This window comes from Lepisma saccharinum, chromosome 4, assembly GCF_977018435.1.
Source record: "Lepisma saccharinum chromosome 4, izLepSacc3.1, whole genome shotgun sequence".
Taxonomy (NCBI): domain Eukaryota; kingdom Metazoa; phylum Arthropoda; class Insecta; order Zygentoma; family Lepismatidae; genus Lepisma; species Lepisma saccharinum.
Window position 1 is genome coordinate 37,399,381 of NC_139232.1, and position 144,179 is coordinate 37,543,559.

The 144,179-nt window shown below is 39.0% G+C and overlaps 1 protein-coding gene across 1 annotated transcript; it reads left to right on the forward strand.

Annotated features, from left to right (window-relative positions):
• The first annotated feature begins 33,149 nt into the window (after positions 1 to 33,149).
• Positions 33,150 to 112,082, forward strand: AP-2mu (adaptor protein complex 2, mu subunit). Its single transcript, XM_083121631.1, has 8 exons — positions 33,150 to 33,260; positions 43,963 to 44,179; positions 45,777 to 45,939; positions 69,023 to 69,241; positions 73,574 to 73,838; positions 78,848 to 79,081; positions 82,780 to 82,891; positions 111,673 to 112,082. Exons 2-8 carry the CDS (start codon positions 44,003 to 44,005, stop codon positions 111,805 to 111,807), a joined length of 1,305 nt encoding a protein of 434 aa, XP_082977757.1. The 5' UTR covers positions 33,150 to 33,260; positions 43,963 to 44,002; the 3' UTR covers positions 111,808 to 112,082.
• The last annotated feature ends 32,097 nt before the right edge of the window (positions 112,083 to 144,179 follow it).

Sequence of the window (144,179 nt, forward strand, 5' to 3'; positions counted from 1 at the left end):
CTCAATCTTATTTTGGGATCTTTTTGGTAAGGTGGTTCAATGTAAACGCCTACGGGCACTCAGCGTAAACGGCAACGCCCACGATGTATGTCGTGGCAATAGGTTCAATGCCCCCACGACTACTTTTGAAGGAGGGGCTTCGCAGTGTTGCCAAATTACTCCACAAAAATTTCACCACATGATATTTCACAGGCGAAGCTAACCTACAAATAGAAGTTGGCACTACTCAGTATTGCCATAAGTTTCTATAGGATAGTGATTTTTTTTATGTGTGAAGAATGTTTTGGATCTAAGGTCAGTGTAATTTTTATAGAATTATCCAATTATTTTTTTTTGTATTTTTAACTGTTCCGTTACTCTTTCATTCTTGACATCATACACAAAAGTTTTCTCTGCAATAAGGATGACGCTGCACAGTGTGTTCGCAGACAGAGCATCGTGGAACTCACAGACAATCTTGATGTTGGTGCGATCGTTAACAACCACCTGCTTTCTCTTCGATGTGTTAATAACGAACATGGGTCTGCGAGCTATGAACTCATTGGGGTTGTAGTACACGTCCACGTTGCCGGAGGTTACTCTCTTGTAAGCTGTGTATGCCTCGTACAGTTTCAGGTAGTCGTTGTTTGCAATGTTCAGGTTGTAGTTCTCACGTGGGAATATCTCGTTCCTGCCATTTTTGAGGTAGATGTTCTTGATCATGCAATTGTCGAACTGGCTCGAATCTTTTTCTTGGTTGTTGTCCTCCCCCGTCTGGAAGAGCACGACCACAAACTCTGGCATATCGTATCGAATACTGTTAAACTGTGTGGTCACGTCAAATTCAAAATGGTTGCCGGAAGCAGGTTTCTGCACGCACTGGTAACCGTAAAATTGAATGGGTACTTGGGGATTCTTCAAAATGTCTGCTTTGTACTTGAGAGCGTAGTTAGTTTCGTATTCCACTACGGGCATGCGCAGCTCCATGGACTGGATGATGCACTTGGCAAGATCAGGTAGTGTGTTGGGAAGTGCTGAACCGTCTGCACTCAAGGTGCTGTAACGCATCAGCGCATTGTTGTCGTTGGCGCTTCTGCGAAAAGTGACGCGCAAACCACCCTTCCACATGATCTCTGTATAGTCGGAGAAGAAGCCAGAAAGCAGGAGCATGGGAAACAGTACTGTGTGACTTTGAGTTTTGATTTTTGTACCTGCTTCGAATCCCCCTGCCTGGTAGTATGCTGCATCGGTCTTGAAGAGTTTCAGTGTTCCCACAGCTGTAGAGGTAATCCCGGGGTAGTCAACCCTATCGATGACGGTGCCATGCTTTCTAACTTCCACCTGCGAGAATAAGTACGGCACAAAATTATCTACAAGTCTTAAATTTGCATTGGCAAGGAATGCTTCGCCGTTGTCTCTCTTCACAACATCAAACTTGATATACAAATCGGCTCTGTGAGGGTGAATGAATACGTCCCCGACGTCCACGTCGTATTCTATCTCTCGATTCGCTTCGTTAAGGTTGGCAAACGTGCGACGATTGGGAGGGAAGGACTGAAACTCGTAACTTTCGATTTGCTCCATGATGGTTATTTATTAAATGTTAATCTTCACGACGGCAGTGGTCGTGGCTCCTGCAAAATCAACCACTTCCCCCTTCTCGTTGGTAATTGCCAATTCTATGTTGTCTATGCGATTACGAGATACAGGAAAGTATATCGGTGGGGAGGGTGTGTAGATAATTGGCTCTATGAACTCAGAGTTTGGTTTGAACGTAGCGATAATACCTGTCTGCTTGTGACTCCCTGGGATGCCGTCCGAGGATTTGGTGATCATACCTTCTGCCACATTGCAATGTATGTTCAGAGTCTCGATGGCTAGAAATTTAGGAATGTTAGCACCGATGTGCTTGATGCCAGGTTCGAGCTTTGTGTTGTTCTCGAATCCCAAAAGCTCTCCAATGGTACCCAGGTCTACGGTTTCCGTGGCAGACACCAGTTCTACCCTGTGAGTTACAGAATTTTGCGACAGCAATACACTTCTTGGTAATTGAGCCTGCAAGGTAGAAAGATTGTACTGGCCAGGGGTGATGCTGATTTTTTCGCTGCCAATTTTGATGGTATTGTTGTGTACCGTCACATTAGGTATCAGGTACATGCTGTAGAATGCACGAAGGGCAATAGATTTAGGATAGATGATATCGTCATGCAATGCGAGTTTCAGAAGCGAAGTCTCGCTTGTGAGATGGAATACCCCCATAGTGCTTCAGGTGCCACAATGCTTTCTGGAAATCCTCGATTGTTGGGTTATTTAATTGCGAGAGGAAGACAAGCATGGAAACGCAGAGATGGCCACAGTTCACATCGCTGAAACCCTGAATACGTTCGTTATTGTAGTAGAGGTTGACAACAATGAGATACTTTACCAACCCAGCAGGTGGCGTGCCACCGAATGAATCGAAAACAAATGCTTTGTCGTTGTTGGCTTTGAGGTAGCATATCCAATGTGTACCTGGATTTTCGTAACTGTCTAGGTTAACCACACCACACTCTTTTTTCTTCACAACAGAAGGTAGAGAATCAGACATGAAAACGCCCCTGAAGTGCTTGATCCCCAACGGATCGATCAGAGATTCAATATAGAAGTTGGACAGGGGTTCTTCTTTTTTTTAAACTTTTTCAAAGCTTCGAGGTTGTTTTTTCGCTTTTTGGTCACACCTTTCCCCTTCTTCTCCATAGCCAGGTTGTGGCGTTTCTTCTCTTCTAACTCGGCTTTATTCTTTTTTGCATCGATGACGGTCTTGGCAATGGCGGCACTGCCTCCTGCCAAGCTGCCAACAGCGCCCAATGCTGCCAAAATAGCCGGGAAACTGAATATGAAACTTCCAGTCTTCTGCTGCTGTTTTCGCGAACCTTGTAACCTCCTCAACTGAGGAATGCTAAGCAGCAATTTCATTCCATGACCTTTTGCCAAGCAGGAATGTTTCTTCTCGCGCTGCTTTTTGGTGAGCAATCCATCAAGAGCTCCGAGAGACTTGAGGTTTGCGTAGGGTATTTGGTAAACAACTCCTTTGGGCTTCATGGTGATATTATGTTATTTATATATATCGTGAAAGGGTAAGGTTTTGCTCCCCTAATGCAATGAAGTGATGATAGGTTGGTTATACAAAGTTGTTTTTTTTTTTCACAGGGTGTTATTTATTTACAGCCCCAACCCCAATTTTCGTTTTGTGTTCATGGCGATGGTCGTACCCAATGCAGCAACCCGTTCACCTAGCGAGGCATCTCTGCTGACGAGTCTCCCGAAAGCTGCATGCTCCAACTTCCTGTCGGCATCATGACGTGCGTCGAGATCTGTGTGAGTATTGTAGGCAATGTCGTGATTCTTGCATGCTGCGTCCAGTGGGTTCACACCCTTGTCTCCTCTCTCCAGTCGCTGTTCGAGTTTCGTACCCGGACCGCAGTACTGGTAACCTGGCAGGTGAATCTCGAAGGGTAGCTTGTTGATAATATCGTTCACGAGACCTCGACCCTCGGATACATTCCAGAATTTCGGAGGTAGGGTGTTGATGATTTTGATGAGGTAACCTATACCCTTGCTGTCGTTGACAATGAAGTTGCTAAGCTTGGTGCTAATCATGTCCATGATGCCCACCTTCTCGTTGTGGAAGTTGCGATTGCCTGCATTTTCTTCGCCTGCGATAACCAGCAATCGATCTACAAGCTTCCTTACGTCGTCTACCCAAACAAACTCCTTGGGCAAGGTATTGTAGAGTTTAACACCGCTGCCAGTCTTGAGCTGGGTCCATATCGGCTTGATGAGGTTCCTGTACTTTTCTCCACTGCTAGATTTCACACGATGCTGTGTTGCATCGTTGTTTTGGTACAGGGCGTCCGTCATGATCAAAATTTCTGTGTAACTTTGGTAATCCTCGTCTGTATAATCTTTAGGTTGCTTTTTTGGTGATAAGTTCCCACAGTCCCACGGTGCCGGGATACCTGGTCCAGCTGTTCTTCTCGCCCAAATTGACTTTCACGTCGTCGCCCTCGAACGTGACTTTCGATTTGCCAATTTTCCAAACCACACCCTCGTTATGTTCCATGGTCGGGTACAATCCGAATACCTCGTCTTTTTCGAATTTCCCAGTGCTTAGGTAATCCCTCGCCAACGGACCCAGCTCGACTAGCTTGTCCGAAGAGGTACTGCCTAGGGCCTGACGTCTCGGAGCCGGAGCAAGTTCGAACGGAGTAGTGTGAATGCTGGATATCGGTGTGGGTATAGTATAATTTCGAGCAGTAAGTGGCACAAGCTCGTTGATTAACTCTTTGTTTTGCTCGGTGACATCTTTGATTTCTTTACCAAGTCCACTGATGGCATCGATGATAGGTTGGTCCTGACGCTTTTTCTCTTCGTAAATTCCACGATTCTCGGATTTCCACCCCTTAAACCGTTTTGCCAGGTAGCTACGCAGCTTCAGGTTGTCGTCTGCAAGTTTGCGTTTCATTTTTTTTATTGTATGTAGTTATTTGTAATAGGTCAAGACGTTTCTTGTAACGTTGCAACGTTCAGAAAATTATTAATTTTGTTTCTGTATTTTCCGTTATTGGGTTTCCTCGTCATGTCTATTGTGACAAATCCGAAATCATCTTGGTTCCAGCATAAAGAGCAAAATTTGGAAAACTGATTGTAGTTTATGTCCCCACCTACATAATCATCGTAAGCGTGTTTTAAATTGGTGTAGTCTTGACGAAACAAACAAATGAAATTAGTATTGTCTCGGAGTAGCTGCTTTGGGATTTTGGAAAAAGTCTGAGCAAGGTAGAAGCAGTCCATGCCTCTGTGTCGACCCTGAGTAAAAAAAATGCGAATTTCGTTTTGGTTCTCCAGGATCACATCGTCAAAAACCACCACCGAATTTTTGAGACAGCAGTCTAGTGGTATCACTTCAGAAGCAAATATGGCTATGCCTAGCCCCTCGTACAGTTTCGACAGCTGGCGATACTTTGGTTGCTCCAAACTTTTAGAGAAAACGTACAGGTGCCTGTTCTTCCAGTTTAACCAGTTGGGTGCAAGAAGAAAATTATCAATAAGCAATGTTGTTTTTCCACATCCAGAAGGTCCAACAATAAGGCAGCGAATGTTGTCGGGTAGGAGCTCGCCATTTTTCCTATTCAGATGTTCCGAGGGAAAATCTGGCAGTCGCCGTACCACGTCCCAAGCACCCGTTACACAATCACCTCGTTTGCGTCTATCCAACTTTTTTCCTCGAGTCCCAGCCATTTCACAAACAGCTTGTCACCTTTTCTACGTAATACTTTTTCAATAAGATACGTGTCGGGGTATTTTGTTTTAGAAAGTTCCTCTTCGTAAAATCTTCCTTTCAGAATTTCGTCGCGATTATCTTTTATTATATACGTGTGACGGTTTCCGGGTAAGACTCGAACTACGGTGAAAAGTTCCGTACTCCAATTTTTTGTGAAGCCCTTTTCGAACGCACGCTTAACTTTACTGATTCTCACCTGATCTCCAATTTTGTATTTCGGTTTCTTGCTTGTAAATTTGTACTTTGGACAATAAACCGTAGAAATTAAACGTCGCTCGTCAGATTTGTTGACGTCAGCCGGTTTCATGTTTATCGTGCGATGCAAACTGTGATTATAGCTGTTAACGAGTTCCGGAAGCATGTCGAGCCACTTGAAATTCCCCTGAAGCGTGAACTGTTTCCACATCCGTGTTTTGAGAGTACGGTTGAAACGTTCCACTATGCTGGCTTTGATGTGACTAAAAGTGGAGTAATGTTGAATATTTCGTTTTTGAATAAATTGTCGAAAGACAGAGTTGTAGAATTCATTCCATTGTCTGTGTGAAGAAATCGAGGTCGCCTGCCACTTCCATCGAAAATAGTTTTGAATGCTTCCACCACGCAGGTTCCTGTTTTTGCCTTGAGGGGTAAACCCCACGCAAATTTCGAAAATGTGTCTATAACGGTGAGAAGATACTTGTACCCCTTGTTGATTCTATGTAAATTTTTTAAATTGCCACTGCTCATTTCCACAAGGTCAGCTTCCCACAAGTCGTCTATGCCTTTGGTCACTACCACCAGTCGTTTGTAGTTTCGCCGTGCAGCTTTGTGCAACTCGTTCACAATAGCCTGCCTAGACATTGCGCGAAAATAAGAATATAGCTTGGATGGGATTTCTGGCTGTAGACAATGCCGGTTTTCTATGTACAGCTTATCACCTATTTCTATGTCGATAATTTGAGTGGCATCTTCGGCATAGGCAGTCTCGCGAGTTTCGGGGTGGGTGAAATCGACCAACTCCACTCCTCTTATTTTAGGCTCGTCACTGATGTTCGTCACGGTCATGGTTGGGTAGTGGGTTGCGTGAGGCAAAGACCAGTATGAAACCTTGACGAACTGAAGTGTGCCGGCGAGGAAAAACTGGTTATAGGCTTTGGCAGGAGTCAGCATGTAGAGTTTGGCACCCGGATGGAAGAGCGAGGAAAATTCCCTGTTTGGAATGCTGTACAGTTCGATGACAACGGTGAAGTTGAGATTGTCGATGCTGGCGTTCAGGGTGTTTACATTGGTTCGAACCTCGCTCTCCACATCCTCCAATCTACCGTTCACCGATTCCAGGTGTTCCTCGATAGCACGGACAACAGTGTCGTAATCGGGCTTGATCTTCACATCGACAATTAGCCTCTTGAATTTTTCGTTTAAGTCATGTAGTTGGGTACTGAAATTGGCTATGGCCGATTCCTGGCTCGCCTCGATGCTGCCAATTTGCTCTTTCACATTGGAGATAATCTGCTGCAGGCTCTCCACGAGTGTCAACTTGGAGCTCTGGGTTGCGAGGTCGTGGACCTGGGTACTAATTTCCGCAAACAAGCTGTGTAGCTCGCTGATGTTCTGGTTGGTGGGTAAGGTTGCAACAGACTCCCGAAGCAATTCAATTTCGGTTTGGATGTTTTTGATGTCGTCGGATTTGAGTATTCGGTTGAGAGCCCTCTTCACGCTTTTCAGTTCCTGCGAGGTAGGCAGGGTGGCCACCGTGTTTTGGAGTGACTCCAAAGCTTTTTTCATCGCTTCCAACTCCGAGGCAGCAGCAGCAGCACGTATGCCTTCTTGTAATTGCGTTATGTCGTCCTGGGTGGGGGTGGATTGTTGCAAAGTTTCCAACTTAGCCTGTATGTCGTCGATCAAGTGATGAAAATGCGACAACTCTGATTCGGTGTTTAGATTTTCCAACTTGGTGATCTGCTGTTGGACGCTGGCCAGAGTATCCCTGATGCCAGGCAGTTTGGATTCCAATGCTTCGTGTACGTTTGCCAGATCATTTTTGATGACGGCGAGAGCATCCTCAATATGGGCTATGGTACCTTGCAGCTTCCCGAAATCCTCGTAGGTCTCAAGTTGCAGTTTTATGTTGGCCACGCTACGGGCAATGGCATTCAGCTCGCTGGACGAAGGTAGATTGTCGATGAAGTCCTGTAGCGTTTCGAGTTTAGTTTTGACTTCGTTGATGGCTGCATGCAAAGCATCCGTTTGAAGCTCAGCATTGATGCTTTCCAACGTAGGAATTTCGAACGATTGAAACTGTTCGTGCAATTTGGCAATACTGGCATTCACGCGATTGTAGTCATCTTGAGTTTTTATACTCTGGATAATGTTTTGCAGTTCAGTCTGGATGGTGCTCGTTTGGTCCTGCAAGTGTCGCTTCAGCTGTTCCACATCGGAGGTCTGCGTTTGCTGCAGCTTCACAAGTTCGTTTTGGAGCTTGCCTACACTCAGTGCCAAGTTGTCAAAGTTGTCTATTGACGCGAGGTCGGTGTAATTTTGCAGCAACGATTTAAGCTCGGCGTCAATTTTAAGTACGGGGTCCAGGCACTGAGACTGTAGGCTAGCTATCTCTGACTGGAGGTTGGAGTTGAGCGTGGACTGCAGGGCCTGCAGGTTGCTTCGCAACTTCTTGACCCTGACGTCGAGCATGAGTAGCTCGTCGCCGTGGTCGTCGCGTTTGGTGTGACCAAAAATATCGTTAGGCATTGTTACCACTGTGGTTATTTATTATAGGGTAGGTGATTCGCATCTCCACAAAAAGAGGGATGAGTTTATCGTAGTCGTCCAAGAGCTCCACGTACAGGCGATCGCCAGCAGACACATCGTACGTTGTAGTCGCATCCATCCTATCACGCTTGATGCGATAGATGTTCTTGCCTGACGAAACCTTGGCCTCCCCTTTGTTCTCAGGGTTCATGTCGAACTTAAGTTTGCCGGAGATGGGGAACCGGTAATAATTCAAGTTGTTGTTGAATACATAGAAAGTTTTGCCTACATACTCGTCGTACTGCGTCAGGATGCTATTCAAGTGTATAATTAACAGACCGTTAAGTTTAGATAGCATGGAAGGCAGGAGTTCGTTGAAACTCGACGACGACGTAGGCTGGACGGGCAATTCCATAGCTTGCTTCCTGAAGCCAAACAGGTTCAGAGGCATGGTTATTTTATATGCTTGTGTTGATAGAAATATTGCCAGCCATAAGTTATTTTTTTAAGTGCATTGTATGCATTTCTTAGTACTATCTAAACGATAGTGCCCCCAAGGCAACGTGTGGATCCCACAAGACAAAATACATCTTTTATCATCATGTGGATCTAATGCTACTTTCCTAACTTTGTTTGTTGTAATCACGTGGTCTACACTTTGGATTCTTTTTTCCAATCGTAGCTGCTTATTCAATTCCTTCACACAATCAATATAGTCTTGAAATGAAAGTTTGTTTTGTACAGTATTTTTACCAACACCTTTAGCTTTCTTCGTGATGCTGCTCTCAGTTCTAAATGTATACATTTTGGAACGCAAACCGGCAAACTCGAGAATGATGTCACCGTTACACTCGTCTTTCAATTTACCTAGAACTTTTTTGTTACTAGATGGAATTCCAAATCTGTTTGGTTGAGGGTAGGAAGAAGTATCATAATAATCAAGCAAGGACGGATTTTTTACATCTTCATATAGATTGGCTGTTTTAATGTTATAAATAAAACTGTCGGTGTCCATGTAAAGTAATGAAATTCTATCGTTGTAGAAAGGATGCATAACATTGTAGTGAAATTGAAACATGTGAAGTTTCGATAAATCTAAAACTGTTGCTCCCACATAAATTGGTTTTCGGAATTTTATCACTTTTATATCTAGATTGAAAAGTGACAGATTCTCGTTGTAAATTTTTCGTGATTTAAATCTAGGATCAGCCACCAACTTACTGCATTTATTTTCAGATGAAACCAATCTCACGTCCACGTGATTTCTCACGTTCTCCATCGTCTTGCCATATACAGCATTATTCATCAATTTGAAAAAAATTTTTGTCTAAATCGGAAGTGGCAACTGTTCTATGTTGTGTGTTTGTTTCAATATATGGTTTGAGCCACTCGGAATGTTTAAACCTGAGGACTCTTCTAATATCCAATACTTTAACACCCATCGCAATCAAAAACTGAAGACTTTTGTAATGGAGAACATATCTTTCTTTTTTCTCCAAAGTTAATAAAAGGTTGCGTTGATTAGAATTAGGCGGACATTTGAGTTCGGGTGCCGGTGGTAAATCGGAAAAAATATCATGCAAATTGTCTGGAAATTCAATATCCACGTCTGCAAAGAAACCAAATTCACAATCGTCAAAATCAATAATATTTATGGAAGTTGTTTCTATCCATTCGAAACCTCCATAAGGAAGTTTCTGTACCATAGCATATCCATAGAGATTATTAACGTCGATGTAAAAAATATAATTCGATGGTTTATTTGCATCATATTTTTCTTCCATGTGCATGTTGTTGGCTTCTGCATGTCTCTGTACACATTGCACCATCCCACCTCGAAATCCTCTCTCGATGAAAAGTAACATGTCTACATTTGTTAATAATTCTAACTTAATTTTTGTTTGCAACAACATTGCAGACCACGCTAATCCCGGGAGGCTGAAGAAATGCGCAGGGTCCAACTTGTAAATAGACATTGACGTTTTCCTGAATGCTTGAAAAACATCCGCAAGTATTGTTACGTCTAATTTCAAGTATGCATTGTGATAATCTCCGAATGTTTTACATTCTAGTTTATCCCACATCAGTTGTGCATGTTCGTATTCTTTGTCTGTAATTCCTGCTTTTCTCAGTTGACTGAAGAATTCGTTTTGAGGAGGGAGAGTGTCGTCATTAAATTTAGATTCACTGTTTACGTATTCATACGGAAGTAGTGTAAGTTGATTGTTTCAAAGTAGCACTTTGTAGGTATCCTCTTTTTTTATCAATTGAATATCACTTTTTGACATATTTTGACAATTTTTTGTCAACGTTTTAGCGTTTAGTGATGTTTTAGTACAATTTTCAATGCACCACTTTTTTCCCACCTCGCACTTGGTAGGTATATCACGCTCTTACGTGATATAACTTAACCTATCCATTTTATTCGTGCTAAACTACACGAGAGCCTCTACGTGCTTTGACCTACTTAGAGAGTAGGTGGAATGCTTTGTTCTGGCTGCATCCTTTGACCTACTTTTTATTTTACGACGTTTTACGGACTAAACTAACCTACAATGAGAGAAAAATGGAGAGAAAAAGCTCTGACATCACTTTTTAAGCTATTTTTTACCTCCTGCAAATTTTGCTCTTATGTTAACTCGTCCTTTGACCTACTTTTGAAATGACTTACGACATTTTCCTATAAGGAGGCTGTCTCCTCTCACTGTAAGGTCCCTTAGCGTAATCTACTACGACCTGCTAATATAGGCTTCTGCTCTCAGTGTAATTCGTTTTACGGACTAAACTAACCTACAATGAGAGAAAAATGGAGAGAAAAAGCTCTGACATCACTTTTTAAGCTATTTTTTACCTCCTGCAAATTTTGCTCTTATGTTAACTCGTCCTTTGACCCCCTGCTACGACCTAAACGGGACACCTCTCTCCTACGATGTTTTTGGGCCCCCTCTCCTCCTGCTACGATGTTTTTCTCCTCATGATGCAAAAAAAAAAAAATATTGTAGCGACTGTGCCGCGTGAAGGGCACATATTCAGTGAACAAATAGGAGAGTGGGAGAGAGTACAAGCAAGCGCCGCCCCCTCAATTTTTTTTTTCAAGAATCGAGTGTTTCGAGAGAGAAATTTATTTGCTGCAGCAACTCTAAATCCGAAACGTTTCGTAATTTGTCGTAATGGATGTTCGTACAAACATCCGGCATCAGCGCGTAACTCGAAATGTGATGGACGGGATCCTCGAAAATTGCAATTCCGTGGCTCGAGCAGCGGATGCTCTGATCGCACAAGCGAGCAATGAATTCTTGCTTCCTCGCAGGATCGTTGAAGCGCTGCAGCAAATCTTTTCCATTCAACACATCCGCAAACGAACAATCGATGCCTGGAGCGAGGCGGAACAGCATCATGCCTCAGTTCTCGCCCAGGTGTTGGGAAGCAACCAGAGTAAATTGATTATTATTTTCGGCCGTCCATGTGGAATAATCCGGTGCCTTGAGTTGGTCGTAGGAGTTGCAGTAATGCAAGCTTCTTTGGATGTTATTGCTCAACTTATCAACTTTGCATTTTCTTCCTCGTTTCGAGGGGGAATTTTTGTAGGTTGGATTCGACACGAATGCCCTGGTAACCCAACCGTCGATGGCAAATTCGAGGCACAGGCGATCATCGAAACTAACGAACAAAAAATTTATGTTTCCTATTTTCGTCGGTTCCATGATGGACGCTTCCAATATGCATCGGTGCAAAGTCAGACCTTCGTCAATATATGAAGGTTGCGGGAAGTATAGGTTAATTTTCAAATCCCGGACGACCCCGTAATTTTCGAGCGTCGACAAGATCCATCCCAACGCTGTTAAAATTTTTAATGTATTTCACCGATGGTAAATTCGGACCTTCCATACCGTTTGCGCTCGCGCACACGGCAAAATCTACGCTCACCTATCCACCGCCGAATAATATACTGACCTCGCTCTCTTTTCGGCGTCAATCCTTTGCGGATTTCAAGCATATTCAAGATGCGATTTTATATTTATCCAAAATTCATTTTTGCGTCTTCACGATGCATTATAAATTGTATTTCCATCTTGTCGCCAAGCACATCTTAAAATCAGATTTCAACAACACCATCATGCCCATCGTTTTAGATACAACGAGTTACGAAAAATGTACGTGGACGCCCATGGTGAGGGATGCTAACCGATGGTTGCAGTATCCCCCGATCAACGCACCGCTCGCATCTTGTTGCAAAGCGATAGCATCGAATCAAATTTACGGATACACGCACACCACTTACAATCTCAAACATTTCTTCAGTCCAAAAAAAAAATTTCCCTTCATCGTTTCGGTAACGACGCAAGACCTATACGAATATTACGTTAAAAATTATAAAAAATTGAGTGCTCAAAATTTGGTCCCCATTCCGCCGGCGCAGTTGAATGGTTTGATAGAGAAAGATACCATTTACATTTTGCTGCCTTCGATCTACTTTATCACTTTGGTCAGCGTGCGCAGCCAAATTCGTCAATACGTTCTTCAGCAAAGTTTCGGTTTGTTGATAGGGGGCAAATTGATGGACATGAAACACATCCCCATCATAAACTTATCGTTCACGAGTCGATACCTCAACGGTAAAAATAACTATTTTCGTCGATTTACCTGAAAATTGTATTCACAGTATAGATTGAAATAAATATACAGAACAGCGATAACAAGTGTTTCCTCTGGTGTGTGTTGGCGGAACTTCACCCGATTTATTGGTCAAATAATCCAGAACAGGTTTATCATTACAAGCAATACGAGTCCGAGTTTGAAAATGCAATGGCTGGCATCGAATACCCGGTGACTATTTCTGATATATCAAAATTCGAAACACGAGCACGAGATGCAGAAGGAAAACGCTTAATCATCAACGTGTATTCCTATACGTTGGATAAACATGTCGTGCATCCCGTCAGGATAAGCGATGTCGACGATGATGATGCTCGTGTGATTAATCTTCTTCTGATTTCCAACGACAGTGTTCACCATTACTGTCTCATTCGTTCACTATCACGTTTGGTCAGAAGTCAAACTACCAAGTATGCAAACAACACCGAAGTTTGCCCAAGGTGTTTGACCACGTTCGACGATCGAAAACAATCCGATTATCGAAAATACACCGGACGTCAGATTGCTATCGATAAACTTGCCGAACATAAAATATGTTGCGGCAACAAAAGACCGGTTCGAATGTTGATGCCCGAAAAGAACGAAGTGGAAGAATTCAAAATGCACAAGGCATTGTTGGAACATCCGGCCATCATCGTTGCTGATTTCGAGGCGTTCCTCAAACCACTCTCATACTGCGATCCGGATCCCAAAGTTTCTTCCACCACACCTTACCAGCTTCACGAACCAAACAGTTTCGGTTACGTTGTCGTGCGACGGGATAAAATAGATGAACCGTACGTATACCGAGGACCCGATGCAATCGAACGCTTCTTCGAAAAGATGGTCGAGGAGGTTGGGAAAATTGGATGCATGCTGCAAACATCGAAACCGATGCTTCCGTTATCTGCTATCGAACTTCAAAATTACTATGACACTGTCAAGTGTCCTGTGTGCGATAACCACTTCACGGACGACAATCGTAAAGTGTTTCACCATTCGCATACGGACGGTCGCTTCATAAGCGGAATCTGTAATGCATGCAACCTCAAAATCCAAAAACCAAAATTCGTCCCCATATTCTTTCACAATGGTTCTAATTACGACTTTCATCCCTTAATTAGGAAACTCGGATACGACACTCAAAAAATAGATATTCTTGCTCAAAACGAAGAACGATACATCTCTATAAGTAAGAAAGTTATGATTCCTGAGACTAAAAATACCATCGAGATGAGGTTTCTGGATTCATACAGATTTCTCTCTGCCAGCCTGGACGCTCTTGCCAGCAAACTTTTAGACGAACAATTCAAAATTACAAAAGCTAGTTTTCCCAACGTAGACATAGAACTCGTTAGACGTAAAGGGATTTATCCTTACGAATATGTTAGTGATAATTCTAAATTTAATGACGACGCTCTCCCACTTCCAAGAAAATTTTACAGCAGACTCAGAGAGAAAGGAATTACGGACGAAGAATACCAACACGCGCAACTCATGTGGGAGAAATTAGAATGTAGGACACTGGGAGACTACCACGATGCCTACTTAAAATTAGACGTAACGATACTCGCGGATGTTTTTCAAGCGTTCAGGAAAACGGCAACGAATATTTATAAATTAGATCCAGCGTATTTCTACAGCCTACCGGGATTAGCGTGGTCGGCAATGTTATTCCAGACAAAGGTCAAGCTGGAACTGATATCGGACGTGGACATGTTACTTTTCATCGAGAGGGGGATTCGGGGCGGGATGGTACAATGTGTACAGAGATATGCAAAAGCCAACAACGTGCACATGAAAGAAGATTATGATTCAAATCGAGCATCGAATTACATCTTCTACGCCGACGTTAATAATCTCTACGGACATGCCATGGTACAGAAACTTCCTTACGGGGGATTCGAATGGGCATCAATAGATATAGAAAATTGCGATTATAGTGAGTATGGCTTCTTCGCAGAGGTGGATATCGAATTCCCCGACCATTTACACGATCTGTTCAGCGATTTACCACCGGCATCCGAGATCAAATATTCGCCTCATTCTAATCAATGCAAGCTTTTATTGACTCTAGAGGGGAAAAGAGATACGTTGTTCATTACTCGAATCTCCGATTCTTGATCGGGAAGGGTGCTAAGGTAGCGAATATTAGAAGAGTCCTCAGGTTTAAACATTCCGAGTGGCTCAAACCGTACATTGAAACAAACACGCAACATAGGACGGTTGCCACTTCCGATTTAGACAAAGATTTTTTTAAATTAATGAATAATGCGGTGTATGGCAAGACGATGGAAAACGTGCGGAATCATGTAGACGTGAAATTGGTTTCAGATAAAAATAAATGCATGAAGTGGGTGGCCGATCCTAGATTCAAGTCGAGAAAAATTTACAATGAGAATTTGGCACTTTTCAATCTAGATATAAAATTGATGAAATTCAGAAAACCAATTTACATTGGCGCAACGGTTCTCGACTTGTCGAAACTTTACATGTTCGAATTTCATTATGACGTGATGAAACCCTTCTTCACTGGAAGCAAGCATTCATTGCTCGCTTGTGCGATCAGAGCATCCGCTGCTCGAGCCACGGAATTGCAATTTTCGAGGATCCCGTCCATCACATTTCGAGTTACGCGCTGATGCCGGATGTTTGTACGAACATCCATTACGACAAATTACGAAACGTTTCGGATTTAGAGTTGCTGCAGCAAATAAATTTCTCTCTCGAAACACTCGATTCTTGAAAAAAAAAAATTGAGGGGGCGGCGCTTGCTTGTACTCTCTCCCACTCTCCTATTTGTTCACTGAACATGTGCCCTTCACGCGGCACAGTCGCTACAATATCTTTTTTTTTTTTTGCATCATGAGGAGAAAAACATCGTAGCAGGAGGAGAGGGGGCCCAAAAACATCGTAGGAGAGGTGTCCCGTTTAGGTCGTAGCAGGGGGAGGGCACACATTGTAGAAGATCACACATGAGTTAAAAAAAAACAAAAACATCGTGGCAGATTACGCTGAGAGCAAGGTCGTGGTAGATTACACTGAGGAACCTTACAGTAAGAGGAGACAGCAGCCTTATAGGAAAATGTCTTAAGTTATTTCAAAAGTAGGTCAAAGGACGAGTTAGCATAAGAGCAAAATTTGCAGGATGTAAAAAATAGCTAAAAAAAATGATGCCAGAGCTTTTGCTTCTGTCCACTTTTCTCTCATTGTAGGTTAGTTTAGTCCGTAAAACGAATTACACTGAGAGCAGAAACCTATATTAGCAGGTCGTAGTAGATTACACTAAGGGACCTTACAGTGAGAGGAGACAGCCTCCTTATAGGAAAATGTCGTAAGTCATTTCAAAAGTAGGTCAAAGGACGAGTTAACATAAGAGCAAAATTTGCAGGAGGTAAAAAATAGCTTAAAAAGTGATGTCAGAGCTTTTTCTCTCCATTTTTCTCTCATTGTAGGTTAGTTTAGTCCGTAAAACGTTGTAAAATAAAAAGTAGGTCAAAGGATGCAGCCAGAACAAAGCATTCCACCTACTCTCTAAGTAGGTCAAAGCACGTAGAGGCTCTCGTGTAGTTTAGCACGAATAAAATGGATAGGTTAAGTTATATCACGTAAGAGCGTGATATACCTACCAAGTGCGAGGTGGGAAAAAAAGTGGTGCATTGAAAATTGTACTAAAACATCGCTAAACGCTAAAACGTTGACAAAAAATTGTCAAAATATGTCAAAAAGTGATATTCAATTGATAAAAAAAGAGGATACCTACAAAGTGCTACTTTGAAACAATCAACTTACACTACTTACGGATCAATCCCTTTACTTCTAATCAGTTTTATATCTATGTTGGGAAAACTAGCTTTCGTAATTTTGAATTGTTCGTCACAGAGTTTACTTGCTAGTGCGTCCAAACTTGCAGAGAGAAATCTGAACGAGTCAAGAAACCTCATCTCTATGGTTTCATTTGTCCCCGAAATCTTAACTTTCTTTCTTATAGAAATGTATCGTTCTTCATTTTGAGCAAGAATATCTATTTTTTGTGTATCATATCCAAGTTTCTGAATTAAGTGATGAAAATCGTAATTCGATCCATTATGAAAAAATATGGGGACAAATTTGGGCCTTTGAATTTTGAGGTTGCAAGCATTACAGATTCCGCTGATGAAACGACCGTCTGTGTGCGAATGGTGAAACACTTTACGATTCTCGTTTGTGAAGTATTGATTGCACACTGGACACTCGACAGTTTCATCAAATATTTTTTGTTCCTCTGGTGTCAACGAATTCATCGGTTTGGATATTTGCAAGAAGCTGCCAATTTTCTCAACCTCCTCTTCCATCTTTTCAAAAAAGTGTTCGATAACATTCGGTCCACGGTATACATATGGTTTATTTATTTCATCTTGTCGTATGACAGTGTAACCAAAACTATTTGGTTCATGAAGCTGGTATGGCGTTGTGGAGGAAATATCTGGATTTGGTTTGCAGGAGGACAGTGGCTTCAGAAATGATTCAAGATCTGCAACGATAATGGCTGGATGTTCAAACAAAGCCTTGTACATTTTGAATTCTTCGACTTCGTTCTTTTTGGGCATCAACATTCGAGCTGGTTTGTTGTCACCGCAATATATTTCATGTTCGACACGTTTTTCAATAGCAATTTGCCGTGCGGTATATATTTGGTGATTGAATTTTCTTCGATCATTAAACTTGGACAAACCTCGATGTGATTTGCATACTTCGTTGCTTGACTTCTAATTAGTCGTGATAGTGAACGAATAAGGCAGTAATGGTGAATATTGTTGTTTGAAATTAAAAGAAGATTAATTATATGAGCATTATTATCGTTGATATCATTTATCCTGATGGGATGTACAAGATGTTTTTCTAACGTATAAGAATATACATTAATAGCAATGCGTTTTCCATCAGAATCTCGTGCACGCGACTCGAACTTTGATATGTCTGACAATGCCACGGGGTATTCAATGCTAGTCATCACATTTTCAAACTCTGTCTCGTACTGCTTGTAATGATTAACTCGCTCTGGTTTATTTTTCCAATGAATAGGATGCAGAGCTGCCAACATGCACCAAAGAAAGCATTTTGAGTCATTATTTTGAATATTTAACACTGCTTTCTTGCTTTGAATGGTCGGTGCTAGACAAACGTAACTCGATGCAGAGAAAGGCATGAATTTGTTCACGTAAACGGTTAATGTATGAGGACTACCACATAAAGACCATCCCGACCCCATAGCCTCGAAAGTGTCATGTTTCATAATCAACTCATTTGACAGATTAGAATAAAACTCGTCCAAATTTTCAACATCTGCCAAATAAAGAGCTTGGTTTTTGGTACGATGATAAAAAACTTCTGTTGTACCATCGACTTTCTCATATTCGGAATATAAATCAACGTATACTTTTATGGAATTATTTTCAAGATTACTTTTCAAAGTATTCAGTACAAAAGTTTTTACTTCACGCAAAAAACTAGGAACGTCACGGCCTGCTTCCGACGTAAATGATAAATCCTGAAGTTGACCATTAAATGCAGACCTAACTGGTTTATATTTATTATTTAACTTAATTTGTTTTGGAGCAGAAGCTTCAGCTTCAGAATAATCAATTTTTCTTTTCAATGTTCCTTCTCCAGTTGATGGTTTGCAAATTTTCAAATGTCTACTTAGATTTGGAATGCTAATTTCTTTTCCACATTGAGCACAGGCTTTAGAATGTAACAAACGATTTGCTCCGTTACACCTTGTCTTATGTATCGATAAATTATTCTTTGAAATTAGTTTCCCACAAGTGACACATTCGATCTTATCATTCTTGCGAGTAAAACAGGTAGGTGATTCCATTTTTTATATGCTTTAAAATATGAGCAAACAAACGATAGAAATTTCAGATATGTTATTTATATAAAATTTTAAAAAAATATATATAAAATTTTATGGGTTATTACCAACCTGATAAAACTATTCCCTATGAAAAACTCTATGACCTTACTTGGGTTTTTCCGCCAAATTACATGCTTCTAGTCTCCTATACTTTGGTGGAGCCCGTTCAGGTTCTATCCCCCGCGATGTGGGTTCCTCTGCCGATCCAGCAAAGGTGAGAAATAAACATTGTGCTCTGACTTATATAGATTTATAGAGCCAATAGAAATCTTGCTTACTTAAACCAATCAGAAAACACCACGTATAAATTATTAGCCAATCAAAATCTCCTTTATTTTAGCTATCATATAAAAAAAATGCAAAATATCCCAGTTTCAATTCGATCCATTTATCCGAATCGAAGAAACCAACAATTCACATATCCCCATATCATTGTGTGCTTGCCCTATTAGCACCTCTTTCGCTGTTGTGCTCAATTAGTTTTCACTAATTGGCGATTTTCTTGAAGAGGTCTAATAGAACAAGATACGGCGGTATGAGAAATATGTAAATTAAAGATATTTTAGCGAATTACGCCGGCATAAGCTAAGTTCGTATTGCTAGAAGGCCTTCGTCGTTGCAAGTCACCTAACCCATTCACTGCAAAAAGAGTTAAAAATGTTGACGTACTGAAAAAAAATGACTTCTCCCCCTCAAGCATTCATCGAGTTCCAACATTTGCACAGAGATGGCTCTGTTGTTGTCGCTTATCAAATATATATATATTTTGGAATATCTCTAAAACAGAGAGAAACAGGCAAAATCTGTTTGCAGATTTGTAATGTACACTCGAAGATAAGTAAAAGTATGAAAACAACCTATCCTCGGAAATTAAAAATGGCGACCGGAAGTAGGTTTATCTATTAAACGGTACGAGATAGCCAAAATCTGTTTGCGAATTTGTAATGTACACTCGAAGATAGTAAAAGTGTGAATACAACCTATGCTCGAAAATCCAAAATGGCGACCGGAAGTAGGTTTATCTCTTAAACGGTACGAGATAGCCAAAATCTGTTTGCAGATTTGTAATATACACTCGAAGATAAGTAAAAGTGTGAATACAACCTATGCTCGGAAATCCAAAATGGCGACCGGAAGTAGGTTTATCTCTTAAACGGTACTTGATAGCCAAAATCTGTTTGCAGATTTGTAATGTACACTCGAAGATATGTAAAAGTGTGAATACAACCTATGCTCGGAAATCCAAAATGGCGACCGGAAGTAGGTTTATCTCTTAAACGGTACGAGTTAGCCAAAATCTGCAGTGATCAAAACGCTACATTTTAAAAGTAGCTTCGCTACAGCTACAGCTACTCTTCCTAAATGTAGCTTCGCTACAGCTACAACTACATTTTCCAAAAAGTAGCTCGCTACGCTACTCCTGTTCGCTACTCGCTACTTCGCTACTTTTTGCGCTACTTCTGCATAAAAAAAACTTAAAAACAACCATGTGGATATTAAAAAAATCCCCTTCTACTGGTAAATAGATTCTGTTATTTATTATCATGATTCCCGCCATTCGATAATTTTGATAGCAGTATTATTTCAGTTACTTATTTTTACTATAATTTTTGAGAATAACATACCTATGCAAGTGACATTTCAATTCAAATTTGATTTTGAATATTGCAATTAGGGTGTTACCCAAATTAATGATTACAACTATACACAAATGAAATTTGGTAGGATTACGTATTTATGTTCACATCAACATATTTTTCTTGAGAATAAATGTTTCATTTTTTAATAGACTGATATGAAGGCAGCATTTTGAATGAAAAATACCTGGGGCCCATTGTTTACAAAAGGGCTCCAGGTTCGATACCCAGCGGAGGCACATAGTGGCTCGGATCCATTCTCTATCAGTTTATCTATACATAAAATGGACTCAAAACAAAAACTAGAAAAGACGCCAAGTTGGGAGGATGGGATCCTCCTGCTCCTCCATTCCCCACACTGCTCATCATTCATCATTCTTCCTTGTTCTCACAATTAGCCGAAAGTGGCAGAAAGCGACTATAGATAAGATAATAATTAAATTTTCCTCATTGTCATGATTGAGAAAAGTTGAAGAGGTAAACAGAAGAGGATAAATGGGTGGTGGACTATATCAAAACGTTCAAAGATTAATATGGAACAGGGATGTACATATGAAATGCAAGAAGGTAATATATAACACATACTATGTGCCAATAATTACGTGACATAGAGAGACAAGAAAAGATGCAGGCAGTGAAGATGAAAATTTTAAGGAGTCTATGGGAGAAGACTAGAAGGGATAAAATAAGGAATGAGGAGATCTGACAGACAGTGGATGTGGGGAAGCTTCAGGACAGGATAGATCAGGCACAGATGAGATGGTTCGGACACATGAAGAGGATGGATGCAGAAAGACTACCAGTAAGAGATTACAATGCACAACGAGTGGGAATAAGGCCAAGGGGGAGACCAAGATGTCTGTGGAAAGAGCAGATAGTGGAGAGTGTTACGAGAAGAGGACAAGATTGGAACACCGTGGAAAGAGAGGAGTGGTGGAACACCAGGAAAAAATGGAGAGGCTTGACTTCTATGCAGACCCAGTCAGAGGCAGGAAACGGCGAAGGATGATGATGATGATGATGTCATAATTAGCAAAAGTTACAGAAAAGTGACGCAAAAGTAGGAAAAATACATAAATTTGAAAACTATGTATAATAACTAAAGAAAATTGTCGTTTCTGCAGGAAAGTCAATAACTCGTACATACTTTTTGCAATATGATAAAATTATTGAGGAAACTGTCGTGTATACCCGAGTGTTCTAAACGTATTGTAATTTCAAAATTTGTGAACAAATATTATCGCGAAAATAATTATAAGTCCAGAAACTCTATCATTCTTGTAACAATAATTTCTTGCTGGTGAGATCCTATATACTGACAATGATCAATGTTGTTAACGTACTGAACCATTTATTGCTGGCACTATTCCTTTGTCAGTGCAGTGGAAAATCCATCGCTCGTTTTTGCACTGCAAGTTGTGTTTTACACAGCAATTAATGGCATTTTGGTGTCCCTTACACCATGGATATCCACAGGATTTGTTCCGGGGGTGATTCAAACGAGGCACTTTTTTCCAGCGGTGCAGCAAACGAGGCATGTTTCTCCCCAAAATAGCGATGCAGATAAAAAAAACGTAACTGTTAGCTGGAATATATTCATTGTATGTCAGCTAGTTATCTGGATATTATAATTATTTAGATACTAATTAAATAACATGCAGATATATTTAATCTACAATCTAGATAATCTGTATTTCCATGTATTTATGAACTTCCTACAAAAGTAAGCATTATTGTCGAATTATTTTTGACGCTGTTGACACATTCAAAATTCACCTCAAAATGCTGAGAAAAAATGTAGCTGTAGCGAAATTTTCGCTACAATTACAGGAATTTTGTAGCTTCGCTACCGCTACAACTACAATTTTCAAAATGTAGCTTCGCTACAGCTACAGCTACAAATTTTGTAGCTAGCTACTGTAGCGACGCTACAAGTACCGCGCTACTTCTGACCACTGAAAATCTGTTTGCAGATTTGTAATGTACACTCGAAGATATGTAAAACTGTGAATATAACCTATGCTCGGAAATCCAAAATGGCGACCGGAAGTAGGTTTATCTCTTAAACGGTACTTGATAGCCAAAATCTGTTTGCAGATTTGTAATGTACACTCGAAGATAAGTAAAGTGTGAACACAACCTATGCTCAAAAATTCAAAATGGCGACCGGAAGTAGGTTTATCTCTTAAACGGTACGAGATAGCCAAAATCTGTTTGCGAATTTGTAATGTACACTCGAAGATAGTAAAAATATGAATACAACATATGCTCGGAAATTTACAGAGTTCATAGGAATTGTTATTTTATAGAAACATTGTCAGCCATAAGGTTAATTGACCCCATTCCCCTCAAATTGCATTACATACATGTGGAAGACAGAGGTATGCATTTTTCCGTCCGTGGCATTACAAAAAAAACGAACCTGACTCCCAATATTGCTTAAGAGTTTTTGGTTAGCATGCAATAGATCAGTATGCTAGAAAAAAAACAGGGGGGGGGTAACAAGAGCATCAACACTGCACCACCACTATTACCAGTTAGCGTACTCACTAACTCTCCACCTTACTGCATACCTATCATCTTAGAAGACTACAAAATATTACAGCATAGATCGCTGTCAACTCCTATTTGTAGATTAGCCTCGCCTGTGAAATATCATATGGCAAAATTTAAAAAAAAAATCGCTCTACTATAGAAATTTATGGCAATACTGAGTAGTGCCAACTTCTATTTGTAGGTTAGCTTCGCCTGTGAAATATCATGTTGTGAAATTTTTGTGGAGTAATTTGGCAACACTGCGAAGCCCCTCCTCCAAAAGTAGTCGTGGGGGCATTGAACCTATTGCCACGACATACATCGTGGGCGTTGCCGTTTACGCTGAGGGCCCGTAGGCGTTTACATTGAACCACCTTACCAAAAAGATCCCAAAATAAGATTGAGCAAAAAATAGGGCTAGAACATCGTCAAATGCTATAAAATCCATTAAAAAAATCATCAAAATCATCAAAATATGTCACAACTGAGGTTAAATACTAAGTCCACCTACGAGGGTTGCGTAGAAACAATCATTTTACACTTTGTAGGTTATTTTAACCCGTAAAAGGCTGTAAAAAAGTGAATAGGTTAAGTTATATCACGTAAGATCATGGCATACCTACAAAGATGAGCTCCACCACCTTACAAGAAAAGTCTCAAAACAAGATTGAGCAAAAAATAGGGCTAGAACATCGTCAAAGGCAGTAAAATCCATAAAAAAATCATCAAAATCATCAAAATATGTCACAACTGAGGCTAAATACTAGGCATACCTACAAGGATGGTCGGTGAAACAATAGATGAGAGGAGGGTATTATGGAATACCATTTACATTTCTAAAAATAACTGCACTAGTTTTTGAATAAAATACCCAAAATCATCATGAGTACATACTATAACTAATTGTAATGAAGTGTCACTTGTAAGAAAAATACTATTTATTTTGCTGTTATAAAAAAAACATATTTTAAAAAAAGTTACAAATGGAGGCTAATATAAAATAGTCGGGTAATATGGAATAGGTGGTTTAAACCATTGAAAAACTAATGAGACTTCATAAAACATAGTTATTTTGAACTATAAAAACCATATTTCTAAGATTATGTGCAACTCATTTCTGCTTCGAGTCTATTTACAAAAGTCACAGATATAATCTTCTTTCTCTGCTCCGGTACAGTCAAGGTGAGCCCACAGAGAACAGCTGAAGCATTGAATCTAAATTTCCCCGCGTTGATCTTCGGAGAATTTTCCGTCACAGAAGATACATTCAGCGTCTTTGTTTTCCGGTTCTTTAGTTGAGGGCATGAAGTCCATTACAGATGATACATCAGAATGGATCGATGCATCGCTGCTAACACTGGAGTCATCTCTTTTAGGTTTAGGTCTAGAAGGTCGGTCTAAGTTTAATTTCTGAACGGGGGGTCTTTGAATGCTCGGTTTGTTTTGTTGTTTTGAAGCTTCTGGTTCCTTCTTTTTGTCCTTTTCTTTCAGTTCATCCTCTAACTGTGTTTTATATGGGGAGTAGGTTATTATAGAAGAAGATCCAGCTTTCCTGCCTCTATTTGACTTTTGCTTTTTTGGAGGTGGTGGTGATATCTCTATGGGTAGGACAAAATTTGTTGACTTAGACGTACCAGGGACAACCACATCAGGACTCTTGGGAGAACAGGGTTGAGGTGAATCAGAGCTGGTAGACGAACATGGAAGAGGGTCAGTTGTGGGTGTCATAGTCTGAGGCCTAGGAACAGTGAGTGTAGAAGCAATAAAATCTTCACTGCTGAAAACATTTCTATTGACAGGATAAATACCAGTCACTTTGAAGCCGTTTACTGCTATGTCCCCACGTTGTACTTTAAGGTAGGCCCTGCCAAACAGTTCCATCATATCAAAAATACTCAAGGGCCTTGAGCTATGCCTTAAAAAAGATCTCACTTCCTCACTATAGTGAGACTTTAATGGACTCATAAAGGTTTTATCCAATGGTTGGATTTTATGCGAACAGTGGGGAGGTAGACATACAATTGTAACATGACTTTCCCTTGCTAAACTAATTACGTCAATGTTACGCTTGTGGGTTGTGTGGCCGTCAAGGAGAAGCAGAACAGGTGACTCAGCTGAGGGTTTTGTTACATCAATGAAATGTTTAAACCATTTAGTAAAAATGTTTGTCTGTATCCAACCAGACGGGTGGCACGATGCGATGGTCCCTGGTGGAGCACCTCTAAGAAGTTGTTCATTCATGTTCTTCCTCGGGAATATCACAAGAGGCGGGACAAAGTCACCTCCTGCACTCATACAGGGAATGATGGTTACGAGAGAACCTCTTTCGGCTGAAGTAAGGGACCCAATTTGTCTCTTTCCTTTTAGGCCTACTACATGAGGAACTTTACTTTGCACCACAGACAAACCAGTTTCGTCTACATTAAATATCCTGTTAGGAGGATAGTTGTGTTTTTTTTTAAAACAACATCGATCAGGTCAAAAAACTTGTCTACTTCTTCTTTATTAAATCCCCTGGCCCTGGCAAAAGATGTACCCATGGGTTTACGAACTGAAAGTTTCGGGTTCCTTTTCATAAAAGCGTAGAACCAGTCTTTGTCAGCAGTTTCGTCCTTAAATGGATGGGGTATGTTATTGCGAACCGCAAGTTGATAGGCAAGACTGCAGACATCCCTTTTTGTGAGCCCCTAGAACATGGCCTACATCTCAACTAAATATGTTTGTAACTTGTCTTCTAGTTGTTTAGGAAAAACTGGCTTACGGCCAAGAGTAGTTGAGGCTGCTACCTTTGCATTTTTCTCCTTACTGTTGACAAGGCGGAAGAGAGACGCTCTGGGAACCTGGAATTCCTTGGACGCCTTAAGGTACCCCATCTTCTTCTCACGAACAGCTTCTATAGCCTTAGCCATCTGCGTCTCACACCAAAGCTTTGGCTTCTTTCCCTCATCTTCCTTCTTTCTAGGCATATCTGAAAAAAAAAAAAAACAGACTATTTAGAACTCTTGCAACTAAGGGGGGGGGGTAGGTTTAAATAGATAAAACACATCTTAAAACAAATTATTTGTAGGTCTAGACTGTAGACTAATTTTCAAATAACAGAAAAATTGTGTTTTGTTTTCATTCAAATGAGGGCCTTCCCCATGGCGTAGTGGTGGCGTCATTGTCTTGTAATCAAGGGGTCCCGGGTTCGATACCCGGTGGAGGCACAAGCGGTTTGGATCCCACTTTAAACTGTAGGTCCAGTCCCGATTAGCCTTACTGTGCATAAAGTGGACTTAAAAAACCAACTCAAACTCAACTCATTCAAATGGATTTAGCTTTTAAAAAAATGTACTTTGGTTTTAAATTAGGCTATATTAGTATTTATGTAAGTAGTAAAAATTATTGTTTAGCTATCAATATTATACTCAAAACTCATTTTTTAACTAAATTTTTATTCAGTATATTTTGTCGGGTTATATGGAATACTATACTTTTACGTCGGGTATTATGAAATACCTAGTATTCTATAATACCCGACACGCCATCTTGGAAAATTAATCTTTAAACGGATGGACAAAACATTGTCAGCTAAAAAACGACCACAGTATAACAAACTACAATTCTTTTAGTGTATATTATGCTTAACATCAATGTTCCAGTCACATGTGTACTAGTAGGTTAAAATGTTTGAAAACTTACCTGCAAAAACTCTTGAAAATCACGAAACACACTTTGTTCTGTAGCGAGTGGTAACACAACAACAAGCGGTCAGCTCTCACTGCACTGCATCATGGGAGTCTTTCTTGAGTAGTTCATGGTATTCTCACGTGATAGCAGCACCGAATAGAGCCAAAACCTTGGTATTCCATATTTCCCGACTATTCCATAATATCCTCCTCTCCTCTACCTTTCTACTACTCTTCACTCCCCGCCTTCCGGGAGTTTAAATAAATCCCGCTGTACTAGACAATAAAAAAAAACATTGCCAATGTGTGAAACTCGATTTCAAGAAAAACATGATTCACTTCATGTTTTTGTTAAGTTTCTTCATCTTGTCAGTTAATCAGAGCTGTCCAAATGAACCATCCCAAGCAAGTGATCTTCTAGCCGCAGTTGAAAAGAGGACTTTCTTAATTGTACTCTTTATCTGAGAAAAGTTTTTCAGTTTTACTGAACAGTTGTCAAAGCATGCTTCACTCTGCCCCTCCCCTCCACGCGGGAGTACGATGCACAGGCCAGGGCTCTGGCACATGGACCCACACCCAGTGTAATCCTCTGTGGAGTTATGTGATGTTCTTACGTATGCTGAGTGTCTCCTTAGCTTCAGCTTTAAGCAATGGTCTGGAGATTCTAAGTAAGTTTTATGGGTCTTACTCTTGATGGGGAACTCACTTCCGATAATCGTGTTGAAATCAGAACAGTATATTTTATAAGGACCCCGCAAACCCGCAATGCAAGGGCTTCTCAAAACGTTGGTTTCTATTCTCAGTCATTACGTTCTTCTAACTTTGTTCTAGCCATTGGAAATGTTCTATATTTAAATGGAGCCCCTCTTCTAGGTCGTGATGTGACCTCAATGGAGCTGGTATTGCCCCAACGTATACATACCATCACAGTTTAGCTAACAGTAATAATAAATGAAATTAAATACTTCAACAGAGCATCGATTGACTGGTTAATGTATTTATAACCGCTTGTTTGTGCAATTATATTACCTAGAGCGGAGAGGACAACGGGAGCAGCATCTCTAATTTAATATAAAATGTATATAAATTGAATATATAATTATTACTATAATTTTTATATATATATATATATATATATATGAAAATAGAAAATAGATTTAGAAAAAATGTTGGTGGATTTAAGAACTTGCCCCCCCCCCCCCCCGCTCCATTCCGAAATAAGTTCCGATGTCCCTATATTGTCTATATTCATTGATACTATTAGTTATAATAGGCTATATTATTACTTAGTATTTGTGTTGTATTAAGTAGATGCATCATTCTATTCAGATTCTATTCCATTTTCTTGGACTAACGATTTTCAGTAAAGCTAAGGAAAAAGTTACTTTCGGTAGACAAGCTGTCGTAATTAAATACTTTACGGGGATTACGATACGCAGGGGCGGCGCCAGAAATTTTCGACCGGGTGGACAGAAGCTCCTTATTGATCTTATTGATAGATTAGGGTGGGCAGTATAAATGTAAGACCATATGTATATATTATATGTGCTCTTATAGTATACACTCCCGATTTTCCTCTTACTTCTTTTCCTTTTCCTTTTCTTGTATTCCTCTTTATCTTTTCTAATCTATGGTCGCATCTTGTTCATTTCCTTTCGCTTTGTCTCTGATGGACACAATTATTTCAAGGAAGTGTTTACCCATGCGCAGCCATACCCCAGCCGTACATTCTAATCACATTCTTTCATGCATGTTAATACAGTGAAATAAATGTAAGTTGAGTTTAAGCTTGTGTTGCAAATACAAGGCACATACTTGATTTTATGTATTCGGCGACAGTGCGATGGTAGACAATCGCGAAGTTTCTCGTAATTTAAATGCATGTTCCTGAGCATAGTATTTTCATCGTATGAGTTTTTGACTGAAAGAGTTTTCTTACTCCTTGGGGGTCACTTTTCTTAGCTAACAAGGCTTGTACAACTGAGAAATCTATCTGAATGTTTGTAGTAGCGGCGATTGGGTACCAACATTTGAAAGGCAAGGACAATATACTTTTTCTTGGTAGAAAAGGCTTAGCATAAAGAGGCCATAGCGGGGGGGGGGGGAGGCAAAAAAGTGGCAAAGTGTGGCGGGGGAACTACATCCCCCACTTCCCGCTACTCCTAATCGCCGCCACTGAATGTTTGGAATAAAATGAACGTATTATTAGGAATGATTTAAAACACACACAGAAAACAAATTCTTTGTTCATTGTCCATGAAATATTCCTAGGCTAATGAAAGGTTATTTTGACAAAATATCACTCATAAGTAATAAACAAGTAAGATTGAAAAATCTGTTCAGAATTGAAGAGATTATTAGCTAAGTTGCTATTCATTTTCTCAACTGTCATGTTACTAATGCGGAAGAAGAAATACACGTATGGTTACATGAACTTATTTTTTGAGGTAACAAAATTATTAAGGACACAAATGAATTCATCGAAGTTGATCACCGTGCCACAGGCCCGTAGCCAGGAATTCTTTGTAGGGGGGGCGAAGTCAATCCTAGAGGGGGCAAATTTTTAATATATTGTGTCGCATTGGCAGGGTACATAGAAGCACTTGCCCCCTCCCTCAAAAGAGATAGTAACAGAAAAGGGATGATATCTTGAAACTGCAACGAACAAAAAAAAACTTCGAGCAACATCAAATAGCAATATTACGATAATGACTTTTCCAGATTGCCAAAGAATATAAAGTTTAACATAAATAGGCTAATAGGGACTGTATCTACTTGATATTTACAGGTCGATAATGTTAATAGATGATTAATATGTACCAACAGCTTGGGCCTCTCTGCAGAACTGATTAAGGGAGCCCTTTATAAATCATGCTTCATAATGATTTCCTCTAGTTTCCAGTATGCAAGATCTTTACGCACAAAGGAATCTAACGAGAATCCAACAACACCATTGTGTTGTGTTATGCAAGAAGAATCGAATTAATTAAATAATAATTGTTACATATTATCTACACTTTGATGAATTCTGTAAAACTTTGTAATACAGTTTTGTACTTGCTAAAACATTAATTCACATTAGTTCACCACGGACTCTATTTCCTTCAAAGGGGAGACTCTTGCATCACTACAGACAATGTTTGCCTACTGGTTACGTTAACCATTTTGCAAAATATTGTGTGAATTGTTCAGTATTATATTGCTATTTGAAATACACGTTTTGACACCTGACAAACAAATAGGAATCCCTCGATTGATCAATGACTTCTTGGATTACAGTGTCATCATTAATATTTCATATTAAGTTTCATAGAAAGAAATTGTTTTAATAGGGCGGGGCGCCATGGTATTCTTTTAAAGATATCTTTTTTTTTCATATGTATCGTTTGGCTGCCAGGGCCGACTCCCGTCGCCTCACAGCTATTTATGGCTCTGAGCTTGTTCTATAAGAAAAGCAGACACTGCGAGCGGAGCGAGCAAGAAAATTTTACGAAATGTATTTTTATTTGTATAAAATTTGAAAGAAAAATGCAAGGAACACGTAAAAACTAATTCCATCATGAGTATCCAATTGTCCTGCTATTCTTAGATTCTCCTAGTCTTGTTTTTTTACTTCAATGTTTGCTTCCCCTTGAATGGACCTTCCGTCCAATGTCGGGGGGAGGGGACAATGCCCTCTGCCCCCTGTAGTTGCGGCACTGTATATGAGTGTCTCTTCATCAATTTCACGTCATCACTCATTGTTGCGATAAGCTAGATGAGGCAGAAAAGCAACGCTAAGTAACAAAAATCAAATATCCAGCACTCCCTCTCTCTACCACATGAATCACTATTACCAAAAGGTAGACTTTGGAAATAAAAATGTAAGCAGTTCCAAGTTCAGGGCAACACATTCAAGAAAAACATCCGAACACATTAGGTTACCTTTAATACAAGACTACTCAAAATGTCACAACTGTTCTAGATACTGAAAATTGCGAAATCATTACCCGAAGTCTGAATTTGGAAGGGAATTTTTCCCCCCAATTCTGATACGACATTATACGGAATCCCATACACCCTAATAAATCACAAAATCAATAAGTGTCTTTGTTATGTTGTTAGAGTAACACATGATATAATTGTAAAAATTTGTGAGAATTCCAGGTAGGAATGTGTTCTGTATTTTTCACAGGGGGGACAAAGCAGGCTCTCAGGGGGGCAGTTGCCCCCCCCCTGCCCCCCTCTAGCTACGGGCCTACCGTGCCAGTTAAAATTCATCTATTTTTCATAGATGACTTGGGTTGTATGGTGTGACCATTTCAAACACACTAGAATGTCAACCTCTATACCCTGGAAACTTTATTCTTTCAGCGCAACGAGTCCCTGGCGCTTGGAACCACTGTCGAAGTAATAATTTATGAGGGTTTGTATTTTGAGTGTCAGCATGTTTGTTTTCGCCCTTTCGTTACTTTCATCTAATCACCATTGAACCTTATCGTCGTCATTATCAAAATTAGCAGTAAAATGACTTAAAATGAAACAACTCAACCACAACTTACTCTTCCAAAAATGGAGTTTCATTAGTCCATAGCTCTTAGAAAGTTGAGGTGGTAGTTTCAATTGCACAGCGTTTCATTAATGGATCAGGCAGCTAATTCCGTGAACAATGACGTTGTTTTCCGAAAGTCTGAAATATTTGTCTTAGGCAATCATCTTCTTAAAATGGACGCATTTTCTGTGGTGATAAAATTCCACGTTTGGTGCGAGTTCTTTCTGTATATTATTCTCCAATGGCATAACGCTGTCGCATTATAATGAAGAGTTCCTGTGTTCGACTTCCCCCTCCTCTGGTGGAAACACAATGCACACGGGTTCTGACTACACGTTAAACTGTAGGTTTAGTCCCGATTAACCTATCTGAGCATAAAAGTGGGCTTAAAAACAAACACAAAATCGTCTTCTGGATACTTCGTGATATAACTTTTTTTTCTTTACTTCAACTGCATCTACAGATTCTGTTGATATTTTCGGTTGATTAATGTGGCAAAATTTATGTGTGGGACGAGGATTTCTAAATAGGATAAGCCATTCATTAGTAACTGAATAATTCTGTAGCTTTTTTCATACATAACTGGTTTATTAAAATTTATTCACTTCAGTATTGTAGTGATTATTGTGATTCCATCTTATTAGTAGAATGAATATAAAGTTGATATTTCGTATACCATATTGATATTTGAAGATAACAGGTATATAAAAATTGTAATGAAATAAGAAAAGGGACACTTCTGGAATTTCAATGCAGAGCTAATTAAAACTATATTATACTCTCTAGCATACTTAAACCCGAAGGTTTATGACTACAGTAACACAAGTCTTCCATCTGTACCTATTCGGGGCAAGATCAATCCAATTTTTCCCATACTCGCCGATTTATTTTAGGTCCATCTCAACGTTATCCCTCCGTCCTCGTCTTGGTCTTCCTACTGGTCCCCCCCCCCAAACCGCCAAACGCCAGAACAACGGTGAAGCAAGCTTTGCGCCCGCGCGAATTGGCCAGACTGGGCAAGACTGATGCAAAATTTCCAAACGTTTGGAATGCCTGAATATTGTAGAAAACTGAAGAGATATTGGCGACCATGATCGAGAGAAAAGAAAAATTTTCTTGCTTGCTTGGCTCGCATTATCTGCTTTTCTATTTTCGTCAAGTTCAGAGCTATAGCTAGAGGCGGTGGCGCCGAATGATCTAAAAAAAGTTGTAAAAGAGATAGAATGCCATGGCGTCCAGTGAAATTATTTGTGCCCTATTAAATCTATATTTTTTTCAATTGCGAAAATTGCATCTAAAAATTTTCCCCGACTTTTCGGGATCCCGAGCAGTCGGGAAATTCCGAATGATCATTTTTAAAAGTCGTTCATTCTCGACGTTTTCTGCATTGTAAATGTCTGGAACATATAAAAAGTTGTTCGTTTTTGTACCAGAAATGCGAAAACAATCACTTAAAGTGAAAATGACGTAGAATTCGATATTTACATAGCTTCGGAAAATTTTGAACATTTCCAGTCCCGAAAATTTTCCGACCTTGTCGAGAAATTGCGAATTTTTCCCGTCCCGACCCAAAAAATTCTGTCCCGCACATCCCTAAAATTAGGCCGAGTCTGCTGCCCCGCACGTGTCAGCAGTAAGAATAAGCGTCAAATTTGCTGCTGCCACGTAATTCGTCTGCTAAGATGATGTTACAAATCTTAAGAACAGATTAAGACGAGAGAAATGTAAGTTTATGATTAGTGGGAATGAATGTACAGGTAATTTAGAACCTTTATCTTTAGAAAACATTTAGCGATATTATTTTAATGCGAACAGAACTTAACCTAACCTACTATTATTATTAGAAGAATGCTGAGAGACCTAATCTTAAAACATTTTTGTGAAAGTAATTGCTACAACTTCACAGTATGTGTTACAGACGTAATTGCATACATAGCATGATGAAATCACGATAAAACAAAAACCGAGTCTACTGCCACGCGCATCTTTTTTGAGGTTCCAGCAGAAAAAGAACGTGGCAGCAGACACTGCCCAAAAATTAACGTTTGAATAGCCATCCTATCGCACCCCAATCTAAAGCTTAGGGCAACTAAATGACGAACGAAATTCTTTAGGCACACATCAAGGTTGGTGCCTCTAGCGGAAAAGTTTGGCAGTGAATGAATAACCCACTGGCTTGGCTAGAGATGTTATGAGCGATATGAAGAGAAGAAGAAAAATATCAATGGTGTTTGTCCTGTGGAATTGAGATTGGCTCTCTGCTGTGTTGTTAGGTTTCCGCCTCCCTCCTAGTAAGATGAATTAAGATAAAAACTATATATTGCATGTAAGTTTTCATTATTTTTAGTTGATAAGGAAAATACGAATAATTTTGAATTCTATATGTGAGTCGAACGTGTAAATGTATTTTATCAGTTCGAAAAATAGAGATGTACATTATATTTCTACCCTATTTATTGGACACTGCTTCCTGTGACTTGTGCATACCCGCAAAATGCGTTATATTTCTACCGAATTTATTGGACACTGCTGTTAATATAATATGAGCATGGTAATCTCTAAGTATCTGGACTTGCTTAGTGATTATAGGTGCCCAGGAAAAGAAGGGGTTGTACTCTGGGTAAAATTTTCGTATCCCCAAAACGTATTTCTTCAATTTTACAGGAGAAAGTACTTACCGAAATGGGTTTATTTATACTTTAGGAAGGTCTTGGAAGTTTGTTTTCACCTCGTTGAAATTTTTTTGCCGGTAAATCATGCAATTTTCGACATTAATGTCACTCCAATGCACGAAAGCTGTTCCCTCGATGTCCGTCTACTACGTGAACCAAATATTTGCGAGCGTTTCATGACGTAACAACCGGTCAGTGTTTCCAAATACGCGGTTTTGTAACTGTGTAACAGTTCTAGAACGTAAATAAACGTGAGTTACTGTTCATCATTTCTGATTACGAACTTGCGACAACATGACGTGCACAGGATCAGTGGCGTGCTCAATGTGAGGTTGATGGGGGCTATAACCCCCCCCTTTCGCCCAGTATCTCTAAGGCTATTTATGAATGGTTCGTGGGCTATTTATGTATGGTTCGTGGGGCTATCCGTGAATGGTTCGTGGGGCTATCTGTGAATGGTTCATGGGGCTATCCGTGAATGGTTCGTGGGGCTATCCATGAATGGTTCGTGGGGCTATCCGTGAATGGTTTGTGGGGCTATTTATGAATGGTTCGTGGGGCTATCCGTGAATGGTTCGTGGGGCTATCCGTGAATCGTTCGTGGGGCTAGCGCCAATGGTTCGTGGGGCTATCCGAGAATGGTGTGTGGGGCTACGAATATTTTTTTCGAAACCAATTTTTAACTATTGAAACCTTTGCGTGGCCCTACTAACCTATCCACGTGCCAATGGTTCGTGGGGCTAGCGCCAATGGTTTGTGGGGCTAGTGCCAATGGTTCGTGAGGCTATCTTTTTCACTATTGAAACCTTTGCGTGGCCCTACTAACCTATCCACGCGCCAGTGGTTTGTGGGGCTAGCGCCAATGGTTCGTGGGGCTAGCGCCAATGGTTCGTGGGGCTATATTTTTAACTATTGAAACCTTTGCGTGGCCCTACTAACCTATCCACGTGCCAATGGTTCGTGGGGCTATATTTTTAACTATTGAAACCTTTGCGTGGCCCTACTAACCTATCCACGTGCCAATGGTTCGTGGGACTAGCGCCAATGGTTCGTGGGGCTATCTTTTTCACTATTGAAACCTTTGCGTAGCCCTACTAACCTATCCACGCGCCAATGGTTCGTGGGGCTATCTTTTTCACTATTGAAACCTTTGCGTGGCCCTACTAACCTATCCACGCGCCAATGGTTTGTGGGGCTAGCGCCAATGGTTCGTGGGGCTATCTTTTTCACTATTGAAACCTTTGCGTAGCCCTACTAACCTATCCACGTGCCAATTATTCATGGGGCTAGCGCCAATGATTCGCAATTATTTCCAATTTCACACTTTGCACATTCCTTTCCTCTCTTCACCACCCCGTGTGCAACCAAAAACTCCACCGGATCCTCAACACCCGGCACCAATTTCACAACACACCCACCACACGACACCTATAACTTCCGAGTTTCGTCAATTTTTGACATTCGTACTTACCTATTTGCTTCGCGGAACATGACCTACCGCCCCCAACCACTAACGCGGCCCCACCTCCGCTCCCCTCAGGCTTTCTCTATAGACTCCCTGTTAAAGGCATGTTAGAAATTGGCCGGAGTCACCAACCCCCAAATCAGCCCCAAACTTTTAAATTTGAAGAAAGCCGTTTCCAGGATACGGAAAACTTACCTGAATTTCACACAAAACACCTTCTCAATGTTAGACAATACTACAGGAACTTATTACGGTAAGTAGTTTCTTGTGTAGAAATGAAGAAATCTGTCCGAAGGAAGGAGAGTAAACTAGTACCAAAAATTCAATCGCCTTTTTTTTTTAATTTCCAGACGTCACCCCCGGTTTTTTACAACAGATTCCTGATTAGGAGGCCAAAATTTGTTAGTATACCGAAAATTAACAAAATTGGAGCCTTTCTCTATATTGTCAATTCGTTCCGAGTAGGTCGAAAAAAAATGCAAAGTTCATCAGACTTTTTCTTTGACATTAAGTGAGAGTATGAGACGTGTACCTGTTTCACAATCAGTTGCTTTGTTTTATTTCAATCACTTATCGCACAACACTCTTGCTACCTTGCGTTCTGACGTCAGCAGACTGAAGTTTATTTTAAGGCTAAAGGCCTATGTTGTTATCCATATCATTAAAATTTCAGTAACCACCAAACGTCTCTAATTCCCTTATTTTCGTATTTTCCACATTCATACTTACGTATTCTCCATACTAGTACCTAGATATTTTGCTATGAAGAAGGTCGCAACACTGCATAACCACTGATCATGGACTACGCTAGTCAAGATTTCTCCGCCATATCGCGTGTAACGCAAGCAAAAGCGAAGAAAATAAAAATACTCCATATTTCGAAAATTGAGATTATTTGCCTGCAAAAAACGAAACGCGAAATAGAAGAATCCTTACGAATGCAGAATATGTAAGTATCAATGTGAAAAATACGAAAATAAGGGAATTAGAGACGTTTGGTGGTTACCGAAATTTTAATGTACTCTGTAGCAATAAGAACTAAATATTGCTTAGCTCACTTTTAAAATATAAATTGGAGTAGGTTATGACAAGAAAAATATACAGAAATGCAATGTGATTGTGCTTTTGCCGTGTGGTAAAAATGCTAATTATGCGATATCGCCCGAACACCTCTCACTGGTTTATTTCGTTAATTTTTGCATTGATACTTAACCTATTCTGCATTGTAGAAGATTCTTTAAGGTGATGTTATGCCTTTTCCCATAAAATAGTGTCAACTTTTCGTGTTAGTATAGTTTAGTTTAGTTTATTTGCGTCCAAGGACTACCGGTGTGTACAAATTACAGTACATGGTAATATAGGACATGTCAATACTTACATTATTTGTCTTCCTTGTTCCGCTTGGGTTGCAGACAATATGGCGTGCACTCGTCATGGAACGTCGTGCTTGTGTTTTGTCGATTTGGAGTGGGTATGCAGTGTTTCAACCTTCTTAACCGAAAAATACCTACTTTCGTGTTCATTATGTCATCACAAACTATTGACGGATAACCCCAAAAAACAATTCACGACAGCCCCACAAACCATTGACGGATAGCCGCAAAAAACATTCACAATAGCCCCACAGACCATTTCCGGCAAGCATAGTTAAAAAAGAATTCTCGTAAAAAAAAAACACTTTTTGAAACACTGGCGAGACTACGTGACTTCCAACACTCGTGCCATCTGCAGGTACACTACCGACAAAAAGTTTAAGACCACCAGGATAAAGTGCAAAAAATCAGTAGAATTATATGTATTTCATAATTAATGTACAAGAAACAGATGTAAGAATCCTCTTGACAATGTACAAACATACGTACATCCACTATACATACTAATGTCACCTCATATTTTGCTTTGATCAATATGTCCGCCATGGGCCTTAATGACAACAGCGGAAACACGTGGCATGTTCTCCAATAGTTTTTCCAGATAAGATGGTTGAATGTTACGTCAGGCATCGTTGATGACTTCCCATAGCTGTTGAGTGTTGCTGGGTACCTTCTTCCTGATGTCCCTTTCGATTTGGTCTCATAGCAGTTCAATTGGTGAAAGATCAGCAGACTGTGGTGGTCATGTCATGAGAACTAATGCCCCTTCTGTTGCCTTGCGTTACAACCGCATGCACAATTTATATGTATGTTTGGGATCATTATCTTGTTGAAAAATAAACTCATTACCAACAAGACGACGACCAGAGGGGATGGCATGGTGCACCAATATCTGATGATACCCTTCTTTTATCAATGTTCCCTGAATTTTATGAAGGTTCCCCGTCTGGTGTCCGGCAAAACATCCCCACACCATTACACTTTCATTCTCTTGCCGACCTTTCGACGCACAAAGGTTCACCTATTGCTGCTAAATAATTCATATTTGTATTTGTCGGTCCAGGGTACCCGTTTCCAGTTATCCACAGTCCAATCTTGGTGCATTTTAGCTCAGGCCAATCGTTTCGTCTTGTTCACACGTCGTAACAATCGCTTTCTAGCAGCTACTCTGCCATGCATCCCTTCTTTACGCAACCTATTCTTCACCGTTGACACAGACACAGGCGTCACTCTGCTGTTATTCAGGGAAGCAGCGATGACTGGTGCTGTTAGGTGCCTGTTCTGTTTGCTAGTTACTGTAATATATCTATCGTCAGCTGCAGACGTTACACGATCTCTTCCACTACGTGCATGATCAGCATGACTGTTGGTTTTACGGTATCTGTCCAATGCACAATGAACACCAGTCTTGAAAATATTTAGTTTTCTTGCTATTTCGCGTTCCGAATAACCTTCATTTTTCAGTGTACATATCACAGCACGCTTTTCAACCAAAATCGTCTGTTCCCCATGATGACGGACCATTTCACTCAGCTCCACTTACCTTGCACACCTCACACACAATAATGGGCTCGCAATGTCACCTGCATGAAAAGCAACTGACCCTGAGCCACTGATAAGGATGCACATGAGAATGGCTACCGTAATGACCGGTTTCACGCACACAGCTGCAATGTTGCCAGCTTCAGCAACGTTTTTGTCACTTTCCATTTTGCCAACCACATGCTACATATTCGGAAAAAAAATTGTTTTTGCATCTTGCGAGGTTCAAACTAGACTACATTGCATTTTCCATGCGTATCATTGTCACGCCTTTCTTGGACAGGAACCGTTGGTTCCACACAGCACTCCATACTGATTTTTTGGCCGTTTTTCATGGTGGTCTTAAACTTTTTGTCGGTAGTGTACATAATGAAAACAACAGCATAATGTTGTTGCTTTACCAAAATGCAAGTTCCTTACATAAAAAGGGTAAGACTGCAGAATATGGGCTGCTTAGGAGGAACGCGGTTCATAATTTTTTGGTAACGTTTTGTAGTTAGTAATCGGGAAAAGTAAGTTTTAAGGTGCGGAATTTTTTTTTTCTTTAAAAAACCCAGAAAAACGTGTCCTGGTTGGGCGGTATTGAAATCGTAGCAACGAAGGAAAAGGCATATTCCTGCACAAATCTAGTGAAAGCAAAAAATGCCTATGTTGTTAATTAGCTAGGTTTAGTTCACTTAGCCTAAATAATAATTAGTCATTGTATTTATGCTAATGAAACCTAACCTAACAGGCCTAACCTAACCTTGTAGGCATTCCTCGAAGAAATAATGAAAGAAACTGTGCGTAAACAATATGGACATGAACGAATGGAGAAATGCATTGCTTTTAGTAGCAGGAAAAACATTTTCATTGTATTTATGCTATTGGAACCCAACCTGACCTTGTAAGCATTCCTCGTCTGAAATAATGAAAGAAACTGTACGTCTGGGGGTGTAATCCAGAGCGACAAATCAACTCGAATGCCGCGAAACGAAGGGTCTCACTTATCGCACAACACTTGAGCATGTAAACAATATGGACGCGAACAAATGGAGAAATGCATTGCTTTTAGCAGCAGGAAAAATATTTTTTACGTGCAATAATATAATGGTAATCGTAAAAGGAACACCGGAAAATGGAAGTGGAAGGTACGTACTTTCTGGGGATATAAATTTTGTTAGTCTATTTAGAGGAAAAAAGCAGCCCATGTTCTGCAGTGAGACCCAAAATTTTGTACTACCCGCTGGTCACAGTTTCGAATGTTTGATTTTTGCAAGTTTTATTCGAGAATTTTGAAAGTCTTAGAGAAGTGGAAATTAATGCAAAAGTGAATTTGAACCTTCGAGAAAGGAATTAAAACAGTCCACAGAAAGATACAAAAAGGAACTTTTGCAAATATTCCTGCCACCATAATTTATTGATGGTACTAATCTGATATTCCCCGGACAGATTTCTTCATTTTTACGGAAGAAACTACTTACGGTAATAAGTTCCTGTAGCATTGTCCAACACCTGGAAGGTGTTTTGTGTGATGTAACGGATTTATTCAAATTTAAAAGTTTGGGGCTCATTTGTGGGCAGGTGACTTCGACCAATTTCTAACATGCCTTTAACAGGGACTCTATAGATAAAGCTGGGGAGCCGGAGCGGAACGGTGGCAGGGCCGTGCTAGCGGTTGGGGGTGGTAGGTCCAGGAGTGGAGCCCGGAATCGGTGGGAGATTTGGACTCAAAAATTTCAAACAAAAATAATTTTTAATTTAAATTTCCCACCGATTCCGGGACGAAAAATGTGAATATACCTTAAAGAATGTTCCACGAAGCAGATAGGTAAGTACAAATGTCAAAAATTGACAAAACGAAGAAGTTATAGGTGTCCGGGGAATATCAGATTTTTACCTTATTTATTAATATTCAATTTGGGAACGACTCGAGATGACCGGACCCCCCTCTGATTTTCTTCATATTTGGCATACTCACTAATTGAGGCCTCCTAATCACTAATCTGAAGTTAAAATTTGTCGGAATGTCTAGAACTTGCAAAATAAGCGAAAATAAGGCGTTCGTTTTCGGAATGGAAACTGTCAATTTTCGGGAATTTTTTTGTTTCGCAACCAAATATATATATATTCCTGATACTACCACGACACCAAATTTTAACTATGTTTGCCTAACCTAACCACGTGCCAATGGTTCGTGGGGCTAGCGTCAATGGTTCGCAATTATTTCCAATTTCTAGATCCTGATACTAACACGACACCAAATTTTAACTATGATTGCATAACCTAACCGAAACTAACCTAACCACGTGCCAATGGTCCATGGGGCTAGCGCCAATGGTTCTTGTGGCTAATGCCAATGGTTCGTGAGGCTAATGCCAATGGTTCGCAATTTCTAGACGTGACCGACAAATTTTAACTTCAGATTCATGATTAGGATGCCTCAAGTAGTGAGTATGTGAAATATAAAGAAAATCGGAGAGGGGTCCGGTCATCTCAAGTCATACCTCAATTTGAAGGGTGTATTTTAATGTATAAAGTTCAAAAAAATACAAAGGGTAAAATTTTTGAGCAGGACATCAAACTTATGAAATGAATTTACCGCTCTCAGGCCTCCCAATGGTTGATAACCACTACACAAGGCTTGCTCCATGATCAGATTTAGCAGCTATTACATCAAATGATACATGATGCACTTGAAAGCCAGAATACAAATATTTTATGCTAAATACAAATGTAAAGGGGTTTACTGTACATTTGTTGTTTTTACTGTGTAAAATGTTGGTTACATTGCATAAAATGAATGACAGTGTTGTGCCATCTGGAAATAGCGGTAATTTTTCATAGGTTCAAACGGTAAGAATTTACAATACCGGACCCATCCGTAATTTCTATCCTACTTCTTATACTCACGAAATCCGTATTCCTGATGAAGTATCTGAGGTTAACATGTGTGGGTGACGTGTTGAAATTGTTAATTGACGTGTAGAAGTTGCAAAATAAGCTTTTCAATTACCAAGATCGTTCTCAGTATACAAGCATGGAAACCATATTTGTTCAATGTAGGGTTCACTTGTTCAGTAATCTGCATGGTGTGAGGAAGATGGCGACTTTGAAGGTAGGAAATAAAGTTCTTTCTTTCGTAAGTTTTTTTAGTAACTTTTAGTTGGGTACGTATTAATAATACAGAGCATTCGTTCATATTTCGCATAGTCAATAATGTTGTAGTTAAAATATGTCGCTCAAGTGCTACGAAACTAGCATTTTTTTATGGTGCCCCACAAACCATTCACACATAGCCCCAAAAACCATTCACACATAGCCCCACAAACCAGTCATGGTTAGGTTAGGGAAGCATAGTTAAAATTTGGGGTCGTAGTTATATCAGGAATACATTAATTTCATTCTAAAACATAAAGTATTGCAATAAACATTGTTTTCGTGGAGAAATCCAGGGTTTCTGTCCCGATCAAGGACCACTCAATTTCTCTTATTTTGCAATTTCTACTCATGACCCCCAAATTTTAACTTTCGTTATTAGGAGGCCTCAATTACAAATATTACAAAAATCAGAGAGGGGTCCGGTATTGTAAATTCGCTCCGGTTCAAATTCTCTCCCCAGTCGACAAAAAAGATAATGATGAGAAATGAAGTTCTTTTACAGTGTAGATCCATATGATCTGGACTATAAGGAAATAGAAAGGGGGCGTAAACCTTTGGTCAAGTGTAGTTTGCATGTGTTCATTTACTTGACCAACCTATCTGGAATCAATTTGTTAATGTATTTTTTGGTGGTTCGAATTCTGCTTGAAATACATCCAGTACAGATAAACTGTAAACTCCAAGGCTCTGCCATTATCGTCTGTTTCCTTTTATCGTTTGTTCAAGCACTGTAATTTAAAATGATGAGTTGCTCGAAAACTGTAATTTCACTCCTTGCTTTAACAATTTGCTATATGCCTGCTTCCATTGTGGAGTGGTTAACACAGCATGCTACGATGTCAGGTGTCCCAGGTTAGAATCCCATTCTGGGCATGGGTGTTCTTTGTGAGTGATCCTTAATCATATTCCGATAAGCCAAAAATGGCAGAAAAGGGAAGTAAATCAATCAATCAATTTGTGAAACTGGAATATTTAGTATGGTTAATTGCAATTGAATATTTATATCTATAATAGTAGTGCTGGGTGATTCACTAGTCTTGGCATTTTAATCAAAGAGCATTTTATTGACAAATTGACATTACTGCTGCTGAAAAGGAGTCTAGAACAGAAGACAAACTCGGTACTTTTCAAAGTGGTGCCGCTGTAAGTCTAAGCATAGCATGCACCTCTCTTCTGTGTACACATGCTCCAACATAGTTGGGGTGGCAGGGTGGCTACTCACCGGGAATTCCTTGAATTCTGGGAATTATGCCTTATTCTACGTGAATTTTTCTCCGTAGACGTGAAAAATTGCAACTTTTATTAATCCAAATCACATTGAGTTTATTCATATTTATAAATGCCCTAAGATGATGTTTTCACATTTAGCTTTTAGTTTTATCAAGGAAGGAAAATAAAGGAAAGCTACAAGGAAAATAATCAAAATTCTCTCAATCTGTTTGCTTCGTTAGTGTCCTTTGTGGAACAATAAACTATCTGGGGGACGGAAGATTATTGCAAGATCATATCTCTTGAATTTGATTAGGTAAATTTGATTTTGAAATTCTTATACAATTGACATTTTCATACATCAGTATATCCCGTAACATTTGTGACTTATGTTTTTAGATGTATTTCGAGTCTTGGGTATGTGAAATTGCAAATGTAAACTCCGCATCTCAAATTAAATATTTTAGATATATATATACACTGTTTAATATACTTCAATCAGAATTTTTGGATACATTGGAATCACAAAGACCCTTTATATTGTTAATATACTGTATTTCTGTAGGGAGAGTCTGTAATACGCAAGGTGGAAATAGAGAAAACATATTTTTGTAGCTGGGGTGTAAGGGGTGCTCCTTCCACCTAGTGCACCCAATAGTCAATCTCACTTCCACATAGTACACCCTGGACTGCAGACTAATGAGGCTCTGGCGACTGGCCGCATGGCTAGTATAATTTTGTTTGTGTTGTCCTGTGTTTTGTCCTTAACGAAAGTCAGAAGATTTTAATATTTTATGATTTTAGTACTGCAACGTTAGAGTTGTTCTGTGAAACGATAAGGGGCTGGACCCCATATAATGTGATGGGTGCAAAATAGCCTTAGTGCTGACAAACCCAAAATTTTAAATTCAAATTCAAAATTCATATATTTTTGTAGCCTTGATTTCTTGGAAAGTTTGCCTTGAAAACAAGGAATTATACTTGAATTTTATCATGGTCCTAGAGTGGTCACCGTGGGTGACCCTCCCTCCCACTGTATCAGTTTAGGTAATCCCAAGATTTAATGAAACCCCAGACACAAAAGTCTAGGGGAGTCAGGCCTGTCAGACCAAGCCTTGGTGAACCACAGCCTATCCACCTATTGGGGAAGGTTCAGCAAGGTGTCCCAAATGATTCTGGCAAAATAGGGTGGTACACCATTGTGCTGCAAAACAACAATGTATATTATAGCATCCTGAAAACCATTCATCAGCAATGAAAGGAAAATGTCGAGAGACTTTTGAATCACCCTATATTATATTTTTCTGTAAAATTTTTGCGAGTTAAGGGGTAGATGAGCCACAGGCTGAGCTTTACCTATCAATAAAGAATATAAATTCTAATTTCTACTATGTGTATGAGGTAGATTTGCAACAAACTTTTAGATATAGTTTGTCTGTGTAGGACAGTGGGAAGATATATGTTAACTGGCTAAAATGACTAGGTACCAAAACTTGACTTGTAAGTATCAATAATATTGAATGTGTTCAATAAAAGAAAATGTTTTATTTCATGTGAAATTCATACATAAAGAAAAGTCAATTATACCTATATAATGATGTGCTATTCTAATGCATTTTTTTCCAGATTATATTTATTAAGGTTTGGATCAAGATATAGCACCATCATGATTGGTGGGCTTTTTGTATACAATCACAAAGGAGAAGTATTAATATCCCGTGTATATAGAGATGACATTGGCCGGAATGCTGTGGATGCATTCAGGGTGAATGTGATCCATGCAAGACAGCAGGTTCGATCACCAGTAACTAACATTGCCAGGACATCATTTTTCCACATTAAGGTAGTGTACAATATATTTATTGTATTCCTCTTAACAATAGTTTTTATCAAACATTTAAATAAGACAGGGTGATAAATCATTGCACTGAAGTTATGTAATGTATCATGAAAATTCTTTTTCAAATATATGTCCATTTTAATGCTCTCAGTTCTGCACAGGTTACTTTTTCTATGGGTTTTCATAAACAAGTGTGAAATAATCTTTGAATTTTATGGAGTGTTAGTGTACCTGTTATTGCATTGCTACTATTAATAACACATTTTCTTAAATTCACTTGTTACACACCTGACATATTGATCCCTGCCCAAGTACTCCATGTTTTTTTTTAGTTGTTTTTTTTATAATTGCTAACATATTTCCATGTTGTTTAGGGTTTTATACCCCTGTGTAAGATTGTATGTTTTCATTATGTGACCATTTCTTTTTCTTAAAACTTTTTCCATGTTTGAAAATATAATTAGTCTCACGGTTTCATGTGAGGTGATGTTCTCCGTTCTTAATATGTTAATGTTGATTTTTTTTAGTCAATACCACTTTAAACCAATACAAAGCAATGTACGGTCATGAACACTTCGCATTGTAACAAATCCATTGAAAGTAAAATATGTAAGCATTCAATTGGAGAACTAATGCGATATCAATATACCATTGTTTTATTTTCAAATATTCATTTGTAATGCTGGTGAAAAATAATGTGAAATATGCATTTTGCAGACACCCATGATAAACCCTAATATCAAGAAATAATCGGGGAACACTGTTGATTAATTTCAATCCACTACTTTCCAATTAGTATCAGCTCAGCCCAATTTTAAGATTTTTTTGCATCACCACAAAGTAATCTCACGCATACATACTGTGCATTTTGTTTATAAAGTGTATAGATTGTCCAAGTGGAGATAAATTGGCGCTGTCATCAAATTTTCAACCTTAAGGCGAAGAGTGACAGTTTCGCACCAGGTGTGCATTTATTTCAATATCGTCGGAATGAGCATTGCTACTAAAGAGAAACCTGACTGTACAAGAAAGTATGAATTTCTCCCCACATTGCAAGTGGAAGCGATTTTTCAAGTTGATTTTCAAACTGGACACAATGTTTGATAAATTTGACAAATTAGAATTTTCAGATTCCCATGCATTCATTATGGATAAAAATAATGCACCAACTTCAAGTTACAGCAAATCAAAAGGGAGTTTTAAAACTTTTTCCTATGTCAAATCAAATCTTCAATGTGTCCTCTTTCCATAGAAGTGGACAGACAAGATGGATTTACTAGTATGCAATTTGATGCAAATGAAACAAGAAAGTTTTACAAATATTAATTATGTTAACAAACAATGATCACAACCAAGAAGATGTAGAAATTGTTGAATTTATTTTGTTCTAGGAGTAACCTAGTAAAATCTACATTTTTTTTTTTAGTTTGGTTCTTTAGATCATATGCAAAGACATTTGCTTCGGTAACACCTGGGAATCAGTAAATCGTGTTCAAGGCATTCCAAAATGTAACTTAAATTATTGAGTATTTGTTATTACAGCATTTACTTAAGAAAAAGTTGGAGAAATTAATTGAAGCTGTTCTGTTTCATATTCCAGCGAGCTAATATCTGGTTGGCTGCTGTTACGAAGCAAAATGTGAATGCCTCTATGGTTTTTGAATTTTTGCTGAAGGTGATCGATGTGATGCAGTCTTACTTTGGAAAAATCTCAGAAGAAAATATCAAGAACAACTTTGTATTGATCTATGAACTCCTGGATGGTATGTATTTGTGTACTGTCTTACAGTCGATTGTTGGGAGATGGTTATGTAACATGCAGGTAATTAAAGTTTACTACTTATCTCAGGGTTCCCACACACCTGGAAAAACCTGGAATTCTCAGGGAATTTCAAGAAAAGTAAAAACTCAGGGAAAATCATCTAATTATAATTGAGTCCCAATGAAGCACATCCAAAAAAAAAAAAAAATCCTGTGCGTAACAGCCCATGAAGGGCCTTGGCTTACCTACCGGCTGCCTGTCTCCCTCCCACGCTTTCCCTCGTCACCTCTAAGCGTGGAGATCTTCAACCAGGATTGGAATAGTCGGGGGGTCAGCCCGACGTATCCCCAGCCCTTGTAGTAGATCTACGTGACCGGATTACGCTTACTCATTCGAAGCTCCCCAATTTCCTCATGTTGGTGGGTTGCCACTGGCCCTATACACAGGCCGAAAATTGCCGGAGACTGAACCCATGTCGCCCGCAGCCGCCGTCCAAAGCAAGGTGCCTTAGACCGCACGGCCGCAGAGGAGGACAATGCAGCACATCTGAAGGACTAAAATATGCTTGTTCTTGTAGTAATAATTCCAACTTCACTAACATGCTTTATATGAACTACAGGGTGAATCCCTCGCTAGAGGCCCCAAACTTTTGTCTATAAAAGTGCCATTTACTTAAAGTTTGTATTGAAAATTTATATGCACATACCTTCAACAATGTAAAACAGGTTCTGCTCATATCCGATGCTGAAAATGGTCCCCTTCCACATGCAAGCACTCTTGTACATGTCTCTCCAAATTCTGGAAAACTTTTCTTAAAGTGGCGTCGGTAATGACTTTAATCTCTTGATGTATAGCTCCTTTCAGGGCTGCGATTGTGTGATATGTTGCATCATCTTGTTGGAAATACCGATCAGTTAGTTCATCTCATCTGTTAACTGATTGACAAACTCAGTGAATATTCCCAGGTAGACTTTTGTGTTAACTGTTCATTAAAAAAAATAAAAAAAATAGAGCCTATAATTCGCCTACGAGACACTCCACACTACACTTCAATTTTCTGAGAATGCAAAGGCTGTTCATGTATTGCACGAGGATTTTCTTCTGCCCATATACGTGTGTTTTGAGAGTTCATATAGCCACTCAGATGAAACCATGCTTCATCTGAGTGAGGTCTATATTCCCAGGATTCTGAGTAAGAAAATTTTGAAACCATAAACAAAATTGCACACGTTTTTCATGGTCTGTCGGTTGCAATTTTTGAACACATGACACAAGGTAAGCGTGTAGTTTTGATTTTTTTTTTGCAGCTTTTTGACACTTCGAATATGGGAGATCAGTTTCTTGGGAAAGTCTTCACAATGATTTTGATGGTGATGCCAGTAACCGCTCTTTACATCCTGTTTTGTCTCTAACTTTCTTACCAATTTCTGGATACAATACTTTGAAGGTACATGTCTCACATGAAATTTAGTCTGAAATGTCCTTTGACATGTTTTTAATGAACCAGTTAGCCAGTATGTACGAATGAGGAAAACACGCTCTTCGATTTGTACATTGTAATCCCTATACATTTGAGCCAACACTACCGAGATGCATTGTCGCGGAACAAAACAAATGAAGGTCACTGGAAGAGTCCAAACCTATTGCGAGGGTTTAGATCCCGTTTTATATTGTTGAAGGTATGTGCATACACATTTTCAAGACAAACATTAAGTAATTGGCAGTTTTACCTTATAGACAAAAGTTTGGGGCTTCTAGCAAGGGAATCACCCGATATTTTGAAGATGTAGGCTTTAGAGAGGTGTTTATTTTGCATCACAGATTAATTGTTATTATAACAGGGTATCTACCAGTGAAGAAAGTCAAGAAATCAACAGATGGGTCAAGAAATTATGCTTTAGGTCAAGAACTTTTGCTATTTTTTGCAGTATAGTGAACTTGCATTGTTATATACCTGTACAGTGATTTGATAAAATTGAATATTTGGAAATCTAAAATTGTATTGAGTTGTGGTTAAGATTTGTTCACTTTATTTCTTAAGAATATTTTTTACATGCATTAATAATTAATGCAAATCTAAATCTCTTAAAGTACAGCTTCAGTTTTCATTGTAACGGACCTTGTGGCAGGAGTTTTTTTATTAATATATGTATATATTTTCTTAATTTCGAACTATACCTGAGTAGGAGGCGATTAAATAAATGTTAAGAATAAAGGGAAAAAAGGTCAAGAAGTCAAGAATTTTGGATTTGTTATTTTGGTAGACACCCTGTATAATCTTCTGTTTACCAAAAGTATGCTACATATACACACCCAGTCTTACCATATACATATTCCAAAGCTCTGAATGAAATAACAGAATATACTTTTAAGATATGTGTTACGTGGATATATTGTGTACACAAAGCACAAAATGACTGCCTTTGACCTGCACATAGTACCTAAGTGTCTGTGGCCACTCATCAATTGCATCACACCTGTATTGAGGGGAAAATCTTCCACTGCCTTCATAAGATAGTGGTTCAAAGTGACAATACTGCATTATATCTTCTTGAAGTACAGACTACAATTTCTAGTCCAGAGAGCGTAGGCCAGTACTGACAGATGATCCATCTAAAGGGGAAATAAAGTTGAGAACATTTGTCTCGAACCACTGCTGGGTTGTTTGAGCCAGATGAGCTGGTGCACAATCCTGCTGAAAACTCTACTCCTGGCAATGGAATAATATTGCTTGATTCTTGACCATTGTCTCCAGGACTGTCTCTTGGTACACTCGGCCTGATGTTTTTACCCCTTTGTTGCAGAAAAGGAGCTCAGTAATGCTATCACAATGCCCCATTTCCCACCACACCATGATTGAAGCAGTGTGTGGTCCCTCTGGACCCTTCTGGAGGCATACAACCTGTCATTCTGCAAGTTGAAAGCTGCCTCTGATAATTCTGTCCAAATTTATGCTTAATGATCCAGTAGGCACTTTCCGTTTTCTGAGGCTAGAAAGTGGTATGTGTGTTGTTTGTAAGCTTTCAGTCCTAGGTCACTTTGCAACATACGAGACGTAGATATTTTGGAACTGGTCAGTTCACAGACCATCACTGATGCTTCTGTACATTGATTTTTCCAGTTTCACAGTTCTTATAGTGCGTGGCTGTCCCTGGCTGGGCCATTCTTTCATTTTTCCAATGTAACTGAAATGCTGGACAGTAGGATACTTGAATCACTTGGGAGATTTGAAGCTTCTAGAGAATCTGGAAAAATCAGCTGACTTCCCTATCTTACAGGCTACTAAACAGCCACATGGTTTTCGTAACTGCCCCATTCAATTATGAAAGCTAAAGACAAAATGTTCTATCACTTCTGAGGTCAATTAGCAATGACTTTGAACACCGTGTGATGAGCCACCTCCCAAAGTTTGTGACAGTGTTTGAAATTTATTTTGTGTGCTGTAAAAAAAGTGTGAAAATTCCCACTAAAACCTTACTACTTAATTAAGAGTGTAAAGATATCATTTTATTATTTAATTTGTTTTCTTATTGGCTGAGACTAATAAAGTACTACATAAAATTGACTAATAAGGCTACTGATCTGATATGAAATTGCAAGTGCTCCATGAATGTTCGATGAATGGTTCATTCACATCCTTAATTAATGTATATAACCGGGTGATTGTCGTGGGTTTTGCCTTTGAAAAGAAACTACCTATTTAGACATTTACGTTGAAAACCATAACAATAATTACATGTTCTCATTCATAAAATAAATAACAAGATGGGAGAATATTGCACTAAATTACAGATTGTTTATAAATAGTGCCTGGGACTTTATGTCCTATAAAACTGTAAAATATGTATGTAATTATGTCATATAAATTGGAAAATATGTCATGAAAAATTACAAATATGTCAGAAAAATGCAGAAATATTCTCAGTAAAGCCAAAAATATGCACAACAGTACTCTCGAATTCTCCCATACCTGATAGAGTAGAGTAGGGACTGTAATATACCAAATGTTATTTTTACTTTTGACTGATGTTTGTGAAAAGTGAAAAATTCAAAGAGATGAGAACGAAACTTCTTTACTTCCCGTGCAACAATGAGAGAACATTTTTCCTCAATAATGATTGCATGGCTATCAATTGTCGGGATAAAAAAAAGTGGGGGTATTTTTGTTCTGTACTAATACAGGGTGGCGACAGACCTGGAAAACTGGGAAAAGTCAGGGAATTTGAGGTGTCAAAAAAATCAGGGAAATGTCAGGGAATTTCGTCTTCATTGATTTTTATTTTTTATTTAAAGATATCGTTATGGAACTCTGCACGGAAACAGGAAATCTCGTTCGCAAGTTTCGGCCTTAACTTTTAGGCCCCTTTTATGCGCAACACAACCACGGTGAAACCAGTGATGGCAGTTATGTAGTAGCATGTGTGTGCGTGACTCAAACTTGTTTGTAGGATTGCTTCAAAAGTCCACGTGAAAATGGAGATGCAGCTATTAAATTCTTGCATCCACTTTGTCCATCAACTTCCCACTACTGGCCAAAAAAGTATGCTGTGTTCAGTGGACATTAACAACACAAATGGATGGACATATGTATTTAGTGATAAGTCAAATACTTTAGTGTGTTTGAAATGGTCAAAATATCCATCTAAAATGTGAACGGCACAATTTATAGTACATGAAATTTTGGCAATGCATAGAGTACAATTTTTGGTACTGTCTTAATGGGTCACTTGGAAACTTTCTTCGGGTTGAGATAATCGCAAAGTTTTCCATCGTATAAAAGTAGTGTCCAGGATTATTTGATAAATACATTTGAAAAATCACAATTATTACTCTTTACAGAGGTTGTTCCGTCTACGTTTGGCCAATTTCGTTCCTCCCCCCCTCCCGGGCAGATTGGACTCACCCGAACTGCCGCGTGGCATCCTGCAGTGTTGTGCAGTGACTGTCTGGGAACGGAGTTGTTTATCCGCGCGGACGAAAATAACACACAAAACAGGACCATTGTTGTGAGTGTTGTGTAAAATCTTTTTCCAAGTGTGGGGGTTTCCACTCTGTGACCAACATGCCGCCCAGAATGGTTGCAACATCAGTTTAAGTGGAATAAAAAATGTTATTAAAAAGTACAAGAGCAACGAAGCTCCACCATTTGGATCACCAACGAAGTTGCCTAGGAAGCGGGCCAAGGCCAAGGCCACCCCTACCATGCAGAGGAAACTGCGCAAAATGCCAATGCAAGAAAATCCGCCAACACAAAGGTGTATGGCTAATCATCTTGACGTGTCTTTGGGGACTGTGAGCCGGACCTTACACCATCAGCTCAAGCTGGAAAAAGTCATGAAAGCTCGCTGCCATCTTCTCACGGATGCCCACCAAAACGAACGAAAGTGTAACGCCCGGAAGCTGTACGAACGGCATCTGGCAAAACAAAGGTGAAAGCACGTCGTAACGCTCGATGAAGCATGGATTTACCTTTCCGACTGCGGTAAACCGAGAGCCATCATGTACCGACAGAAAGGCCCAAAGAACTTCGGAAGGTGGGTCCGTGTATGTAAAGAATCCTTCCCAAAAGGGTTCATGGTCGTTACTGGCTACTGTTACCGAGGTAAACTGAAGATTCGTAGGGTGGCGAAGAACTGCAAAATAAACTCGCAGTATTATCAGGAGCAGATCATGCGGCCGATCTACGAGCATGAGATTCCAACAATGTACGGAAATGATGCCAATCTGGTGCGCATTCACATGGACAAGGCCTCATCACATACTTCACGATCGTCCCTCGCATTCTACAGGGAGATGGAGGAGGCAAGTGGTATACAGGTGATACCTTTCAATGAGGTACCTGTTAAATCTCCAGACGCAAGTCCTATGGACTATTGTGGATTTGGCTTGCTGAAGCGGGCTTTGGGAAAACGGCGTGTGACAACTGTGGAAGGACTTTGGAAAGCTGTGCAAAGTGAATGGGACAAGATTCCCCTCCCAGTTCTTCAGAGAAGCCTATTACAGTGGAAATTATGCTGTCGGGCTATTGTTAGGAACCAAGGGACACACATCGAGCACTTACGGACCTGGCGCCATGGATTCGTCTAAATTTTTAGGTAAGTCAAAATTGGCCAAATGTAGAAAGAACAACCTCTGTATTTGTTTGTTCCTCAAGTGCCAGGAGGATCACAAAATATATTTAACTTATAAATTTTGGAGGGAGCAAGTGCTTCCCTTTGCCCCCGCCAGGTTACGCCTATGCTTAGTGAACATAAATTTTGAATATTGTAACTTGAAACATATTGTACTTCAGGCGTTGTGCTAAATACATAAGCATTTTTAATAAGATTTACTTTTAATGTCATTTTATGCAAATGATTTTTTTATCATCCTGTCTCTGAACCGCCCATCCCAATTTTTTCATCAGGCATTAGTACACACTCTGAGATACCTACATATAAAATTGGGGGGAAATTGAAGGGGGGGGCATTGCATGAAATTCGCTCTTGAAGTTAGTCATTTATTTTTCTAAAAAAATACATAAAACTATATATAAAAATACATGTTTACTGATGCATTAATCTGAAACGTTATTTAAATGAAAGCTTATACTATTCTGAACAAAAGAAAACAAACTTGAAGTTTCTACGGCAAACTCGAGGGAATATACGATCGTTTATAACCTAATGCGTGTCATTCAAAGTGGAGCCGGATGTGGCGTACACGGAGATCTTAAAAAGTGCGTAACTTCTGAACCCCTTTACCAATTTTAAAAAAGTTGTCATTTTTGTAATCAGCATCAAAAGTTCTATAAGCATACCGAATTTCATCAAAATCGGGGTTGGTGGGTGACATTTTCACAAAATTCTGGATAATTTGCATTTTTGGAGGAAAATTGTTATAACTTGGGCACTATGGGAGCAATCTACTTCGGATAACTTTTGTTTTTCAGCTAAAACATCAGAGCATGCAATCATGCACAATTCAGAACGCCGGATTGAGGAAGGGTTCTTGGGGGCACGACCCCACGAATTTCAATGGAAAAAAAACCCGTAAAAATCTGTAGTTTGCCCCTTCTTGCCTCGCTATTTTGGGGAGAGGTCGCGAACTTTAGTATTCTTTTCAAAGAATGGACATTTCTCAAGAGAATGAAAAATATTTCATGTTCTTGTGTGCCATACAAGTTGAATAATAAGCCAAAATGTGTTGTTGTTTTTTATGAAAAATAGGTAATTTGCATTTTTGGAGGAAAATTGTTATAACTCGGGCACTATGTGAGCAATCTACTTCGGATAAGTTTTGTTTTTCAGGTAAAACATCAGAGCATGCAACTGTGCACAATTCAGAACGCCGGACCGAGGAAGGGGCTTGGGGGCACGTCCCCCGAATTACAATGAAAAAAAAATCTGGAGTTTGCCCCCTCTTCTCCCACTATTTTGGGAGTAAGGTGCAAACTTTAGTATTATTTTCAAAGAATGGTCATTTCTCAAGAGAATGAAATATATTTCATGTTCTTGGGTGCCATACAAGTTGAATAATAAGCCAAAATGTGATTTTTTTTACGTAAAAGAAATGGGTAATTTGCATTTTTGGAGGAAAATTGTTATAACTCGACCACTATGTGAGCAATCTACTTCGGATAAGTTTTGTTTTTCAGCTAAAACATCGTAGCATCCATCCGTTATGATTTGATTTGATTAAGTTTATTTTACTTCGCGTTTTGTGCCTCTTGTGCCTCTTGTCTAATTTGCGAAGATGGGGATGAGTGATGAAATGATGAAATTGATGAATGGACATTCACAAACAACTAAGCCCGACCGGGATTTGAACCCGGCATCCATCCCTGTACAACTCAGAATGCCGAACCGAGGAAGGGGGGTTTGGGGGTCGCGACCTCCGAATTTCAATTTAAAAGAATCTGTACTTTGCCCCCTCTTCTCCCACTAATTTCGGAAGAAAGTGCGAACTTTAGTATTCTTTTCAAAGAATGGACATTTCACAAGAGAATGAAACATATTTCATGTTCTTGGGTGCCATACAAGTTGAATAGTAAGCTAAAATGTGATATTGTTTATTACGAAAAATAGTTAATTTTCATTTTTGGAGGAAAATTGTTACAACTTGGCCACTATCGGAGCAATCTACTTCGGATAAGTTTTATTTTGCAGCTAAAACATCAGAGCATGCAACCATGTACAATTCAGAACGCCGAACCGAGCAAGGGTTTAGTGGGCGCGACCACCGAATTTCAATAAAAAAATCCCATAAAAATCTGTAGTTTGCCCCTCTTCTCCCACTATTTTGGGGAGAAGGCGCAAACCTTAGTATTCTCTTCAAGGAATGGACGTTTCCAAAGAGAATGAAATATGTTTCTTCATATTCCTGTGAGCCGTACAAGTTGAATAATGAGCCAAAATGTGAAACTCTGTTCGGAAATTTCTCATTGATATGTTGCGGAGAGGGGGGGAAGGTTGATCATCAATATGAATTTCCCAGGCTTGCTCCAGACCTGTGTCAGAGTTTCCACCCAAACATAAGAGTACGAAGGTCCAAAAAGCACATTCATTTTGTAATCAGCACCATGATACCATATGGTATCATCGGGGGAGTAAAGGTTAAGCCTCTGAATATTACATGGAAAATGCATTGAATTATCATTTTTTCTTGTCTGTATGGGAGTAGTAAGAGGACTTGTCAACAGATGGAGGGGATAAGAGCGGGTGGCGCTGTCCGATAGTAAGGCATTTTGTTGGGCAAACTGAAGGAACATGGAAAAAAATAGGTTCTATTGATACATACTATTTTTGTCGAATATCGCCACCCAACAAAGTATCCCACTACAACATGCGACAGAAATTGCATGGACTGCAACATCCAACAAAAATCGCATGCATAAACAAGAAGAGCTTTAGACTGAAAATATGCTGCTGGAATTTTATTACTCTTCTGGCTCACTTCACCTTATTGAATGTAGCAGTGCTTACGAAGGTTTTCTTTCATCATCCTGACGTATTACTGGTTTCGCACAAGTTAACATACGTTTACAATGACATTGCACTATTTTTAGATATCAAGAAGAATCCAACCAAACGGGATAGATATTGAATACTATCACGAAAATGTGAAAAATAAATCTGCATTGGTGAACGTTATAAAAATTTGAAAGTGCATGCTCGCAACCTCAAATTTACCGCAACACTAGTATTGCAATGAAATTAACGCCACTCTCTGTCCTTTCTGTTTAAACTCGTGAGAGATGGTCATTAATCTCTCACTGAGTGAAGTTAATGTCCAATATTATGAAATAAAATACTAATAATAAATAAGTAAATATTTTAATATCATATTTACTTGAATCATTCAATCATAAAAGCAAATCACTTTCTTCAAGAATTGACTTTTCTCTGCCAGCCCTGATAAATTTTCACTTTACATCTACTGATTTATACAAGGGGTGACCAGAAAGTAATTTCCGATTAGTAGGGAACCGCAAACGCCAAAACCGTGAAAACTGGTAATTGCTGCGAAGTTATGTTTAGGAATGTGCAGTTATGTCTGGACACATTTTTCGCCTGTTCGAAATATCGAAATAATGCGAATTTGGCATAAAATGCGAATTGTTGGCGTTTTTAGTGATTTTTTTAAAGAAATGTTCTAAAACAACGAAAAATTCCATGAAATCCAACATTTTTGTCTTTTCTAGGCCATGTTTGTGTACATAGAACATGCAAGTTTTCCAACATTTTACTCAAGAGTTAACTATAGAGTTATACTTATACGTACATGAAATAATTCCGACAGCCAAATTAAATCATGTATTTCCCACGATTTTTTCAACTTCTATCAAAACCATTTGCATCCCAGAGCAAAGTGGCAGGGTTCTAACAGGAGATCGAGTGCGTATATACCGTCACACGGGAGCCACATCTTCGTATTTGTCACACGAGATATGTTTTGAATTACCAAGCTAAGTGTGCACCATCGGCATTTGTCAAGCGAGTAATAGTGGAGCTTAGTCGTTAGGGCATGTGATTACTATGCGAGAGACACGGGGTCGATCCCCTGCAGGGGAGAACCAGGATGATTTCCACCTATTCAAACTGCTCCGGCACCCACCCAGCATCATATGAAGCTGATACCTTGAGGAAAATTTGAGGGATAAATGTAGCCAGGAGCGTGGTGCTGATCACATCACCCCCACCTTCAGCCGTGATCAAGAAAGTGTGTGACCCTAACTCCATGGAAAAGTGCAGGGGAGCACTTTACTTTTACTTCCTCAAAAATCTGTTCCAACATATCAAACTGTCGCGAAAATATGTGGACTATGTGACGTACAATTTAAAATAATAGTTTAAAAGAACAATGGAGTATTAAGTTTCGGTATATCTGGCAGATAAATGTTCTAAAACAAAAATGCGAATTTTGGGAAACGTAACACTAACAACTCAAAAAAACACCATGAAGGTATAATTTCAGATATTTGCCAGAAAATGCGCTAAAATGAAAATGTAAATTTTGGGAAAAATAACACCGTATAGTAAAAAATAAAAAATAAGAAAATACACCAATTTGAAAGAAAAAAAATAACAAAATATCAAAGAGTCTGCCGATTAGGTATAAATAAAACAAGAATATCAGTTGTAATTTATTGCATTAGTAACAGTGAGTCCTAACCTAATTTTCGGCATAATCACCACCGTTGTTCTGGCATTTGTCGTAGCATGGCACTAAATTTTGTATGTCCGTGGTATATGTGTCTGACAGCAAAGACAGGAACTATCTCTACCGCAGTGTAGCTGTCAAATCCTTGCCCTGCCAGAAATCTCTTCAGTTAAGCAAAGAGATGAAAGTCGGTACATTCAAGGCCAGTGCTGTTCAGGGAGTGGTCCAAGATTTCTCACCTGAAGTGATGCAAAGGGCCCGTGTGTACTCAGCTGTATGGGGTTGTGCACATTCGATTGACCTTCCGTGAATTGTCTGCACCATCATCTGACCATACTATCACTCACGACGTCCGGTCTGCACACCTCACACGATTGCTGGTGACTCTGTGCCAAATTCTGAGCGTGCAATGTAGGCTACATCGCACTCGGTGGGAGACTGTGTGAGAGCTGTAATCTTTAACCTAGAACTGTCCTAAAACGGCTTCATTGCAACTGTACCAGATTACAGCTACATGCCACTTCTTCCTGCCTGCATGTGTGTGGGTCGCTCTCCGACCACTAGTGCTGTGTATAGGCACCATTGGAGCTTTTTTCAGGATGCCCCTCATATATGAACTTTCAGAATCTTTTATTATTAGTGTTTTTCTGTTTTAATGTGTGGTTAGCTAAATCAGGTACCTATACAATGCAATTCTATAAATTCCTTGTGTTAAATTTCTAATATCTACATACCCTTGTCGTCAGCATTAATGGTATAACTGCATGTTGTCAGTTTCACAGTACTTCACTTGGATATACTGTACTGAAGCAGAAATCCCATTGATAATGTAAGGAAATATGACACTTTATTTTGTTCGATTCAATTGTTTCACTTATATGCAAGAGTTAAGTTGTTTGCTTTACAGAGAAGAGAGAAGTAGCTTTATGCATTGAGAAATGAGTTCGCACTCATGGTTTTTGCAAGCAGAGGGTTCCAAACCTCAGTGGAAATATCAGCGTATAATACCGAGAATGTATAAGGAGACTGATAAATTACAAATTGTATTTCTTAATCATTCACTCTTCACTCTTCTCATTTAGTCGTAACTTTAAAAATAATCAAGTATTTTATTTTAAACTTACTGCGTATGACAAAATTCCGTAATCCTTCCCTAGCTTGTGAATTGTAATAATTTTCCAAATTCACTATTTTGCATTTGAATTCAAATCATAGAGAATAGAGAAATTAAGTCAATTTCATAGAAGATACTATTGGTACTTAACAAAACCATTTGTGGATCTGTATGAGTTTATTATTTCCATTTGCAAAAACATCGATTTAGTTTAGTTTGTAATTGTGAGGGAAAAGTGTAAATTTTGTCCTGGAAAACCTGGAAAAGTCAGGGAATTTCATTTCTGCTTGTTTGTAGCCACCCTGTAATAAAAGACTGCACCTTTCTTCCTCCGCAATTTCCATATTCTGCCATCGACAATATGAACTATCCGTTGTGCTAAAGCTACGAAGAAAAAATTATGAAATAACCGATTATGTGTGAAAGAATTACGAAATTATACAGAAATATGTCTTATTACAACAAAATTGAAGAAATATGTTGTAAAAATGCGAAATTGGTGAAATATGTCAAAATATGCTTTCTCAAGTTTGTCTATTTCGGCTGATTTTCATCACACATGTAAAGATCTCACCCCAATAATAGATCCGAAGCCAATTGAAAAAATGTTATAACATAAAGTCCCGGCCCTATTTATAAATATATCAGATCGGTAATATTACTGATAAAACATATGCACCATAGGCCATTGTAAAATATATTTAGAATAGTAATGTACTGGGTATTGAGTACTCTGGATAAAATGTGCTGATTCTGGAAAACTCAAGGAAAATGCAGGTAGAGTTTACATGGGAACCCTGTTATCTGTTTAGAGGAACCCATGCAGGTATATATCATATGTGGGCAGTATATTTTAATTTAGTTATCTGTTTTATTCACAATGGTAATGTGGATATTTAGGATGAGAGAAATTGTAACAAAACTACAAGGTGTCCAAAAAGTTATGCACCACACACCAAAACTCAGTATTTGCTCAAAGTGTCCTTTGTCGAGTCCACACAGATCAGTAGGCAGAATTGCAGGCTGCTGAGCCCTTGGGGAACAGAATCTTGGGCAGTGACATGGCATTTGTTCTTGATGATAATGTGAAGGCAAACCAGATCATAAACCTTCATGCTGTACACCTGGGATTTCAGATTAACTTGGAATGCAATCCAACAGTTTCAAATTCAGCAAGGGATGGGGGCCCTGCAACTAATCCAGTGTTCAAGAAACGTGGAATCCAGCTAACTGTCGATTTTAGAATTTAACATATTGTGCGGGACTTTTTGGACAAAAAACTATTAGAAATTTGTGATTTTTATGTACATTATTAGAAAGATAATTCTGAAATAGTGTAAAGGTCATATACTAATCAACTACTATATAAAGCATCATACATTGTTGCAGACTAAACCAATGTACTATATCTTGTAACAACTTCAATAATATTTTTGTGACAAATGTGCTATTATGAGAATTTTTCAGTGCTGAGTAAGTACGAGCATGGAATCATCCATTAGGTTACTGATTTATCTGCATATCATCCTTACCTGTCTACAATTTATTGTTTAATAATTAGGTTGACCCATTCTCAGTTTCTACACTTCAAAGTGTGTCTTTAAGCCCACTCACATAGGCTAATCAGGACTGTTCCTCCACTTTAAAGTGGGATCCAAACTACTATGCCTCTGCCAAGAATTAAACCTGGGACATCTTGATTACAGCGTGATAATGTTAACACTACTTCACTGAAGCGATGTCAAATAACATCCCAAAGAATGTTACAACACTATGTGGTACCACTAGCAAAGTGATTGCTACACTGTTATAAAAAAAATGATTTTTCTTGAGCAGACGTTGTATTTTTATGTTTCTTCATGATATTTTTGCTGTGGAGTTCATCTTCAGATGATTCTGATATTGCAGAAATTTTGATCCCCAGTGATGATGTAATGGATATTGCTTCTATTCGAGGGGTCCCAGGTCCCAGGTTGAGTAGTACGACATTTGAAATGTTAAATTTAAAGACAGAATAATTTTCTTGTTTTATGATGTCAATACCCTTATGATGCAATTGTGTAATCCTACCTAATGATTTTTCACTTAATTGGGTAAGTTTCTTTTCAGTTGCTAGTAGATGGTAGTTTTTTATAGAGATTATGATGTGTGCTGGTTCAAAGATGTATGGTTTGTGTTTTCCGGGATTTTGACAAGTGTCATTGAAGAAAGGTTACATGCTATTAACAGTGTTATTACCTGATTCAGTGTTTTCCTTTTTTAAGTTTAAAGCTCATCGGACTGATATCATTGGAAACTGTGATTACTGCAGATTGACATTAACCCATCGGCTTACCATTTAAATACCACCGTAAAATATGATTTTTTTTTTTGTGATTGAAGCTTGTTTATGTGGAAGGGGACACGAAGGTGCGAACCTCTGCCACCACTCGCCACTCTCACTTCTTATACCCTCTCACTCAGCTATCGTTTGTCGTTGGTGCTTCTGCTGAGTGCGGTATTCTTCGTGTCCCGGAGTGAAGGATATACTTTGGAGTGGTTAACTTGGTTCTGGGAATCTCCGCTTCTACACCAGTTTGAATAAGAAGATAAGCGAGTAATATAAATCTCGGTACCTAAGATAAAACCGAGATGTTTGAAATTAGAGTTTGAGAATCTAGAGAAGTTTTCAAGAAGCATGCATAGGTTTAATATAGAATAAGATCCAAATGGTAAATATAAAATAATATATAATACATAAAATATAGAGAATAATAATTCAGGGTCCAATAGGGCCCGTAGAAAACTGGAGTGCCCTTTAATGAAGACCACAACATCCGCTCTAGTGTTGGAATCAGGTCTGCACTACGAATCTGCTTCGAATTCTTCCGACTGTTTTCCTCTAATGGAAGTTATGAAGAAACGTCCTCTATTAAGGGAAGTTGTCCTGTCTCGTAGTACCTGATCTTCCTCAGTGGTCACAGTAATGGCTGATCTCAGTACCCGAGTTGATCTCCTAAGTACATCCTGAACTGCGACAGTCCCACGTATAGTAGAGCCAGGAGTGGTATCTCTTTCTGTGGGGTCTGATCTTCTATACTCGAAATGCTCATAGCTTGATATTATATCCGCAAGCTTGTTGACGATATTGAAGGTCTGCTGGAATGAGCCTCTTCTTAAATTGGTCCTCAGACGCCGAATTCGGACGTCGTCAAATTTCTCGCAAGTTAAAAGGGCGTGTTCCGGTGTATCTATTACTCCACATTTCTGGCACTTATCATCAGATCTTAATCCGAACCTCTTTAAATAGGAACCGTAAGGGCCATGCCCTGTAATGAAATGAGTAATACCCTTTGATGGTCGGAAGAAGGAGTTTTTAGGTCTTATCTTCGCCAACGGCAGAAATCCTTTGGTACGTCGGGAACCGGGATGCTGTTCCCATTCCATCTTCCAGGCATTTTCTAAGTGTTGATCGATGTCCTGAAATGTGTTGAGGTTTTGACCAAGAAGGGCTACGATCTTATTATGCTGCCCTTTCCTCAGCCAGTATCTGGCTGCATATCTCTGAACCTCGAAATCGAGTGGAAGAACACCGGCAATTGCTATTACAGCAGCTGTAGCGGACGTCCGAAAGGCGCCCAGTATTCTCAGGAAGATATTCCTCTGTGCTGCCCGCAACTTGACTTTCACATATTGGTTGAGGGTCATCATTGCCCAGGTAGAGGATGCATAACATACTGTTGGCACGAACACCGCTCTGTAATATAGCATTGCTGTGTCAAAAGGCAGCCGGTACGCCAAATTACCCATGCTCATAATGTTATGCATAGTGGTTTTTGCTTTCGTCAAGACATTAACTATGTGAGAGCGAAAACACAGTTGTGTCTCGATTAATATTCCTAAGTACTTGACTTCCGAGGCAGCTCGAATAGAACAGTTTCCAAGCTTTATTACTGGAGATCTCTGTAGTTTACCTTTTAACAATATCTGATGGGTTTTTTCGGTAGCTATTGTTAGCTTACTTTTCGATGACCATTCTTCAAGCCTTAACATAACATTATTCGTCTTCGTTTCAAGGTCTCTACGATTGTCAGCACTGAAGATAATTAGTAGGTCATCAGCGTATGCAACTACATCAGTTACGTCAGTCATGTGCATGAGCTCCACCAGAATTGGCTCCATCGTGACATTCCAAAGTATGGGTCCCAATACGGAACCTTGAGGGCAGCCTTTATTGATATTTCTATTTATACTGGCTGTACCCCATGTGTATTGGACACTCCTATTGCTTAAGTAATCCTTTATAACATTATATAAAGCCATTGGTATGTGAAGCTTTTGAAGTTCTCCAAGCAAGTACGGCCACCAGACGTTGTCGAACGCTCCACTTATATCAATAGTTATAGCAAGGACATATTTCCTGAGATCTTGTTGTACAATCTGTGTCACCATATTGATTGCATCCTCAGTGGAGCGTCCCTTCTGGAAGCCATACTGCCGTTCAGAGTTGTTGCTAAGTATTAATCTCTCGTTTAAGCGTTTGGCAATAAGTCTCTCAAAAACTTTTGAACTGGATAGCAGAAGGGAGAGCGATCTTCGGGCTCCAGTGGACTCCCATGAGAAAAGCATCCCGAGGCAGTTCTGCCGATGCTCAGCTTTCCACTTGGCAGTTCTGCCGTGGGGCTCACGTTAGAGGAATGTAAATAATGTAACTTAGAGAATTATTGGAAGAATCCGAGCCTTGTTTTGTTAAATTGTAAATAAATGTATAAAGCCCATTTCTGCGAGTTTTCAGCAATCACCCTGCAACATTAATTTCAGTAAGTTCTTGCCTGTGATTGATTCTTTGGTTTTGAGCGCTCTGGTGAGGAACGGGATGGGAACCCAGGACTAACGAGCCTATTTAGTTGTTTATTTGGGTTTTTCCTGCCAGAAGCGGCCCGGTAAGGGTGGAGTGTTGCAGAACAGAGAATTATTGGGGTCTCGTCCTTGGATTTTTTGTGTGAAAGGACACAGGCAAAGGAAGGAAAACGGTTGCTGTAAAAGGGTCGAAATGCTGACAAGGGCTCAATCTACGTTGTCGTCCGCTATTGGGGAAACAAGTTCGACGCGAACAATGGGTACAGAAAACAATGCTACAGTAACAAACAGGCTGAGGATTCTTCCAGATGACATTAGAGTACAGTTACCGACTTTTAATGGGGAAACAAAAGGGATGGAAGTTTATAGCTTTTTGGATGAACTGGATGCATACAGGGATCTTTTGGGCATAAATGAAGAGGAATTATTGCTTTATCACCTTCCGTTAGCGTTGAAAGGAGAGGCGAATGAATTCTTTCATTTTGCAAGCCCGTTTGAAGGATATGTGCAATTCAGGGATTTGTTGCTCAAGAATTTTCATGGGTTGGATCACGAACGGGAATTAGAGCGATTCTTGGATTCTCGCTTTCAGCTAAAGAGCGAGTCATTGGCAGTCTATATTCGCAAGATAGATAGATGGTTCGAGAGGGCAAAATCCACCGCTACAGTCGAAGAGAAGGTTAATTTTATTCGGCGTAAATGTAACCCTGTGTATCGTGAGAGATTAAGATGTCAGAATTTCAACAGCATGAAAGAGCTTCACGCGTATGCTTTGAATCTGCAAGGAGAGATGTTGGAAAACGCTACGTTTCGTCAGTATGAAACAGAACAGGAAATCATTAACTTTGCCTTGAGAGGCGCCACACCTCCTCAGTCCGAGGGAATGGTGGCCGTTAGAGGGGCGAGTAGCGCCGCGGGGGAGGATCTGCTATGTGTGCTCGACCCTGGGAAATATTCTATGTTAGGGAAGGAACCCCCTGCTGTTTCGAGGGAGACAAAAGCGACTACTGACCACCCAAGAATGTCTGGCAAAGAACGCAAGTGTTACGTTTGTCAATCAACTGCACATCTGGCGAATTTTCACAAAGCTGCAAGGAAAGATTATGTTTCAGAGTCAAGAGAACGTAATGGTCAGGGCGTGACAGTGAGACGCGCCTGTAATTCGACAATAAAGATGTCAAATAGTAAAATTCAGGAACCTTTCGTTTTTGGAGAAATAAATGGCATTCAGATCCATATGTATATGGATACCGGGGCCAATATATCCTGCATGAGTTTGTCTTTATTTCGGAAATTGAAAGGAAAGGGGGCGAAATTACGTCATAGCAAGCTGAATGTACAGTTAGCTGAGGGGAAAACAACAACTGTGGGACATGTCTTTTTCAATGTTACTTTCTATGGTCAACGGGTCCGAGAGAAATTCTTTGTTTTGGAGAATCCCCAGAATGACCTGATCGCCGGTAGAAGTTTTATGGCCAGGGCGAAGATTTTAATTGCACCCGCGTTGAAGGGTTGGGCTTTTCTGAATGAAAGGGACGATATTAATATTATTCCTTTTGACACAATTGGGAAGAAAGAGAAGAAAACTAGTAACCTCCTGTCTTCCACTGTCATTCACGTAGAAGAGAACCGCGACAAAGAAGTGTTGCAAACCCCCAGAGACGAAAAAGTCAGGAAAAAGAAAAGGTTACCGCGGAGGAAAGCAAATGGAAAAGCAGATCATATTCCGATTAGCGACCTGAAGGATGTGAATGAGAAATTCAGTAAGTTCCAGGAAAAAGGAAGAGAAAGAAGCCTACTTGCCTGGTAAGAGTTGACTCTGGTTCGAGCCCCGGTACTTCGGCTGCGCGGGAAACGGAACAAGAGAAAGTAACCTTAGTGGACATTAAGGAAGATGTAATGTCACTTGCTACTTCGGATGATGGACGGAACAGCGAAGATGAAGAATTGTATTGCTCTGTTTTCTTCAAGCGTCTTTTGAGAGACAACCCTGACACCGCTTCTGTTGAACTCCTTGGTGATGTAACGCCTGAGCCTCGTGGCGAAATCAACAGTTGCACTCAATCAGCAATAGAACCTAATGCAAAGAAGTTGGAAGTAAACGAAATAACAACCGGCAATACAAACTTGGAAGATAAGCGATTATGGGCAAGAGAGCAACACAAGGACCCATATTTGTCTTTATTAATTGCGTGCCTTAAGGGAAAGGAAGTTCAATTGGATGAGAAATTGAACAGGAAAGTTTTCGATTTTCATCTGAGCACTTCTTACCTGGATGAAGATGGGATTCTCTACAGAAACATAGAAGAAGGGAAGGGGATGTTTCCCGTGTTTGGACAGCAGCAAAAGATTTGGACACCGGATTCGTTGAAACCGGAACTGCTGCGAATATCCCATGACGAAGTTCACGCCGCACATCCAGGGGCAGCTAAGACACTGTTCAAGATTTTGGAACAGTTTACGTGGAAAAATGTTTACTCTGATGTTAGAGATTACTACAGATCATGCCTCACCTGTTTGAGATACAATCCAGATTCTTGTAAAAAGATGGGATTCATGAGAAGTCGCAATCAGCCACGCCCAGGAGTGAAATTGTATGGAGATTTGTTTGGACCATTTCCGACCAGTTCTACGGGGCGTTATCGCTACGTATTTCTCATTGAAGATTCTTTCACGAGACACATATTCTTGGCACCTTTGACTACAGTGACAGCTAGGACAATTTCCAACGCTTTATTGAAATATTGTCACCTTTACGGCTTTCTATCGATATTTACCAGTGACAACCAAAGTGTGTTTTGTAGCCGTCTTTTTCGTCAAGTACTGAAAACCATCAACTGCAAACCCGTTTACAGTACTCCATACCGCCCACAAGCAGATCTTGCAGAAGCAGCAATTGAGACAGTAAAGAGAGCGATAGCCAAGTTTTGCACAGAACACAGCAGGTGGTCAGAAAACTTGGATTCGATCGCATTAGCAGTGAACAACCAGGTGAAAAGATGCCCGAAGCGTGACGTACGGTTTCTGGTGGAAACGAAAGGTGCCGGGAAGAACGGTCAGCTAACCCAGAGACACCCCATGGAGTTTCGGGGGAAACAGCTGGGTAGACCATAACAAACCAGTCTTTTCTCCTTTGCCGATGTCTTACAAAATACTTTCTTTAAAGGGACAGTTCTAATTGAAATCTCCATTAGTTAAAAGTTTATTTTTATTCGGAGGCATATTTACTCACGAGTGTTGAACTTTCTGTAGTAATTAAGCAGAGAAGTGCCACGAATTCACGTGCTGGACAGTACTCCTACCTAGGAGTGGATGGAGAGAGGTTCGATCCCAAAACCTCACAAGAAGGAAGTCGCCTGGAAGAGGACGTCCTTGCCATGGATGTCAAACAGCCCACACCTGGAAATGGACTTCACGACTATGAATTAGGATGTCACCGGTTCCAGAGATCACAGGATGCTGTGAGGAACATTCAGAGAGACTTATTCCAGAAAGTGTAAAGTCAGTGAAGTGAAGTGGACGGTGTTAGTGTTTATTTTCAGCAAACCTCACCAGGACATTGGACTCACAGACTTACTTGGGTAAGCCCTTTTTTTTCGGTGAGGGGAGTATAATACTGGTACAAACAGTATTTGTTTTTTGTTCCTTTTTTGTGATTGTGTATGATTTTGTATGCTTGGGTTTCTTCCATGGTTCTGTGTAGCTTATAAGAGCCAATAAGGTTTGAACTTTCAGCCCTCCCCCATGCGACGCGGGAGGAAGTATAAATATGGCCTGTGGCAGAGGACAGGGAGAGTGTGTTTTTGAACTGGATAGCAGAAGGGAGAGCGATCTTCGGGCTCCAGTGGACTCCCATGAGAAAAGCATCCCGAGGCAGTTCTGCTGTGGGGCTCACGTTAGAGGAATGTAAATAATGTAACTTAGAGAATTATTGGAAGAATCCGAGCCTTGTTTTGTTAAATTGTAAATAAATGTATAAAGCCCATTTCTGTGAGTTTTCAGCAATCACCCTGCAACATTAATTTCAGTAAGTTCTTGCCTGTGATTGATTCTTTGGTTTTGAGCGCTCTGGTGAGGAACGGGATGGGAACCCAGGACTAACGAGCCTATTTAGTTGTTTATTTGGGTTTTTCCTGCCAGAAGTGGCCCGGTAAGGGTGGAGTGTTGCGGAACACTGTGAAACAGAGAAAAATATAATAGCAGTATTTCAGGTGGAAGTTATAGCAACATGTTAAATACTGAAACCACCACCACTACTCGACACGATGATTAAGTGAATTTTGCGAAATAAACACAATTTCCATGTGTTTTTGCTCCAAATATATTGTAATATATTAGTTGGCGTGAAGGCTTCAAATGCACATTTTTTTAAATATAATTTTTATGCATTGCTATCGCTAGTACGCACCTCACTCTGTTTCCCTTTCTTATGAAATCGCTGTACACAGCAGGTGCATTATTATTGTATACAAAGAAGACTGCATCTCTCATCAACTTCATTCAAATCGTCCTCATCAAACATCCTTGCACTCAATATATGTGCGACATAAAATAATACTGGGAAAATGATGTTCATATAAAGCTGAGTTGAGTTGTTTTCTCTCTTTATTTTTTTTTTTATTTATTTATTTTTTTGGTTTGCTTTATTTTACTTTGCTTTTGTGCCACTTTTGAATAATTTGCGAAGATAGGAATGAGTGATGATATGATGAAATTGATGAATGGACACTCACGAATATCCATGCCCATTTCAGGATTCGAACCCAGGTTCCCTGGCATCATAGCACGATGTGCTAACCACTCTGCCACAGGGGCCGGCTTTCTCTCTTTAAGTCCACTTTATGCTCAGGTAGGCTAATCGGGACTGGACTTACAGTTAAAGTGGGTTGGTTGATTTGGGGTTTTAAGTTCACTTTACGCAAAGTAAGGCTAATCAGGACTGGACCTACAGATTAAAGTGGGATCCAAACCACTATGTACCTCCACTGGGTATCGAAAGAAATGATGTTCATATGAAGTTAACAGCTGAAAAAAAGGCCCCCGCCCGAAAAAAAGGAAAGAAAGAAAACTGCAGTACAGAAGTACTCCATTTGCAATATGAGAAATATTTCATTCATTATTTTATGCTGTGACAATACTTTTGATCTGCTCTATGGAACGCATTTGTGCAATTCTCGCAGTGAATCAGCAATACTGTGGAAGTCGCTTGCGGCCTGCAGAGTCTGAGATTGGCCGCATCCGGCCATATGTCATGCACCCGTTTACCATTTTAGGAGTGCGAAAGAATAATTAATATCTGGAACCATATGTGAGGTACACGTGCGAAACTTCTGGAATTTGATCAAATGCGTTATATCAACAGTTTTTTTTGCATTTTCATTGAATTTGTAATTATGCATTTCAAGTTTGCACGTGTCCCTAAAATGCCAATTTTTAAAGTATCTAGTAAAAATTTTGCATTTATTTTTTTCTGCAGAGGTTCAAAAATAATCTAACTTCAAGTACACAAAATCTCAAAATTATATGTACAGTCAATTATGAACAGTAAGGTGTTTGTTAAAATTGGAAGAAAAAACTACACTTTTCAGTGATTTCTTTATTATAGTAAGAAAATAAAGTTAAGATTAATTTTCAGATAACACTTATTAAAAAGTAGATACTTGAATCTTTCCAATGAGGTATATTTGACTTTTTTCCTCCCACGGAGTACAATTTTACAAGCACGTAAACCGAGGGCTCGATATTGTTGTCACGGATAGTAATCTATGTGCCTCACGTGCTGAAGATGAAACCTCTAAAGATCACAAAACAACAGTATTGAAACAGGCGTACCTGAAAATGGTATTTTTCTTGGTGCATCCTTAGGTGGACAAGTTTCTGTCCATTTCCATGTGTCTTTTTTTTTTTTTTTTTCCGACAGGTGTCACACCACCATCACGTTCACCACCTTCTCCACACTCCACATTACTTTCACCCTCACCATTTTCACTGTCATTGGAAGATTGTGAGTTACTCTCTTCATTATCACTTACATAATTCCATGTTTCCCTCTTTATCACTAGCAAAAAGCAAGTTTTCGTTTGCCACATCAGGAACCGGCCTCTGCAATGAAAACACTGTTTTTTTTTTTTTGTATGAAAAGATAATTCGCCTTAACTGCATGTAGCAGTATGAAAAATGTAGCATACAAGGTGGGAAAACATTTTCTAAAACGTAAGTCACAATCTGACTGCAAACAGATGCCAGCTGCACAACTCATTGGAACGACAGCATGGTAAGGCAGGTGTCTTTCAGCTCAGGCCGTTGATTTGTCGGCTAGGTAAGCAGATGTGTTAAATGTTTAACATATGATATTTCATCCATTGTTTTAAGTTTTATCCCGTGTCTGAGGCTCCCTCAAAGTAGGCTGTTAATGCATTTTTTCCTTCACTAAAAGAGTGAAGAGTGTGATGAAGCCAGGTGACAAAACAAATGTTTATTCTAATTTCAGAAATTCTGGATTTTGGTTACCCACAAAACACAGACACAGGAGTTCTGAAAACCTTCATCACCCAGCAAGGTATAAAATCTCAAACTAAAGAGGAGCAGGCACAGATTACTTCCCAGGTTACTGGACAGATAGGTTGGCGTCGTGAAGGGATCAAGTACAGACGAAATGAATTGTTTTTGGATGTGTTGGAGTATGTTAATCTTCTGATGTCTCCACAAGGTATGTGACTGTTATTGTTGATTAGGCCTTTCTTTGCTTTGTATTGTGGGATTCTTGGTTTTAGTCAGATTAAATTATGGTATATTCATAATTGGGAAAAGAGATGAGGTAGTTATAAATATTTCTCCACATTTATTAAATTATATTAGTGCATAGTTCAGTAAGCAATGGCTATAACATCCAGAAGTTGGAGGCTTCGGATTTCATATCTGAAGAAATAAGTTATTTAAGTTCTGCACGGCAATGGGGAGAAATTTTCTCCACTGAGTTGTATAGAAATGTGCATGTATGAGAGATAAAAGACTAAAGTTAGATCTTATGTTAACAACTATGTAGTGTCTTCAACTAATGACAATGTTTAATAGGGGTGGGGTAACCAGGGTATTGTTGAACACTTAAGCTTTGATGGTGAATTAAGGAATTATTTGAAAACATTTTAGATATAGGATAGATTCTAAGGAAACTTTAATACACTCAACTCTCGATACGACGACCTTTCACAGTTCCCGGGAAGAGGGTCGTTATTTCGAAGGGGTCGTTATTGGAATTTGCACCAATTTTCAGCTTAAACGGAGTTCAAATGGACACAAAGATTCCTAGGAGATGTTAACTATTTATCCTGGTAGTTATACAACCTTTATGCACAGGCTGCACGTTGTGAGAAGTAAAAATAGAAAAATAGAACATCAAAAGTTTTCACACACAAGGATTTAAATTAAGTTATTTTCTTATAATTGTGCACAGTCATCGCTCTTCCACAAAATTCTTACAATTCTAGTTCATAGGAAACCCGTTTGAACTGAGACCTACGGAAAGGAAAACAATCTGTTGCTTATTGCAAGCGAAACTCGAATAATCTTCACACATGTTACACTGGCGCCAGCAAAAGTCTGGAGGTAATCGGGCAGAATGAATGTTGGATTTAATAAGGTCTACTAGATCATTGTCTGTTACAAAATTAACTAGTAAGATGTGATCTCTCGGGAGAGACAACACAACCTTTCTAGACACCAGACAAAAAAAGAAAAAAGAAAGTGGGGCTGTAAATTTCGTTCTGGTTAGTCTGTGTAAAATACATGGTCAAAAACTCACGTTTTCTTTGCTTAACCAACTTCTAATTCACCCCCTTCCCCATTCCAGGGTCCAAACTCTTCCTCGACTTGCATTGTAATCCAGCCTAAAAAAGGAAACACGCAACTTGCAATCTGCACCCAATGGGTATTCCAGGACACATTGAACAGCATGAAACTGTATATTTAGTCCCGATTAGTCCATCATCATAAAATAAACTCAAAACAAGCTTTATGAAACCTGCACATTTTCAGATATCTAAATGGGAGATCGTTATTTACTCTCACGTTAATTGATGATTTAACATTGGATTTAGTAGTATTCTCGATGTCAAACACCCGCTCCTCTGAAAGCTGTTTGCTAACATTGGTACCCTTGGGGAGGGAAGGGCAGAGGTCAAGTGCTATTGGATATCACTCAAGCCTGATGTGGTGTCTATTTTTAGTTCAGACCCACTTGCGAGCGGTAGAGTGCTTGTGAAAGGAATGAGTGTGAATAAAATGAGTGCAAAAACTTATTTTTCGGCTGATTTCATTCAATTTTTAAACTTTTTTCCAAATTTTTCACGCTTTTCGGGAAAAGGGTAGTTACTTCTAGAGGGTCGTTATATCCGGGGTTCTAGAATCGAGAGCCAACTGTACCTTCTCTTGAAAATCATCAACTATTTGTTTTACACAAGAGACTAAGAAAAAGACAAGCTGTCATGTTCAGCATCGCCCTATATTTTTGGACTTATGCTGATCATCATGTTCGCCATTACCCCTTATGAAAAATAGTAACTACGAGGACAAATGAATTTTTACCAATGTATATAATGACATTGAAGATGAAGCATTACACATAATTTTTCAGGCCACAAAAGAGTGAAGTGTGTTCTTTTCAATATCCTGAGCAAAAGTCACACAAATGTGTTTTGATTTTCTTTCCCATGAACTGCAGTCTTTGTGAGTTAGGTTCTTACATTTTATACAGTAAAAACTGCATATCCCGGAACCTCTATAAGAAGGTAACCTGTAAATACTAAAAAAAAAGTCCCCAGAACGGACCGATTTTATACCTGAAAATGACCTGCTTAAGACGGAAACCTTCTTAACACGGAAACGGAACACCATTTAAAGACCAACGAGATGTTTTTATTCTCAGTAAGACGGAAATTTCTTCCTTTATTTTTTTCGCTCGCAAGAAAACAATGCAATACTGTAAGTGGAACATGCCTCTGTTGCCACTCGCTTATCGGTAACATTGTCGATATGAAAGAATGCGCTACAATACTCATAGCTGTTACGATTCAGTTTCTATCTTTCATCTCTTACCCTCTTTTCCACCTTTCTTTGTCTATTTCTCCTGTTCTTTCGTCATCTTTCTATTTTTCTTGTTATCTCTCTTTGTTTCTTTCTTTCTTTCATCACTTTTATCTCAATCTTTCTTCACCTTTCATATTCCATCTTTCAATCTTTCTCTTTCCCTCTATGCACATCGCGCTACGATGCCAGGGGTCCCGGGTTCAAATCATGGCATGGGCATGGATGTTTGTGAGTGTCCATTTTACTTCGCTTTTTGTGCCACTTTTGGCTAATTTGCGAAAGTGGGATGAGTGATGATATGATGAAATTGATGAATGGATTCACGAAGAAATGAAGAAAGTCACCCCAGAAACAGTAAAGAAATGCTTCATAAAAGCAGGGTTCCCTTGCGAGGATGCAACTGTGGAGGAGAACTTAGGTTGCATTGCCGACATTTGTAAACACGTTAATTTATCAATTGCAGCTGAGGACATAATAAATTTCGACAGCGAATTGGCAACAAAACAGGGTGTAGAGAAAGCTATCGATTCATTACATCTGCAGCACATTGAAGAAAAAGTCGACGATGTTGTAGAAGAGGGTGACTTAAGGGAAGAAGAAATGCCACTCGAGTTGAAGATATCCAGTTACAAACATGCACTCTTCAATGTCAACGAACTACAAGAATTTGCTGCTTCTCTCAACGACTGAATTGATACAACTCTTGCAAGATGTAGAGAACTATGTACTTGGTCGTGTTGTGAGTAAAACATGTCAACCAACTTTGAAGCAGCTGTGGGGAATAGATGCATAAGTATGTACTGTACGTTCTTACAATACTATAAAAAGTGTACCAACATGTTGTGTAGTTACATAATTGTAATCTCTGCTATGCTTATTGCGACTGTATCACATTTTTATTCATGCACGTACATGCATTAACATTCTACATTATAAGTAATGCGAAATGTAAATCTGTCTTTCCATTATTTCCTGCAGAGCTCTATACTGTATTTAAAGTCAACCCTGTATAAGAAGGAAAACTGTTAAGATGGAAAGTTTTGCTCGGAACCTCATGTTCCGGGATAGACAGGTTTTACTATATTTGAGTATTTATTCTTTATCTCTCCAAATTCTCCACATAAACTGCAGAAGAACTCTGATTCAGCTTCCACTGTAGAATGCAATATCAAGGTCTTCATCACTGTCCATACAATTCATGTGTTTGGTCAGAAATCTCTTCTTAAACCAAATTTTTACTGCAGAAAGGATTTTTGGTGGCAGGTCTCTTCATTTTTAACTTCTTCCTGTCATTTGTACAAGGTTTTCCTTTTAGTGAAATCAAATATAAACACATGGCTATGTAATTCTGATTTGTTTCTTGGATTTGTACAAAACATGCTAACACTGGGGTAATTCCAAACACCTGTTTGCCATTTCTCCTTTCTGCACTCATTGCTTTCATTATCACAACACATGCTGAGTGTGCTGGAGGATGAGAAATTAAGCACAAAGTGTCCATGTCACGTTTATGTGTGCTGTAGTCGATGCTATCAAATGGCATCATCCTTCTCCATGATAACACCTGCCCAATCTGGTGGAAGATACTCTTAAGAGATTTGGCTGGGAAGCACTTCAACATCCTCTCTATAACCCAGATTTTTCCCCATGTGATTTTCACATTTTTCGCGACCTGAAGAAAGGCATGCGTGGGCATCGGTTTCCCTCAGGCAAGGACATATGCAATTGAGTAAGGTTGTGGGTCCATCAGCAGCCTACAAGCTTCAACAAGAATGGAATTGACTATCTTGTCTCCCAGAGGGATAAATGTGTTAAAAGTTAGGGAGATTACTTTTGAGGAAATACATTTTCAATGAAACTTTTTGGGGGCTGACCCAATTTCATTTGATTGTTCCTAATACAAAATATATGTTATCTCATACTTGCACTATAAATTCTAAATAAAGATTCCTTGCAGGGCAAGTTCTATCAGCTCATGTCGCTGGCAAAGTGGTGATGAAGTCATACCTGTCAGGAATGCCAGAATGCAAATTTGGGATTAATGACAAAATTGTGATGGAGGCAAAGGGGAAAGGCATTACCACAGATGATCCTGCTAGATCGGGGAAGCCTGTTGTGGTGATTGATGATTGCCAGTTTCATCAGTGTGTGAAGCTGTCAAAATTTGAAACTGAACACTCAATTAGTTTTATTCCTCCAGATGGAGAATTTGAATTAATGAGGTAAGGATAGATATAAATTACAATCCTATGTTTGGATTAATTTTTCATTTTGTGAATGTGTATGTATTTAGGGGGGGATCCTCTAAGGGGTGAGAGTTTCTGGGATTTTGACAATGTACTTAACAAGTGTTGCAACTTTTGTAACCCTGTGTCATGGAAGTCTGCCATGTGGGATCGGAACCAGTGTGTGACAGCCATCTTCACTTCACAAATGCTGACCGGACAGGAATTTCTTGAGGTGTAAGAAAAGATGGTAATCACTGGGAGCAAGATCTGGGCTATAGGGGGGATGGTCAAACACCTCCCAGCGGAACTCCTGCAGAAGACTGTTATGCACTGAGCTGCATGTGGCCGAACACTATCGTCCACCATAACAACACCGGCACTGAGCATCCCGCGCCGCTTGTTCTGAATGGTTCGTCACAACTTCCAATGGTGTTTCACAGTAGCGTTCACCGTCTCACCCCTGGTCAAGAACTCAATGAGCAAAATGCCTTGTCTGTCCCAGAACGCCGTGCACAGCACTTTCTGCGCAGACACAGTCTGCTTAAATTTAGTCTTGGATGGAGATCCACTGTGACAACAATGCTTGACACCAATATGCTGCTGCTTGGTTTCTGGGGTAAAGTGTGCGACCCACGTTTCATCGCCTCGCCTGTGATGATACGGTCCAGAAACTTGTCGCCATCATCAGGGTACTGCTGCAGAAATGTGAATGCTGCTCCCATGCACTTTGCTTTGTGTTTGGGTGTCAGTTGCTTTGCACCCATCTGGCACACAATTTCCGGAACAACAGGTTCTTCGTGACGATTTTGTGCAACAAGGAGCGAGAAATCGGCAGAAAACGGATGCTGAGTTCCGTAATTGTGAAGCAACAGTTCTCCACAATGCACTGCTGCACCTGCTCCACAAGGTCATCCGTAACAATGAAGGACCACCCACTGTGCTTCTCATGATTAGACCTTGGATTTTTAGGTTCTGAAAAGTGTGCTTTTAAGTTCCTAGAATAGGCTCTAAAAATCCTAAAATAGGTCCTAAAAATCTTAAGTTAGGCTAAAAAAAATCCTGAAGTAGGTTCAAAAAAACTTGAAATAGTCCAAAATTCCTGAAAAATGCTGATTAAGTATAGTCACCAGCAATGAAAATGGGACACCTATATCCTGAAATACGCACTATCTTGCATAATGTGTGTGTTGCCTAACCCTACGTCAATGACAGAACTTTACCATTGGAAATTTACTTTTAACCTTTTGGGTCCCAAGCATCTCGGTCGAGATAACCAAATGTAACCCTCGTGGTCCCAACCATCTGGATCGAAATGCTGTGTCAAGGTCTTAGTTTTTACGTTATAACTTTTCTATTTCTAGAAATAGGAAAAAGGCTAGAATTTCGATTTTTTTATATATATATTATTCCTAACACATGTATTTAACAGAAATGTTTCTTGCACTTTTTTTTCTTCATGATAATGTGGGGGAAAAGGGACTTCTCTTTTGCGTCTCTTTTCAAGGGAAAATTTTTACCGACAATGGAAGACTGGCTTTGTTCTAAAGCAATGCTTTTCATTCCCGCCTGGTAGCTGCATTCGAAGGAAGCTTGTTTATCAGTATCCGATGTCAAAATGAAAGTTTTCCATGCGGGCACAAGCAGGGGGTGGGGGTGGGGGGAGGGGAAGACTGGTTGTTTAATCTGCATTGTGAGAATGGAATTTAGAGGTGCTGAAGGAAACCTTTGTTTTTGAGCACAAGTGTTCCACAAGTTGCAACACAGGTTACCCTGCATTGTCTAAAAATAGAATTTCAAGCAGCTGCAATAATCGGCGCTCATTTTTCACTGCGTTCTAGCTTTTCGTCCAGGAAAGTTGTGCGTAGGTGTGTGTTGTTTTGTGCCCAAGTGCGAGAATATTTTTTGAGTGAAGTGACAGACTTCTAAGGACTTTTTTGTCTTCTACGTGTTTTTCTTGTGGTGTGAAAAGTGTGCTAGTGTCGTTTGTGCCTACTGCATTTTGAACTTTTCATATCCTTTTTTGGGGGGCAGGGGGGAGAAACCCCATTTTTTAAAAAAAAAAAAGTATTTTTCATGGGATTCTCTCCCCTTTCCACCTCCATATATATGCCGAATGTGCATAAATTATATATCATCTGAATCTGTGATACATTCTGTGTACAACGGTATATCTCTAGGGCATTTAGTTTCTGAGCTATAGTCATTTCAAAGTAACTGCATTTCGCTCAATTCCAAAGCTTGAGACAGTGGCGTACAAGCCTTTCGTTTCAGAGGTACAACTCTCGTTACATTTGTCATATGACAATGATGCAAATATTTTTTCTGTTTCTTACATGCCAGCGATAATTTCTATATGCATTTTGAACTTTTCATTTCCTTTTTTTCGGGGGGGGGGGGGGAGAAACCCTATTTATTTTTTTTTTAAAAAGTATTTTTCAGGGGATTCTGGTTCATTCCGCATACAACAGTATATCACTCAGCTCTCTAGGGCAATTAGCCTCCGATCTACACTCATTTAATTAAAACTGCATTTTGCTCTAAATCTGCTTGGGACCAAGGGGGTTACATGTAAAAATGGCCTTGGGACTCAAACTGTTAAAATCCATATATAATTGGGCAACAATCTTTTTTCATGTTATTTACAGTCAGGCTCTGCAGTTTTGTCTGTGAGGATCATCTTATATGCTGAAAATAATCTCTCAACAAAAACATAGTCAGTGTTGCAAACTTCAATGCTGAAATGTTAGTTTGCAAGGCTTGAATGCCACAAAGCACCGAAGTGGCTTGAAAGTTCGCAAGACCACACAGATCATACTACTTTGGATTGTACAGGTAACAGTGGCAACATATATTTTGCTTTTTAGAGCTTTGAAAAATCACCATGGACTTGGAGGAAGGGAAATCGACAGAGAGTATGTTTCAAACACATTCGTCATTGCATTTTTTCATGACCAAACAAAGCAAATGCGTGTGTGTGACATAAAAGTCCTGTAAAACCTTTAAAAATATATAAAAACCTAAAAAAGGCTTGATTTAAGTGCATAAACCTAAAATAGGTTCTAACAAGCAAAAATGTTTTTAGGCCCTATAAAACTTCATCAGTTGTTGTGTTTTTTAACGAAATGCTGACAACTTGCCTGTAAAGGGAAAAATAGGTTGAAAACGTAAAATCCGAGGTCTACTCATCATGCACATTTTGCCGACCTGCAGATATCCTGCAGATGCACCGATGCACCATCTACTTGCTCATGATGTCTGCCCCATACACCTGACACAGCTGACGATGGATTTCGATCGGTGCTATGCTTTGTGCATTCAAAAACTTTATCACCGACCAAACCGCACAGTCGACGGGAGCTGTAATAAGAGCTGCCATCTTCAACCACTACTATGGTGCTACTGTGAGTTGTCTTGGAGTGCTGCCTGTTGCATATGATTGCACGTCATGCATCTCTCACAGATGTGCACTAACCTCTCGCAACACATGGCCTGCCTCTATCTGTTGGCCATTCGGGATCTGGATCTGCCTCGTACTTACAGTTTGCATAATTTGTATGGGGTACATCCATATTTGTTTTTGAAGAGCATAAAATGTTAATTTTTGGAGGATATTTTGTCACAATAAAATGCAAAATTAACTGAAAGATAATAACCAGTTCAACATGAAATTTAGAGTTTATTTACTGGTGCACCATTTTCCACGCTCTGAGTTAGCTTCCGAGTTATGCTGAATCACAGAACACTACTTCTGTGGTAGAATGTGGGATGGGAATATAATTAACTTATCAAACTCCAATAACTACATAAATTAATATAAAAATATTAAGAAGAAACTTCTGTATTCATATAGCCTGATTTGAATTAGTGAGAAATGTCCAATTTTGAATGTTGATGAGAAATCATTAAAAGAGGCATGTTTCTTCTTTGTCACTGTACTTGCCAAGTATTACTTAGAACTTTGTTTAGTACTGTAATACAATGTTTTCTGGAATGCTTATTTTCTGAACCTAGGTGAGCTTCAGGTATTTGTTTACTAATGTTTCACATTAATGAAGATTATGTATATCACATTCAGAATGTGCTATTCAAATTAAATACAATTTTCATTTTGTGTAATAAGTAAATTTTAAATCAGATTGGGGATTTTACCATTGTAACACCGCAGTTCAATTTTATGTATCGTTATTGAATCCAATATGGGCTCAGTTTTTTGATAACAAAATTTTTTATATTTTATTTGCCACAAATATGCCTCTTCAATAATGTGTAATGTGAAACTCTGTACTCAGTAGGATCGAAATTATTGTGTTAATGCTTCCTCTCATTCATAATGATAATGTGACTTCCCCCCCCCCCCCCATCTCCACCTCCAAAGAAGTTGGTTCTTTTTACCCATGTAGTCAGAAATCTTAATGACCTGGAAGTCCCAAGAAAGTCTGGAAAATCAACCCATGAGTTTAAAAAGTTTTAGAAAAGTACAGAAAAATCAAGTGTTTTTGTACTTTTATCCTTTCAGAATAAAAATAAATTACATTTTTTTTCTTGAACCAACTTCTTGGTGGGAGATATTCTGAATCAATATCTTTTTATAGTATGTGTTCATTTATTTTGAACATGTTTAATAAAGTGGATTCTCTTGAATATGAACTGCAGTTTATCACTTAAAACTAGGTTATTACCATTTTAGATTAACAGAATTGTCTGAAAATTTGTAAAATTACCTGGAAAAGTCAGGGAGTTACTTTTGCCACAGTGAGTGGGAAACTATGGTAGTACAATTAATTTTGTTAATGTTACTTGGCCAAGTGTATCGTCCTCCACTTGGGCAAAACAGTCCTTAAATGGCATTTTTTTTTGTAGTTTTCTGGTACAAGTTGCTCTGAATATCATTGAGCTTCATACAATTTCCATCTATAACTGAGGTGTTCAGGATCTTTACCCTAACATGCCATTGTTATATAAAATGCAGTTTTTTGTTACTAAAAATTTACAATATTTTGTAGGTACCGGACAACAAAGGATATCTCTCTTCCATTCCGTGTTATACCTCTGGTGCGTGAGGTAGGCCGCACGAAGATGGAAGTGAAGGTGGTGCTAAAATCTAACTTCAAACCATCACTGCTGGGACAAAAGATTGAAGTAAAAATTCCCACTCCTCTCAACACTTCTGGAGTACAGCTGATTTGCCTGAAGGGAAAAGCTAAATACAAGGCATCAGAAAATGCCATTGTGTGGAAGTACGTATTTTTCTCATACTGTGTATAAAAGAGTTGATAGTTCATGGCAAGTGTTGTTAAATTTACCAGCACAGTGGTCACCAGGGGCAGATTTTTACCTATTTGCCTATTTTATTCATATGTAGTAAAATATAGGCTTTAGTGTTGCATACATAAAGTTTCATGTTTCCACGTTGCGAATTGGATGTTTCTTTTTGATGGCCCGCTGCCTTCATTAACTGAGGATATTGTCATTTGGCACGTACCAGGTACGGTTAATGAAGGCACTGGGCCATCAAAATTTATCAAGAAACATCCAATTCAAAACGTGGAGACTTGAAACTTTATGTATTCAGTACTAAAACCACGTTTACTGCATCCACCATGCATAGGCTTTCGTATTTTAAATTTGTTCCTGCCGTTTGGAGTTGAATAGTGCATTTTTAGTGCCTATAAATGCCTATTTTGTACAATATTGCCAAAACTTGTCTGAATTTTGTTACTCCTGCCTTTTTTTTTCTTCCAGCATGCTCTTTTGGTACATTACAGAACACAATGTCTTGTTTGTGTTGAACTGAGAAAGTAGCATTTACTAGATCGGACATAAGATTCTTAAAATTCCAATTCTTCTTCATCAGGATAAGCGACCTGGATAGCTAGTGGGTGACACACTTCGACAATGAGACACCAGTCAGATGCCAACCCACCCCCATAGCTGTAGGCTTCATTCCATTGTTGTTCACTCATTTTATTCATTTTATACAAGTTTCCAAGACCACAGATCAAGTCTAGTTCATGGTGGTTTGAATTTTTTGGAATGGAGATAATGTACACAAAAATATTTTCTTTTAATTTCTTTCATACTAAAAACAACATTCATTAAACAAATTGTGTCTGGCAAATTATTTAAAGGGGTTCCATTTCTGGTTAAAGGATTTAGGGGTTACTCTACCCTCTCCCAAAAAACTTGGTTGTACAATGTACCCCTTTATACCCATACCTGCACCACTAACTGTTACCATTTCTTTGCTGTCTACACCCTTCACAGTTAATTAGCACTTACATACAAAGTGTAAGTGAAATATGAAGGAAGACTCTCCAAGTTATAAATTGTCAACTGATTATTTTCTCGCTCTAATTCATGTTATTTCCCCTTCGTAGAGATTCATTTTTTAAGCACACTATAACTTTGTTTGATTGTGTTGCAATGTTTTAAATGTACAAAATAAAACTTGTTTTCTCTGTGCAAATAACTGTGAAAGTCCGAACAAGTGTTCTCAGGGTACCGGCCAGGCTAATTCGGCATTAGAATCCAACATTTTGAGCACATAACATAGCACTCATCATCAGGGAATGTTGATTGGAGACCAAGTATCAGGTGAAATATATGTGCATTAAGTGGCGGAGCCATTCTAAATTCCAGTATTTGGTGGATTTCAGATTAGGTGTGACTGAGTTGGAGTCCCACATTCAATCAGCAGTCCCTGATTGGATGTGGGACTGCCACATGTACACATGTGGTTGAAATGGATGCCAATGCCAAATTAATCTGGCTGGTACCACTTGTTCACATCACATTACCAGGAAAGCTACAATTCCACAAATGTGCATATAAATTATTCAGTGCCATTCTCAAGAGTACAAATGAAAGCACATTTGTTGCAGTTAGAATTTGAAAGAAGTGGTTACAACATGTGCACAAGAGACATGGTACGGTTATGGCCTGTCGTTCATTCACAATATAGCCCATCGCCAATCTTATTCAGCAGTAGTTGTAGGAGTAGCTATGCCCATCACTCGTCCAGAAAGGGTTAACAGCCATTGTCACAGTGTGATATCGTTTTATTGTATGGCTGGTTACAATGTTGATCATGAACGTAGACTATAAGAACATGCATATACAAACAAACAAAAAAAGCATCATAAACATTGAATTCATGCCACGTGTCAGCACTGTTGCATTAACTCTGAGCATAGTCGCAACATGTAACTTCTTCTGTTACATAGACTTTTCCAGCTAAGAACTTTTCCTTCCCTGAAGAAGGATCAAGGTTGATCTGAAATTTGTATAATGAAAGGAAAGTATACATGATGAATATTCACTAGGATAATGTAATGAAAAATATCACTAATATTTGTAAGAGTGTGTCTAAATTTAAAGGAAAATGTCAACATGAACATTATCTGATGGTTGTATAAAAAAAACAAAAAACAATGATTTGTTTTAAAATGCCATAGTTTTATTTCAACTGCAATTTGAATACAAGTAAAAAAAATAAACAAACAGATTTATACTCAAGCATCCAGTGTCCTTAAGGATACATGGACAAATATAATGAGTACCTTTTTTACAAGGATACATACAGAAATGGTTTTTGCTTAATTTTCGACATAGTCACCCTGCTTTTCAACACACATGGTCCACCTGTCCACAAGCTTGCGGATGCCCGCCACAGAAAAAACTTTTTGGCATGGCTTGTAACCATATTTGCACCGCCTCGATCACCTCATTGTCATCTGCAAACTTCTGAGCCTGCAAATTTTTTTTCAAAGGTCCAAACAAGTGAAAATTTGATGGCACCAAATTCGGGACTGTATGATGGATGTTTCAACAGCTCAAATTTCAGATCACGTATTGTATCCATAGTATGCACGGCAGGCTTTGTCGTGGAGCAGCAATACTCCTTTTGAGAGAAGTCCCCGACGTTTTGATCGTATGGCAGGCTTCAACTTGCTTACCAACATGTCACTGTATCGAGCACTATTGACAGTTTGACCCTTCTCCTGGAAGTGCACCAATATAGGGCCATTGACATCCCAAAAGATCGTTAGCAGCACTTTTCCAGCAGATGCCTCTGTCTTGAATTTTTTCTTGACCGGAGATGTTAGGTGCTTCCACTCCATCGATTATCTCTTACTCTCTGGTTCATAATGGTGCACCCAGGACTCGTCTCCTGTCACAATTCGATGAAGAAAGCATCTCCTTAACGAGCATAATGGTCCAAGTGCTCCTGAGAGATTGTCTGCCGTGGACGCTTATGAACACTCAACAGATGCTTTGGTACCCATCGGTTACACACTTTCCCATAGCCAAGGTCATAATGGATGATATTGAATGCAGATCCATGACTCATGTTGAATTCCACGGCAATTTCATCAACATGACTCGCCTATTGGCACGGATTTGCTGGTCGATCTGCTGTTTCACTGTGTCAGTTCCCACGCAAAGTGTTCTCCCACTGCTGTTCATCACTCACATTTTGTTTTGCATTTTTGAATCTTTCCACCCATTCATACACTCTCCCCTTACTTAAACACTTGTCTCTGTACTGAACCTTCATTCTGCTGTAATTTCAGAAGGTTTCACTCCCTCTGACTACAAACAACTAATAACACTTCATTGCTCTTCTTTGGTGCAGCGGAGCGGCCATGTTGTATGTACTACTGTGCAGGCCCAAACTGCTTGATCGTCCCGACACCTATGTGGCGTATTTCTAAGGATCCATTTTGTGTCCAGTGATATAATTTATCATTGTGCATCAATCTCCCTGAAAGTTATAATAAAATTCCTGTTATTTAATGACTGTACCTTGTAGTTTTTAAAATAGTTCCTTTCATTTCTCTCTGCTTTATGAACTTATGGACAATTATTTTTCTTTAATTTTTTTTTTCAAGTATAATAATTCAGACTTAATTTCTGAGTGCTCTTTTCTCTTCAGAATTAAGAGAATGGCGGGAATGAAGGAAACCCAGTTATCTGCTGAAATAGAGCTGCTAGAAACTGACACTAAGAAGAAATGGACAAGACCACCAATCTCTATGAATTTTGAAGTAAGTATTCCTTCCTGTAGATTCCACTTTGAACACTAAGTACCAGAAGTCTCATCAATTTCCGCTGAAGAGATATACAGTAGAACCCCAATTTTATGTTCTCGAATTTTACATTTTCCCACATTATATATTCAAATTTGATTGTCCCACTAGAGCAAGATGCTATAAAATTTTCCTCGATTTTACATTTTCCTGCATTTTAAGTTTTTTTTAGTGTGGCCCCCTGATATACAAAATTTACATTCCACTGTACATACTAGAATATCGTAGCACTTTATAATTTCAAATTGTTATGAACATTAACATGTAAACATTCCATTTCAAGTACATCATATCAGTCTACTTGAGTTATACTTAATTTACTTGTTGGCTTTGTTTTGCCAAATGTTCCAAGATTTCCATGTTAGGTTTAATACCATTACTTCTAACAATTTTTAACAAAAGAAACACCAAACAAACTAACAAGTACAAGATATTTCATAATATTGTGGGGTACAAAGATGAATTGCATGTGTGTTACCAGATTTAACTTGAAAAGTGCAGGGTATTAGAACAACTCAGTTTTATTTATTTATTTATTTTGTACATCTACAAATGCTAAGTATGCACACCAGAGCAGGTTTGAATCCCGGCCTGGCATGACTGTTCTTTGTGATTATTCCTTCATAAATTTCATCATGTCATCACTCATTCTCATCATCGCAATTAGCCAAAAGTGGCAGAAAAATGACGCTAAATAATAGATAAAATCAAGACATATTTTTACTAGAAAATTGCCCATATATGGAGCCAAAGAGAGACTAAAAATTTGAGAACGAAGCATTATAATCAGGGTTGACATTTTGCCTTTTTTCTTTTTTTTTTTTTTGCCAGATGAAACCCAATAAAACCTGGACAAAACTGGGTTTTTCAGCTTATGTTAATAAATATATGTATTTTAAAAGTGAAATACATTTTCCCTGATAGTAATATATTGGAACATTCAATTTGTATTGTTTTAGTTCATTGAATCAAAAACTAATTAATATTTTCTGTTAACATCGTTAACAATTGACAATCAAGGTCTCTCACACCTTGAAATGATTAAACTAAAAACATACATAACCCATGCCGCAATAAACTATTGAGGGCCTAGGCCTCTCTACTGACTGCCGGCTGCTCTACCACCTGATCCTACTCTGAGGTGGGATATTGTCCAACCAGTTACGGGGTGACGTGTGCTCACCACGACGAACTCCCAGTCGTCGTCGTAGGTTTTCATGACCAGGTTACGTTACTCATTCGTAGCTCCCCAATTTTATCATAATGGTGAGTGTTCACCAGTCTCATACACAGGCCAAAATCTCAGGAGAAAAGCTGTGACAATTCCCCAAGGAGACTCAAACTTGCACATGTCCCATAGCCAGAGCTCAAAGCATGACCGCACAGCTTCATTGCGGGACAAATAATTAAATAATCTAAAATACTATGTTCTGAAAAATTTGGCCAACAGTTTGAATGTACTCTTGCTGGATGGCGTAACAGTTAATAGATCTATGATCAATTCCCAGTTTGCAATACTATGCTAATACTCTAAAGCTGTGGTGGTTTAGTCAACCTCTGTGGCAAAGTGGTTAGCAAAGCACGCTGCAATGCCAGAAGTCCCGGGTTTGAATCCTGGTTCAGACTTGGATGTTTGTTCCAATGATAATACAGAGAAAATAGAGGAAATTGACGTGTGAAAATTGAGAAAATAGAGAGAAAAAGGGGGGATACTACTGCTTAGCGGTATTACTTTTATTACAAATGTAAAATAAAAAAGGAGACAGGCTGGCTGACTGCCATGTAGAAGACCCGGGTTCAAATCTTGGGGTGGATGATCTAAGGTTAGAATTTTTCTGGTCTTGTCCCTGCATAAAGCAGCTCTGGAACACACCCAGTCTCAAATCAATGGGTCCTGGGGGGTAAACGCAGCCAGAGTTTAGTTGTGATCATCACATCACCTCCGAGATCAAGAATATGTTGGACCCTACCCCCATATCCCCTGAATGCACCTTCATGTCACGGTGCTATATGCACGGAGAACTTTACCTTTACCTACTATACAACATACGGTAGCTGCACACACACTTTTAAATCTGCTTCAATACAGTTTGTTCACAGTTGTGTTTTCCCATTATTTTTGTGGATGTTTCAAGTTTACACATGTTCCTCCGTGTATTAACCATGCCAAAATTATAAGGCTGACATATTTAATTAATTGTCTTGACTGATTTCATTCAAATGGAATACCCTATTCATCATCCAAAATATCTGGTTGCTATGAAACTTACAGTTCGCATGGACAAAACATTAGTGGTCCCCATTTGGATCCCAACATAACATATCGCTCTGTGGGTTTTACGCACAGGTGGAAAATGGAAATATACAGGGTGGCATTTTAATGGCGCCCACGGACCACAGATTCATATAGAGGACATCAAAACAAACAACTTTCCTCCGAAATATTTTTCTCGTTGGTGCCTCGATTCGACACTACAGACGTTCAAAATATACCCTTTTGCTGCCTGGATGCTGGTAACCCAACACAACATTTGATCATATCTGTGACATCATTTCTGGCGGCGAAACAGCGTATGGCAGGGTTGCAAGGAAAACACAAATTTTGTGAAAAATAACAAACTACCAACCACATTATTAGCTGTAAAACGAAGCAAGAAACGCATCCAGTAGACATCATAACCTACCAGCCAGAAGATCAGCAGTCATCTTAGGGGAAGGGCCAAGTGCACCAACGATATGAGAAATGGTAAAAGCGTATTCAAAATGAAGAGTCAATATCGGATTTTGTCTCAGCCTACATGCCAAATATCAACAACAATAAATTTTATTGGACTTGCAGCTTACACGTGGCTGTTTACGCCCAGCTACATGCCAATTATATTTGCAAATCTCATATCAAGGTTGATATCTACATGTTTGTGTCCAGATGCCTTGTACTTTTGTGCTGATAACGGAAGTATCCGAGGTTCACGCTGTTACATTACGGCTAAAACACGTACAACCACAATATCAGGGTGCAGGGTGTATGATATAAGGGTTGCCAGGGGTGTAAGTGAAAAATGTTAGAAAACATCAGTGAACTATAAAAAAACGATGAATGTAATCCTTTTTTGAGTCAAAACTTTTGTTTTGCCCTTAGATGAAACGTTTCCGCCTTCCCACTATATTTCTGGACATTCACTGATCTATATTTCAGCAATCAATTAAGGTTTACATTGAAGTTTAAGGTAAATTATTATTAATAATAATATTATTATTAAATGCATTTTGATACCGTGCCAAAGAACCGGCTTCGATACTTGGTGGAGCATGCATTATTCGTATAATTGTCTGAAAAATTGTAACGTTATTCGTAATCTGTTATATTAAAATAAGATAATTCTTAGTGTTTATTTTCCAGGAATATATTGTATCTTCCCCCTCCCCGTATCAGATCTACTCTACAATAACCAGAAAATCTACACACTGATATTACACTTTTCAAGAAGCAGTTTTTACAGTTTTCACATAACAAAATATAAAATTAATATTTTAAAATAAAAACTTCCACGAGTTTTCTCTCTGGCTATGGGCCTCCCCGATGGCACAGTGGCAGCGTCGTTGCCTTGTAATCAAGGGGTCCCGTGTACGATACCCGGTGGAGGCACAAGTGTTTTGGATCCCACTTTAAACTGTAGGTCCAGTCCCGATTAGCCTTACTGTGCATAAAGTGGACTTAAAACACCAAATCAATCAATCAATCCCCTCTGGCTATGGTCCTGTATCCTCTAATTAGTCGATATGTTCAAGTTATAGTCTATGAAATTAAATTAAGATTTACATACCAAATATACTTCTCGAAGGAGGGGGAGCGACGTCCCACTTGCACCGTCCCATGGTGCCGAACTTCCCTAAAACTTCGAGTCTATTTCCACTGTTTAGTACCAGGAGAGCAGGAGTGCAAAGAGATTTACAGTACAGTGCTTCCTAAGTACTTTTCCATTTGCCCAGTAGAGGTCAAATTCCCTCCCTTACACTAGCGTCATATTTTGGTTACGAAGGAAATTACTTTCTCAATCTCAGTCTTGTCTTGACCTGAAAATATTTTTCTCGTCTGCTCTTCGAAATATGAAATCAATTAAATGCATTATATGAAATTTCATATGGAATTTCACTGTATAGATATAAAATTACTACGCAGATGGGATTGATAAGAACATATATTATGATCCCAGTGGAGGCACATATAACGCACAGTGGATCGGATCCCACTTAAGACTGCAGGTCCAATCCCTATTAGCCTTTCTGTGCATACAGTGGAATTAAAACAATAATTCAATCGATCAAACATATGTCATGTTTCATCTGATCCTCCAAAAAAAAGCACGAAATGAGTATTGTGTTAGCCTGAACGAGAAATACTTGAATCAAAAGACTGATTTAAAAGCCCTGCCTATTTCTAAACGAGGGTATTAAATTCAGTGAAATGTACTTAGGGTCAAAGTACTTATGTAGGACAACAAAGCCCTTACTATGAAATTCTCTGTTTTACCTACCTACCCCCATATAGTAACGTGAAAAACCGTCAGGCTGAGCATCTATTGACTGTATGCCAAACACAAGAAGAACATTACCAATTTCAAGGCGAGCCTATCTCTTCATGATGCAACTAAGCTTAACTATATTGACTTAAATTGACTCTAGACATGTTGGATTACAACGCCTTGCCATTAAAAATTTCATATTGTCCCCCCCCCCCCCCTTTAGGGAGCGCTAAAAAAGTGGAGAAATGTATCGAAAAGCAGATATCAAGGTCGGCCTATTTTTATATTATGGTATTATAATTCATCAAATGTACCTGAAATCAATCTTAAGTATGTCGCACAACAGGACCATGTGAGAGAAACCAATAAAATCACCTATCTACCCCCTCAAATTGAACTCCGAAGTCATCACTTTGGACGCGTCAGCCTGAACTAGAAACACTTGAAGTGAAAAACGGATTTAAAGTACCGGCCTATTTCTAAACGAGGCTATCAAATTCAGTGAAATGTACTTAGGGTCAAAGTACTTAATGTAGGACAACAAGGTCCTTACAATGAAATTCTCTGTTTCACCTACCTACCGCCATACAGTGACACGTCCTTTCCCATTGCACAAATATTTATTGTTAATATTTATTGTTATTAATTATCTTTTCTTGTGCAAATGTTTATTGTTCTTTAATATTAATTTCTGTAATTTACCTATCACTGATAATGTCAGGATAGTGACTAACCTGTATATAATTATCTTGTTAAGAGCTGTTGCCATGGCAATTACGAGTGTCTTTTGTCTTGACTTAGGAGTTCGGGCTTCGAGTTTTAAAGAGTGGTTAAGTTGAATTGTAAGGAGCTGTTATTTCTTTGACTGAAGTGGATTTTATGCACATAAGTATTTATTTTGCTAAGACGTAAAATATAATTCTTTTCTCTTAGCGAAAACTTGACTTTGATTTGTTTTGACCAACGAACGAAGAGAGATATTACCCCATACCCTGAGAGGCATCACGTGTATGCTTTCGAGTCTTTCATGTGAACTTATTATTTGTTCTTTTAGTTAAATCATGTTCTTTTGACTAAAGAACATTTCAATATTTTGGCGCAACAACGCGGGGCTCGAAATCTGTTGTTTCGTTAGTGGTGTTCACTTTTGTGTGTTCGTGAAGAGTAATTGATTTGTGATTGTGATGGAAATTCTGTGCTAGAAGAATATGGATAAGAAGATGTTGAGAAGTGCAAGTAAATCGTCGGCTGAGGAAAATGAATCTCCAGTGCAGTCAGTTCCAGTTACAGCAGACCTGCTTTCTTCAATACGGATTATGTTGGAGGAAAGTACAAGGGCTATGGAAACTAAAATTCAGGGAAACATTAGAGAAAGTTCCAGCAATCTGGAAGCAAAGATCCAAGAAAACTCCATTGCTTTGGATTCTCTGGAATCAAAAATTAAGGAAAACATTAGAGAAAGTTCCAGCAATCTGGAAGCAAAGATCCAAGAAAACGCCATTGCTTTGGATTCTCTGGAATCAAAAATTAAGGAAAACATTAGAGAAAGTTCCAGCAATCTGGAAGCTAAGTTTCAGGAGAATGTAGCCATGTTGGAATGCAGTTTGAACTTAAAGTTAGAGGAAAGTGGTAGAAATCTGTTGGAATCAGAAAGGCGCTTAGAAGAGAAGTTTTCACAGGGTTATTCGAAACTCAAAGAATCTGCTTTGGAGATGGGACAGAGACTGGACAATGTGACTGTAAAAATGGAAGAAAATCAACAGAAGATAAAAGAAAGCATTTAAATAGAGATCGTTAATTTACGTCAGACATGTGAAGCAAACTCTCTACAAGTGGAATCAAATGTGCAAAAAGAAATTGCCCTGTTGAGAGAAGAGGTTGAACAATCTCAGGGTAACTTTCGTAAGGAAATCGCTGAAGAACAGAGCAGTTTCAGAAAGGAAGTGTTTGAAAATGTGAATCACCAGGTAACTGTTATCACAGACAAGTTAGAAGATACCATTAATCACAAAGTGGCAGAGAAACTTGCTGAGAATATAAATGAAACCGAGGGATACCGAAAAGCTGACGAAGAATGGAGGAAAATAGTTGAAACTAAACAAGACAAATTTTCCTCAGATGTTGGTCATATCTGTAGTGAAACTGTTCATATTTTCTGATCAGCTGAATAGGTTACAGATCCAGACGAACTCTGATCATCCTAAAATCCACCGTGTTGATGAAGGTTCTGGAAGATCGACATTTTATCCCATCTGTTCAGATGAAGCTTCAAACCTACAAGGAAAAACCTCACGGAAAAAGAGGTACAAGAAGATGAACGAATCCAGTTCCTCAGACAGTGAATCAACTGCTCGCAGCCGAAGAAACAGAAGAGAGCCTTCTTCACGCATTGTACACACTGGGGTAACTCCTAGAATGGCAGACATAAATTCTATGAGAAAGTTCGACGTCAATATTATCGCTACTTCAGCTGAAATATATTTAAAGGAATTGAATACAAACGTGGAAATTCTACAGATTCCTCAACATTATAGGCTTGAAATCATTCCACGTTTGTTAACTGGAAAGGCCTATCACTGGTTTTATTCGCATAATAATGATTTCCGCACTTACTCTGATTTTTGCAGAGAATTCAAGAAGCGGTTTGCTTCAACAGAAGCGAAAGAGAGAGAATTGGCGTCTGTGAGGACTAGGCGGTACAATAAGCAGAATGATAACAATGTGGAGGAATATGTTTGGTCTGTGTACTCTGCCTATAGGAATCTGAGTAATCATTACACCGAGCAGGAAGTAGTTAACCTAATCATCGGACAGCTACCTTTTAGAGTAAAGCAATTGTGCTTGGCTCATGCTCCGAACACCGTGGATCTCTTATCGGATTTTGTTAAGAGATATGAGCAAGCAGAGGAACAAGATGCTTGGCGGTCTACATGGAGACGAGAAACTGACTCTCAACAAAATAGCAGAGATGTTCAAAGAACGTCTAGAATTCGCTTAGTTCAGCAACAAAATAGGAGTAACCCAGCTGAGAGTCCATACCCTAGAAATGGAAATAATTACCGTCAACAGCGTCAGTTTAGATCACGACGAGAATATCGAGCTTCCAGAGGTAATCCTAACGATAGACCGTATCCTAACAGCGGGTTTTCTTCGCCAAGTCAACAACGTTTATCTCCACCGAGAGATAGCAATAATGCTCCCGGAACTCAAATGACGAGCAGTGGCGTGCAGACAGACATTGTTGAACCATATCCCAGCGTTGAGCAACAGCGTAGTGTGGCAGTAACGAGGAACTTCTGTTGGGATACCGGATCTAATCTTGACCAGGTGCGGGATTTTACCCCTCGCCTAGCATAGAACTATTCTTTATGTTAAGCTGTCTCGGAGGGAACTGGTGGCAAGAAGAAAGATTTTAGAGTCTGGTGACAAAGATATTATGCTGATGTTCGTACAAGTCAGAATTTACTTGTACATTAAGGCAGATCGTCAGTATAAAAATTCAGTGAGCTAGAACTAGAATTCAGAACTTGAATTTGTAGGCAAGCGTAACTCAGTGTTCGAAACTACTGAAAGCACCATTCTAATGGAAATCTTAATTATAAAAGATTTACCATAAGATCTGCTGTTGGTTAATCGTTTCTACGAAAGTATAAAACTGAAATCAGTCTTATACATAGAATATTATATTTAATGGTGGACGGAGTGTCGATTTAAAAGGAGCCAGAAGAGAATAATTCCGTAGACAAGTAAATAAGGGTCCGGAAATTTAAAGCTAGCCATTAGAAATGGATTCCTTCACCAGAAGATATGAAAAAGAAGATTGATTCCAGTAAAATTACTGAAAATGGAACGAAGAACCGCTTTAAGTTGATATCTTCACGATCAATAGAAAGGTGTCTTTGGAAAGGCCTGGCACTGGAAACGTTTTCTATGAGTTTGTGGTTACGACATGTAGAACGAGAGCATATTTGAATAGGCTGCTGAATGTTTATTTGATCTGGTCTTCTTAGTTGTATGAAGTGTCATAGTTTATTTATGATGTATCAGAAGTCCCATGCTGTACTAAAAAAAATGAATCTTTCTTCAAACGTCCAGTTTTATGTCAGAACTTGTGAACTAAATACATGAAGAATTGTAAACTGTTTTCCAGAGATTGAAACCAAAATCTCCTAGACTGTTGAAAGTTTTCCAGTTTGTCGTCGATTTTGATTTTTCTTTGGAGGGGGCAATTGACACGTCCTTTCCCATTGCACAAATATTTATTGTTAATATCTATTGTTATTAATTATCTTTTCTTGTACAAATGTTTATTGTTTTTGTAATATCAATTACTGTAATTTACCTATCACTGATAATGTCAGGATAGTGACTAACCTGTATATAATTATCTTGTTAAGAGCTGTTGCCATGGGAATTACGAGTGTCTTTTGTCTTGACTTAGGAGTTCGGGCTTCGAGTTTTAAGGAGTGGTTAAGTTGAATTGTCAGATGCTGTTATTTCTTTGACTGAAGTGGATTTTATGCACATAAGTATTTATTTTGCTAAGACGTAAAATATAATTCTTTTCTCTTAGCGAAAACTTGACTTTGATTTGTTTTGACCAACGAACGAAGAGAGATATTACCCCATACCCTGAGAGGCATCACGTGTATGCTTTCGAGTCTTTCATGTGAACTTATTATTTGTTCTTTTAGTTAAATCATGTTCTTTTGACTAAAGAACGTTTCAACTTACTCTGATTTTTGCAGAGAATTCAAGAAGCGGTTTGCTTCAACAGAAGCGAAAGAGAGAGAATTGGCGTCTGTGAGGACTAGGCGGTACAATAAGCAGAATGATAACAATGTGGAGGAATATGTTTGGTCTGTGTACTCTGCCTATAGGAATCTGAGTAATCATTACACCGAGCAGGAAGTAGTTAATCTAATCATCGGACAGCTACCTTTTAGAGTAAAGCAATTGTGCTTGGCTCATGCTCCGAACACCGTGGATCTCTTATCGGATTTTGTTAAGAGATATGAGCAAGCAGAGGAACAAGATGCTTGGCGGTCTACATGGAGACGAGAAACTGGCTCTCAACAAAACAGCAGAGATGTTCAAAGAACGTCTAGAATTCGCTTAGTTCAGCAACAAAATAGGAGTAACCCAGCTGAGAGTCCATACCCTAGAAATGGAAATAATTACCGTCAACAGCGTCAGTTTAGATCACGACGAGAATATCCAGCTTCCAGAGGTAATCCTTACGATAGACCGTATCCTAACAGCGGGTTTTCTTCGCCAAGTCAACAACGTTTATCTCCACCGAGAGATAGCAATAATGCTCCCGGGACTCAAATGACGAGCAGTGGCGTGAAGACAGACATTGTGGAACCATATCCCAGTGCTGAGCAACAGCGTAGTGTGGCAGTAACGAGGAACTTCTGTTGGGATACCGGATCTAATCTTGACCAGGTGCGGGATTTTACCCCTCGCCTAGCATAGAACTATTCTTTATGTTAAGCTGTCTCGGAGGGAACTGGTGGCAAGAAGAAAGATTTTAGAGTCTGGTGACAAAGATATTATGCTGATGTTCGTACAAGTCAGAATTTACTTGTACATTAAGGCAGATCGTCAGTATAAAAATTCAGTGAGCTAGAACTAGAATTCAGAACTTGAATTTGTAGGCAAGCGTAACTCAGTGTTCGAAACTACTGAAAGCACCATTCTAATGGAAATCTTAATTATAAAAGATTTACCATAAGATCTGCTGTTGGTTAATCGTTTCTACGAAAGTATAAAACTGAAATCAGTCTTATACATAGAATATTATATTTAATGGTGGACGGAGTGTCGATTTAAAAGGAGCCAGAAGAGAATAATTCCGTAGACAAGTAAATAAGGGTCCGGAAATTTAAAGCTAGCCATTAGAAATGGATTCCTTCACCAGAAGATATGAAAAAGAAGATTGATTCCAGTAAAATTACTGAAAATGGAACGAAGAACCGCTTTAAGTTGATATCTTCACGATCAATAGAAAGGTGTCTTTGGAAAGGCCTGGCACTGGAAACGTTTTTCTATGAGTTTGTGGTTACGACATGTAGAACGAGAGCATATTTGAATAGGCTGCTGAATGTTTATTTGATCTGGTCTTCTTAGTTGTATGAAGTGTCATAGTTTATTTATGATGTATCAGAAGTCCCATGCTGTACTAAAAAAAATGAATCTTTCTTCAAACGTCCAGTTTTATGTCAGAACTTGTGAACTAAATACATGAAGAATTGTAAACTGTTTTCCAGAGATTGAAACCAAAATCTCCTAGACTGTTGAAAGTTTTCCAGTTTGTCGTCGATTTTGATTTTTCTTTGGAGGGGGCAATTGACACGTCCTTTCCCATTGCACAAATATTTATTGTTAATATCTATTGTTATTAATTATCTTTTCTTGTACAAATGTTTATTGTTTTTGTAATATCAATTACTGTAATTTACCTATCACTGATAATGTCAGGATAGTGACTAACCTGTATATAATTATCTTGTTAAGAGCTGTTGCCATGGCAATTACGAGTGTCTTTTGTCTTGACTTAGGAGTTCGGGCTTCGAGTTTTAAAGAGTGGTTAAGTTGAATTGTAAGAAGCTGTTATTTCTTTGACTGAAGTGGATTTTATGCACATAAGTATTTATTTTGCTAAGACGTAAAATATAATTCTTTTCTCTTAGCGAAAACTTGACTTTGATTTGTTTTGACCAACGAACGAAGAGAGATATTACCCCATACCCTGAGAGGCATCACATGTATGCTTTCGAGTCTTTCATGTGAACTTATTATTTGTTCTTTTAGTTAAATCATGTTCTTTTGACTAAAGAACGTTTCAACAGTAACGTCAAAAACCATCAGGCTGAGCAAGTACTTAGATTGTACGCCCAACACTAGAACCGCAGAACAGATTTCAAAAGTAGCCTATCTTTTCATGATGCAATGAAACTCCACTGTATTGACTTAAATTGATTCTAGACATGTTAGACTAGACATTAAAAATTTCATATAGTCAATATGCCCCCCCCTCAAAGAGCATCCAAAAAGTGTAGAAATGTATTGAAAAGCCGATTTCAAGGCCGGCATATTTTTATATTATGGTATTATAATTCCTCAAATGTACCGGGACTCAATCTACATATGTCGCACAACAAGACTACGAGAGAAAAACCAATAAAATCACCTATCTACCCTCTCAAATCGAACTCTGAATTTGTCGATTTGTACTTTGCGTCAGCCTGAACGAGCAACACTTGAAGCGAAAAATCATTTTAAAGGCTCGGCCTATTTTGAATGAAGTTTTGGAAAATGTACTTATACTGGACCTTCGCATGTCGGATAACAACGCTCTTGATATGAAACCTATACTATGGCCCATCTCTCACATCAGGGAATTCCGAAAATGTTCGTTTGAGCATTGTGTTAGCCCAAATCCGAAACACTTTAAGAGAACAATTTTCAAGGCCTGGCCTTTTTTCTAAATTAGGTAATTAAATTCCGTGAAATGTCCTTACATTGGCGAACAACAACCCATTTGTTAGGAAATATGCAGTTCTATTTATCTGCCCTCCTTAATGTGGATTTGAAAGCGTCAAGAGGAACGCGTACTTCACCTGTTACTGCTGTCGACGTATACATTGCAGGATAGCAGTTTCTCGAAGCCACATCCGGATTATATGAATCCCTCTGATACATAACTGGAAGAATAACATTGATAATAGTTTACCCCAATGCAGCTCTAAGCATTGCTCCCAACTGCAAAACAAAGCTTGTAAGATTCAGTTTCTAAATACAGTTGTTATAAAATGTAGGAATTCGGATACAGATATTGGAACCAGAATTCGAATCCTGCGGCGGGATAAATAATACTATCTCTAATACATACTAGTAGCTCTTTCATAAACTTGTCACTCAGTCATTTGAGTCAAATTTTGATGTACTTACTGAGGGCTTCCACGAGGTGAGATTCTGTGAGAGTTATTTTACAGACTTGTCTATCGGGCTAAGGATCTCGTTTCTTGCATTAGAAAACAAAATCAAAACTTTCCTCGTGTCAGTGCCTAGAAAAGCTTTTGGGTTATCTAGCAGGTACAGAGTCTAGTTTCGAAAAAAAAAGCAATTATAGGTGTGTTTCACCTACGTCACAAACTGTTGCTGATCGAGCAGCCATGATTGTTGCGGGTTCTTGTAAACATTCGGAATTCAAGCGGGCAGGCGGGAGATTTGAACCTTGTTTACAATGTTATACTTTGTGCAATATTAGGTTGTTTAGGTCTAACAGGAACTCACGTTTATCCTTGAATTTTCCGAGAAAGAACAGAAGGGGTAATTCACGGCACAACATTTTCGATTGTTGATTAGAATGCGCCGTCATGGCGAAAATAAATCGTGCCAACATTAATGAACAAAACAAACAGTACAGAGCGGTGGGGTGAACACTTCTTTTCAGGTATGTTTATATATCGCATTTCTCTGTGACTTTTAGTACAAATGGATTGAACTGGTGTTTTTTATCATACTTGCAAGTGGCGTTTCCTTGTTATTGTTTTATTTGGTAGAAAGGTGTTGATGATAAAAATGATAACATTCAAAGTTAAATTCATATTGATAATTGCACGCTTGTACTTGATTATTTGTATTTAATTCATTAACACAAACTGTTATTAACTGTTATCCTATTCATGAGAGAATGTGCCGTTAGTAGGTTTTGCGTACTGTCAAAAAAAAGCACTTCTTGGTTAAAACATGTTAATGATATCAAAGTATCTCAAATTGATTGATTTATTTGGTTTATTTTACTTCATTTATCTGCTATATTTGGCTAGTCGTTAAGATCAGTCAGGCCAAGGCCGAGATTCGAATCCGGGACCCTAGCATCGTAGTGAGTTGTGCTAACCACTCCGTTACTGAAGCCTGCATATCCCATATTGTTAAAGCAAGGAGTGAAATTACAGGTTTTGAAGAACTCAACATTTCAAATTACTGTGCTTGAACAAACATTAAAAGAAAACATAGAAGATCATGGTTGGGTCTTGGAATTTTCAGTTAATCTGTACTCAAGGTTGTCGATGACCACTTTATCCCGCCCCGAGCGAAAACATAGGTTACTTACTGGATGTAAATATTTCAAGCAAAATCCGAACCACTAATAAATACGAAAACAAACCAATTCCATGTACCTGGTTCATGTACAGGTGAACTAGAGTTGACCTTTTGTTCGCATTTTTATGCAATGTTACCAACATTTTACACAGTACTAGCAACAAACGTGCACTTGGTGCAAGTGTAACAAATGCTGTGTGGTGGGTATTTTCTTGCAGAGACAAACAGCTTTTCCGCAAACATAGCAGCGGTGCGAATCTGACGTCACATGAAACCCACCTATATGCTGACTTTATTCAGTCAGTACCGTAGCTAGAAATTTTGGCACCTTAAGCAGGATTGTGGTTTGGTGCTCACCCATCCCCTTCTGGCTGAGCCCACTAACATTTTATGAGCCTCCTTCCGTATTTCCCTCTTGTGCCATACTTTGTGATATTAATACCCTACAAATTTTGAAATGAGGAAACAAAGAGGAACTATTTAAAAATTACTATGCACTTATGTAGATTACATTTTAAAGTTCGTTGTGTGTATTTCTGATTTTTTTAAAAAACAGTTTAGCATATTTAAGAATATTTCAGTTATGTCTTTGAAGAAAATCTTTAAGAACATACTATTACTACTGCTTTGGGAAACAGAAAATTCAAGCAGCGTGTTACCAGAATACAACTCTGCCAAATTAAAATTTCTCCATCACATATTCTTTCTGGCTTTTCTTTTTTAATGGCACCCTCGGCTTCAGCCTACTAGCCAGCCCCTTACTACGGGCCTGCACTTGTGCGAGAGATTTATTGATGGCTTTCTCACTCTCTTTCTTCATTACCGAAATCACCAGTTCGTAGCATTCTGTGGGCAGTTTTATTACCTTGGGCGTTTCATTGTTCAGTACATTCTTCAGTAACTGGTGGCACATTTCCGCTCTTCCCCTTTTCCATTGTTTTCCACTGTGCAGCGTGCCTCCTTGGGGAAGCACCAAAATTTTGCAGGGGAGGCACGAGAACTTCCGAAAACAACTTTTCTCTTTCTGAAAGTTTAAAATTTGTTAATAAAAAAATCAATGTCTTCTGTATTTGCAACTCACGTTGGTTGTCCCCTGCAAAGTCATCTCCTGTGTTTTTGAATGGAGACAGGAACTACACTCGCACTTTGTAGAAGAAAGCCATCAAATGCTGAAAAATTCATTGATAGTGCCTTGGTACATAAATGGGCATACCATTCTAATGATTTCCATAAACAGAATGTCAGGCAAGGTGTCAGCCTTCAAAAGGAAGTTGCTGCTTTGTAATAGAAAGATTAAAGATAAAAGCATTTGTGATGGATTTCGTACACTGAGCAAGTTCTTAGAAGAAACAGGAAGGAAGATATTTAATTTTTCTGTAAGAGTATAACATTATTTAATAACGGCGATAGGATTTCTCTACATTTACACTACATTTATCTAAATTTTGTAAGTAACTATTAGGGAGGGCAACTGCCTCCCCTTGACCTCCGCCCAGCTATAAATGCACAGGTTGTGATTTTGTTGTTCCTTTACATGTTGTTGTCATTATTATTGTTGTTTGTGGTTAATTTATGTTTAATGTCTTTAAAGTGATTTGCAAAGTACGGCACTTTGTGATTAGAACTGTTTATGACATTACTGTATGGCGGTAGGTAGGTGAAACCGAGAATTTCATTGTAAGGGCTTTGTTGTCCTACATAAGTACTTTGACCCTAAGTACATTTTACTAAATTTGATAGCCTCGTTTAGAAATAGGCAGGTCCTTTAAATCCGTTTTCGCTTCAAGTGTTCCTCGTTCGGACTGATGCAACGTTCAAAGTGACAACTTCGGAGCTCGATATGAAGGGTTAAATAGGTGAATATATAATTTTATCTCTGGTTGTCCTATTGTGCAACATACGTACATTGACGATAGGTTCATTTTAGGAAATTGCATCTCGTAATTTGAAAATAGGCTAGCCTTAAATTCGGCTTTTCGGTACGTATCTTAGGATTTTGGCACTCTCTGAGGAGGGGGCACATAGATTATATGAAATATTTCATGGCAAGGCGTTGTAATCTAACATGTCTAGAGTCAATTTAAGTCAATACAGTGGAGTTTGATTGCAGCATGAAGAGATACGCTTGCCTTGAAATCGGTATTGCGCTTCTTGTGTTTGGCGTACAGTCCAAGTACATGCTCACTCTGATGGTTTTTGACGTTACTGTATGGGGATAGATAGGTGAAAGAGAATTTCATAGCAAGGGCTTTGTTGTCCTACATAATTACTTTGACCCTAAGTACATTTCACTGAATTTGGTGGCCTTGTTTAGAAATAAGTGGGTACTTAAAATCAATTTTTACCTTCAGGTAAGGATCAGGCTGGCACGTCAAGCTAACTTCATGAACAGAACTACTAATTTTGTTGCATTCTATGTTGTTTTTGGATCATTAGATGGATCTTACTATGTGTTTGTTATCAAGTTTAGATCTATTCCGTGATGTTTGACTATGATTCCATAATTTTTAAAACTTGCGTCGTTGCCTTGTAATCAAGGTGTCCTGGTTCGATACCTGGTGGAGGCACATAGTGTTTCGGATCCCACTTTGAGCTGCAGGTCCAGTTCCGATTAGCCTAACTGTGCATAAAGTGGCCTTAAAACATCAAATCAAGCAAACCAATCAACCATAATTTTAAAACAGTCTTAAATTTCTCTTCTACTCTGTCTTGGTCTGTAAATAAGTTTGGGGTGGGGAAGGTGATAAATTTTAATAAACATTTCTTTTTGTTTTTTAAAAATAATTTTATATAGGTATAAGAACAGTGGAAATGTCTTCGTACCCAAAAGATGGCATTAGTATAACGGAGGGAACATGCCCTCTATTGTGCAATTGGAAAACTACTTCGGGAGCACTGTACTGTACATCTCTTTTGCACTCCTGCTCTCTTGGTACTAAACAGTGGAAATTGACTCGAACTTTAGGAACGTTAGGCAAAATGTTACGGTAGGCAAATTCCCATCAGGTGTGTTTTGGATTCTCTTTCGGGTGCTATATTCATGTGCGTGGAACGTTCAGGCTCGTTTCTATCAGGCTAACTTAATATAACTAAGGCTTTCAACAAATCCAAATGCAAAATAAGACCATTCCCTCGGTGTATCTATTTGAGACACAAATTTCAGCTTAAAAACTCTAAATTTGCTACAGATATCGTGGTCTCAAAATTAGTGACTTTCCCCCATCCTTCCTAAACCACACTCTATATTAGTTTTTTTTATTAAAAACTTCAAGGTCAAGTAATTGTCCTAACGTAGCTGAGACTTGGTTTTCTTAATCTACGAAAATCTAACCTCAAATATTTGCATAACTGAAAGCTCTTGCAAGGTATATTAAATCAGTCTGTCGTCCACCATTTTTAAACATGGTGACAAATATTTCTCAAATACAATGTGACAACAATCCTTTAAGTTATCTTGTAACTCTAAAAAAATGCAACTCAAAAGCTTTACATTATGGCAAAATGTATGTTTGCGATTTTACCACCACTCCTCTCCTAACTATGAAATATAATTTTAAACATTTTACTGCAAAATTGGGGACCTATATATTATCTACAATGACTGAATTTAGGTCCTTATATTTCGAAAATGTAATTCCTTATATTTCAAAAATGCATTGCCAACAGTTTTGGGGAAAATGGTATAGAGCGTGCGTGCAACATGAGGAAAATCAGCTTTCATTCACCATCTAGAAACACATTGTTCAATTTGACTCACATGTAATACCATTGCAGTCTGTCAAGTTTTCTAGCTGCAGAAACATGTTATCATGGTCACTAAATAGATGACTTGTCTTTCTTTGCCCATCCACCCCACCCATGCTCCTCCTAATCATTCATTGTGTTTAGATAATTTTATTGTGAATTTACAGTGCAGGTAATGTTAGAATGCTCCTGAAAGTTTTATGCACAAAGCTCGAAATTGTAGTCTATAAAAGGTTTGAAAATGTCAAAAATTGTCAAAATATGAAAGTATGCATTGCATGTACTTGAGTACCCCACACCCCCTATTTTTAAGAAAGTAATATTTTGTGGTAGATTATGAGTGTGCTCGACTTCTTGGGTATAGAGCTCCTAACCACAAATAACATTTATTCTACATGGGCAAGCATTACGTTCAATCAATGCACTGAACTGGAGGGAGGCATTGAAAAGAAAGCAGAACATTTGCGCACATACTAAATTATGAGAAATAAATCATTTGAAAAGTGTTTGGTTTAAATATACCACAGTTAACTTCTTTTTTTCTACTTTCACAACATTTCAATAAACAGGGTGGCAACAGACCTGGAAAACCGGGAAAAGTCAGGGAATTGGAGGAGAGAGAGAGAGAGAGATATATATATATATATATATATATATATATATATATATATATATATATATAGATACACACACACACACACACACAGTAGAGCGTCGATTATCCGAACGTCGGTCAACCGAACGACCGCTTAACCGAACTGTGTACTCGCTCACTTTCAGATATCTGTAATGAAAAAAGTACGTGACTTAGCTGCTCGTAAGCGTGTAGGCTTGCTTAGACAGACCAAAATAAAGGATTTTTTAAACGTTAATTTTGTGTACTGTGTGTATTGTTCATGCAAAATGCGTATGTAATATGTACATATTTTTGTTTAATAAACTGTACCACATACTATATATTCCTACTAAAGTTGCCTTTGTACGTTACTTTGTAATACATACTTAAAGAGATGCCTGTTTTTATGAATAAATTTACTGTACAGTACTTCTTTTTGGCAAATAAACATGTACAGTTCGATTATCCGAACAAACCAGTTTTCCGAACACCCATGTCCCCCAATTACTTCGGATAATCGACGCTCTACTGTGTATATATATTTCTCTCGCCCGGGCTTCTCGGCGGATATTTAAATTCGAACACTCTTTGAAGGAAAATTGTTATAACTCGACAACTATGGGAGCAATCTACTTCGGATAACTTTTGTTTTGCAGCTAAAACATCAGCGCATGCAACCATGTACAATTCAGAACACCGAACCGAGGAAGGGGGTTTGGGGGGCGCGGCCCCCGAATTTCAATGGAAAAAAACATAAAACTCTGGAGTTTCCCCCTCTTCTCCTACTATTTTGGGGAGAAGGCGCGAACTTTAGTATTCTTTTCAAAGAATGAAAATTTCTCAAGAGAGTGAAACATGTTTCATGTTCTTGGGTGCCATACAAGTTGAATAATAAGCCAAAATGTGATTTATTTATTTTTTACGAAAAATAGGTAATTTGCATTTTTGGAGAAAAATTGTTATGGGAGCAATCTACTTCGGATAAGTTTTGTTTTGCAGCTAAAACATCAGAGCATGCAACAGTGTACAATTCAGAATGCCGGACCAAGGAAGCGGCTTAAGGGCATGACCCCCGAATTTCAATGGATAAAACATAAAACTTTGGAGTTTGCCCCTTCTTGCTCCATTATTTTGGGGAGAGGGCCCGAACTTTAGTATTCTTTTCAAAGAATGAACATTTCTCAAGAGAACGTAATATGTTTCATGTTCTTGGGTGCCATACAAGTTGAATAATAAGCCAAAATGTGATTTATTTATTTTTTACGAAAAATAGGTAATTTGCATTTTTGGAGGTAAATTGTTAAAAATCGGGCTGTATGGGAGCCATCTACTTCGGATAAGTATTGTTTGTCAGATAGAACATCAGAGCATGCAACCGTGTATAATTCAGAACGCCGGACCGAGTAAGGGGGCTTGCTGGGCGCGACCCTCCAATTTAAATGAAAAAAAAACATAATCATCTGGAGTTTGCCTCCTCTTCTCCTGCTATTTTTGAGAGAAGGCGCAAACTTTAGTATTCTCTTCAAAGAATGGACGTTTCCAGAGAGAATGAAACATGTTTCATGTTCTTGGGTGCGATACAAGTTGAATAATAAGCCAAAATGTGGTACTCTCTTTTTTACTAAAAAATAGGTAATTTGCATATTACTCAGAAAATTGTTATAACTCTGTCACTATGGGAGCAATCTACTTCGGATAAGTTTTGTTTTGCAGCTAAAACATCAGAGCATGCAACAGTGTACAATTCAGAACGCCGAACCGAGGAAGGGGGTTTGGGGGCGCAACCTCTGAATTTCAATGAAAAAACTATAAAAATCTGGAGTTTGCCCCTTCTTCTCCCGCTATGTGGGGAGAAGGTGCAAACCTTAGTATTCACTTCAAAGAATGGACGTTTCCAAAAAGATTGAAACATTTCATGTTCCTGGGTGCCATAAAAGTTGAATAATGAGCCAAAATGTAAAACTCTGTTCGGAAATGTGGCATGGATTTGTTGCGGGGAGAGGGGGGAGGTTGGTCATCAGTATGAATTTCCCAGGCTTGCTCCAGACCTGTGTCAGAGTTTCCACCCAAACATAAGAGTATGAAGGTCCAAAAAGCACATTCATTTCGTAATCAGCACCATGATACCACATGGTATCATCGGGCCAGTACGACCTTACTCTGATGATACCATATGGTATCATCGATGGAGTAAAGGTTAAGCCTCTAAATATTACATGGAAAATGCATTGAATTATCATTTTCTTGTCCGTATAGGAGTAGTAAGGGAACTTGTCAACAGATGAAGGAGATAAGAGCCGGTGGCGCCGTCCGATAGTTGTCGGACGTCGTAGTAAGGCATTTTCTTGGGCAAACTGAAGGAACATTGAAACAGATAGGTTCCATTGATGCATACGATTTTTGTCGAATATCGCCACCCGACAGAGTATCTCACTACAACATGTGACAGAAATTGCGTTGACTGCATCACCCAACAAAAATTTCATGCATAAACAAGAAGAGCTTTAAACTGCATTAATGCTGCTGGAATTTATTACTCTTCCGGCTCACTTCACCTTCTTTAATGTAGCAGTGCTTACGAAGGTCTTCTTTCATCATCCTGACGTATTACTGGTTTCGCACAAGTTAACATATGTTTACAATGACATTGCATTATTCTTAGGTATCAAGAAGAATCCAACCAAACGTGATATATATTGAATACTATCACGAAAAAGTGAAACATAAATCTGCATTAGTGAACATTATAAAAATTGGCAAGTGCATGCTCCCAACCTCAAATTTACTGCAACACTAGTATTGCAATGAAATTAACGCCACTCTCTGTCCTGTCTGTTAGTAGGGACATTGATTTTTTGCAAACGCCAAAACCGTGAAAAATGGTAATTGCTGTGAAGTTATGTTTAGGAATGTGCAGTGATGTCTGGACACATTTTTCGCCCGTTAGAAATGTCGAAATAATGCGTATTTGGCATAAAATGCGAATTGTTGGCGTTTTTAGCGATTTTTTTTAAAGAAATGTCCTAAAACAACAAAAAATTCCATGAAATCCAACATTCTTGTATTTTCTAGGCCATGTTTGTGTACATAGAACATGCAATTTTTCCGACATTTTATTCAAGAGTAAACTATAGAGTTACACATACATGGAATAATTCCGACAGCCACATTAAATCATGTAAAAGTGGCAGGGTTCGAACAGGAGATCGAGTGTGTATCTACCGTCACACGGGAGCAGCATCTTCAGTATTTGTCGCACGAGATATGTTTTGAATTACCAAGCTAAGTGTGCACCATCGGCATTTGTCGAGCGAGTAATAATGGAGCTCAGTCATTAGGGCATCTGACTACTATGCGAGAGACCCGGGGTCGATCCCCTGCGGGGGAGAACGGGGATGTTTTCAACCTATTCAAACTGCTCCGGCACCACCCAGCATCATATGAAGCTGGTACCTTGAGGAAACTTCGAGGGATAAAGGTAGCCAGGAACGTGGTGCTGATCACATCACCCCCACCTTCAGCCGTAATCAAGAAAGTGTGGGGTGCTAACTTCAAACCCCTATACACCTTCATCGAAAAGTGCAGGGGAGCTATTTACTTTTACTTCCTCAAAAATCTGTTCCAACATATCAAACTGTCTCGAAAATACGTAGACCATGTGACCTACAATTTAAAATAATAGTTTAAAAGCACAATGGAGTATTAAGTTTCAGTATATTTGGCAGATAAATGTTCTAAAACAAAAACGCGAATTTTGGGAAACGTAACACTAACAAGTCAAAAAAATACAATGCCAATTTTTGGTGCCATAATATATCAGTATTGGTCACATGAGATTGATTGATTTTAATTTTTTGGGTGCGTCGCCACTTATGGTCATTATGCACCCTTCAGTATATATGGGGAAATTTCCATTATCTAAAATCCATACCTTAAAATTAAAAAAGGGGTATGGAAAATAAGTTTCAAGATATCAAACTCTCACGAAGAGGCATAAGCCATGTGACTTACAATTTGAAACAGTAGTTTTAAAACACCATGAAGGTATAATTTGAGATATTTGCCAGAAAATGCGCTAAAATGAAAATGTGAATTTTGGGAAAAATAACACGTTATAGTAAAAAAAAAAAAAAAAAAAAAAGAAAAGAAAAAGAAAATACATCAATTTGAAAAAAGTAACAAAATATCAAGGTCCCTACCGATTAGGTATAAATAAAACAAGAATATCAGTTGTAATTTATTGCATTAGTAACAGTGATTCCTAACCTAATTTTCGGCATAATCACCACCGTTGTTCTGGCATGTGTCGTAGCATGCCACTAAATTATGTATGCCCATGGTATATGTGTCTGACAGCAAAGACTGGAACTATCTCTACCGCAGTGTAGCTGTGAAATCCTTGCCCTGCCAGAGACCTCTTCAGTTAAACAAAGAGATGAAAGTCGGTACATTCAAGGCCAGGGCTGTACAGGAAGTGGTCCAAAATCTCTCACCTGAAGTGATGGAACACCCGCGTGTACTCAGCTGTATGGGGTTGTGCACATTCGATTGGCCTTCGTGAATTGTCTGCACCATCGTCTGACCATACTATGATTCACAACATCTGGCCTGCACACATCATACGATGCTGTTAGCTCTGTGCCAAATTCTGAGCGTTCAAAAATGTGATTACTACATGTAGGCTACATCGCAGTCGGTGGGAGACTGTATGAGAGCTGTAATATTTAACCTAGAACTTTCCTAAAACGGCTGCATTGCAACTGTACCAGATTACAGCTACATGCCACTTCTTCCTGCCTGCATGTGTGTGTGTCGCTATCCGACCACTAGTGCTGCGTATAGGGACCATTGGAGCTTTTTTCAGGATGCCCCTCGTATATGAACTTTCAGAAGCTTTTATTATTAGAGTGTTTCTGTTTTAATGTGTGGTTAGCTAAGTCAGGTTCCTATACAATGAAATTCTATAAATTGCTTGCGTTAAATTTCTAATACCTACATACCCTTTTCGTCAGCATTAATGGTATAACTGCATGTTGTTTGTTTCACAGTACTTCACTTGGATATACTGTACTGAAGCAGAAATCCCATTGATAATGTAAGGAAATATGACACGTTATTTTGTTCGATTCAATTGTTTCACTTATATGCAAGAGTTAAGTTGTTTGCTTTACAGAGAAGAGAGAAGTAGCTTTATGCGTTGAAAAATGAGTCTGCACTCATGGTTTTTGCAAGCAGAGGGTTCCAAACCTCAGTGGAAATATCAACATATAATACCGAGAATGTATAAGGAGACTGATAAATTACAAATTGTATTTCTTAATCAATCACTCTTACCTCATTTAGTCGTAACTTTAAAAATAATCAAGTATTTTATTTTAAACTTACTGCGTATGACAACATTCCGTAATCCTTCCCTAGCTTGTGAATTGTTATAATTTTCCAAATTCACTATTTTGCAGTTTGAATTCAAATCATTGAGAATAGAGAAATTAAGTCAATTTCATAGAAGATAATATTGGTACTTAACAAAACCATAACGTGGATCTGTATGAGTTTATTATTTCCATTTGCAAAAAACATTGATTTAGTTTAGTTTGTAATTGTCAGGGAAAAATGAAACTTTTGTCCTGGAAAACCTGGAAAAGTCAGGGAATTTCATTTCTGCTTGTTTGTAGCCACCCTGAATAAAATATGCTCAATTCTCCTTTGCAATGTTTTATACATTGGAAAATTTATTGTAATAGTTGATCATCACAGGTGAAACTATGTGGCTTGCTCACATACGGAAGTGACTTATATCTAAAGTGCTACCACATTTCAAAATTATAAGCTTTGTTCGTTCAATGATTTATCTAAATATTTCAGACCCTCTTGATTTTTGTTTCTTGGATATATGTTCTATGTTCGTATTATTTCTGTTAAAAGTCGATTTCTAGCATGATTTGAGAAAAATATCCTGAAAAACCCACTGTGACTTGTACCACATTAATTATGTTGAGTATTATAAACTTGGCTAAGTCTTTATTTTACAAGTTTTCTCAAACTGTTGACAATTCTAGACCCTCACAATTATTTAAAGCAATAATTTACAACATTTTCTGAAAAAAAAAAACACATGGGGAAAACTCGGCTGGGCCCACCTGGGCCAACCCTGATTATAATTGGTATCTATGATATTAGAATCTCGCATTCAGAATCTCCCATCCATAATTTAATATTTCCATGACATTGGTTGGCTGTCATTTCATAATGCTACTAAAATATGTGTGTGTGTAGACAGAAACAGTATTTAAATTTATACATTATTGATTTTTAAAACAAACAGTTTTTAAAAAATCCTTGTCGCAATCTTCTCAAATAATATCAGAAGGGTTGTATACCAAGTTGTGGCCGCGGTGGCTCAGTCGGTAACGCGTCTGACTACCATGCTCAAGGTCCCGGGTTCGATCCCCGGCCGGTTCAAATCCGGGAACTTTTCTAACGGTGGAAGCGGCCCCGGCGCCCACCCAGCGTCGAATAACATGGGTACCTGGGGGAAACCCTGGGGGGTAAAGGCGGTCAGGGGCGTGATGCTGATCACATCACCCCCACTCACGACCGGATCAAGAAAGTGTGGGGCGTTACCCCCACACCCCCTATACGCCTTCATGGCGTGGTGCTTTGCACAGGGGAACACTTTACCTTTTTACCTTTTGTATACCAAGTTATGAAATGTTTTGTTCCTTTTTTCAAAAAGAAGAAAAAACCCTCCAAACTTCAGAAGAATTGACTTTGACATGACATGACAATGTTGCAATTTTTTAAATAATATTTATGTCCACTTATACACATAGGCTACTTGGGTACCTGAACACACAAGAACACCACATGCAGACAACACACCTGCAAGAATGAAAAATATCTAGTCCTGTTATGTAAAATATCATGTTTGAGAGGTGTCATAGAAATATTTGAAATATATGGCAGTAAATATTCTTTAGTTATCTTTGAAATTCTCTACACACTCTTAAAGAAAAGAAAAAAAACTTTGCTCTGATTACAATTTTGCATACAGAAAGTTAACAATGGCCAATTTAAGAGTGTTTATATGTTAACAATAATAGGTTTTCCGTGGTAAAAGCTCCATAAGAATATGTCGTAAACAACCAATAATCCAGGCCACTACTGGAACATGCCACGTTCGACGCCGAGGTCGCGAGTAGAGCAACACACTGTTCTACTGCGAACACCAGAGCCGTAGCCAGGCAGGGTCCAGGGGCATTGCCTTATCCCCCCCTCCCCCCATTCTGAAGTTTGGTAAACTACTTTGTAAAATTTGTTTGCAGTGACGAGTGAAAATGTAGACTGCAGATATAATTTTACTCAAAACTTAATAAAGGTTAAATTCACAGAATACAAAGAACAGATAGGCGTAAAATGATTTAATTTGATTTACGAGCCGAAGTCAAAGTAGCAGGTAGTAATTAGAATATTTTCTCTCGGCTTCAGCTATGAATGGGAAGATATTGAAAATATATTGTAAGTATTTGAACAATATTTCTAGATTTTCTGTGTCGTATATTAACTTAATGATTAGGCTACACACACAACACACACATACAATTTACTTTCATATAATACTATTACACCTTTGAAAATGGACTTGGTTTATGAAGCCCTCCCTGATAACCCATGAGCCCCCCCCCCCCCCCCCCCCCGCCAATCAATTCTGGCTACGGACCTGCAGAGCCGCAACCACGAATTTTCTTTTGGAGGGGCAAGTACCTGGATAAACATGCCAGCAACAATAACAATAATAGTAATAAAGTAACATCAATGGCATTATTATTCTCATAAATGATGCAAAAAGGGGGTGGGTAGAAGTCGGTTCTAACACATTTGTGTTGAAACAAAGGATTTGAAATATTTTTTTCAACACCTTAATTTCACATTAGCTAATAATGGAAAAAAAGCACTCAAACTGTTTTTGAAAGGAAGAAAGTGCATGATAAATACATTCTGAATGTTCATATGGCATGTAAAGGTTTCATGTACAATATTTTCTTTTCACATATGCAACATGGAGCGACATAAAATAAGAAAATACATATGCAACATGTTAACACTAAATTGTGTACGTATTCAAAGTTGCTTTAATGCATATTTAAATACATTACATAATCAATTAATCAATAACAAATCAACATTGATAGCAATGTTGGCATTGGGTCGCCAAGGCATTCTCTGTTTTAAAACGTTTTTCATTTAGATCGTTCGGCTCCCAGGGCCGACCTCAGCTACCCCCTAGCTACGGCATTGAACTTGATGAGACTGTATAATATATTATAATATATTTCTACTTTCATAAAATTTGAAATCAAGGGGTTGCAGTTGCCCCTCCGTTCTCCTCTGCAGGTGCTCTTTGCCGTCTGGAAGGAATAATACAAGAAAAATATGAAAACTAATTCCATCTTGAGTATCCTTTAGCCTAGTTTTTCTTGTACTTTAATGATTACCCCCCTTGCCCAACCCTGCTAGACTTAATTTTCGTCGAAAGTTAATGAGCAATGCCCCCTGCCCCCTGTGGTTGCGCCACTGCGTGCCTGGTTAAGACACCATGTAATGAAAAACAATTAGTTTTCGATGAGGAGTTTTTTGTTTGCCCGATCATTCATTTAAATAAATGAAGCTGTAATATTGCGTGCATTTCCTGGCAATAAGATAAAAACTGCTTACAATGAACTGAAATCGCTAAGTATATATATTCTCCTTGGAGCAGAGAGCTCCTCCTAGGACTTCGTAGGATATAGGAGCTACGTAAGTAGTCAACACTGGCTGTAGCTGTCCACGTGGTGAAGAAACGCCTGGAGCAACACTCTGCAAGAGGGCTGTTTCCTTCCAGCAGGTTTTGCAGGTGCCCGGGTCTTGTTGAATGCCCAGGTACCTTGTAAGCAAAGAGCACCTTGAAAACGAGGATCCTGGGTAAAGATGCAAGTTGACTCGTTGCCATGGGCAGGCGAGCAGGTAAACCTGTTCTCGCGGAGCAAGAATCACGGGTAGGTAAAAGCTAGACTTTGCAGTACTCTGAATGTGGACTCTACTTTGTACCTGTATCAACATGGGTCTCGCAATAGTATTCACTGTTGCTATGATAAGCTCCTCTATGTTTATGGCGTCAGTGGGATGAATGCCAGTCTTTTAATTAATCCCACAACAATGAAAGTTACATGATGTGATGTCTGGTGATTCTGTTGATTTCTCTGTCTGTGTTGGAGCATGCCTGCAAATAACACATGTCTTTCTTTGATGATGGGCAACCGGTTGAGTTTTTTGGTACCATACGCGAATGGAATTGTCACTAGATGAGTGCTTCTTGAACTTTGCACAAAACGCACTGCTTGCTAATGTAGTCGGGTAAAATTCCAACACATGGAATGACTTCTTCACACTTGTAGCAGCCATTCTCACAAGTACACTAATGTGGCCTAGTGGACTACAATGGAACAGATCATACATCCAAGAAACTGTTTTGATTTCCTCCTTGATCTTACACTTGTTTCATGGATTTGAAGTCTATCCGTCCCCCGTGGCAGTAACACATCATGCTATAATGCTAGGGGTCCTGGGTTTGAATCCTGGCCTGGGCATGGATGTTTGTGCATGTCCGTTCACCATGTCATCACTCATCCCCATCTTCGCAAATTAGCCATAAGTGGCACAAAAAGCTAAGTTAAATAAAGCAAATTAATCTAAAGTTGAAGTCCTATAGCTCAAGTGTGATACAGGTTTTTAACATGATAAACCTCCGGGATTTTGAAGTGATGGGAATTAAAACGAACACACCTGCACATTTTTTGGTAATTTTATTGCAAAGAGCAACTCAAAAAGTTTCTTACAAAAAATGTTCCAAGATTTCCATGTTTGGTTTAATACCATTACTTCTTACAATTTTTATATGTAAGCACCTTTAGTGACACGAAGGATGCCCAGCCGGTATTCCACTTCACGCAGCAGCACGTCTTCAGGGATCTTATCAATAGCAGTAACAATTTGGTCACGCAAAGCATTCACATTTGTCACCTTTGTTGAGTAAACTGCATCCTTATCATACCCCCCGAGGAGTGATATCTGGGCTATGGGGTGGCCAGGGGATAGAGCCCCTCGCCCTATCCAATGATCTGGAAAAGTGGTGTTCCTCCCCCTGGCTTCTTCAAAACACTCCCCGTTTCCAGAGAACTTCTGTACCATGCCCTGATGCTCTTTTCCGTTGGCGGCGTTTTGTTATAAACATGCTGAAACGCTACACCTTAACAGTTGATTTGTGCTTTCTCTTGAGAAGACTCCATTTTCTCAAAAGCAACGACAGCGCTGCCAAGCATGATGCACGCAAACTCAAAAAAAAAAAAAAACTAGCATATATGGCACCAAACAGAAAAGACTGGATTGTCTTAACTTTATTTCCTGATTTTTAATATTGCGTCAAAACCCTGTAGGTTCATCATACACACCCTGTACTTTGCTTCTTAAAGCTGACATACATGAGACTCAGGTACAGTGAATAAGATTGATTGAATCACCGACAGTATGATAATGTTTTGTCATTTGGATGTGTGTGTGCATTTTTATTTCACAGAATTTTGAATATGTTAAACCTTAATGGTTGTGTTTTCAGCATCGAATTTGACATCATTAGTTAACATTTTTATGTTATACTGTGTGTCTCCGTTTACTTGTTTTTATGTTGTTTATTTATTAATTTCCAGGTTCCATTTGCACCGTCTGGTTTCAAAGTAAGGTACTTGAAAGTCTTTGAACCGAAGCTGAACTACTCAGATCATGATGTAATAAAATGGGTGAGGTACATTGGAAGAAGTGGCCTGTATGAAACTCGCTGTTAGTTGAGTGACAGAGAACTGTAAATAAAGTTCACCATATTTGTTGCAAATGAATGTTGTTAAAATTATGTCATTCCTCATAATGAATTGGAAACTTGAATGGTATCGAGCCAATTATGAAACCAGTATGTAATATGTGACTAACCTCCACTACATTTAGCAAAGGTATAATGCTTGCTGTATGTAATGTAATGAAATGTTGATTGATGTAAAAGGTAGGTAAGCTGTAAAATGTTCATGCCATATGTTCAATCACTGTGAACAGTATATATATATATATATATATATATATATATATATATTACAATGAATAAATATTAAGTGTAAATGGATGTGTAGTTATTTCATTTTCTTTTTTAAACTATCTGAGTTTTATAGTAAAAGGTATACTGTAAGGTTATTATTCTATATTTTGCCAATTTCGCCTGGATGGTTAAAACTATGGCTGAAAATGATTTGGGCCCAAGTGATTTCTACTTGTTTGGAAGCCATGTGGTTTGCGGATAACGATGCCATTATCGGCAGTGTTCGAGAGTGGATACGCAGCCAACCGAAAAAAAAAAAAAAAAAAAAAAAACTTCTATGAAAAGGGGTACTTTGAAGGGTGACATGTGCAAATAAGTATTTGACAATAAAGGATTTGGTAGAAATTTTTTACATTTCACTAAAACATGGGGTCTCAGACTACCTAGGATCCTAGTTTCTATAATTGGAGACTATTGCTCCATGTACACCATTTTGCTAAATAGTGTGTGCATTGTTAGCATTTTATATTATTACTTTATTCGTCAAAAATATTTGTTCGACATTCTACAAACAAATAGGAACACCTTGGATAGTAAACGATTTCTTCAATGACTTGTTCTATGAATCTGTGGGCCCCTTATGACTGCCAGTGAGCAGAAGCCTACAAAACCTGGTCGTCTTTTCCTTTCCAAACATCATGGCTTCTCTGCATTTGATATCAATTCTTCCAGTCACAGTATTGCTTAAAATTAATGAATACAAATGTCATTTCCATTTCAGAGCAGGACAGTTGCAATAATTTAGTAAAAAAATTAGATTCTGCCTTAAGTATTTACTCTAGGAGTGTGATTTTGTGAGCTTTATTTATTGAAATTTTCCAGTACAGCAGAAGCCATTTTAAACCAGAAAGAAACAACAGTAAAACAATAGACTAAGATAAAAAACACAAAAGAAAGTATAACATAAAATAAACAAAAATAAAACAAGCCCAAAATTACCAAGGTATATAGATCAGTTTCACAAAAGCACTACTTATGTACAATTTTTTCTATGTTGCTAATAAAAAATGGATATGAAGCGAATATATCTATTTGAGATTATATTGAACTGATTCGGTAGCCTATGGAATAGTGAACGTTGTATGAGGGAGAGCCTGGGAGTTGTAGTGTGGGAAGTTTCCTTGCTCCGTGTTTTATGTCTAGGCACTCTGAGAGAGAATTTGTGGAGTGGGAAGCTGCATCTTAAGTTTCCATTTATGATCTTATATAGCAATTTCATCTGCAATGTATCTACAAGTTTCTGGAGTATTAATATGCAGATTTACAAGCAGATCTCTCCTAGGCAGGTGTCTCAGGGCAGGCACTCTATATCAAATGATGGAGAGGAAAAAGCTGAGAACACTGTCGATCTTGGAGGTATGAGAATGGGCAGCCATGTTCCAGATTGGTGAACAATATTCTAGAATGGGGGACACAAATGTCTTGAAGTAAATGGAAAGTGCTTTCGGGTTATTGATTTCGGTGAATCTATAAAGTAGGCCTAGCATACGCATTGCCTTTTTTGTGATGGTTGGTATGTGATTATCGAAATTTAGTTTTGAATCTATGAGAATACCTAGATCTCGGTGTTGTGCTTCTTTTGCTAGAGGGAGGTCGGTGAGTGTATAATTACCTTCAAGAATGTTTTGTTTCAATGAAATTGTCATGTAAGAGCATTTAGAAGGATTTGTGGACAGTTTCCATCGCTTACACCATTCAGAGAATCTGTTAATGTCATTTTGGAGAATTTGCATGTCTGATGGCTGTTTTATTTCTCTCATAATCTTGCAATCATCAGCGAACATTAGAATTGTGCTTGAGACAATTAAAGAGGTCTGTGAGATCATCCAGATATAATAAATAACAGAGGACCAAGAACGCTTCCTTGCGGCACACCAGATATAACAGGAAGCCAGTTACAATTAGTTCCAGAAAGTATAACGCGTTGTTGTCTATTTCTTAGATAGTCTTTCACTAATTTTAACGTGTTTCCAGTGATGTTAAATCTGTTAGATAATTTATGCAGTAAATAATGGTGATTCACTGAATCAAAAGCTTTGGACAGATCAAAGTAAACAACATATAACTGATTACGATTAGTAATTGCGTTTATGGCACAGGATTGCATAGAAGACAGATTGGTAAGGCATGAAGAATTTGGAAGAAAACCGTGTTGTTCTGGGTTAATGTAAGGGGATGTGAATTTCAGAAGTATTTTTTTCAGAATTTTTTCACAGACAATAGCAATTGTGGAAAGGAGAGAAATGGGCCTATAACATGTAGTATCGTTAGCATTTCCAGATTTAAAAATAGGAATGATATTTGCTTTCTTCCGTTGAGTGGGAAAGCAGCCTTCAGAGAAGCACCTATTGTATAACATTGCAAGAGGAGTAACTAGTGAGTGAGCTGTTTTTTTAAGGAAAATAGTAGGAATATTGTCTGGTCCAGATGCTCGGTGAGAAGAAAAGGAAGTGCAAGACTTCACCTGGTTCTGTAAAGACGGTAGAAAGAGAGTGAGAGCAGATAGATTTGATAAGCGGATGATCTAAAACATCATTTGAAACAAAATTATTTTGAAATGTTAGATTGAATAGTTCAGCTCTATCATTACCAACAGCTGAAATTTCATTGTGTGTTACTTCTAAAGGGAAGCGCTTGGCTTGTCTCCGTGAATTTATTAATGTCCAGAATCTCTTTGAATTAGTATGGAGTTCATTTGTGACTGTGTTGACATATTCCGGTGTATTTGTGTTTCATAAGGTCTTTACTATGCTTTCGAAGTGCTTTGAAAGTGTTGTGTGTGTGGGAATTGGGGAAACGTTTCCACAGTTGCCATGCTCTCTTTTTGTTATGTAACAGATGCTGCAACTCTTTATCAAAGCAAGGGGAACTTTTTACTTTTCATTGTTTTATGTGGCACACAGTCCTGAATTAGGGCATGAATCACGTCCGTAAACAGTTCAACAGCCTCGGTCACGGTTCCTTCGGAAAGCAGGTTCCAATTGAAAACGTCAATGGCTCGACGGACAGCGTCCCATGGCGTTTTCTTCCAAAACGGAGTCTTATGCCTTGGGGGGGTGCAGAAGGGGAGCTTCGCGCTTTCACTGAAATTTCGAAAATAGCACAAAGCGACTTGTGGTCGAAGGAGATTCAACGAGGGTGTGACCTCACAGTTTTGAAAGGAGGAGAGAATGTAATTAAGGTTTTTGTCCTTCCTGGTGTTGTGCATATTGTGCTGAAGAAGACCTAGTTCATGAATAAAATTGTCTATGAACCAGTCTTTGTCTCCAGTGGTTGGTATGCCATTTACAGGATTATTCCACTTTATATGCATATTAAAATCCCCACACAAAATAACTTCGTGGCTGGATAGAGCTGCCAGAGTAGATTCATAGCAAAACACTGAGAGTTCTTTGGGACTCCGTCTATAAGGCCGATAGAAACAACCTACAAGCATTTTTCTATGGTGGTTTGTACTTACTTCTACCCAGAGTAATTCGCAGTCTTGTTGTAAATCCAGTCATATCTTGCTGGGCTACTTCTTGTTCACACACACCATAACACCACCACCCCCACGCATTTCACGATCTTTGCGATAAACATTGAACTGCTCATATATAGCGGAATTTCAGCACACGAGATATCAGAATTGAGCCATGACTCACTAAAGCACACACAGTCGTATTCGGAGAACTCTGCCGTCATTAGTTCACAGTCCAAAAACTTATTTTTTAGGCACTGCACGTTTTGATAGTAAAGATGAAATGCACTATCACTTGGGATAGTAAAGATGAAATGCACTATCACTTGATGTTGTTATCCCTGTAGACGTCCCTGGTCCAGGTTGAAGTTCGACATCTCCATGGAGCAATAGCAGGAGTAAGAGGTGCTGGAGCATGCACTTCCGGGCAGAAGTCCCAGGCGAGGCTTTCCTCGAAGCGCCCTTGCACACGGTCGTCCCTCGAACAGCACAAAGCGTTGGGAAAGCACTCAGAGTTTTGAAATAACTGTCATAGAACTGATCTGCACATATGTTCTCATCGTTAACTGCAATTTCACAAGGCGGAAAACACTTTTTCACTATGCAGATTCGTACTAGCACAAGCGCAAAACAGATAAAAGAGCGGAGCTACAAATTTCGCATGGCCTGCACTCGCCGCTATATCGACTATTGAGAAAACACCGAATGCACGCCATCTTAAAGATACTGGATATGGTGCACATCTACCATTCATTGCTTAATATTGTGTTTTTTATATAGCGCTATGGGGCACTAAACTGAACTACAATATTTATCCCTGGTTTAGATGGTTTATTCATAACCAAAGGGTGCATCAATTTCAAGGGAATAAAAAGTCTAAGCCTACAGAGGAACGTAACATCAAACAGGAAAAATCGAGGAGCATTTTTTTGATCAGTTCATGATTAAAGTGAAACTATACACTTATTATTATCAGGACCCTGCCCCAGACTTTGTCCTTTAAAACTGTAAAATATGTATGTAATTATGTCATAAAAATTGAAAAATGCCATAAAGTATTAAAAATATGTCAGAAGAATGCAGAAATATTCCCAGTAAAGCCAAAAATATGCACAACAGTACTTTCGAATTTCTCATTATACAAGAAGTCACTATCTTCCAGGGAAGATCGACTAGGTGGGAGAGTGGTATTAAATGAAGTCAGAATTCCATTAACCAAAGAATGTAGTGGGAAAATGCTGAAAATATCGTGAGGTTCACTGCAATTATTTTACTTCATTTGCTATTGTGTCAGATTTACATCTTCGTGGAAACTAGAGCATAATTGACAGCTCGCTACAGCTCTGGTAAATCTATGCAATCATTACACAAACACAACTTTTTTAAGGCATATTTTAACTACATAGAATCTGAGAAACACCCTACAAATTTTTTGTCAGAATATGCTACACTCGATATTATTTCCGTTCCACAATGCACATATCATCTTTTGGCAGCAATCAATACACAATATTTTAGGGGAATTTTAAATGTATATAATTTGAAAAACAGCCTACATTTTTTTCTTTTTGTCATAAGTTACACAAAATATGTTTCCATTCCACAATGCACTTATAATCTTTTCGCAGAAGTTCCTGTTCGTGCATTCTATTCAATCACACTGTTTCACACTGATATGTGCCTGGCTCAAATGACAAATAATCTTGAAACTCCTGTACTCGATTGCCAATAATGTAGGGTCTGTAATGTACCAAATTTTATTTTTCCTTTTGACTTATTGTTGTGGCATCTGCTTTTAATTTCTTAATCCATAATTTCCTTATCTTGCCATCGATAATATAAACTATCTGTTGCACTGAAGGTATGAAGAATAAATTATAAAATAACCAATTATATGCAAGACAATTATGAAATTATACAGAAACATGTCTTATTACGAGATACGTGAAGAAATATGTTGTAAAAATGCAAGATTGGTAAAGTATGTCAAAATATGGCTTATCAAGTTTGTCTACTTCAGCTGATTCCTCTCAGCTCCCAAGGCACACAGAATTGGCTGTACTATTAGTAGCAGTGTGGAACCCTTTCTATCTTTAACACTGGATGGTCCTTGTCTATCTGGTCGTGATTTTGTTGTGCCTGCTCCTTCATGTTTCCACTTCACAACCATATCACTAACAGTTGATTTTGGAAACTACAGAAGGGTTGAAATGTCCCTGACAGACTTATTGCACAGGTGGCAACCAATGACAATTCCAAAGTCACAGAGTTCTTCTGACTGCCCCATTCTGCTGGTAATTTGTATATAGAAATACCACAAGACTGTGATGTCACTGTGACAAGGCTTCAGTTCGCTATTGCAACAGGATGTTCAGATACTTTTGATCACATAGTGTATATTCCAAATTCTTTAGTTTTTGCACAAATTTGTCTCATTGTATGTATATGTGATCAGAAATGGATTTCCCTTCTTGGAAACCACAGTGATAATCTAACTAAACTAATTAACTCTCTAGCCTTCTTAAACTCGAAGGTTCATGGCAACAGCAACAAAGGCCTTCCATCTGTCCCTATCCTGAGCAAGATCTATATACTCTTTTCCATCCCTACCGATTTCCTTTAGGTCCATCTCAACATTATCCTTTCATCTTCGTCTTGGCCTTCCTACAGGTCTCTTACCATCAGGTTTCCCAACACAAATCCTGTTGTTTTCCTGACTCCTCCCTCCAAATGTCCAGAACTTTGGAGTCAGTGCGAACCCTGTAAATAAATTATTTGAAGGGAACGGCTAATTGACTTCACCCTGGCAGTGTGTCTGCTGGCATAATATTGTTTCCATGGCGTGTTTTCGCTTTTAGAATCTTATTCGACAGTAAAAATAAATGCCAGTGGCAACCAAGAAGCTATTTAATGAGGATGCATGCATGTGATATAGAAAATGCCATTTTCAACTGCTTGTAGCATCGAATTTTTTGGCCTTGATGTCCTCTGCACACTGTGAAAGTTGTCTGTTGTACGGTCACACCACTGTGTATTTATGTTCAAGACAATTACAAGTAGAAAAGAAGAAAAGTTGCAGTGAAACAAATTCTGATTCACAGAATTTCATAAATAATAATGTACTTAATTTCTTGAGTGTTTTAGACAAATAACAATATATGATAAAAGTACTTCAGGCTATTTTTTACCCCAAAAATCTAGCAACGATTCTGCTGTGGAGTGGAATCCTATTTACATAATACGAGAGCTGCTGGAAAAGTTTCGTCAGTCAATATGAAAAAAGACGTGAAATTCTCGGAATGGCTTTGTTTTTCAAAGTATTCACCCTTAAGATCGATACATCGATACGCTAAAACTAATTTTGAAAGCATTTTTTCCACTCTGAAGCTGATACCTCAGGAACCGCTGTTCGGAATGCGTAAACAGCTGCTTCAGGCGACACAAATCGCTCACCACGCATCTTATTTTCCATGTGTGGGAACAAAAAGAAATCATTAGGTGATAAATGAGGCGAGTACGGACAATAAGTCATAAATTCGACTTTTTTACTGGACAAAAAATCAACAGTATGGTGTGCTGAGTGGGGACTGGTGTTGTCGTGGTGAATAATAATGCGACGATTTGGGTTTGTTTTATGCAAGTCATTGGTGACCTCTGGCAAACAAATTGTTGTATACTACTCAGCATTTACAGTCCTTCGATCTTCTAAATCTATTGTTGTCACATGTCCGGTATAACAGAAGAAACGAGCAATCATTTGCTTGGCAGCACTCCTCGAACGAACAACTTTTATTGGTTTCGGCTCACTTTGAAACACCCAAACAGTGGATTGCTCTTTAGTTTCGGGTTCGTATGAACAGATCCAAGTTTCGTTCCCTGTAACGATGTAGTACACCAAATTTCACTTGCCTTAGTTGATTTTTTTTTTAGCATTTCTTTACACCAATTTACACGAGCCTGTTTTTGAACTTCGGTCAAGTTGTGCGAGATGCAACGGCTTGAAAGTGTCCGTACGTTCAGATGACCATGCAATATCGTATGTATTTGTTTCATGTCGATGTTCAAGGATGCCTGAACTTACGGTATGTCACATGCCAATCTCTCTCAATCATTTCACGCACAGCATCAACATTACTGGCAACAACAGACGTGGATGGACGACCATCACGAAATTCATCACTGAGAAATGTGCTACCACCGTGGAATTCGGAAAACCAATTGTACGCAGTCCTATTGCATGGTGCTTCATCCCCAAAAGCCAAATGAAGTCGCTCGATGCATTGTTTCGGTGTTAAACTACATTTGAAATCATAAAAAATCATTGCCCGAAAGTGTTCACGAGAAATTTCTATTTCTCACACGAAACTACTACTTCAAACTGCTGTGAAAAATAAACGAATAGGCTTAAACAAACAAACAAAGATAATTTAAACATAAAAAGGTATATTCTTCCGATTTTTATAATAGCGGAACACTAGCACCACTGTTGGTGGTAGTTTGCAGAAACTTTTCCAGTAGCCCTCGTATTAATTAACCCTAAGCCATTGAGTGGCAGAATGGACATCAGTTGCAGAATAACCATGATGTTGGAGAAAGAAAACAAAGTGTGGCGAAAAGGAATCACAGACCTTGAGGTGCGGGTGGAGAGCTAAATGCCCCTTATATGGTTGGTTTTGTATTGCAGTCATTGAGGAACCTTTCTTCCATAATATAAAGAGTATAGAAAATTCCTCTCTATTCTAATTATGTGAAACATTAGTGACACTGTAATAGAAGAAACCATTCAATAAAGGGGTTCCTATTTGTCGAATGTCGTCAAACAACTGTTTTTGACTAAACTAGCCCAATATTACAGACTGCGGACTTCTAGAGCCTGCCTCTGTCCAGAAACAACCTATTCATTTGTGCAAGGACAAAATCTAAATTCATGCAAAATTTGAAAACCATCAACGTATTTTTTGTAGATATATATATACGTTCAAATTTAAATTTTTCATAGCTCGAGGGGGCTGCATGCCCCCCCCCCCTTGTGTACGGGACTGAAGAGAGCCCCAGTTCATTTCATATTCATATTCAAATAAAAACTAAGATAAATCTCCCACATTGTCCATACCTCTTACGTGTTACACATTATTCTTGATTTTTAGCTATACTGTGATAGGTAGTCAATCTTTATTTTAACTGTTAAACACTTCAAAGGGGTCCCCTTGTTCTAAGGGCCAGTATCCCCTCTTCTGTCTCACAGCATATATTTTGGAGTATTTGCGAAATTTATTTTTTTCCCGTATTAAAATTTTGTGGACATTTCTGTCCAACCAATTCTTCATTTCCAATGTGTTATAATTTTATTGATATACAGTGCTCGAAGTGGAAATTCCTAGCTGGGAATATGCTTGGTCAAGTGTAGAGGATGCTTATATGGAGGATCAACATGGATGGAAACAATGCAGTAGGTGGGGCCGATGTTTACCGGTATGCAAATTATCCTAGCTGGGGGATACTTTATAAAAAAAAATTCTTAACTGGAGGATAGAAGAATCCCCATTAGGGTGGGTCAAAAAAATCGATTTTTCGAGTATCGAATTCTAATAGGGCTCAAAAGTTGCGTATTTGCATGCCAATCCACGGAAAAATATTGAAATAAATCATACGTTGGATCTTCAGTTTGCGCAAAGGGCCTAAAGTTTGGAAAAAAATACAAAAAACACCAAATTTTACCTATACGCTAAAAATATACAGGTAAAGTTTCTTGCCTTTTAATAGCGTCTAAGTACATTATTTTTGATGCGTGATAATAGAAAAAATATTTTAAAAATCACACGCTTCATTTTGAGTTCGCGCAAAGGAAAAAATGACAATAAAAGCCAGGGACGTAGCTAGGTTGATCAGTTCGGAGGGGCCCAAATCTTAAGATTTTTTTTCTATTAAACCATTAAAAACTAACAAACTATTAATATACCACATAGGTCTACATAAGTATATGTACAGTATATATATATATATATATATATATATATATATATATATATATATATATATATATATATATATAATCTTGTTGGAAGAGAACATTATTTTCTCCTGTAGCCCCCAAAAATTTACGGATATACACTCGCGAAATCCACGGCCATTATTCTGGAATCTAAATGCAGAATGAACTTATTAACTTAATGGCATCTAGACAGTCTTTAAAAATCCATGTATTTTCTCTTATGTCAGATTTTTGAGACATCAAGAACAATGTCATTAGTCCTTACTCCTTAGAGATGTAAATTTGCTAGAAGAAAATTGAGAAGTAGAGACCCTCTTCCGTGGGTTTAGATATAAAAGGGTGCTGGTATCAGGTGTACGTACAAATATGACAACGGTGCGAAAATGAAATGTTTGTCTAATGAGTTCATGATAGGTATCCCATGTATATGTTTATGCCAGAATCGAATCCGGCGGCCTTTAGTGCAATTCGACACCCTTAACCACTATTATATGAGACATGCACGAGTTTTTTGTGGCTAGGGTTACCAGACGTCCGGTTTTTCCCGGACATGTCCTACACTTTAGCCTTATGTCTGGCGTCCAGGAGGAATTTGAAAAATATCATAAATGTCCTACATTTTGAGCGTCACATAATATTAATTAGGAAAATAGGTAACACAAAGAAATCATGCAAGTTACAAGTCTATGGACTACGCTTCCAAACTCAATAGTGAAATTTATTTTAATTCAGTCATTGAGTCATTGCCCAAAAAGAAAAAAAAGTTTGTCCTGCTATTAAACAAACAGGAAAACGGAAGCACTTAATGAACAACGTTTTGGGACCATTTTCTGATAACGTCACTGTTCAATGCCTGAGCAGAATTTCTTGCCTTAGGGTTTATACTGATGGAACAACGTGTTGCCCATTCTTATTCAATATTCAATATAATTTGATTGTAAAGCAGGGCTATAGAGAACAAAATTATTCAAGGTGTCTGCCAGTCAAGAAAGTCATGGTAGTCAAGAAAAAGTAAAGAAATTAACAAGTAGGTCAAGAAGTCAATAAAAAGGCAATAAATTATTCTTGTGGTCAAGAATTTTTGCTATCATAATGACTGATTGGTTGATTTAGTTTATTAGAATGAAATTTTATGCACACATCTAGTTTCTTAAAAGTAATCTTCTTTGCGCGTGCAAAACTGAATATATGAAGGCAATAGAAACAACAAAGTTCTCGCGCGCTCAAATTATTGCGCTCTAGTCTTTCAAGGATCGATCCCTGGTGGAACTCCAAAATTTCTGTGATGGCCTAACATCGTGAGGACAATTGAGAAGCTACTTGAAATCAATATGTAAGCGAATTCCACTCTCAAAACTAGATGGGACTCGATGTGACGACCACGCGTCACCGAATGGAAAAACACTTCGGAGTCTTTGTCCTTCAAAATTAATTTTACTGAATAACTGTAGTTTTCTTTAGAGTACCTAAACATGGCTTTTTTTGCACAGTACAATGTTGTTTTCTTTCACCCTACTTTTATAGTTTTTCATTCAAAGGATTCCACTCCCGAAGCATGAGCATGACGCACTACGAAACCAGAGGTCCAAGGTTCGGACCTTGGACAGGTGTGGTTGCATCATGTCTCGCATCGCTATTCCTTCGGATCATCATTAAATCTCATCGTCGCATTTAATCCAAGAGGTAGAAAAGCGGCATAAAATAACGAAATAGAAATTATTGATTGACTTGGTTCATTTTATTTCACTTTTCTGACACTTTTTGGCTAATCGTGAAGATGAGAATGAGTTAAGATTAACTTGATGAAAGGACCATCTCAAACAAGACACATTCTCAGGCCGGAATTCGAACACGGGACATTCTGCTTCGTAGCGTAACCTGCTAACCACTCCACCACGCAGTTGTCGGCCCAAATAGAAATGAAAATTAGAAAATGCCGTCTTGAATTTGCAGGAACCGAGTTCACCAGCAAGGGCAAAAGATTTTCGCTCCCACTAGGATAGGCAAATAACAGAAAATGCTTGATAAGTAATTTGGCTCTCCATATTTCATGATATTATTATGTAAGTAACTATTAATCGCTATATAACTTTCGATTAATTTTATTTGTATGTCTAGTCAACTTTCCCGCCTACGCACTAAGCAGCAGCCACAGCGTCTGCATTTCCGGGTGGAGGTCAGAGTTGCTAATGGCCCAGGAATTTTAAATAAATTCAATTCCCATCCAGGAGAGAAAATCAGCAATCGTGAATGGGTTCTGGACCGTAAGGAACATCTTGATCTGTAACGTTTTCAATTCGGTCCATTAATTTTTTCCAGATGAATTTAATTTCGGTCCAGGAACCTTATTTCCTGAAGAATTTAAATACGGTCAACGAACATTTTTTCCAGGTCAAATTTTAAAATAGGGTCAAAGTTCCGTATTGAAATGAAACAATTCGCAACTTGGTACAAATTTAGATTGTGCGAGAGAAAAGGTTCGGGTCCTATAACGGAATCCTATAGAACAAATAAGAATGTATGCGTTCCCTAATCTTTAACAATCCCAGGGTTGTTAATGGTCCAGGTATTGTAAATAAATTCATTTCTCATCCGGGAGAGAAAATCAGCAAGTGTAAATGGGTTCTAGGCCTCAATTCGGTCCAGGAACCTTTTTTCCGTATGAATTTAAATACGGTGCAGGAACTCTTTTTTCGGTAAAATTTAAATACGATCCAGTATCCTTTTTTTAATGGAACAATACACTACTAGGACCGAATTTAAATTGTGCGAGAAGAAACGTAACGTAACCCAATAAAACCCATAGAACTTATGGGTAGATGGACCTTTGACAACCCTGGTAGAGGCTAAATGAAGAAAAATCACAAAATATGCAGAATTTTGAAACGTATTATTTCTAGAGCATACACAGTACTATATAAAGTTGACTACATATCTCGTTTCCTTCCTTAATTGAAATGAGACTTATTCTTCATCATATGTGAGATCAACCGCCGTGAGAGTCAAACGTGGTCTCCTGTGTGGTAGTCGGACACCAATTTAGAAATTCAATGTGTTGGACATTTGGTCGATCAGTCGATCCTACTTCAATTTTTTCGAGAGGTAAACGAACTGGCAGCTTCACACTCGAAATTTCACTTCGCCTACCCCCCTGGCGGAGTGGTTAGCACATCGTGCTACGATGCCAGGTGTGCCGGGTTCCAATTCCGGACTGAGCATGGGTGTTTGTGAGTGTCCATTGAACAATTTAATCATATCATCATTCATCTCCATCTTCGCAATTAGCCAAATGTAGCAGAAGAGCAAAGTAAAATGAACCAAATCAATCGAAATTTCACTTGCAATGCATGAAAATGAGATCTCAAGCACTCCGTGATCCTACCGGAATCTCACGTTTACAGAAGCTACTATGAAACCACTTCTCGGATCAAACTGTTCTTCGAACTAGCTGACAGTCATCAATTGTCGACCAATGAACACAGTAGGGCAAAAAGAAGCAGATGTTTCTTGAAAATGAGTGGAAAGTTACCAAGGAAGGATTATAGGATATAAAGTTGGTACATTACAAAGGCTTATTATGGCCTTTCCCTTCATTGCAGGTTATGAGCACAAGGGTTGAGTGTGGGAACCTGAAGGAACTGCGACATCTTTGTCATTCATCTTCGGCCAGAAAAGGGACAAACAGTAGAATTTTGTCTCTTGCAATTTGAGAAGCCTATGTCCATGCTGAACCATGGGGGTAACCTGGCTTAGGCCAGGGAGGTGCAGTCTGGCGTTCGGAAAAGTTCGGAACCATTCGTAAACCTCCACGGATGACGTCAGCCACGGGACATCTCAAAGACCAGCAACGGCATAGGAATTCACACTTCTTCCGTGTTTTCGGAAATAAATTTGTTTTAAAATCGAATGAATGTTCTAGCGTGTGTGTATAAATAAAAGTATATGTATAGAGCAGACTATATCTAGTAAACTGTGTCGCTGAAAGTTAACTATCAATAGAAATACATGTAATGAAAAGCGCGAAAGCCGGCTCGGAGGTGGAGCAGAGAGGTTTGTTCAGAATTTTCTATTTGAGTGGTGTAAATTCGTGTTTATGGGGGTGAAAAGTTATAAAACATTGTGTGGGGTGTTAGGGCGAAGTTGTTGGATAAATCACTGGGACCGATATATTATGACTTCATGTTTATAATCCAAAAGTTACTTTTTTAGCACTTTCATCCTGCAGTGTTTGCAGTTTCTTTATTTGTTCTTCAGCACGTTTTAATTTCTTTTTCAGAGTTTCCAACACACTATCTTGTTGGAGATTGGGTATATTGGGTATATTTCCAGTACTCAAAGTCTCTCAATTATTTGCCATGCAAATTCTTTTGCGAGGAGACAACTCTTCAAGTGTGTCCACTGCTCGCTTTCGAATCTGACGTTTATTGGCACGTAAACTCCGATCAATTATGCCATTTGGCTAATTGAACACTACTACAATTCACCACACAACCACGCAAATTTCAACATGGTACAGCGTTCCTAATAAGCTGCGGTCTACGGGTAATAATACTCACAGCAGTTCTGCTTTTAAGTTCCGTTCGTAATCGGCATACAGAAAATGCGATGAGCACACTGTCGCTGTTTTGGTGTTAACAGGATCAAATCTCTTCACTTTGAAACCCACAATTCGCACGTAATCGGATCCTTTAGGAACGAAAAATAGCTTACACCCAGGCACGTATCCAGGAATTCCTTTTGGCGTGGTGGGTGAACACCATTTTTAAGGGGTATTGTATGTTTAAGGCCAGTGGTGGCAATTTGGTTCTAAAACTGGGGGGTTTGCGAGGAAAGTTTACTTTCTCTTGATAGACAAGGCTTAGCATTAAGAGGACATAGTGTGGAGGCAAGAAAATGGGGAGCAACTATCCCCTAAATCGTCGTCACTGTTTAAGGCTCTCATTTTAATCAGAACGTGAAATCGGGACATTTTTTACCACTCGACTCCTGTTTCCATGCTATAACTTTGTGTGCAGGAACCATCTCAGTATGTGTGTTTATCAATTTCCTCTGATCAGGATCAAACCATCTGTGTACCAGAAGTGCTTTTATGAAGCTGTTACACATACACGAGATGGACAACCCACTCGACAACGCGAGATTCAAGCTGTGGGCTGCGAACTGGACACAGACAGTTCTCGAATATTTCTCTCTGATTCGAGCCTGAACACTACTAATGTGTCTTGTCCTCCCATGTTTGCAGCAAGTGTGCAAAATTGTCTGTCACAGCTTCCGCAGTCTCGCACATCGGCACGAAACAAAGGAAGTCTTCTAGAATACAGTTGGATCGCGAACAGTTAATGCACAGTGAAAACCCTTCCGTTCCCAACACATCTAATGTTTCGTCTCCCATATGGTTAAATGCTTACTTATCTCCAGTGATGTGCCCAAGGAAGGGTTGGTGGGGTCATAGCCCCATTTGAACGTCAAAGACAGGAGAAGATGGCAAAGTGAGGACTGACCACCAAAAATAGTATACGTAACCACTTTCCCTTCCGAAAATCCTGGTAACGCCACTTGTTATCTCGGACACATTTTTTGAAATCAAGTCCCCAGAAGTTTTTATGATCTCGTATTGGAGACTGAAGTAAAGCGCCTTGTACATGATCAAATAAATCATGAACTAGTCCTTGAATTGAACACTTAAAAGGCAATGAAGTCAGAAACAACGCAATTTTTCTCATTGGATCAAAGATCCTGTCAAAGTAATATCTATTTAGGAATGGTTCTAATTAACGCATATTTATCCTCATTATATTCTAGAATGTTCCGCAGATAAACGATTCATAGATATTGCCGGTAGTTCGACTCCTCTTATTCAAGAACATTCCCTCTCGCGTCTTCCAGAGATTAGAAATTTCAACGAATCGCTCTACGTGTGGAGCTACCTTTGTTTACAGCTTCCAAATACTGACAAGTCTCTACATAGTGCTCAAGTTCACTGCGACAACACTGAAAGCTCAAGTAAAGTTTACGTGCAATATTATCAACAACAGGGTAATTCTCCGTCTTGCTTTCATAAGTATTTCTCTCCTTAAATTATCGTCCCATTATTCAAGAAGATAAAAACCTAATTTTATGTAGTGTAAACTGAAAAATTACCTGAGGGGACTCGAGCCACCTGATCCCCATCTTGGATACGCGCTAGTAACAATAACAGGGTTATAGAACATTCTCAGTCATATTATTGACGAAGCCGAAAGCCTAATTTTATCTAATGTAAACTGAAAAATTTCCTGGAGAGGGGGGGGGGGGGGGGGTCAAGCCTATACCCCACTTTGGATGCGTGCTATTATCAATAACAGGGTTACAGAACATTCTCCGTCTTGCCTTGATAATAATTTATCTCCTTAAATTATCGTCACATTATCTTATTTCACACAACAAGAAACCAAAATCCTCATTTGTCTAGTTTAAACCGAAAACTTTTGCTTCGATACGTGCCTGTCCTACTGTATTTGTTGCGTTGTTCGGGCACAAAGCAACAGCACAATTGCGCGGCATTTTCCTGAAATGTTATTGTTGTTGAAAAAAATTCACACAAGAGCTACAGAAAAAGAAAACACAAGGCACTTTCACGTTCCCTCACACAAATGCAGATCCTATAACAAGCGGAAAGGTCTGTGACAGCGTCAGTTCTGTCCCGTGAGTGACGTCAGGGTTGGGAACGCCCACGACCCTCTTTTTTCAGCTTCGGGAGGGAAGACTGCGCTACTTTCTCAACTATATTATATACTTACTTTGGGCTTAGGCCCCCTGGTGTGCATGAAGGGAAAGTGTGTTTTCAAAAGGTCCCCGACTTCCCAGAAAGGGACGGCCCATAAAATCACTGCATTTCCTACCAATGCATCCGTTTGTGTTCAACCAAAGTGTATGTCACCGTAGGATCCGAGCGCTTCGAGTTCTGTCGGTTGCGGGACTTCTTGAGTCTTTTGTCACCATGGTGCCAATCAGAGTTTCTTTCTGCCAAGGTCGTTGCACCTATGAATCGGCTCTTCAGCTTGAGTGGCAAAAGACATGTTGTACGGAGGAAAGTTGCACCGGAAAAATTACCTTCTTAAATAAGATGAAACCTGTAAAACATCCACAGATATTTATTCGGGGGTGGTCCCTTTGACAAAACATCAATATTCTCAAAATTATTCGAACGGACTGTGTAAAACATTGCAATACTCCAAAAACTGAACCTGCTCTGCAACACAAGGAAAATGCCTCATTTATCAATTAATGTGCCTTTGTTAAGTTGGTAAGTTCAGTATGGCACTACATTTTAAATAATGCTGATGGAATAAATCAATAAAGTTTGTTAAATGACAACGACTCCTTACCACAAGAATATAATTATTCTTTACGGATATCCCCTATAACGGTTTGGGGTTCGACGTGCTGACCCCACGTCACCCCATTACTGGTTAAAGATGTCCACACATCTAGATAGGATTGTGGGAGGGAGACTGGCAGTCGGGAGATAGACCAAGGCCCTACCAGGGCTGTCGAACCACGGGTTATTATTTGTTTATAGATGCTTAAATATATGTGCATCCTCACATGTCTTTCCAGTGACTTATTTCAAGGGCTGTACTTGACTCAACAAAATAAGCTTACTGTGTGAAGCAGATTCATACGAACCAAAAATACCCAAAATTATAACAATAATAATAATTTACTTCAAAATTACAAAAATGTATTTACTTGTTCTTGTTTAAATTTTCGATTCTTCGAAAAGTTTGTTAAGGAGTTGAGTTGAGTTGGTGTTTTTAAGTCCACTTTATGCACAGTAAGACTAATCGGGACTGGACCTACAGTTTAAAGTAAGATCCGGACCACTGTGACATCAACCCATGTATCGAACCCGGGACTCCTCGATTACAAGGCAACAACCCTATCACTTGCAATGCAACGCCCCACATTGCAGCTACACAAAATGCAATGCCTCACGTTGCGGCACCACAAAATGCAATGCAACACGTGCCACCACTCGTAACTCCAGGGTATGGAGTTGCAAATGGGCAACACACCGCTCCTTTCTCCGGCTGGTCAGTTGGGAGCACCAGTTCTCACTAAGGGATCGGGATTAAGACGATCCGCTCCTCCTCCAGGAAGGTAACCACCGAATTGCGACACGTGTAACAGTAAATAAAATTCCAAATACTTTATAATTAAAATGTCCAAAATCTTTAATCACGAATCGCGCGCGTACACACTGATTCGCACAAGTTAAAAATTGTATTTTGTTGGGTCTTCCACGCTCGCAGGAAGTGATAAACAACTTATTTAACACGAGAGTCCGCGCACCGCCTTCACAGTTAATAGCAAGACCTCAACTGCTACCTCAAGCGCGAGGCGCAGCATAACAGATTGTTCGAACTTACAATACAAACTCTTAACATAAAATAACACAAGAAAAACTGATAATTTATATAACACATCAATGTTAATTAGCGATAGTAAGCTAAAGTTCAGGTTGGCAACAATTAAAAATGCCAACGTGGAAGTTTTTACATCGCCAAGAACACGAAGCGTGGTTCCCCCACTCCTAACATAAACAGCCAATAGGAATACGATATTTTATTGAAAACGAGGGAGAAATACTTTGCTATAATATTACAATATTAAACTATATAGAAATAACTAAACTGATTTTATCAAATAAATCATATTTGCCCTGGAACATAAAAAAATGATTAAATAAAGATTTAGTTTATAAGGGAGACAAATTACGTCAATCTTGTACATTGTTGAACAAAAATCGATATTAAGAAGAAATGTATTTAACTTGTGCTTGAAAAACAATGAAAACGTTGCATATATTATTTGGGATAATTATTAGCCTATAAATTCTGAATGTTGCAAAAATACGCGAATAATATTATAACGTAAGATAAAACGTAAATATATACATGAATTATAAAAACAATTAAGTATAAATAATTTAATCCAAGTTCTTGAAAGTATACGAATAAGATAAATGCCAATATACAACTTAAATCTGCCTAACATGGCGGTCGTTACAATTTCCCCCCTTTGTCGGCATAAAAAAAATGGCTGAGTATATCGAAGTATTTTTTTTTTAAATAGATGCTTACTATCGCATAACACAAATAATATTCGATTAAAACAATTATAAAATTATACACTCACATTACTTGACTGATCCAAGTTTTCTTTCAAAAACAATATTTGGCATATGTAATTTATAGGTTACATGTTAACGTCGAAAATTTGAATAAATGTAAATTAATATGCACATACATAAACAACCCACTTGGATAATATAAGATATACCTTCGTAAATATAAGCTTGGTGTAACAAAACATTTTACAGGTCTGACAATTCTTTCATCAAAATTTTTGTTCCTTTTTGGTCATTGTTATTTGACCTAGTTTTTATAAAGAGCACAATCTTCATTTGACATACTTATAGCTTTGCTTCTTTGAGCTTATCAATATAACAGTGTTTATTTTTTGTCAACAATGACACTTTTATCGTGTTACAACCATTGTTGTTACATAACTCTTTAATTTGCTTCCGTCAGTGAAAAATAAACAAGACACAAAATAAAAGAACTGATTGTTACAATGCTGAAACTATATATGAACAATGCTTTTCTTACAAGAAAAAGTCTTATACCTTAGCTTCCAAAAGAAAGATCTTTTTCCTTTGCTTCGTTTTTATCGTAGTACATTAAAGAACACAATGAACTAGATTGTTCATCATTGTTGAAAATGAAAAAGAGAATGTTTGTTGAATAAAATTTCAGTGAGATTGCGCTGATTCTTGAGGTTGTTGGACAAGGAGGATAGAATAAAATGTTTCGAAGGAGCAACACCGATGTTTTCATAAATAGAATTGTTCAATAACCATATGTTTTCTGGTATAAAGCGAGCCACAGCTGATCTTGAGAATTATAGGACTAGATAAGACATGTACAAAAGCATTAAGTTCGTTTTACTAAACAGATGTTTTCCCACTTAGCTAAAACTTTCTCATACACGTTGCGTGTGGCATCGATAAAAGCTTTTCAGACACAGGTACCTGTTTCATTAAATTTAAATCAGTCTCCACTCCGCTAAATCTTTCTCACCTTTCGGAAAATTCGATTTCATAAGCCAATAGTAATTGAAATACATTTGAACTCTCATATAATTTACACTTCAGATTTGTGCATTTGCCGTCCACTTATCTTCACAGATACGATGCTCACATTTATACTATCCTTTGGCACTCGTATCACATATAATATTTTCGGTGACGGAGGATGCATCACATTTATTTATTTATTTATTTATTTATTTGAAAAGTCCTGAATACAGAAAAATCCATTTTACATCAGGATATCAACCGGAAAAGAAATAAGCAAAGTAATAAGATGGACACATACACACACATATACATATATAACAAGAATAATAACAACTAGGGCAAAAATAATATTATTTATACTTCAGCTGCTTTATGCACGCCGTTTTGTAAGTCTGCTTTGATAAATGGAAGCCCGGAGCGTCTTTTAATGAGTTGTAAATGGTTTGTAGCCTGTAGAGAAGTGATCTTTGTTCTAAGGATAGCCTTGAAGATTTAATGTAAAAGAAGTTGTTGCATTTACTGTTGGGACGTGGGATTCTGATATTAAGAAGTGGCAAGAGTTCGCTGGTGAAACGTTGTCCATTAATGATTCTGAAGAGTAGTGTTAAATCTGAGAGTTGATGGCGAAGAGAAAGGTCATGAATTTGTAGAGTGGATAGAATTTCTTGTTTGGAGAAGTTTGCAAGGGCTGGGCATCTGTGTTTGACTATTCTGACGAAGAAACTTACTACTTTGTTTGTTTTCTTTAAATTGCTTTCACATGCCATTGACCAAATACAGGAGCCATATTCAAGAATAGGAACAACACACATTGTAAAGTAGGTTTTGAGGGCAGAAACGTGTGTTTTGTCTGTAAATCTGTAAATTAGTGTTTTCATCGCTTTCGAAGTTATGTAGTCTATGTGATGGTTGAAAGTCAGTTTGCTATCAAAAATGACACCAAGATCCTTGTGCTGTCGTACGAACGGAATAACCTGGTTGCATAACTTGTAGGATGGCACTGTGTTGTTGGATTTTAGGGTAAACCTCATGACAACAGATTTATCCGGATTTAATTTGAGATTCCAGTCTTGACACCAGCGTTCAATGTGTTTGAGATTGTCTTGGATATAGCATGTGTCCTGAAGTGAGGTAATGTTTCGGAATAATTTGCAGTCATCAGCATACAATAATACTGAACATTCGGAAGAAATATATTGGTGAATGTCATCCATGAAGAGAGAGAAACACAGGGGTCCCAGACATGGACGTCCGCAGGATTTTTTCCAGGGAGGGGCAAGGAAGGTATTTTTTTCCAGGGGGGGGGCCAAACAAGGCACATTTTCTCCAAAAAGTGTTGTTCTCTAAAAAAAACATTGTTTAAATTTGAATTTATGATGTTCATGCAATAATTAACACATATTATTGTGGCCAAAATGAAATTATATGTGTGAAATACATCATTTTTGGTTGACTTTCATTTTCCAGGGGGGGGCCACGGCCCCCCCTTGCCCCCCCTTCCGGACGCCCATGGTCCCAGAGAACTTCCTTGGGGCACACCGGAAACTACAGGGAACCACGACGAAGAGCAACCAGATACGATAACCTTTTGCTTTCTATTGTGCAAGTAAGATGAAAGTAGTTTAAGAAGAGCTCCGTGAATATTGAATCTATTCGATAATTTGTGGATGAGTTGCGTGTGAGAGAGAGAGTCAAAGGCTTTGGAAAAGTCTAAGTATACGACATCCATGTCTTGCTTGGCATTCAGGCAGTTAACTGCTTTGGTAAGCAAGCAAGCAAGGTTTGTGTCACAGGAAGCATGAGGGAGAAAACCGTGTTGAGTGGGAGAGAGAAACGGAGAAACATGTGCAAGGATACGATTAGAAATGATTTTTTCAGCTAGCAGTGCAAGTGCAGGAAGTAAGGAAATCGGCCGATAGGAAGTGACATGAGTTTTGTTTCCGTGTTTGAGGATAGGGACTATATTTGCTTGCTTCCATGTACAAGGAAACACACCTTCGGAAAAGCATTTATTAAAGATTGTGCTTATTGGTTTGGATAAAATATGGGCTAAATGTTTCAGAAATATCGCAGGAATATCATTAGGAGTGGTAGCTTTGGAACTTGAAACAGATTTTAATAATTCTTGAACTTCATTGCAGTTAGTTGAGATTTGAAAGAGTGTGTAAGGAATAATGGACCTGACTTCCGGTAGTGTGGTAGCAGCGTTCTTTGTAAAGTTACTATGGAAGTACGAGTTAAAAAGCGATGATCGCTCATCCTTTGTAGCAGACTTACCGTTCCAGGAGACTTGAAGGGGAATACGGTCATGTTGCCGGCGTGAGTTAATTAGCGTCCAGAATGTTTTAGGATTTTTAGCAGCACTTTCTGTTACACTTTGAATATAATTATTATAGTCCCTTTGAATTAAGTTTTTGCTATACTTCCTTAAGTAAGTAAAAGTGTTCAGTGTATGAACGTTCGGAATTTGTTTCCACAGGATCCACGCATTCTTTATGTTCTTCAGCGTAAGCTTAGTCTCTTCAGTATACCACACAGGGAATCGGGATGTTCTTGTTTTCCTTAGGGGCACGTGATCTTTAATTACAGCCTGCACACCAGGCGCTGTTGGCCCTATAGCGCACAGGATCAGTGAACCCCCAGTAATATACGATAATCACCTCGAGAATGAACAATGAACAATGTCTTTAAATTTTCACATTATTTCGCTAAAAATTCTACACAATAAGTCATGTATTTGTGCCCGTAACACGGCGAACTCTCTTGCTGAGAAGAAGAAACCGCGAATCGGCCACCCTGATACAGACCCTCAGTTGAACCCCCACAGGACAGCTCGTGCCATTGTGAAAGCTTCGTGCGGGAGCAGAAGCGCGAGGAGGGTATAGGACAAAATACATGGGAGATGAGATTCCAGAACCTATGTCTCTACCCAACGGTCATGCGCAGTTCGTTCTCTCGCAGAAGCCGCGGGACAAGGCTCCTTTCTCGCTGCTTCCTCCCTTCCAGTGTTGCTGTGTGCGGTTCAAGTTTGAAGCGCACACATTACATATTCAATCTTCTCTTGTATCATTTTTGCACCGAACTTCTTGGAATAAATGCAAGATTGTGTCAGAGATGGATGAGTGGAAACAAATAGAAGCTGGAATTAGATGCGATGAATTAAAATAAAGGAGATACATTACCAAAATACCTTGTGCATGCATTCAGAGGTTTTTCCTTAAAGGTGGAAACACTTCGGGTTCGCGAAAGAGAAAGAATGGCGCGAAGACGTGACTCGCTGTCGCTCGGTGTCAAAGTCTCAAGTTTTTTAGTTTTTGAAATGCTTGGATACTTGTTGGAAAGTATTAAGTGATGCTGCGAGTGAAACGAGGGATGGACTTTACCTAGGTTATGTCATTTGATGCAGTGTAGGCGTTGCTGTCCGCGCAGGTAAGAAATGACCGATAGAAATGCACATAATTAACGTAAACAAACTTCCTTGTCCACTGAAAAAAAGCGTATGCTGGTCGACCAGCCCCAAATTTGAACAAACCTGTCGCGTATAAATGAAAGGGTCTCAGGTTCGATTTCTAGTATGCGCATGCCATTAGTTGCCATTTCCCTTTAACAAATGTAGGACCAGTTCTGATTAGTCAGCATGGACGTCCGGAAGGGGAAAAGGGGGCCGCCCCCCCATGGAAATTGAATGTAAACCAAAAATTATATATTACACGCATATAATTTAATTTCAGTCACAATAATTTTTGGTAATTATTATAAAAGCGTTGCAGTAACTTCAGACTGAAGGAGTGTTTTTTGCTCCTCGTGGGGAAAAATATATATTACTTGCCCCTACTTGAGGACGTCCATGATATTCCAACAAAACTCAACTTTTTTCATAAAGGCACAATTTACTGTAGTTTCAGCCCTAAATTTATTCGCACACCCCTACAACAAAACCTTATACTCCCAGATAAAAAGAATTCTTGACAAAGCTTTTAAACCCTCCCCCATCCTTTTGTTGGGCGAAGGAAGTATATTTTGCGGAAAGTGAATATATGTCACATCACTTCAGTGAACCCCCGGGTAAATAATGCACGAGCCGCGCCTGTTGCACACAGTCCACGAGGAAATCCACTGCTTCTTCCGCGGGGAGGGGGTCCATCATTGTCCAAGGAATGAGGCTGGTGAAAAGGGAAAGTTCCTCCCATTGACTCTTTTCCAGTTGTAGACAGGTCTGGAGGAGGGGGAGGGCCTGGGGGCTTTTCCAGGGACTTGGATTTCGGCATGCACGGGGGTATGGTCCGAGGCGATGAATTGCTCACCGGGAGTGGCCTTGATCTTTGTGTGCGAGGACAGCAACAGGTCGAGAGTTTCTGTGCGTCTTGTGGGAAAATCTACAAATTGTTGAAGTCCAATCGCCTTGATGTAATGGTCGAAAAACCACCTGTCATCATTGTCTGTGCAGAGGCCAGAGTTCGATGATGACCATTTTATATGAAGGTTAAAATCACCCATAAGAATGATGTCAGTTTCCTCCATAGCATTTAGCACAGAGTCCAATAATGTTGACAAGGTTGCAGTGCCATATTTAGGGGCTCTATAAAAACAACCGATTAAAAGTTTATTTGAGCCTATATTTACTTGAGTCCATATTAACTCGCATGACGTTTCGAGGTCCAGGCGTCTGATGCAGGGCCACTTGTTGTTTAAGTTGAAGTGTCAACTTATTTACTTGAAAGTCCAATTTGGCATGGTAACCACATCGAAAGGAAACTCCAAAAACAAGTCAGCGGAGAGATTCTTCACAATTTAGATGTTGATTTTTTGCCCATCAAAATTTCCTGTGTCCACTATGATTAAACAAACAGTCCAGCTAAAGTGGTGTTACTTTTGGTGTATTACTGTTTATGGATAAGTTCTGAACTTTGCATATGGCTCCTTTTATGACAGTTTCTTCACTATTTGACAGGTCTATTGCAGTGCTAACATCAGGTGGTTTTACTGAGGCGGCTCGGTCCTTGCACAATCCTTGCCCAACTCGGAACGAATTAATTAGGCAAGACGAGCGTTTTCCTGGCTACTATGACCATCGAGACTCCAATAGTAGCGCCTTGTATCATTTATGGCCTCTTGCTGCTCAGGTGTTAAGTGCAGGTCTTCGGTATTGGTCTCTGCGTTAACCATTGGTCTGCGCTGCGGTGAATCAGATGTTGACCGGTTTCCATAGTTCCGGCGGTAATAGTTTCCTCTTCTCGGAGGAGTCCAGCGTCTGTCTGAGCGCTCATCTGTTTGTACCGGGCGGTTTTGCTGATCTAGGCGACGAGGTTCCGGATACGGGCGATATTGTCTCTGAACCTGTCGATTAGGCCATGCGTTCTGCCTAATCGTGCGCACCTGCGGCGACCTGGTATTCTGCGGACGACGAGAATTAGCATCTTCATCACTTCGTCGCTCACCACCTGCGTTATCATACTGTCTGAAGCCAATGGGTTCTTCACACGACTCGTAGCTTTTCAGGAAAGCAGTGAGATCACGAATGTTTCTGGGTGCATTCGCAAGGCACAGATGACGTACACGGAAGGGCAATTGTTCGATAATTAGCGTAACAACTTCCGGTTCTCGCAGAGTGTCCGATAGGTTTTTAAAACCCGCGTATATGCTCCAGTCATAACTTTCCATGCTCGCATTGGTCTGCCGCGAGTACCGCCGTCTTCGCAAGGCTGCCAGTTGCCTTTGCTTGGCCTCAATAGAAGCAAACTGTGCCTTAAACTGATCACAAAAATCCTCGTAGTCGAGAAACTGGTCACGATTAGCCGAGAGCCAGTGCTCTGCAGTGCCAACAAAAATTCTCGACAACAAGTCCAATCGACACTCAACTGGCACTTTTATCAGATCGAAACTTAGGTTCAACTCGCGGAGGTATTTCTCGGCAGATTGGGCTTCGATGTTTCCATCAAACTTCGGCAGCTGGTTGATGTCTGTCATACGGGGAACTCGAAAAACACGATCTTGGCACAGGACACTGTCTTTGTCGGAAGGATCTTCGTATCTCAGTCTACGCCGCTTGCTTGTTTGTTTGGATGAGAAATGGGTACCTGAACATGAGAAGATAGCCGAAGTCTATCAGCTGCTTGGGCACTGGAAACTGACTTACGGGTTAAGTCACGCTCGTTTGTCACTGGAAGTTCTAGTGAAGCTAAACCTGTATCATGGAAAGCCGTGTCTGCACGTAACGATAAGTTTGCCACTCGTTCTCCAAGTTCTTTTATTGAGTCCATTAGAGTTGAGCGTGTTTCGGTCACCGTACTCTGCACATGTGTTCAAAGTCCCAAAATTTCACTTGACAGTCGACCACTGAGTCCCATCACTTCTTCCTGTACAGCAACAACTTCAGTCTCTAAAACAGTCTGTTTACAAACGAGTTCTTGTTGTGCCGACTCCACCTGAGTTATCCTCTCTTCAGTTAACTGAATCCGTGCAGGAATGGAACTAAGTTGCTGCACCACTTCGGATAACTGGCCCGTAAGCTGTTCATGGCGTCTCTTCTCCTCCTCCTTTTCGGCCTTCAATCTCTCCTCGCGCTCTCGGTCTTTTTCTGTGAACGCTGCGATCAGCTGTTCATGTCGCTTACGCTCCTTTTCCGCTAGGGAGGCCACCAAAACATTGACCCACTCAGGCATCATCACTGTTGCTGGAGACGAAACAGTAGCCGTCGGATTTGGCTGAAGTCGCACTTCGAAGCATTTCTGGCATCGAAACTCCTGATCACCTCCATCCACAACAGTCTCTGTCATTGGACAGCATTCCGGGTAATAAAGAAGCCGACACTCCAAACATTGGTAACCTGAAACGTCGCTCCACGACTGGCTGCAGCACGCTGCCGATGTCTCGGAGAGTTCGGTGCGAACTTTGCTTCTAAGTGTCCGACGATCACCACGCTCCATCTTCTGGAAATGTCAATGGATTGGGTGGACAAAACACTAAGGGAGCACTGGGCAACACTTCACTGGGAAGGGGGAAGTCTTCTTTCTTCGCGCCCCTTAGTTGCGGCGCCACAAACTGCAATGCAACGCCCCACGTTGCAGCTACACAAAATGCAATGCCTCACGTTGCGGCACCACAAAATGCAATGCAACACGTGCCACCACTCGTAACTCCAGGGTATGGAGTTGCAAATGGGCAACACACCGCTCCTTTCTCCGGCTGGTCAGTTGGGAGCACCAGTTCTCACTAAGGGATCGGGATTAAGACGATCCGCTCCTCCTCCAGGAAGGTAACCACCGAATTGCGACACGTGTAACAGTAAATAAAATTCCAAATACTTTATAATTAAAATGTCCAAAATCTTTAATCACGAATCGCGCGCGTACACACTGATTCGCACAAGTTAAAAATTGTATTTTGTTGGGTCTTCCACGCTCGCAGGAAGTGATAAACAACTTATTTAACACGAGAGTCCGCGCACCGCCTTCACAGTTAATAGCAAGACCTCAACTGCTACCTCAAGCGCGAGGCGCAGCATAACAGATTGTTCGAACTTACAATACAAACTCTTAACATAAAATAACACAAGAAAAACTGATAATTTATATAACACATCAATGTTAATTAGCGATAGTAAGCTAAAGTTCAGGTTGGCAACAATTAAAAATGCCAACGTGGAAGTTTTTACATCGCCAAGAACACGAAGCGTGGTTCCCCCACTCCTAACATAAACAGCCAATAGGAATACGATATTTTATTGAAAACGAGGGAGAAATACTTTGCTATAATATTACAATATTAAACTATATAGAAATAACTAAACTGATTTTATCAAATAAATCATATTTGCCCTGGAACATAAAAAAATGATTAAATAAAGATTTAGTTTATAAGGGAGACAAATTACGTCAATCTTGTACATTGTTGAACAAAAATCGATATTAAGAAGAAATGTATTTAACTTGTGCTTGAAAAACAATGAAAACGTTGCATATATTATTTGGGATAATTATTAGCCTATAAATTCTGAATGTTGCAAAAATACGCGAATAATATTATAACGTAAGATAAAACGTAAATATATACATGAATTATAAAAACAATTAAGTATAAATAATTTAATCCAAGTTCTTGAAAGTATACGAATAAGATAAATGCCAATATACAACTTAAATCTGCCTAACATGGCGGTCGTTACACACTGCGCAATCGGGGAGGCATCGTTTGTTAAGGAGGAATCTCAAAATCGGTCTTCACGATATGGAGAAAAATATGCTACTCGAGAAATCGTACAGTTTGTGAAGATAATTACTTTTAACACGTTGCGTGTTTTAGACTGTTTCAATAGTAGAATAGATATTTGGTGCGAATAATACTACTTACCCGGAGATATGGGGCATCCTGCCACCATTATACTTATTTAGCGTGTATTGCACTCTGATTCGGGACTAGTTGTAACTGTTTGCATATATGCGGTTTACCGCTGCACAAGCGGTCGTTCTTCAATCTACTCAAGCTCAAAACATTGTTTGGACGCAACGGCAACACTCAACGCCCAACCCTGATTGTTGTTGACTTGTGACTGCTAGGGGTGGAAAGACCGCTCCCTCAAAATTCCGAGAAACGACGAAGTTCTAGGTTCCTAAACTGACATCTACTATAGCTAGAACCAGGAAAACGAGAAAGAAATGTGGTTTTGGGTTCGTGCCACTCAAATTAAGAACAGTGTTTCTAACTGAAAAAAAAAATACTGAAAAACTATTTTGCAATATTTGTCATGAAAGTAAAATTTTCAGCAAATGTAGAACAGTTTGCCGGGGCCACGTGAACGTTTCGGGGGGCCAGTGCCCCCCCGGGCCCTCCCTAACGACGTCCCTGATAAAAGCAAATTTTACTTTTACGCTCAAAATATACAGGTAACGTTTTTTGGCTTCTAATAGCATCTAAGTACTTCATTTTAGTTGCCTGATGACAGAAAAATTATATTTAAAAACCATGCGCTACATTTTGAGTTCGCGCAAGAGGCCTAAAATTTTAGAATTTAGGTGAAAAATTGTGTCTTTTACTGTTTTACAAACAGACGCACTGTGGTATTTTAAATTATAAAATGCCACCTTTCTTAATAATTCGTTAATGTGAGTGATTTTATACAAGAGTACATAATTTTGCAGCTCTTCGCCAATTTCACAATTTTTTTTATGAAATGACCCAGAACTCACCAAAACTAGGTGGCTGCAATTCGAGTTCCACCCACACCCTACCCAACCATCCAACCAAGAAGGGTGTGTCAGATTATGTTGATTTAGTCAAGGTCGTTGTCTTAAATTCAGACTTTTAATCAAATTTTGGCCTTGTGGATCTTGAGAACAACGTTGCTCTGTAGCCATCTCTGTTTTCTTGTCCGCACACTTTTCCTGCAGACTCTGTGATAAGTTTGACACATCTTTCGACAGCTTGGGTATGACATGGAAAATTTAAAGAATGAAACTCGGGCAGAGTTTTATCTCGCAGAACTGACGAAATAGTCTCTGTTTTCAAGCTTTCCATCATTGGAGGGACGACAGCTTACATTTTGTCCGATCTATAAGCTGAATGTAGTCCGTGGCATCAAAATTTATTGAGGGATTTTGAGTTCTTGACTTTAGTACCCTCCTGTAACCCAACTTTCCTATGTGTTGCCTCTCATCCACTATCATAGCCAACAACATGTTCTCTGGGTGACAGAAGAACGCGTTTCTCTCAATCACAGGATCGATGATTCTTTTAATGTCGTCTGGCAAATGTCTCGTTGTTTGAACAACCTTCAAGATAAGGTTAGGACCATATTTTACTGACTGATATCTCTTAATGTTGAACCTGACAGGAGCATATGTCTACACAGTGTAGTTTACAAGCATCTTGAGTTCGTTTGTAGGACATGTTTGGGAAATGAACAAGATCCGGTTTGCACATGTCAGCTATCGGGAGTGACTGAGAGGTCCAGGATCTCTTACAGCCAGATCTGGAGCACATTGTCCTGTCTGGATCACTCAACAATATCCAGAAGGTACTGTTGATCTTTACTAAGATCAATTTTATTTACATTGATTTCATCTAATTCAATTGGTTCGAAATTTATAACAGGTAATTTCTCACAATCAGGCAGTTGTTTGCCGATTTTCTCAGAGAATGACGCGGGTGCAGTTGTCTCTCAATCCAAATAAATGTCTGAATGGTAGCTCGTTGAAGTGAAGTAAGCAAATAAACCACTGCAATGGGCGCTGAATTTTAACCTCTAGGTTGCGGATAACACCATTTTCCACCATGTGTTTGTTGCTGCGCCATCACAACCAATCGCTTCCAGTTCATTAATGTCAATATCATTATCTTGCAGGTAGTTAAAGAGTGGGGGAGACGTGTTGCGACAGGTTTGTTTGATGTGAGCCTTGCTCAGTATACCACATCACGGTCGGAATTACTGAAATAAGCAAACTTAATTGCGATTTTGGATTGCAAACATAAATAACACGCAATGGTTATCTCATTTACGCGTATAACATTTAGTAAAATACTGCCTATATTTGTAAAGCGGTATAACCCCGATTTTTTACGAAAGTTCGAAAATTTTAGCCCTAATGCACGAACTCAAAATGAAGCGTGTGATTTTTTAAAAGTATTTTTTCTATTATCACGCATCAAAAATGAAGTACTTAGACGCTATTCCAAAGCAAAAAACGTTACCTGTATATTTTGAGCGTAAAGGTAAAATTTGGTGTTTGTCATTTTTTCCAAAATTTAGGCCCTTTGCGCGCGCGAACTGAAGATCCAACGTATGATTTTTTTCAATATTTTTCCGTGGATTAGCATACAAATACGCAACTTTTGAGCCCTATTAGAATTCAATACTCGAAAAATCGATTTCTTCGACCCACCCTAATCCCCATGTGTCTCCCCCCACTTCAGGACTTGTCGCATGAAAAAGTTTTAAAAAAATATTTGTAGTGGTAAATATCGAAGTCCCACACTGTGGCCATGCAGTCTAAGGTGTCAGGCTTTGGTCTCGGGCTACAGAACATACGCTGGTTTGAGTCTCCTGGGTAAAGCTTAACAACTTTTCTCCTGAGATTTCTACCAGTGCATATGGGACCGGTGGCCACCCACCATCGTGATGAAATTGGGGAGCTACGAATGAGTAGTGTAACCTGGCCATGGAAACTTATGTCTGGGGACTCGTCATACTGACAACACCACTTGTTAACCCGTAACTGATTGGATGAATGCCCGTCCAGCTCTGCTGAGGGATGGCAGAAAGGCAGGGCCTGGACCTCGAGGCCTTTTGCTTTTGTTTGTATATATCGAAAAGAAACAGTATTGTTAAAATTGTGATTAATAATATCGAGACCCACTATCATTAAAATTAGACTTCGTGTCTGTGTAGCAAGTACATTTTGGGGTAAAGTCCTTCCGATAGACTTTTCCTTGAATGACATATTTTCAGTGAATGCTGCTCTATTACCTGGCTTTCAAGATTGGAGTCCGCTCTATTTCCTTCTAGTAGTATCCAACTGACTTTGTGATGCTGGGTCAACACCAATAATCTAGAGGTCGAGTTCAACATGCAGAACTGCCGCCCCTCGTGGTTATCACATCGCGCTACGACGCTAGGGGTCCCGGGTTCGAATCCCGGCCTGGGCATAGATGTTCGTGAGTGTCCTTTCATCAATTTCATGTCATCACTCATCTTCATCTTCGCAAATTAGCCAGAAGTGGCACAAAAAGTGAAGTAAAATGAAGCAAATCAAAATCAAACTACAAAATCAACATGCAGAACTGAAATGTTAAGTTTGCTTGAATATATTAGACTATTAGTGTTAGAAGATGAATATGAGCAACTTTTCTGTTTAATCTTGGCCTGGCATCGTCCGAGAGTGGCTTTAGGGACTGAAGCCACAACCACTCCAAAAGTCCCAAAGAGGAGTATTTTTTGAATATCTGTGTATGTACAGTCGGAGAAAGAATTACCTGGGCCACGGGACCTAGAATTTCATAACGTCTTAAAGCCTGCTGTTTATGCAACCCAAATAACAAATTATTCGCTTAAGTTTGTCTGGTGGATCTGAGTTCTCGGGAAGGATTGAGCATTGATAGCATGAGTCACATGACTCATGCCCCAGCAACAACAAACAACAGCTGGGTGCTACGTGGCCTCAAGAGGAACATTTCAGCAACTGTTTTCTTAACAAGATCTGCCACACGCTAATTGTTTAAGTCCAGTTTATGCACTGCACCTTCAGATTAAAGTGGGATCCGAACCAAATGTTCCTCTATCTGGTATTGAATTCGGAAGCCTTTGATTACATGTCGAAGACGTTACCCTACGCCATCGGAGAGCCAATGGAACGCCTTGAGAAAGAGACGAGTGAAACCACATTTGGCGTAAATTTTAAAAATAAGACAATATTTTGTGGTCACAGTTTCGAACCGTGGGAGAGGCATATATATTTTTTGTCCCATCGTCCATTTCACGAGTTTATAATTCTTCCTCACCGA

Excerpts from the sequence above, each read along its gene's own strand:
- AP-2mu (XM_083121631.1), top strand. The coding sequence starts at position 44,003 with ATGATTGGTGGGCTTTTTGTATACAATCACAAAGGAGAAGTATTAATA. Across the intron at positions 73,839-78,847 it reads GGAGAATTTGAATTAATGAG|GTACCGGACAACAAAGGATA; the intron begins GTAAGGATAGAT and ends AATATTTTGTAG. Across the intron at positions 79,082-82,779 it reads GAAAATGCCATTGTGTGGAA|AATTAAGAGAATGGCGGGAA; the intron begins GTACGTATTTTT and ends TTTTCTCTTCAG.